The following is a 143,265-nucleotide window of genomic DNA, read 5'->3' as shown; positions in this document are numbered from 1 at the left end:
AATGAATGTCTGCAAGTCTAAATGCACTGAAGCAACTTCCATTCACAATGTGAAACTGAAGACATAGAGTAAAGGGCTAACTCAAGTTAATGCTGCTAAAGGTGAGGCATTATTTTGATTCATAAGGTTTTTAAGCATAGATTCATTTTATTACCTATTTTATCCTGATTTCTAAAATAACAGCCTAAAATTAAATGCCAATACTATAAAAGAACCTAATAAAGACCTTTTTTTATAACATACATGAAACTCTGGAAAAAAGGATGTTCTATTTTATCGCGGTGGAAAGGGACCATTATATTTTTCTTTAATGAACGTTTAAGAAATTCTATGTTACAATAAAAAAAAAAATAGAAGCCTAATTTAAACAAAGATTATGTCCCATGGAATTTAATGTGCAAATTAAAACAAACTTGCTTTTAGAGCACAACACTGAATGGGGAAGAAGTGTCAAAAAATAAATGATCCAGATACAGAGTAGTGCAATTATACAGTTAGCTTCCATGAAACCAAACTTTCCTGTTTATCAGCTTTCTGGACTTTTTGAGTTTTTTTCCATCAAATTAATCTCCCTTCCTCTTCTTTTTCTGTTAGAGTCCTTACACCTCATCATGAAAGCATACTGGGCAGTGTTTGCGGCAGTGTTTGCTTCAGGAAAGTGGACAGAGGATGCGTTAAATCTAAAAAAGGCCACAGCACCTGAAAAATGCATTGTATTTCAGTTGATTAATTAATTAATAGCCCAGGGGATTCACCCCGTCGGTAGTAAAACACTAATTTCTGAATTATCAAATGTTTTTCTTAGATTTTAAATAAATAAAAACTTGTATTGTTTTAACCGGATGCCTTGTAGAAATCCATAGAAAATGATTAGATGTCGCACTAAAGTCTAACAATAATATCCTGGAAATGTTGATCAAGGCTACTTCAAATGTGCTGAATCCTTTAAAGTAAAAAGGAAACAAATTTAATTCAAGTAGAAAATTGTGATCAAAATTTATGTGGAAGTATGTTTCTAACTATGAAGAATCCAAGGGAGTTTTATTTGAAGTGATTCCAAAAAAAAGGAAGAATCACTATCAGAATAACTAGTTATGGGGGTCTGAGTTTTTATGAAACCTCTAGCTGTTTTTAAAGTACATGATCAACTATTACCTAATGACTAGCATGAGGAATTAGCAGTCAGGATACCTAAGCACAGATATGTAAGTGTAGTGAAATGACAGTGAATCACTGCAAGAAGAGACAAAAAGGAGACCTTTGACATGAGGTCAAAAACAACGCCTCCTCAAATGATCTCAGTTTTAATGCACTGAACCTACAAGAAGAAACGACATCGTCTTCTATTTAAAAAAGGGATTAGTGATGGAGATTACCAAACTTGGTTTTCAACATATTTGGTTAAATTGAACTTGGAAAAGACCTACGGACTAAATTAAGTCATACAAAAATAGACATTCGGTGTTTGAAGGGTTGGATATAAAAAAAAAACATGCCCCTCTACCTCATCCTCTGTAGAACTGGAACATTTCTGTGTGTTTAGGTTAGAAAATCTAAAATAATTTAAGATTATTTATAAAATTCAAAATTATCACTTTTCAAAACACTTGCTCTATTTAAAATATTATTTATGGTATACTTAAAAGTAAAAGTGAAACTAGAAACCATCCATTTAAAGCACAGAAACATTGTTCTTTGTAACGGTAACTAAACTTTACTTCTTACTGCTGCAGCCTTTAAACATACAAAGGGGGAGAAAAAATACATTTTTATGTTGCAGTAAATTTTGCATTTTAAATGCAGTCAACTTTATTAAAAACAAATATGTTTATATATTAGATTACTGTTATAAAATCAGAAACAAATCCCCTTTCTCATGTTGCTTTGATATCTGTCCACCATAGTCAAAACAAATAAATCATACATTTTATTTACACCAAGCAAATAAATGTTTAAATGTTCAGGGTTCAATACTTTCTCTACTCTGGCCTATTTCTGAAATACATTTCCAGGTAATCTAGAAGTTGTTTGATGCATCATTAAGTGAACTGGCTTTTCAGACAGATTTTCATTCATCTACATGAGACTATACATTTAGTTATTAGTAATGCTTTGCAAAATATTCATGGTGGTGGCAGCATTATGCTGTGGGGATGTTTTTCTTTTCCAGGGAAGAGGAAGTTTGATTTAGCTAAATGCAGGGCAATCCTGGAAAAAATGCTTTTGAAGGCTAAAAAAAATCCCTTTAGATTGGGACAAAGGTTCTCCTTCCCACATACAGCCACAGCTACTATGGAGCAATTTGAATCAAAGAATATTCATGCAATGGAATGACCTAATCTACCTGATAATCTGTGGCAAGAATGATAAACTGATGTTTACAGACCTACTCCTTTTAATCCTAGAAAGTCTCTGTAGGCAATATTAGGGGAATTTAAATTTATTATAGTTTGAGGTTGTACCATGACTTAATGTAAGGTTGAAAAGGTATAGTTTTAATAACTAGTTGAATTGTTTTACGCATATCTAAATAATATCCCTTTCCCACTGGCTGGAAAACCTGTTAAAAACTGGGAACAATTGGGTTTTAGTGGCAGTGGGAACAGCTCAGACCTGTCGACGCGGGTCAAGCGACTCATCAAGCGACTCATGTTAAAATTGCATCGGCTCTGATCCCCCACTAATTCACGTTATACCATTGCAACTTACAGACGTCAACAAACCATGCAAGTTGTACTGATCTAACAACTTCAACCCCAGTCAGCCAGAATCCTGGCTATGCTGGAGGCTATCCTGTTAAATGGGAGTTTTCCTCTCCTGTCGCTACAAGCATGCGAGGAATTACCTTTGAGTCAGTGAGTCGATTCAATCAACTGTTTTTCTTAAATAGAAAACTTTTAATCAATTTGACTGTATGATTAGGTTGACTTGTAAAGAGCCTTGAGGCGACATGTTTTGTGAATTGGCTCTATATAAATAAACTGAATTGAATTAACCAGCCAAGCAACTTTTAACATTTGGTAAACATGACCCAGCACTGGTGAGAGGGATTAGGATAAAAGAGCAAAACAATAAAGCACACTTACTATGACCCTGGGTTCCTTACATGTTGTTCTCCATTGTTTACTTTCTTGATTTCTGTAGCACTGGTGACATCATTGACGCTAACCCAGTGTGATGGTGTCACCAGTGACAGGGCACAGAGGCCATGTGGCCTGCCAGTGGCGGTAGACCCAGCTTTTTTTGCCAATGGGAAGGGAGCTAAATGCTGTTAGCAAGTCGACCCGTGATTGAAAAACAAAAGAGGAAGTGTTGGTTTTGACCTCTCAAACTGCCACCAGAGGGACTTGCCTTTTATGGTGTCTATATGGTGCTGCGGTGTTAATTTGCATCATCATATTCCCTAATTTAAAGTTTATATAAAATTAAAAAGGTTCCTCCCTCATGATGCTGTAAACCAGTAAAACCTGCTCCTCTGCTTCAGCGTTAGTATTTTCAGTGATCTCATCCCCTTCCTCTTGCCTCTGGTGCCCTTTTAAAGATCTCCTGTCGGTTATTAAACCTTCAAGATGAAATCTGATGAGTTTCGTTGGTCCATTATAACCTGCCAGATGCAGTTAGGTAACCGGTGCATGAATTTTCATTGGCCTCCACGGTGGCACAGCGACGGCCCGTTGCATTGTTGATGACCGACTAATTCGAGTTTCCAGATCGGGACGAGCAAGGGAGCTGCTGAAGAGCGTCCTGATTGGCAATACTCTGACAGAGATAAGGTCTGAGATTTAAAGTGGCTCACGGAGATGGAAGTTCATCTCGGAAAAGCTTGTTAGTCTGAAGGATTATCCCAAGCCTTTCAATTTGACTGTCATTAGATGAATTGTGATTGAATAATAGATGAGATCCTCCCAAGTTCCTGTGCAATGCGACAGTCTTGATCTTCGGTCATCATTTGTGCATCTGAACATCAAGCAGCCTCCCAAAACTCTACCTCTCTCAGGGTCCCCGGGGAATAGAGTCTGTCCTTCGTGTCTGCTCTTTGTTTTGTGTCCTTGTAAAAGCAGCTCTCCCACTCTTTTCTTTTCAACTCACTTTGAGTGATGCAGTATCTTCTCCACCTATGGGAGTAAGAGGCTGTCTCCCCTATCTGAGAAAAAAAAACCATACATATTTGTCTCTTTTATCTGTCTCTGCCTATCTATCTGTCTCTTCTTTCACTCTTGTCTTCACTCTACCCTAAAAAGCTCCTTATTACCTCTTGTTGCAGTGGCTCCCCTTTTTTTCTTTAACTTTAAGCAAAGGTCTTTAAATCAGTCATGAAAGCCAGTTCTCACCTTGTCACAAATCTGATAAAGCACCCAGCACAGTCTAATTCCCTTTTAACTCCACTCTGTATTCCCTTCATCTTCTGCATTCTCTTTTTTTGGTAACAAAACAGGATGTATTACAAGAAAACCATTAGATTCTTTCCGCTCCCCCAGTCCTTTGCAATCACAAATCACAGAACTTATCAGTTTTCTGAAATCATGTTTCCCTGGATCAGAGCCCAATCTATTCTTTATCCTGTAGCTAATTTTTCTTCAGAATGTTCATTCGTGTCTTTTGTTTCCTGTTTCCCCCCCCCCCTCAAACAAAGTCCTTAGAAATAGCTTCCACAAAGTTAGGAGCCGACATGAGAATGGAGATGGTGCAGATGATGTTGAAAACACTAAACGCCACCAGACAGAGGCGGTCAATAACAGCACCTGCGAATTTCCACTGATCAGCCATGCTCTCCGACTCATCCTGCTCTCTGAAGCGGTCTGCCATGTAGCGCACCTCCTCCAGGATAGCCTGCAGCTGAGGGTCTCCCATCACGGACGTCGAGCACCCTCCTGCTCCCCCTCCAAACCCCCCGCCACTAGAGACAGTGCTGGGACACCCTATTGTGTCCATGTTTGGAGTTGGAGGAGGGGGGGAGCTGCAGAACTGAGATGGAAGGTGAGGAGGAGGACTTCCAGCCACCCGGGGAGGTCCAACAGAGATGTTATTCCTCTGGACGGGCTCTGAGAGCACAGAAGAATCCTCAATGCTCTGGAAACCCATATAGAGAAGATTCCCGTTATTGTTGGCACTGGTTTGCAGATGAGGGTGTCCAGCATGGAGGGGCCCCGTCTGGAGAGGTGTCAGACTCTGTGGGTGCAGGGGGTGGAGGGTTGGATCAGGAGGGTTTGGAATGCTGCCGCTCTGTGATCCCGAGGAGCATCGCCGCAGGTGAGGGGCGCAGGGAGGTCGTTCTGGATCGTCGTTCTCCCCTGGACGCTTCATCCTGAGGAACCAGGCTACCCACTGCAACAAAACGATCCGCACCTTAAGGGAGAAAAGAAGACGTTGAGATACAAACCTTTCCACAGCTATTCACTCTCCTTAATGTTTTTCACATCTTGTCGTGTTGCAACCAAAAATCTGAATGTGGTTAATTAAGATTTCATTTGCCAAAGACCAACAGTAGGCACTGAAAAATCAAGGATGGAAAATCAGGTTTTCAAAACATTACAAGAAATAGGAGAAGAATGGTAACTCTGGTGGAGCTGCAGAGATCCACAGCTCAGGTGGAACCTGTTACCAGCACAGATATGAGTGCTGCACTTCATAAAAAGAAAAAAAATCATTAGTTCTTGTGTTGTCTGGTAAAACCTGTGTGTGGGACTCGGCGAAAATATGCAGATCAGATTAGATCAGAATGTTCCTTCATACAGCCAGAGCAGCAATGTGAAGAAAGACTCAATCAAGGTTGAGTTATTGTCAACAATCCTGAATCCAGTCAAACTGAACATGAGCTTTTTCTGCAAAGAACATTTTCTGTCTCTAGATGAGCAAAGACAGCCGAAACATGATGTACCTAAAGACTGGAAGCTTTAATTGCAGCGAAACATAGTCTGACAAACCATCAAATCAGGAGGACTGAAACTTTTTCTTATTTTATTAAAACACATCAAAAATCATGGATCATCATTTCAAAACTACATAAACTGCTTTAATTTGTGTTGCTGAACTTGAAAAAGACATATCTTAGAAACATTAAACTTTATGGTTGTAACATGATGAATTCTGAACATTTTCAAATGGGATGAATACTTTTTGAAGGCACCGTGAGCCTCTACAGGAATGACCTTTAATATTGACTACCACACTGTTATAAAAACACTACAATCATCCCCTCTTGCCCTCCGCAGAGCTTTAATTAAGTTGATCTAAAAGCTTCTGTGGTTTGGATGCTGACTCTGTTTTCAATGTTGTGGTTTGTTTTACTCTGCTGCAGCTTTGTCTTTGTATTAACATCGTTTCAAGTGTTGGTTGGTTAGAGTCCCTCAGGCAAAAAATAAAAATTCTTTTAGCCTTTGCCAGATTTCCTACAGAGACTCCCAGTTACTTAAAAGTGTAGCCTTATATTGAAACTGTGGACTCACTGAGATGGACTGTGTGATTAGCGTTTTATTACCCCCATGAGCCGGCAGAGCAGTGTTTCAGTGAGCTACAGAATTAGATAAAAAAAGCACAAATTGGTTTGGATTTAAAACTTCTGTTCCTCTCCTTCTGTCCAATCCATAATAGAAAGAAAAAAAGCCCATGTGTCTCATGTACAGGCAGACGGACCCAGCAGCATCCAGATGGGGGTCTGGCTGCTAAATGAGACCTAATGTCCAGATGACTGTTCAATTAGTGTCTGCAGAACATCTTCCCAAGTCAGGTTTCCGACACTGATGTTGTTTTTGTGCAGTGGTCTAATTATGAACTGCACACACTTCACGCACTAATCTAAATCTCATCAATTAGTTTGCTAATTGGCCATTGGATTGTCTACAAAGGCCATCCATCAACAGAACGTCCTTGCAATGTGTCAGAGCAGAAGGCACCAGCATGCACAAGCAGCCTGCAAAGTTCCACATATCATTAACTGAAGCCATGTTTTGCAGGGGGACGCAGAAACCAGTAAATGTATAGTTAAAATTATAAACAGTGCAGGAAAATAAAACCCAAAAACTTTCTATATAAAGACTTGATGCTTTTTTCCTGGAACAGAAGGTAAGAAAAACAGAAGCAGAGAACAAGTCAAACTGAATCCATCCACATATCCAGGGTGCTTTGAAAAGCATGCCTGCTGTAGTTTGCGATGAGGCATTTGATGAAAACACGAAGGAAGACTGCCACTGCTGGATGAGTCACTGCCAATGAAGTCGGTGAAGAAAAAGAGAAAGTGGCATAGCAGCATACTGTTCACTTCCGAGCGAATAAAAACGTCCCTGAGAACTGGGCAGAAAATCGGGGTTACAGAAGGAGCGTGTCAAGAAAGGCTGAGTTCAGCTGCAAAATGACTAAAAGCATGATAAATGTGTCTTTTAATGTGTCTGAGCTCAGCCTTACCCATTTTGGCATGTTTCCTCCGTTTGGATCATGGTGATGATACTGTAAAACAACCACTGTGGCAACGACTGACATCCCAACGATGATCATTATGCTGGCAAAGTACTGACCTGAAGAGGAGGAGGAGGAGGAGGAGGAGGAGGAGGAGGTGAAAGCCCTGTAATGATTCATTTAAAGTCAGACCGGCAGTTTCTGAGCTAATATTTTAGCCGGAAAAAAAAAAAAAAACACTGACAAGGTTAACATCTCATTCATACACCTTCTTGCTACTGGAGTTCGCAATAAAGTTTTATTTCTTTCTAAGCACTTTGAGGTCAAAGACTTAAGTCATATTTAGATTTTTAAGACGTAAATCAATCCATAACGTCATTTTAAACTTTTCTGATGCCGGATGTCATTATAAGAGCCTACTTGCTTATTCTGTTCATGTCAGCAAAATCAAACAGATGAAGATTAAGGTAGTTAGTCTTTATAAAGGATGAAAAAAGCTGAGAGCAGCAGCTGATGTTTTTTTTAAGCTTTTAAACTCAAGGTGTTGTGTCCTGAGAAAAGATTTGCATCTGTCTCTGGCTGAGGTTCCTTCCCTCTAAAGTTAATTCTCAGCAGTGTGGCCGCTATAAATTCAGTCCATTAAATTTCAGGGTGAGCAGGTGTGTTTTGTAAATTCAGCTTCTTTTTTCGGGGTACTTTTTTTTTCAGTTTCATGTTATGACACCGTATCATTTTCTTATAGTAGGATAGAGTGTTTGATAATGATACCCTGTGTGATAAACCCGACAAACTGCATGGCCCTGCAGATCAATGTAGTTCAGCTAGACAATAAATGAGCCAGCAATCACCAGATCATAGATATATGAAAATAAAAGGAGAGATGATTTGGGGAAGGAGACACCAAAGGGCCTTTTGTTTCAGCAGGAAAATAACTTGGCATTAATTTGGACCAACCAGACTGTACCTTTGGAAAAAGCAAAGCAGGAAGGATAAAGAATAGATTAAATTGATTTTTTTGGGGGTGAGGTAGTGTACTGAATTGATTTGCTGTTTTAGAATCAGATTTGAATTTAAGGGTAAGATTAATTAAATGTGACTTTATTCAGTTAGATTTGTCTCTAAGGCTTGTTGTATAGTGCAATAGGGTTGGAAATAGTTTAAGCACATTGGAACAGAAACGAGTAGAACCCTAAGAAGAGATGATAGTGGAATAAAAGAGACAGAAAAATGATTAAAAAAGAAGTAAAAATTGTGAAATGCATTTATGAAGAAGAGATGAAAAGAATATGTATGGTACAAAAATAAATAGAAAAGACGAGGAGGATGACTGAGATGAAAATGGATTATTAAGAACAACAGGATGTTGGGAAAAGTATCACAGGGATTTAAAGGACAATCAAGATTTAAAAATATACAGTATATTATAAATAAGCTAAAGAGGTGGAAAAAGAATGAGTCTTTAAAATGGGTGTTAAAATGGGTAGCATAATAAGGTATGAGTGAGATAAAAATGAATGAAAAGTAATGAGAGACGAGAGGATGAATGTTCTGAACAGGGTCTAAAGGGGGATCTAGGAGGAGAGATAGAAAATTGTATGGATAGTAATTAGGACTGGGAGAAAATGCTTTAAGAAGGATAAAAGACAATAAGTGGAATAGACAGAGGTGAGCAGAGGGTGTGTGAGGGATCAGTTAGATGATATGATGTTTTAAAGGGGATGAGGAGGGTTAGTGGGATGGTGAACTGTCATAAAGAGAAATGAATGGGATAAAAATAATCATAAAGATCTAAGAGGAAGATGAGAGGGATGAAAATAGATTATAAGGAGGGCTCATGATGATAGGTGGGATGAAAGGGAAATAAAAAAGGATGAGGAAGATAAGTGCGTTAAAAAAGAGGTATAAAGAGGGATGAGGAAGATAAGTGGGATAAAAAGGGGAAAGAGGAATAACAGTTCTATGATGATAAACTGTTTTAAAATTATGGACATAATCTTTTATTAAACTATGATTTTTGTCAAAAACTGGAGAACATTATAAGGTAATTGTTCCCAAAATCTAATTTAATTTTTTTTTAATTATCAGACAATCAGTATTGTTTATCAGTCATTGTTAGTCCTTTAAGAAGAGCCACCAACCTGTCCTCTAATTGGACAATAACAGCATAACTAAAGTACAGCAGTCCTGCAGAAACAGCTCAAAAATAGAGGTGCATTTTCCAGGCGCACATATAATTTCCTCATTGGATTGGTTGACCCATTACTTCTTGCACACAGCGTATTTTTGTCTAAATGGTTTTATTTATGATGGATGAACATTACTGTAGCGACTACCAACCACCTTTTTGTCGCTTGTGGGTGCGGGGAATCTGAAATTTAACACGCTTAAAAGAGGAGATGGAAACCAGGATATAAGGTATGGGCGTTCCCATTTATTGAAGTACGTTTGTATATGAACAAACTTTCCAAACAATCCGAGTAGCGGTCTTTACATCAAGTGAGATGGACAGGTAACTATGGAGAATGTGAAAGATAACAGAGTTTAACCGGAGGACGCAGGCTATTGTGTGCCAAAGAAAGCGGTAAAAACCGTATGACCTCCCGTCACCCAAAACCCTTTCTGCCCCCTCACGTCTTACCTATAAAGCCTTCCCCTCCACACCGCCACCAGTGGTAGAGCAGAATATAGGTCACCGCCACCCAAAACAAATAACCCAGAAACAAACCATACCTAAACACAACAACTATAAATGGCTCCTACAATTACATTTTTTTTTCTCTTAACAATTGTTAAGCAAGGTTCTTTCATTTTTGTGGGAGTTTGTTTTTATAGAATTTTTTTTTCAAATAAAAATTCAAAATCAATATTTTATTTTACTGAATTATTATTTAGTACATTTGTATTCATTATTACTTTTTCAGTTTTGTGTTATTTGAATTGCTTACGGTAAGTTAATTTATTAAGTGAATAATAATAATTGAACTTTATTGATCTCACTCTGGAGAAATTGACCTCTGAATTTAACCCATCCCCTTGGGGAGCAGTGGGCTGCCACTGTGCGGCGCCCGGGGAGCAGTGTGAGGTTAAGGGTCTTGCTCAGAGAGCCAGAGGGGCAGCTGTGGGGATTGAACCAGGTACTTGCAACCTTCTCAGAGAACAACTGCTCTAACCACTAGACCAGCACTCCCCCATAATGGAGGTGTATAACAACTTTTAAGCACAACTTTATGTATCTACGGCTCTACCTTAGTTGGATTGTACGCAAATTAATCTGAACTAAACACAAACCTTTGTAGATGTTGTAATCAAATTATATTAAATGTGAAAGAAAACTTCTAAAATGGGAGGATGAGTATGATGAGGGTCATTAATGAAGTGGATTAGAGGGAAAACTTGACTCAAAGAGGGAGGAAGAGGATGAGTGGGATTTACAGAGTCATAAATAGCACTATATGGATAGGAATGGTGTGGGGGTTAAAAGAAATTAAAAAGAGATGATAAGGGGTCATAAATTAGGAAAATGAATATTAAAAAAACTTTTTTTAATGGTAAATGGTGATGCAAAGTGGACATAAAAAAGGATGTGGAGGATTTGGATAAAGGCTTTGTTCAGAATGACGAGCCAGATGAGTGGCTTATAAACAAGAAGATGTTATTTTTAGTGATGAGAGGAAGTAGGGTGAAAATTGATCTAAAAAAAAAGTAAAAATTCTGCTGTTCACATACCTATGAGAGGGACAGAGTCAGATGTGGCGGGCATTATCTCAGCAACCAGCAGCATAAAAACAGTGAGAGACAGCAGCACGGTGATACCTGCAGGTAAACACAGAGACACAGGTGGTTTTCTGATACTTCAGCTGCACTTCGTTAGCCAGTCGATATTGGACTTAGGTTTCCTTGTGTGTTCAGTGTTTTGATAAACGGTTAAGGCTCATGATGAGATCTGGTTCGATTTATGTAAATTAATCAGTAACGTTTATGTAAAACCAAAACAGCAGAAGAAAATCCTCTCAGACTGAGTCAGAGAGCTGGAAAGCACAGCTTATTCTCTCTGTGTATCCACCTCCACATCATTTAGTACCATCCCTGATCCAAGTATTCAATTAAACCCCTGAATTTAGAGGAACGCCATCCGATCTTTAAGTGGTACCATCAGAAGTGACATTCCTGTACTTTCTTAGAAGACAGTGTGTACCTCTTCCTGCCCGCCTCTAATCAATTCAGTAGCCTTAATTATATTGATAGGTTAATTAGCCTCTTGTGTAAGACTTGGCATTTTTCCCTCCTTTAGAGAAACGCTGTATAAACCATTGTCTACTGAGGTTGAGGATATGTTTTGACAAAGCTGCCTTGGCTTCCCTCCCACTTTCATTCCCACTCAGTATGTTAAAAACATATTATTAATTTAAAATAAAGTGAGAGGATGGAGCACCACAATATCTCAAGGTGATGTTAAGTGAAAACAGGGCTGATGTTAGTAGTTATTTCATCTGAGTTACTCAGCTTTTCAAGCAAAAGACTTAATTTATTTCTCATTGAATTCAAGGTGAAATTCAAACACTAAATGCTGTGGAAAACAATCAACTGTGAGTGAACAAGAAAAAAGATGTTTGATGTTTTCTTTCCTAAAAAGCTGAAGCAGTCTTCGCTTCGGGTCTGTAAAATCAAGATAGCAAAGTCTTTAAGGCTGAGATGACAAGATCGTCAGATCTTTAAACAGGCTGATGGTGATATTAAAGTTTAATATTGCTGCATACTGCCTTCATTTTTATCCTATTATAGTGTCACTCCTTCGTTTCTTACTTGGTCTGTCCTCTATCACCCTTTTTCTAATTCCTCTCTAGACTTTGTTTCCATCTTCCCACACCCGCCGCTCCCTGTTTGTAGATATCCAGTAATCCCTCTCCTCTCTCATCTTCTCTCGCTCCCAGTTCGCCTCTTTTGTACCCCCTGATTATCTCCTGAGCCTCCCCTGTGCCTTCACTCTGCAATGTTTCACTTTTAAAGTCGGCCTATATTCACAACCTCGGTCTGAGGGCACTGAAGTCGGAGATTTGATCTGCTTATGGACCCTTCCTCCTGGATGAATCAGATTGCTTTCAAGTTATGCTGCAAACATTTCTTTTTTTTTTTTTTTTCCATCGTGTTGTTGATATTTTGTGTTTCTGGACCAGCACAGATTAAAACATTTACATAAAGAAATACCACCTCAGGCAGACAATTACTATGTAAGATGCTGAGGTTATATCGCAGATGCAGTCCTTAACTATAACCAAGAAATATTTTATTTGCACAATACAAACACACACTTAATGGCCCTTCTAAGCATATAGACATGGTGAAGAGATGTTTACACTCTGAAGAAACACACATCAAGCCTGAAAGCATATTGGCTACAGCAGCAGGGACTACTCCTGTCAGCTAAGAAATGGAGGCTGCAGTTCACCATCATTAATAATAACAGATTAGAAAAAGGGTTGCTTGGTCTTCTTTGTCTCAGTGTCAGCTGTGATATTCAAAAGGTACGACCAGAAAGACATGGAAGCATGGATCCACCCCACCTTGTAATAACAGTTCAGGCATGTTTACTATGCACAGCGTGGGCTCCTTAGTGCTGATTGATCATGGCTTAGATCCCACAGCCTGCATTAGTATTGTCCAAACACTCTGACTTTAACAAAATATAACTTTTTGCAGCAAAATAAGCTGTTTCTTTTGATAAAAAGCATTCTAACCTTATTTAAGCTGTTGCTCAAACCTAATGATCTTTCGGCTCTCTTAATCATTATCTTAACAGCTTAATTTCTCCCCGTGGAACTGTCCGGACCTCATAACTGCCCGACAACTTAAATGGCTACTTAACACAAGAGATTAGGAATAAAGGATTATTATTAGATGATTCACTCAAGAACATATAGGGTAAGTGAATCAAATGATCACAAATATGATAGTGATTAATTTTAACAGTGATACTGAGATGCATTTAAACCATGCCCAGTATTATAACTTTACCAATGTAATTAAAAAGAGTATTCATCTTGTTTCCATTAGAAAGGGCTCAGAAGATCTGCTGGTAGGTATTCTTAAAAAAGCAAACTTTTTTGCAAACTAAGTGTCCATCAGTTTACAAATGCAAGGAACAAAGCAAGAACTTTCTGTCTTCTAAGAAAAAGGTATTCAATTCAGTCCTGCAGGCAATACTTGACCTTCTGAGTAGCTATATTTGCCCAAAAGACATTTCCAAATGCCCCCCAGAGATGGCCCACTGGAATATAACACATGCATCACTATAATGATCATTTGTAATCACAAACCACTGGACCCATGCCTCTCTGTTGGTGTTCCATGGTCATGTGGTGCTACAAGAAACCTCATCGGTATCTGAGATTTAATTATGGTTATTAGAACCAGTTGATGGGTCTTATATTAGATATTTGCTGTCACATGTTGAAAATAACACATGTTTAGTCTAATTTTATTCTTTCATTCATTGCTTTTTTCTGCTTATATAAGGTCAACCTCACAGGGACAACAGATTTATGAGAGAAACCCAGACATCCCTCTCCCAGTAAACACGCTCCAGTAGGGGAGGCCATTTATTGTACCGTTTATCTCTATCATGACATGTTTATCGTCATGATAAGATTTCTAACTTATTTTCTGAACGATAAATTAGAATCAGTGATCCTTAAAAACTCCAGACAGTGGTTGAATTGTCAAAAGGTTTAAGTTTTTACAATTTTCTATTCTTTTTCATTCATTTTTTCCACTGGGGCATTGACACATTTACAGATACGATTCAATGCAGGATGATCAGGGATATAAGTAATGCTTCTTTATGGAACTGATGTCCTGAAGAAGCTGAATTTAAATACTGTATGTATATTCTTTAGGAGATAGGGTGAGGAGCTCGGTCATTCGGGAGAGGCTTAGTGTAGAGCCGGTTCTCCTCCACATTGAGAGGAGTCAGTTGAGGTGGCTCGGACATCTTCTTCGGATGCCCCCTGGACGCCTCCCTCGGGAGGTGTTCCAGGCACGTCCCACTGGGAGGAGGCCCAGGGGACGACCCAGGACACGCTGGAGAGACTATGTCTATCGGCTGGCCTGGGAGCGCCTAGGGCTTTCCCCAACAGAGCTGGAGGAGGTGTCTGTGGAGAGGGAAGTCTGGGAGTCTCTGCTTAGTCTGCTGCCCCCGCGACCCGGTTCCGGATAAAGCGGGAGACGACGAGTACGAGTACAAGTACGAGTATTCTTTAGGAGTATTATTTATGATTTTAATGCTTTGGTGGCTATAAGCAGTCACAGCCATAGAGTTACCTAAGAAAAACTGCAAAGACGTAATGTTTTTTAATTTTATCGTCGCTTTTATCGTTATCACAATAACATTAACCAGTATCATGATAAGACTGCATATTGCTCAGCCCTACTTTCCAGCAAAAAGAGTTCCCATGTCAGGTTAGATGTCAGGCAGGTTAGACAGTTCCTCTAACGAGTTCTGTGTAAGCCAGAAACATACCTGAGAAATGGCCTGGAAGCATCCTGATTAGATGATCTAAACCAGGCATGCACAAAGTACTGTTCTTAAGGTTCGCTGTCCAGCAGGTTTTAGAGGTTTCCCTTTAGCTTCAGCACAGCTGATTCTGATGATTGCAGTTTAGCCAAAGCCTGTTAATCAGGAATCAATGAAAGTCAGCTGTGCTGGAGCAGAGAAACCTCTGATCAAAACTGACTGGTTTTGGTGAAAAACAGCAGCAGCAATCAATCTATTCATCTTCTGATTTATCCTGCTGCCACTCATGAGCAAATAACCAAGATATTAGAGCTCTTCCACTTGACTCCAAACCTGGAAGTTACAGTTCACCAGTTCACGTTTCTGCAGAAACACATCTTTAGACTATAATACCAGCTGCAAACCACTTCAACTCACCAAAGATAATGGTCAAAACCCCCCAAAAAAGCACCTCATATAAAGGATGTTAAAATGGTATGGTAGGATTTCCAAGTCAGACACAATAATACAACTCCATGTCAAGGTATACACCACAGCTGAGGGACACAGTCATAATTCCTTGAAGTGGAGTATTCAAGAAAACTTCTATGGCCATGAGTATCTCATGAATGTCATTTCTTTCTGCATATTCCTGAGGAATGAATTTGGCATGTAGAGTAAAACTGATCCACTCACCCAGAGAGATCTTTTCTCCAGAGTCAGCTGGTAACACGAAGATCAGGAGGGTCATAGAAGAAAGCAGCACACACGGGATGAGCAGGTTCAGGGCGTAGTAGAGCGTCCGTCTTCGAATTGTAATCACAAACGTCACGTCTGGGTAAGGCTCCTGGCAGCAATCATAAAAAAGCTCATTTCTGGTTCCAGGAACACCTAAAGGAATGCAAACAGAGGAACTGTCCCTGATTATTCATGAATATTTTTTTTTTCTTTTTAAAAAAAAAAATCAAGATGTTTCCTCCCTCTTACCGACTAGATCCCACTCTCCATTTGGCATGTATCCTGAGATGTCTGCATCAATCATCTGGAGGTCCAGCAGCCAGCCGTCATAAGTCCAGGAGCCAAACTTTAACTCACATTTTTGGATGTCGAATGGGAACCAGCGAACATCTACGTTGCAAGTACTCATAAAGATTCCTGAGAAAACGAAAGTGAGATTAGAGGGCAGGGAGTTACAGCCAAACAATCAATGGACAAGATGACTGTGTTGCCCCTCGCAGATTCCTGCAGAGACAGACCAATATGGGGGCACTGAGGGATCAGATCACCCTTGCACATATCAGAAAAGTTCTCAGAGTTTTTATTCTTTTTTATTTTTATACCTAGTATATATTTTTTTAAACTCTGTTGCACAGCCAAGCAGCAACAGTCCAAATAGTTAACTGTTTTGGAACTCAGTATGCAGCCTGAAGAAAAGAAAGCTGACACCAGATAACAAACTGCTTCCCATCAAAGACATGTCTATAAAAATCCTGGTGCTTTTCTCCGCTCCTCAGATTGGCTCTGCCTCGTTTGCCATCACACAGCTGTTCGCAAAGCATCAGCATCAACAGAATAAAACATCCACAGCGGAGCTGAAAAAACAAGATTACAGTTACTGCCCTAATGAGATTGCAGCCTTTTATCATGCAAAATAAATGCCCTCACATGTATGCATCACCACGGCACCCTTCCCAGGGTGTTATTCCTGGAAATCGCAATGATCCGCACAGCGGTTCATTGGCAAACTGCGGCTCTTAATGTACTTAAAGGACAAAATTAATCAGGCCTGTTAAGACATTCACACACACACAAACACCAAGGCAAAATGTCAAAGAAGCCTTGCAGCTCACAGAGACATTCATTGTGAGCCTGTCGACACGCAAATGAGTCTTCAGAGTTTGGAGGCCAGAGAGAAGAAGTCAGCAGAATGAATTCTAGTTTCAGAGCATGCATTCTACGATTTATGCTATGAAATTATTTTCAAGGGCTTTTTGGTCTTGGAAAATTAGTTCTTGCCCTTGGTTTATGGGGACAAATTGTTTTAGTAATAAAATTATTTAGAACCAGAAGGAACAAAGATAAAACAAAGAAAGTTTTTCCATTTCCTTGCTTATTATTAGGAATAAGTAACAGTAGTGGGAGGTATTACTGAAATTCCACCAACATAGTAAATCTGGACCTAATGTCTAATTCCTTAAATATGCACAAACTGATGGCCAATTAAACTAATTCTGATTCTATTGAATTAAACTCTTCTATCAACCAAAATTTTTGTTTAGAGATTATTCTCTTCCCTATAACAGGAGTGTACGACCTATTTGCCCTACTATCAAGTGCCATTAAGTTGATTGGATTTTTAGGTAAGAAAAAAGAAATATATTTGCATAAAACTGAAGTGACAGTACTCTAAATAAACGTACAAATAAATTTTTGACTTTTTATTAAATTCAGGAAAATCCTGAAAATAATTCTGAAAGTAAAAACTGATGTTATTTGAGACAAAATGTCATAAAAGACAAAAAGGTTTTGAGAGAAAATATTTTTTCATAGAATAATTAATAGAAAAATTGACATTTGGAAATGATTTCCAAGGGAAAAAAAGCTCTCTCAAAAATATTTACATATTTTCTCTCAGAAGCATTTATTTTACTTTTAGATTTTTTTTCTCCTTTCAGTTCACTTTTTTTCTTGATTTTAATTATAATAAAAAAACAGCATACAGAGTAATAAAAATGGGCTAAAACAAAACAAAGGTTTTGTCTCTTTTTATTTTTCAGTTTAACTTGAGTTTGTTTTTTTCAATTCTAGAAAATGCAGTCTTTGCTTGGCAATGAGAAATGTTTAGCTGTTTTTGCAGATATACATATATGTGTGTGTGTATATATAACATTTTTGCAGTGTTTGAAATGCTTAGTCCTGACAAGGAAATAATAATTTTATTTAAAACAATTCATTTTTTTCTTTTCTTTTTATTGTTATTGTTATTTTTTCTATTTTGATGGCAGATCAGCAATAACAATTTACATTACTTTATTAGAAAGAAATGACATAACAGTCCTTCCTTTACGGACCTGAAATAACCCAGATAAGACAAAAACATCCACCTATCCTTCCTTTTGCTTCTCCTTGTATTTCTGTGTCCCCTTTCACAGCAATACCAAATGACCTTGAAGGGGGGAAAAAAAAATCCTATTGAGTTTTCTTTCATTGCTGTCACAAAGCAGCGGCAAAAATATACAGCAAAAATCACTTCCTCATGTGGCATTACATGGCCTTGAGAGCAGACTGCCCATTATAAATGGCACACAGTCGAGATAAGAGCCAACACCTGCTGCAACTTTTGTTTGAAATGTCATCAATCAGAGCAAAGCAGCCACAACTGGGCATGCAATGGAAACCTAAGATATGTAGTATAGTCACATATTGGCACCCTGGTAACTATAATGATAAAGAGTCTTAAAAGACTAACTTGGAGTTAGAGCAAATTTAGTAATTATGGAAAAAAACTTGGTAGAGTAATTAGAAATCGTGCTATAAATAACCCAGACTAAGAGTACTCAATAGTATCCTATAATGTCAGAAATTGTTCAGTTTAGATTTCTCAAGAGAATGCATTTGAAAGAAAATCAGTCCCACGGCATAAGCGGTTATTTACTGTACTTTGTCATGTATTTATTCTGGTTTTCACCCAAAACAGCCATTTGTTGGCAAAATCATTTCATCTTACTCTCATCGCACCAAAGTGCACACATAGTTAAAGTTTTGCAAATTCCCCATGTTAAATGTTTATAAGATGGAAGGGAAGAAAAGCATTTATTTTTCAATTGGCGTGTAGATAGCGTGACAGAGTGTGGGGAAGAGCAGACTGCTCTACAATAGCCACACTTTGTAGCAATTCTCATCAGTGTTTTTTAAAGGTTTTTTTCCACCTCTATTATCCTTCCTACGGTGCGTTGGAACAAGATAAATATATGACCTGATGGAGCCCAATGGCGAGTGGCTAAATGGCCTTTGATTCGTATTATTTCATAACGCTGAAAAACAGAAACTGATCGATTACCAATTAAAAGTTCCTAGAAACTGAAACGTACTGAGAAAAGTGAATAAGAAAAGGAAAAAGTTCTACAGAGACACCATAGCATTACAATAAGGATTTATAAGGATTGTTTTGGGTAACATCAATCAATGATTTTGGAAAGACAATAATTTCTTAACATGGGATGTTTTTCCCTAATAAATAAATGTACCACAATGTAGTATGAGATCATACTACTACAATAAAAGATGAACTCATTTTAAGACCATGTATCAATTTTTACAAGTTGTCCCAATGAATTTAGCTGGCATTTGACCCAGGATGCCTGTAGTCTCCTAATTACTGTCAGTAGGATGCTCCAACAGTGGTCAGCAGCTCTAACTGCAGTGGTGTCATTGATCAGGCAATCAAAAATCTCTCCTCTTTCTTTTCCACACCTGAGCTTTTCCTTTAAACCTTCCCTCTGCTGACTCTGATCTAAATCACAGCATAGGGGAGACATAAATACACTCAGCAGCAATGATTCAGTAAATCTGTTCCATGAGCTGGACGATGTCCATGCTTTTTACTGTAGTGGGTAATTGAAGCTTTAACCTCTTGACTCTGCAATGGGACTCACTTTGAGGCTCCTTTAATCTGGAACAGCCGGGGAAAACACAGAGTAAAGACTTGTGAAATCTCAACGGGGTTGTTACCTTTGCAACAGGAGGTTTAGATAAAGGGAGGAAGAAGTTAGCGCTGTAAACAGTTTATATGAATACCAATGCTGTTTTTATATTGATGAAATATTTATGTCAAATGTAGAAACAAGAAGGCATGCAGAGCCTGCAGGATGAGACGCTGCACCTCAGGGAAATGAGGTAAGAGACAAAGAATGAAGAAAGAGGGAATTTAAACAATTTGAACTATGCATAGTACCGAGCAATGCCAAAGTATTCACACCACTTCACCTTTTCTACATTTTAGCCATGCTGTAACCACAATCATTGATACAGGCAGTAGCGTATCATTGTGACGTAGAAAATATAGTCCAACCTTCTGAATTTCTTTTAGAGGTCAGTTCATTAAGTCACCAAAGATAATCTCAATTGTTTAGTCTTAACATAAATTCCTGTTCTTTAAAGGCTGTAAAACTTTTTTGGAGAATATTAGAGAACAAATAGCATTGTGAAGACAGAAGAAGGGAGCATACAGGTCAGGCATGATGTTGGGCAAAAATTTAAAGCGGCATTATGATATTAAACAAGATTTCATAACTTTTAATGTTTCAAAAAGCCCTGTTTAGTTTATCATATGAAAACTGAAAGAGTATAATTATTCTGGAGACACACTGATTACAGAAGTAACCAAGAAGGCTGTGGTAACTATAGAGTAGCTCCAGACAACTACAGCTCAGGTGGGAAAATATGATGGCGGTAGACCCATTATTTCAAGCATTGCAAAAACAAAGCCACTGCTGACAGTGAGCTATAATAATTACTGCTGTAGTTTACTCAAGATATGTAGAGAAAGCTGGAAAAACAGGAAGATAGAACTCAGGTCAGTTTAGATGCATAACACCACTATATAAGAGAGCTAACAGGGAAAATCCATTTGTTATGTAATCAGAGCTGCAAGGTAAAGGTTTAGATCTAATGCCGAGCTCTGAATTCAGCTGAAAATGTGTTGAAAACTTTAAAAAGTGATGATCAAGCAAGCTTTTTGTCTAATCTGACGGAGATTTAGTTTATAAAAGCTGCAAATATAGTAACAATGAATGCATTTGCAATCTTGATTCTTATTTGTAGAAAAGGGAAATGCATCACAACAAATATGAATGAAGTACTTTGAATTTAGTGGCTGTAATGAGGTTTAAAAAAGGTTTATGGTTTATGAAGAAAGTAGGTACAGGAAGAGAAAATCCAACCTGGAGGCAGATACTTGGCATAGCCACTGGAGTTCACCAGGACGTTGGTCTTAAACGTGGAGTCGAAGTCATCATCTGCACTGAGGGAGGACAGGGAGGGAAATGTCACAACCTTTTGATGTGCAGGTGTGTGTGTGTATGAGGTTTGTGTTCAGGTGTTTTACCTGTTGTAGAGCAAAATGTCTGGAGTCCAGATCTGATCGGTGGTGAAGCGAAGATTTTTCACCCCAGGGTGTTCGCTCTGGTTCCACTGCAGGTAGTGATCGTACCAACTCTGTAAACCCACAGATAAGATTATACGGACCAGCAGATTTACAGGAGAGATACTTTATTATCAGTTCAGCCTTATCAGAAATAGAAATATACAAAAAGATCTAAGAGAGGAATCTAATATGCAGTTGAAACATGTGTGAACATTGCATGCCTTCTCAGAAAGTTCACACCATACAACAGCAGCATACAAAATTAAACATTTGCAAAGACTGCAGCAAAAATTATTCTTCAGCAATTTCTAAAGAGAACCTTGTGCACCATCAACAGTTACAGCCAGCAAGCATTTGTCTTCATTTGAAGTATATTAATTTCTACTATTGTTACTTTTTACTGAGAAGACCAATACAGTCTTAAATAAAAAGTATATAATCAGTTAATTGATATAAGTGATTGATATGAAATGATAAGAATGATAAGGTCCTAAAAAAGGTTTTAAATTCACACAAAAAAAGAATCATTAATCAGATTCACTCCCTGTATCATCAGCAGGTGTGTTGAGCTCGATTAAAACTGTTTTGAAGCACACAGCTTTGCATGTTAAGAATGTCATGGGGGGAAAACATCAGCAATAACATTAAATACTGTCTAATTAAGGATCATTAAGGATCATTACCAGTCTTCCCAGAAGATAATCTCCTAGGAAATTCAACATAAAATCAAGATGGTGTAAAGCTCACTGGTACCGTAAAAGACCAAAGATTTATATTCCCAGCTCTTTAGTCCATGGTAATCATATTAAGGTTAAAGTTATTGGTGTTATTATCACTAAACCTCAATAAGTGTGTTTCCTCTTGGACATATTGCAAAAAGAAAATCAAATATCTAAAAAAATAAAAAATAACGGAAACCATCCAGGAAGCTGAATTATAACCGAATAACAAAGTTTTATTTAAACTGCATGGTAGGGTAAGGGTTAGGTTTGGATTTGAGAAAACCACATTGATTCTGCTTTATAATATATATTTTTTTTACAATTGTAATGCTATTTATCAAGCTTAAGCTTGCTTTAAATACACATTCCCATAAAGTCGAGCCTTTAAAGCTGCACATCTGCAAAACAATAGCTGCAAAAGAAAGATGCTAAAATGTTAATTTGCTGATCTGGGACATTGCGAGAGCTGTGCAGAAACCAGTGTTTACAAACCCTAAATAACCCCAAGCAATGCTGTAAAACATAGTGGATAATAATCCCTGCAAAATGATGTAAGATGGAAAAATAGTTATTATAGGGAATGCTGGTAAAGGTCTTTCTACAACACACAGAAATATGGTGTGAACAAGACTATAGATACAGCTTTTCTAACATTATGGCATCAGATCTGCTGTGTGACTTTAGATTACACTTTAGTGGTGCAAGAGCCAACAATTGTCCAATTTAACAAGGCTGAACAGTCTGTTTTTTTTTTACAATTAATGCATTTGCACAGTTAAATTAAGGTAAAGACTTGCTTTGTTTGTAGGTTTTTCTCCCCTTATTTCCAATTAGCATTCATTTAATTGGTACTTTTCAAAGAGAGACCTGTTATTTTTCCAGCTCTAAATTTAGAAATACTGGGTTACGGCGCGTCTTGTGACCTTAATTGGGGTGTTACAGATTATATAATGTGGTTCATAAAAACTGCACAGCTAGAACACCAGAAATGTGAAACAAACAGTCCTTACCATCTGAAGCCACATGTTGGAGGTTAACACCTGGTTCTTCTCATCCTGAAAAACATTTCAATGTATTTTCTTTGAATAATGTCATCTGTGAATCAAAAGACAAGTTTTTTGGAAAGTAGCAGCAGATTTTAAAATATAACAAATGAAGAATAACAAGGCATGCTTCAAGTTTCCATGGTCTGCATAATTAGTTTGATTCATGCATACGATGGCTGTAACTAAATTAGGAAGAATTAATTAAGCATGTTAGTGAACATTTATAGCTGTAAAGCTCTTTTCTTTCTTGTGATCAGTTGGGACTCCCTAAAAAAAATCTAGTCGAAGGCTGCCTTTTATGCAAGCTTTACGATCCAGAGACATTTTACTGTGGAAGCTAAAAGTAGAATCCCAGTTCTCTGCGAGAGAAGAAAAACTAAACATCCCTTTAATATTTCAACAGTGAATATATAAATGCTCTATTTAAAAACATTCCTTTAAAATTAATAACGAAGAAAGCACTTTTAATATATTCAGTTGATAAATTACCATCAAACATCCCTTGTATAAGTGAGTCTAACAATGGGTCTGACGAACTGAGATTTGGGGCACAGATTTATTACATATTGTAAAATCCAAGTCTTCCCAAACAGTTCTGTGGGACTCTCCAACACACAGGAGTTTAAAAGAAAAAAAATATATAATATAAAATTATTAAATCTCTTCAGCACAGGAATAAACAGTGATGTCACTGTACAACCTTAACAAAAGGAAGGAAAAACATCAAAAAATAAATAGGGGGCCAAGAGAAGAACCCTGTGGAACTCCATGATAAGAACCTATTTAAAGGTCCATCAAGCTAAACAGGTAACTAAATAAAGTGAACTATTTAATGCCAAAACTAAAACTGGATAGCCCACAGATCCAAAGCCATGGATCTGATTTCAGTCTTTGACAGCCGATTGCTCTGCATCCCTAACAAGTTCTTAGATCCTCTAAGAAGAGCTGATTCATCAAAGTCCAATTTTAAAGGGCAACTTTTAGTCAGCAAGCTGTAGATTTCTTAAGTAATATCCAGTCCAAAGACATTAAAGACTGTTTTAAAAAAAACTGAGACATTAAATTTAAAAGACATAATGTTGGATTAATACAGTCTGACAAAGAGAGATGTAATTAGAGCAAATGCTTGCATGAACCTACCACATCCATGATCTGTATCAAATTGAGAGTAAAGTAGACCTTCAGAGGATGGGAATCGTTTCCTACTGGCCGCTCCATTCGGTTGTAGTCCTTCAGGAGGTTTTTTAGCAGGTTCCTCTGGTGAGGCCCCTGCACCGACACTACAGAGACAGCAAAGCAGGACTGTGTGATCTCCCATAAAATCTCAAACAAAGATTATTACAACATTAAAGGAAAACCTCAATCAGTAAACTAGAAATGGGATTTAATAACACCCAAAGACAAAAGTCGTTTGTAATAGATATTAATCAGAACATTTTATTCAGAGAAAATGAACCTTTACATATAAGGTCAATTTTAGGGAAATGCGACTACGCTGAAAATGTTAAATGGGGTGAAATAGGAAATTTAATTGAGAAATTAATCCGGTGCTTTATCATGGGAGGAGGCATGATGTAAAAATCCTGCTCTTCACTTAGAATAAATTACTTAACAATTATAACAGAATAATAGGATCCAGAGGGAATTTAAAAAAGAGCTTTAAAGGGAAACTCAAAGAACCCTTGATAAATATTAACAAACAATATCAGGGCACAAGTCGCTTGGAGGTCAAAGTGAAAAACTGTTTTGCATAACTTAATGCATCTTTCTGTCTCACTTCGGGTTTTTGAGATCCTTAAGTTTCTATCATCACACTATGTGGGCCCAAAAATGTAAAATCCTAAATATCCTTAACAAATAAAAAATCAACAAAATCTTCATTTAATTTGTTCTAGCAACAAAATATTTTTTGTAATCCCACCTTTCTAAAAAGAAACAGAAAATATGTGCATATATAACAGAAAAAGATCATATTATATGAAAATAAATCATATTAATATTAATATTAGCCATGCAAATATAAAAAGCTAGAAAACAAGTTGAGCCCTGTGGCAGAGATAAAGATATATGCTGTGGAGATAACAGCCAGACCATCAAGACAACTGGGAATGTTGCATGAAAGCATTAAGTTTATCAGAAAAGGTCTTCTTCTACTGAAGGTGTTTGAATTTGTATTTGTTCTCCATCTATACAAAGTCTCTCCTGATGTCAGCAGTTTGTATTAAATCTAAACTCTCTTCCTGCAAATGACCCAGTTGCATATTTATTTCTGAAAAGAGGCTACTTATACTGTAGTTGTAGCTGCTTAACAGACAGCTATAGGAAAATAAAGTTTTGTCACCTACATTACATAAACCCTGACAGGTAAAACCCATGCTAATAACTTTGAGTAAAGTGCAACTGTCACAGACAATCGAAGCTGTTCTGGTGATAGTAGTTGCTGGCAGGAACACAGAAGAACAGTAAGATGACGTTTATCTGACTCCTTTCAGAATGCGTTTAAATTTCACCAACAAGAGGTCAAGTCTCCAGCTGCACCCAGGTGTTTGGGCTTTCTCTCCACAATTCGGAGGTCTTCAACAGGGGTCCATGACCCACAGGGGGTCCACGGAGTTACTGGATGGGGGTCGCGAAAGTTTTGGTTGATCAGACCTTTTTTTTTATATTCCCATTCTTTCCCATTATTTTTTCCACTAATTGAAATGTTTTTAAATACACATTTACAATAAATTCAACACACTGCCGTAAACAGATAAATGGAGGCAGAAGATGTCTTTCAGTCATCAATTCAGCGACACACAGGAGCTCTTTGAAGCTGGGCACCGTTTCATTCACAACACCTGTCCCATCAACCAGGAGTCAAAATCACAAATACTTTAATAATCCCAGGGAGAAATTACTTTTGTTATATTACTCCATATGTAATAGAGAGACTATAGGACCAGTTTGATATAACACAGTTTCATACAATATATATAATTAGGGGGTCCCCGGTCTATCTCGCCATCAGTTTGTGGGTCCTTAGCCTAGAAAACGTTGAAGACCCCTGGTCTACATAAACTACTACTGAAATGTTCAGTTCATGAACGTCAACCCAAGCTGTAGGCTTTGCTACCATGACTTTGTGTAGGATGGCCATTGTGTTATACTTAAGTACCTGACTTTTATTTTCAAATTTGACTTTAGAATCATTGATGTTTAACTGGCTTACACTCGCTTTTCCTTTTCACTACATTTTTTTATATTTTTTTTATTTCAGAACCACAAATTAATGTGACCTTTTGATTGAAAACCACAGTAAAAGCAAATCTCTGGAAATGATCACTTTCTACCCTTAAAAAATAGCCTTTAAACACAAACAGCCATAAGCATTGTTTTACAGCTATACCAGGTTGACCAATCACTGTCACAAAAAAAATATATTTTAGATTAAACCATTACTCTTGCCAGTTTGAACACATTTATATTGCTGTACAATTTCTTCCTGTTTTAGAATGATTTTTTTTTTGTATTTTTAACAGAAAAACATTGAAGTCCAATCAGAGTACAGTTATAAAGCTTGTTTTAAGACACCCATGGGCGCTTAAAGGTGCAGCAGAAGCTAGAAAAATGCTTAAACATAATCAAGGATGACTAAAGTAAAAAATATTAATTTGCTTCACAGTGAATCAAAGAGAGAGAGCCAAAAACAGGAATTTTAAATTATTGAATTTCTGTCTTTGTTGATGTGTAGGACGTTGAATGATCCAAAAGTCTGACCCCAGCAAGAACTAAATAATAATCATCAAATGTTTTTTGTTTTTTTCCTTTTGCAGTTGTAGATCTTCAGGTCTGTGGCTAAAATGTGAGGCTGTGGGTGTAATTATTGTTTTCAAAGTTTTCAAAGATCTGTTCTAATTGTTTCTGTCAATGGATCCAGAATTTCTGAAAATATATTCAGTTTGCGCATGAATAGTAGATTCCAAGGTTTTCTGAAGGTATTTTTGTTTTTCTTTTAACTCTGGCAGCTATTTTCACTTACTTTCAGTCAAATCATGAACTTCTTTTATTTCTTCTGTGTTAAGCCAACTAAACATCAAGGTTTCTGGCCAGTTAATACCATAAACCAGCCATTACCCACCATTTTTACAACCTTGCTACACTGCATATAAATAATTTTCATATAAGCATCTTAAAGAATTTTATGTATAATATAGTCAAATGTCCTTATATGTTCTTGAGATTTTTCTTTCTAAACCTTTTTTTAACATGGTAGATGCAGATTGCTCAAAGGGGAATAGAAGTACCAAATAGAAAAGAGACAAAACGATCAGCAGCTGAACATAGCAGTATAAAACATCCCAAAGTCAAGGACTCAACCCACAGACATTTTAAAACCCATTCTCCAATATCACACGAACCAAAAAAGCTCACAAAATAAATTTTGAATAACACTTAATGGTGACGTTGAGATGCATTTTGAAAGATGACAAGATAGGCTGACCCTGCAGAAGGTAATTTGTAAGAAAAGACTGGAAATATATAAATATTGTTCATGGTTTTCTGTGAAGCAGATAGATAGATAGATAGATAGATAGATAGATAGATAGATAGATAGATAGATAGATAGATAGATAGATAGATAGATAGATAGATAGATAGATAGATAGATAGATAGATAGATAGATAGATAGATAGATAGATAGATAGATAGATAGATAGATAGATAGATAGATAGATAGATAGATAGATAGATAGATAGATAGATAGATAGATAGATAGATAGATAGATAGATAGATAGATAGATAGATAGATAGATAGATAGATAGATAGATAGATAGATAGATAGATAGATAGATAGATAGATAGATAGATAGATAGATAGATAGATAGATAGATAGATAGATAGATAGATAGATAGATAGATAGATAGATAGATAGATAGATAGATAGATAGATAGATAGATAGATAGATAGATAGATAGATAGATAGATAGATAGATAGATAGATAGATAGATAGATAGATAGATAGATAGATAGATAGATAGATAGATAGATAGATAGATAGATAGATAGATAGATAGATAGATAGATAGATAGATAGATAGATTTTTTTCATCTGCAAGCACAAACTTCACAACATTCTGTCAACTTTTGAGGGGGAAGGTTTATTGCTAGCAAAACTTAGAATTTGGGAGTGATTTTAAAAACTTCTGCATTAAAAAAGGAGAAGGATGACAAAGTAAGTGAGAGGAACATCAGGGACACTCCAGGCAGTTTGCTTCAAAGCCGCTCACAGTGATGGTAAAGCTCTGGATGCCTCAGAGTTTTCTCAGGCTGCAGCAACACAGTCTGAAACTTTTACATGTCCTCCTGTCTTTTATGTCGGTTCACTGTTTGATCTACAGTCTCGTCGCAAACTTAAACCGAACATCATCTCAATGCTGCCACTCTTTTGCCTGTAGGGAAAGTTCACCGACCGCCTCTCAGCTCTGTCATCCCTCGTCAGCCCGAAACACACACAGTTTCTCAGCTGCAGCAACAGGAAGGCGAGATGCAAGATGCTGATCTGTATGTGTCATTAAACTGATGTGATTTCCCGCAAGGAGGAGGAGGACTTGATGTGTGTGCAAATGTGGTCATAAAGAAAATGTTGGAATGATGAAATATTCTGACAGCTGGGATCTTTCTGCAGACTGCATCTGTTGTCGTGGTGTCAGTCTGCCTGATATAATATATCATCTAGGCAGAGAACATACACTATATTGCCAAAAGTATTTGCTCACCTGCCTTGACTCACATATGAGCTTAAGTGACATCCCGTTCCTAATCCATAGGGTTCAATATGACGTCGGTCCACCCTTTGCAGCTAGAACAGCTTCAACTCTTCTGGGAAGGCTGTCCACAAGGTTTAGGAGTGTGTTTATGGGAATTTTTGACCATTCTTCCAGAAGCGCATTTGTGAGGTCGCACACTGATGTTGGACGAGAAGGCCTGGCTCTCAGTCTCCGCTCTAATTCATCCCAAAGGTGTTCTATCGGGTTGAGGTCAGGACTCTGTGCAGGCCAGTCAAGTTCATCCACACCAGACTCTGTCATCCATGTCTTTATGGACCTTGCTTTGTGCACTGGTGCACAGTCATGTTGGAAGAGGAAGGGGCCAGCTCCAAACTGTTCCCACAAAGTTGGGAGCATGGAATTGTCCAAAATGTCTTGGTATGCTGAAGCATTCAGAGTTCCTTTCACTGGAACTAAGGGGCCAAGCCCAGCTCCTGAAAAACAACCCCACACCATAATCCCCCCTCCACCAAACTTTACACTTGGCACAATGCAGTCAGACAAGTACCGTTCTCCTGGCAACCGCCAAACCCAGACCCGTCCATCAGATTGCCAGATGGAGAAGCGCGATTCGTCACTCCAGAGAATGCGTCTCCACTGCTCTAGAGTCCAGTGGCGGCGTGCTTTACACCACCGCATCCGACGCTTTGCATTGCACTTGGTGATGTATGGCTTGGATGCAGCTGCTCGCCCATGGAAACCCATTCCATGAAGCTCTCTGCGCACTGTTCTTGAGCTACATGAAGTTTGGAGGTCTGTAGTGATTGACTCTGCAGAAAGTTGGCGACCTCTTCGCACTATGCGCGTCAGCATCCGCTGACCCCGCTCCGTCAGTTTACGTGGCCTACCACTTCGTGGCTGAGTTGCTGTCGTTCCCAAACACTTCCATTTTCTTATAATACAGCTGACAGTTGACTGTGGAATATTTAGGAGCGAGGAAATTTCACGACTGGATTTGTTGCACAGGTGGCATCCTATCACAGTTCCACGCTGGAATTCACTGAGCTCCTGAGAGCGACCCATTCTTTCACAAATGTTTGTAAAAACAGTCTGCATGCCTAGGTGCTTGAATTTATACACCTGTGGCCATGGAAGTGATTGGAACACCTGATTCCAATAATTTGGATGGGTGAGCAAATACTTTTGGCAATATAGTGTATGTCTCCAGACAAACAAGAATACATCAATCTAATTGAACTCTCTACATGTCAATAGACAAGCAAACAGGTGAGCAGTACTCTTGCCTTTCTCCTCCTAAAATCTTTGTTTCTCTTTAAATACATAGAAAATTAACTAAAAATGAAAAAAAAAACACATACCCCACACTACTATATTCCAATGAAATACCAGAAACCTGAATGAATAAGGAGGAGAGATGAAGTCAGGCTCACCATTGATCAAAGCGAAGAGTCCAGAGAGGAGAAGAGCCATAGAGTGCCACATCCTGTTCGGGAACAAACGGAAGTAAAAGAAACAGGATAAGCTTTAGATGTTACAGGAGAAGGGGATGAAGAGAGGATGGAGATGGGAGCAGAGACTCGGGAAGCTGCTGGAAAATCTTTGCTCTGCATCCAGTCGGTATCAGATGGAAGCAGCATGAGCATGTGCTCGCTGGAGGAGGAGGAGGAGGAGGAGGAGGAGGAGGAGGAGGAGGAGGAGGAGGAGGAGGAGGAGGAGGAGGAGGAGGAGGAGGAGGAGGAGGAGGAGGAGGAGGAGGAGGAGGAGGAGGAGGAGGAGGAGGGAGCTCTGTCTACCTCAGGGAGGTGGGTCCAAAATGGAAAAGAAAATGTCAGTGTTGTGGGTGAAAGGGTTATAAAAAAGGAAGACGGTGAGGATAGAGAGGTTTTAATTGGTGGAACAGATGATGATGAACATTAAAAAACAAAAATACTTTTTGGAAAAGATACAGAATGGAAACATTCAGGTGGGAAACACCAAAAGTGTAAAGAACACAAAGTATATTATATAATTCAGGCACGTTTTTAGCTATTTCTAAAATATATATATATCTTTTGTACCATTTTAATTATTTTGTTTATCTCTGTTTTATACAAAGGGATGAAAAAAATATTATGTTAATCTATTCTTATTTCTTTTTTATGCATTAATCTGCAACATAATTTTGTAATGTTTTTTTTTTTTTTTTAGACCAGTGTTCTCCAAGGCACCTATTTTTAGACAATAGTGTATAGTCTTATCAGTGTATTTATGGTTAATATAATGAGAGAAATAAAGGTTTTTACCAAATATATGATTACTGAAAAAGGAAAACAGGGAGCAATCAATTTTATTACAAAATAATGCAATTTTGACCAAGCAAAAAATGTAGACAAAAATTTAAGAGGATAAAAAATACTTATGTAGAGTTTATTATTTCAAATCATTAAACAAAACAAAAAAAGGCCAGTTTTCCTTTCCATTCCTTAGATAGTAATCTGTGGATTATTCCTGTCAGTTCCACATAATTTCCTCCTCCTTCACACATCCCTGCTTTGTTGTCTCTGCTGTTAACATGTGTAAGAAAGCATGTTTCAGGAATTTTACATGACCGATTCTTTCCCTTATGATAAAACAGTACTGTGGTGCAGGCATGCACCTATGGACTGAAAACCCTGTGTGTTTTTGTGAGCATGTGAGATGCATCCTTGAATCAGCGGTGCAGGCGGACTCCTGTTTAATTGAGAAAGTGCTGGGCTCTGCAGGAGGACACTGGGAATGTGCATAGTTAAACTCTACTTCTCATTTGTCCTCGTGAAATGCTGATGCAAGGGCAGAGGCAGCGAGAAGCTGAAAGACTGAGGCACGGAAAGGAGGAGGGGGGCAAGAGAACGAGGAAGAAAGACTTAGACTGTATAATAGATTACCCTATTACTTCTGCTACCCTTCAGAATTACCCCCCACTCTCCCAGGAAGCCTGTCGCACATCCGGAGCTCCACATTCATGCTCTGCTGCACACATAGGATGGAGAGTGACCCTTTGAGGCGAAAAGAATGATGGCCAAGTAAAAAAAAAAGCAGGAATAACAGCACATTTAAAACAGGAGAGGAAGCAAAATTATAAAGCTTCTTGTGGCCCTCTTTTTAATTTGTGCAAAACTGATTTCATGCATTGCATGTTGTTGTGCACTGAGCAACCAGTGTGACACAGAGCCAAGACACTAAATTCATTAAGCCTCATAAAGACACAGCTTGGAGGCACTGAGGCGTGGGTGACATCTGGTGGTTTGCCTTCCAAGTGCACACTGGCTCTAACTCAGCACTGGCAGGAGTGTTGTCAGGGAGCAGTAAGGTGGTGGTCTTACTTTACACGGAGGAGGGTGGGATAAGCAAACCAGGATGGAAATGAGATGTCTATTAAGAAACTATGCTGTCAGGAAAATGAAGCCGAATTAGAAAATATGTTGCATATATTTTTATTCAGCACCTTTAAATAAAACTATTTAGAAGAATAGAAAAGAAAATCCCTTTATTGAGGAAATTACAACTGCAAAATATTATAACAAAAGAGGTCACACAAATGTAGACCTTAAAAAGTTTATAAATATAACAGAATAATTACAGAAGAAAACAAACAAATAGCACTGTACTGTACAGTGTTTTTACAGTATAAATACCGTACTTTGCATCTGGAGAATAAATAATCAATATACAGCTGTGGACATTTTTTCAGTATGTGTGAAAAAAATAGCAGCAAACACCAGAGATGTGCAAATATATCAGCTGCATGCAGAGATGGCAAAAGTACTCACTTTCCGTACTTGAGTAAAAGTACAGATACTTGTGTAACAAAATACTCTGGTAAAAATGGAAGTACTGATTAAACTTCTTTACTCAAGTAGAAGTAACAAAGTACAGGCTTGTAAATTTACTTAAAGTATAAAAGTAAAAGTAGAAACCACTTTTTTCATGCCGTTGCCTACATTTTAAATGGATGTCTGCCAATAGGACTAGATCTCCGTTGTGTTCATTTTCAATCATCTCGTCGTCCATACTACTATGCTAACGCCACCGCCACCAAGCTGCAATGATTTACCGCGAATGAATACCGCCGAATCTGTCGATTCATCTTGTAGTGGTGCGTCAAATGCAACGTAGATTCCCATCCAATTAGTTTGAATTTGGTATTGATGACGTGAAAAATAATAACGGTAACTCCATTGAAATGATTCAAAACTAAAGTAACGAACCAATATTTTAAAATGTAAGGAGTAGAAAGTACAGATATTTGTGTAAAAATGTAAGGAGTAGAAGTAAAAAGTCGCCATAAAAATAAGTAGTAAAGTAAAGTAAAAATATCAGAAAAATCTACTTGAGTACAGTAACGAAGTATTTGTACTTCGTTACTTCCCATCTCTGGCTGCATGTTATTTAACTTATTTATCTAAGTGACTAAGACAGAAACTGTGGGAAAATCTGCATGAATGTAACAACTTATGTTGGGAACAGTGATGGAGTCTTACAGCTGATGGGAGGAAGGTTCTGTGGTAACGCTCCCTGGTGCATTTAGGGTACAGCAGTCTGCACCTATTTAAAAAATTTGTACTTGAAATCTTTTTTTATATGTTGCAGCTTTTCTCATTGTGAATTTTTGACCATTTGTCTTTGCAAAACTGCTAGAGCTTGGTCAGATTGGATGGATAGAGTTAGCGAACAACGTTTTTTGAGTCTTGACACTGATTCTTAATTGGATAAAGGAATGGACTTTGACTGGGCCATACGGACATATGAACATGCTCTGATCTAAACCGTAATTATAGAGGCTCTGACTACAAGTTTGGTATTTTAAAAGATAAACCTTTGCCATCATTTTAAGTCTTCTTTCCTTCTGTAAAGTCAAAACAGTTGGATTTGAGATGAGATTACATTCTGCTCAGATGAACCATGTAATTAGATGAATCCAACAACTAAAGGGCCAGAAAAATACACCAAATCACAACTGACATCTAAATAAAGCAGTGCATCTGATAAAAGTGATGTCATGATTTATTAATTAAAATAGTGTTTTATTTAGCACTATTTTAGTAAAGGGGGTTGATTTCAAACTCTCATTAATTTTTATATTTTTATTCCAAGACCATGTATGTTTTCCATCCTGCTTTACATTTATGCACCACATTATAATGCCCTATCACATGAAGCCCTAATAAAATACACCGAAGCTTGTGATGTGCCAAAACTTGAAAGGATATTTTGGGTGTGAATGTATTTGCAAGCTGCTGTATATGATGAGGATAGTTGGATTAGAGAGATGAGCCTCTGTATGAAAACTTGCTGTTGATTTCCCTTTATTCTGGTCTGACCACAGTTAATGCCCCACTGTGCTCAATGATGAAAGCCACTCCTGACAATGCAGCCATCAGCCATCTACCATTGCTCCTGCTGTGCTGTGTGTTTTTAATTACCCTGCTGATTGGATTAGGCCCTTTCCTACGCTGACATGTCCCTCTGCCTAATAGGATGTTATCGACGAAAACCAGCACTTCCCTGCGAAGTCTGATTTTTGTCAGAGTCGCTTTTTCCGTTGTCTGGAATTAAGTAGATGAAGTTCTCCTGTGATGGATTTTAGTTACAGCCTGTCGCAGCAGGTCCAGGAGAAGGAAAACTAGACCCTAATCCAATAAAATGTGTGAAAGCGTAAATTCAACAAAGAAGGATTTTTGTTGCCGAAAACTAGCAACAAATTCTAGCGAGGATAAATAAAGGAAATGCCAACTACCTTTTTCTAAAGCTCCCCTAAAAGACATAGAGCTTCTTTGTAGATTGTGACTGACTCCATGTGATGGACTTTAGGCAATGCCGTTCGGCCTGCACATCCATGTAGTCTGAGGCTCAGGTAATGCTTATATGCCTCACAGTGTTGACTGATAAAATCAGATCTCATGACGTGAGCATATTCTATAATCCACCTAAAGCGGAGGTCATTCCATCCTTTCATTGAAGCAACTGTCCACATGTTTTCCATAGTACATAGGTCCTCAGCAATTGATTTTTCATTTTTTTTATATGAACATGCTTATAGTGTGTCTGTCAACCAGGTTAAAATTCAGATTTTAAAATATTTTTTGTAATCAAACAATAAAACTGGATACTTGGCAGAAAATCTGTAATTTAATAATCACATAATGTTTGCATCAGCTAGGTGGGATTTGGGAAGAATTTAGTAGTTTAAGCTTTTACTGCACATTCATTCAGAGAGCCATCCTGTGTTATCGATAAAGGTAAAGTTATCTTGGAAAAACCTAAAGAAGCCCAAACTTGCTTACCATTTTCTTTAACAATTTTACATCTAAAATAATGTTAAATAGATCTAGATTCTCTATACTGTTTATAATGTTGGTCATAATGTGGCTAAAACACCACTTTATCCCTCTTTAATTAAATTCAGATTATTTTAAGCACATCACCAAACTCAATCTTTAATCATGTAATTGAATAATAATAACAATTTAGCTTTACTGATCTCACACTGGAGAAATTAACTTCTGCATTTGACCCATCCTCTTGGGGAGCAGCAGGCTGCCACTTTGTGGCTCCGGGGAGCAGCCTGGGGTTAAGGGTCCTACTCAGGGACCAAGAATGGCAGTTGGTGGGAGTTGAACTTAGAACCTCCCGGACCCAAGCACAATGCTCTAACCACTAGGCCTCCACTCCCCTTTAAAAAAAAAACACACAGAAAGACCCCAGGCCGGGAATCAAACCCAGATCCTTCTTGCTGCAAAGCAGCAGTGTTACCAACTGCACCAATGTGCAGACATGTTGCTGCAATGTTGTGGCTGCTTACCTGTAAAACAAATCCAGAGAAAATTACATTTGTATCTAGAGATTTTCCTCATCTTTGTTATGTCTCACACCTACATGAGGTATTCCACATGGTACCTAATGTTATTGTAATTACACTGTCACAAATACAGAGCAACGAAATTGACTCTCTGCATTGAACCGATCCCCTTGGGAGCAGTGTGGGGTTTAATGGTCTTGCTCAGGGACCCAGACTCCCACTGACTGACACTGGGTCAGTCAGTGGGAGTGGGGCTTGAGCTCAGAACATCTGGATTGCAAGCACAATGCACTAATCACTAGGTCACCCTTCCCCTTTGATACCTTAGGATTGAGCCAATGGACCTCCAAAAGAGCAGCGGTTCAGAGCCCATCGTGTCCCCTGATGCAGCAACCACAGTGAGCAGGCAGCGATTTGATCCTGGTCAGGGAAACAGATTAGAAAGGAACAGTTCCAGAAACCACTAAGGAACCACTAAACCACTAAGGAAAAGCTGAAATGCTCTCACCACTCATGAATAATCTCCTCACCTGAATGGGGACATGACCCTTGAACTAAATCAAAACTAATGAAACAGAACCTGAAGACATCGAACAGAAAACAATCAATAATCTTGCCCCGATTGCTGGGCTGAACCATATATATAGCAGAGGGAGCAGGTGAATAAGATGAATGATAATAAGAGAGCGGGAGGGAACATCAGGTGAATGAAGTGAGAAATTAAGTTATGCTATGGGGCAGATCATAACAGCTCTACTGAGTATTCAGCAGCTCTTGATTTAGGAATGTCAGATCCCTGATCCCTGCCTACAAACCTCTTATCTGTAGAACCACAATCATCATCTGAACCGGTCAGGTTTGGACTGAAGATGCCTGCTAAGCCCTTGGCAAAAAAGCAAAAAAGAACACAAAGAAAAACAACTGCTAAAAAAGAACTAAAACAGGGCATCAAGAAGGAAAAGCCAAGGAACCAGCAGCTTACTGAGGAGAACTTCGACAACAATAACCCACAAAGCATGTGAAGAGGAATCCGGACCATCACAGAATATAAGCACAGCAACCAGCATGACCCAGTTCTGTCTATAACCTCAAACAGCTTCTTCTCACACTTTGATTCTCCTAGCAGCAGAGGGACTGAACATCCTTTTAGGCCAGAGGTACAGCATCTGCCTCTCATCCTGCAGCTCCAACAACTGACCTCCATTATGACAGTGATCAATACTAATAGTACTGCAGGTCAAGACATGGTTCTGAATTGGACCCTAGACATGTGCATTGTTTTTTGCATGAAGGTCATCAACACAGGCCCACCAAACGGTCGAGTTGGCCTTTTTCAGTTTCTTCACATACGACTGCTTCTCCAGAGAAGAGTCAAACAATGTAATGCAGAGGTTCTCCAGCAATAATCTCACCCTGAAATCCAGTAAGACCAATGAGTTCACAGTGGACAACAGGAAGTCCAGGAATACCAGAAAATGCTCATTTCTACATACAGGGGGAGGTGGTGGACCATGTCGACGGCATAAGATTCGTGGTCATTCACATGAACATTACCAAAGAATCTCTGACCCCTCCCACACTGAGAGCATGGGAGCTGCTTGTCACAGAAGATGAAGGACTTAGTCTTGGTGGTAAAGACAGCATGGGGGATTGTGGGATGTCATCTACCAGACCTGGATTCAGTTTATTTCAAATTCAGAAGAGGGGCAGACATATTGCCAAAGATCCCACCCGCACTGTTTGTTCCACTTTCATCATGAAACCCATTCAGGAACATTAGATCCAAAACAAGTAGTATCAGAAACAGTTTTTTTCCCGAGAGCGATAGTTGGAGGGTTGACGCTGTTCCCTAAAATACCCTACTTCTCCTCCTTGTTCTTTGCTCCCTCCATTGGCCCCACTGTTGGCCCCAGCTCCACACAGACTCATGGTCTTGACTAGATGGTACTGCAACCATCTGTGAAGACAATTGTCCCCCTGAAATCAGACATACCACACCTTCACATAGACAGAAACACACCCCTCTTTGGACAGACACAACATCACAAACACACATAACCACTCCTGCTCACAGTCTTATAAACCAACAACCCATTTTCAACTCAATCCTACTTTAAATACTACATGTTCATGTGCATATGTTTTCTTCCAAGGATGAAAGAAAAGGGTGTTTATTGATTGGTACTCAGGTTTGCATATCTTAGAACAGGTTCAAAAGAAACTGTTCGTGCAGAGCATATTTTTAACGAACATGCAAAGCAATTTGAGTTTGTAACTCACCAGACAAATTGTGCAAATACTTTTTTGCGTCTGTGCCTTCAATCAATATGTAGATCATGTTCTAATCACCAAACTGCGGAAAATTCATTGGTGGAGGATAGGCAAATAGAAATCATTTACCAGGTACAAAGCAATTTTCCGAATGGAAAACTTAACTGCAGAAGCTGTTTTTGTATCTTTTTTAGTACTTCTGAAAATCAGTTGCAAACTGATAAACAAAAATATTTGCTGTTGTTGTTGCCACAAGAAAAGGAATCGGTAAAAAAAAAAAAAAAAACAGAAAGAGAGATGTTCTAAGCCAATGTAAACATATTTGGACCATCAAAAATAATAATAGACGACACTGATTAATGAACAAATTTATTAACTTTTTTGTGCATGTTTACTTGGTTTTTTAGTTAGTTGCTCCATTGGCCCATTGATTGATGGTCGGTTAGTTAGTTGGTAGGTCAGGTGACTAGTTAGAGGCTAATTAGTTGGTTTTTCAGCTGTTTGGTCTGGTCTAGACCACATGGTTGGTATTTTTCTCTGGTCAGTCGGTCAAAATCAGTTTAAGATTTAGTGGGTCAGTTATCTTTTTTTGGGGTTTGCTGTTTCTGTTGGTCTGTTTCATGTTTTATTAACATTTGATATAATTAACAACTGCACCATGTAAATTAATATACCTCTGTTTTTTTAATACACAAACTGCAAGGAGTTGAACAGTTAAGCTGTAGAACAAGATAAGTACACGCAAAGAACGCTTGTGCCAGATTTTTTTTTTTTTTTATCAGTAGCCAGAAGGCAGCAGGGTCAAAAATAACTGTGGCTGTTTTTTTCCCTTTCAGACTCCTTTGTAGTCTGTGTAGAAAACTTGAATCACTGTTGTTTCAAAGATAGATCCTGATCACATTTTACAGGTATGAAATCAAGACTTGCAAGGGGAGCATGTTTTTGGACATGCATATTCAGACTGAAAAAGATCATGCTGATTAGATTAGCCGGTTGTTTAGAGGTCTTACTTATATTAAGAGATTCTCAACTGAATATTGGAAAGATCTGTCACAAATGTAGGACAAATCTTTAAGCTCTAATCACAACCTTTATCATTTTAAGTCTAATTTGTTCCCCCTATCAGCGTTCAAGGGAGACATGTTTTTTTTTTTTCTCCCAACAGATTGGACTGAAGCAATTAACCTGACCAGCAGATAAACTGGCACAGGCTGAAGATTTAGGGCATGGAGCAGATTTGCCACTTACCAGCCCTAGCAATTAGAGAGGCTGAAAATATCCCCCGATTCGTTTCACTTTCTTAACAGTCAGAGGAGGATTTGCTCCAGAGGAGACTAACTGAAAATTTGCTGGTTTCTGTCCAACGAGCCAAGAAAAATTGACACTCAGCTACCAGCTATAGCGGTGTGGATTTACAGGCTTTTGGCAGGAGGTTTGAATTAATTGGAAGCCTTGCAGATGTGTATAATTTAGGACATCATCATTTAGGAACATTTATGGCCTCTGTAACTGGAACACACATAGAATGCAATAGTTCACTCCGATCGAAGCAAACTGAATGGTCCAGATTTAAAAAGCTCAAAGTATAATCAAAGTATAACACTAAGTTACAACGATAACAGTGAAATTATTTCAAAATTGCCAGTAATGTAGCAAATAAAGCATGCCGGAGAACAGAACTGCAAAATACAACTAGATTTTGAGATATTTATTTTTCTAACCAACAAATATCTGAAAAGTGTGACATATGTAAGGGTCCATAAAACCAAAGACTAAGAACCAATAGGGGCAGTGTTTTCACAGGGAAGACTAGTAGAAATGATTTGAATAAATAATCAATTTTGAGAGATACTTTCAAAAGAGATGTAATGAAAGCAATGTTGGGAAAAATGTTTAGATCGTAAAGAGTCTTTAAAGGTGATAATACAACCTTTTCTAGTACTTAGGAGAGAAAAAGCAGCATAGAAATTGGCTTTAAGTTCAAGATCCAAGTTTCTTCTTTCAAGAATAGGTTGTACCACATCATGTTTAAAAGAAACTGGGACACAACCTTAAGAAAGGGAGGAGTTCACCAACTTAAAGGTCCTTAAAGGCAGACCCTTAGCAAAAATATAAACAGGATGCCCAACCAGAGGAGATTTTGAGGGGGAAAAAAAGGTAAGTTCTCCTTTGAAACTTTTTAAAACACTTAATCTCTGAATATCCCCTTTACGCACTTATGGTCCCATATCAGTCGGTTATTTTATCCCCTTGGTGGTGTGGAGCGTTTCTGTTATCCCAGTACATGCCAGGGTTAATAATAAACTATGTTTTTAAATCAATTGATGGACTTAAACCCTCTTATTTATGTGAATTGTTCATTGCACATCAGCCCAGTAGAGCGTTGCGGTCTGCAGGACAACCACTGCTGGAGATCCCATGACCAAAAGTAAGCAGCAAGGTTATTGTTCTTTTTCAGTTGCTGGTCCTCGGATCTGGAACATTCTCCCTTCTGAGTTACGAGCCATCACTGACCCAACACTGATTAAAGTTGGGTTGAAAACATACCTGTTTAGATCTGTTTTTCAACTGCTGAGTGCATATGTAAAATGTATAAATTTTTTATTTATTGTGTTGAAACTGTTTTTATTGCACTTGTGGAAAACACTTTGATTCAGCAGGAGCTGTAAAGCACTACATAAGTAAAGCTTGATTGATTGATTGATTGATTGATTGATTGATTGATTGATTGATTGATTGATTGATTGATTGATTGATTGATTGATTGATTGATTGATTGATTGATTGATTGATTGATTGATTGATTGATTGATTGTCCATAGCTAGTTTGCAGGTGTTCTGAAAATACAGTTGTTTTCGCTTTTTTTTTAGCATTTAACCTCTACATATGTTTTGATAATTTTTTTCTGTTAGTTACCCTCAACTGTTTGCAGAACATATTACATTGTCAGTGCATCTGAACCTTACTGTTCTCTACTTTCTCTGATTGCAACATTTCTTTTTTGCAGTGTTTTCCTTTGCATGTATTTTGTTTTAGTCAATTTTTTTGTGTTTTATAGTCCCATTGTTTTGTTTCTAGTACTTTTTGTATTTGCTGACTGTTTATGTATTTCCAGTGCATTTGCACCTCCGGGCTACTATACTGTATACCTGTACTATACAGACACAAAATCCGAACAACACTGGGATTAACCATGATGAGCATTAAGCCTAATACAATCAATATTAAACTTCACAATGTTTTTTTTAGGTAAATAGATTTAATGGAACTATTAGATAAAATTGTGCATTAAAAAAAATGTAAAAAGAAATAAATGGGTCATGTTAGGTGTATTAATTCAGAATATAACAGGGAATGAATATTGGTTGTGAACATTATCTTTTTTTTTTTACTTAAACATTATTTTACCTTTTCAAAAGGAGAAGGTAATAAAATATATGAATAAAAGGAAACCAAGAAGGCTAATAAAACAGCAGAAATCTGACAGTATTTAGAAAGCAACACTGCCCCCGTTCAGTATGAATTCATTTATTCATGAATTGAACTTCACAGACATATTCTCACAAACCACTGTTCATGGAAATGCAGATAAGTTCAAATATAGACATACAATCAGGATAAGATACATTTAACCTTATATAGTCCTAATGTTGGCCTCAAGATGAATCTCACAATGCATTAAAGCAGAGAGTTTTCTGAACACTCCTTCCAACCATTATTTTTGCAGAATATTTTGATTGATAGTACTGGTATTACGTATATTTCAAAGTATCTAAATGTTCCAGGAAGCAGCGCTGGCACCATGATGTAATTTTACTGTAAACTAGCCTTGAAGTGAATTGAGTGATTTCTTTTTAATCTTACAATATTTCTGAAAGGGAAACCAATAAATAATCAGAGCAGCTGTCCAAAAGCCAAGAAGTGTTCAAAGAGAGCTTTAGAAATAACAGGATTAAGCAGAAGCAGCTGTTTCGATGGTGAGTAATGCACTCAATGCATCGATAGATTTATCATGGCATGCTTGTTCACAGAGCAAACCTCCACTGACGAAGAAGAATCATATTGAAACTTGCTTAAAGTTTGCTGCAGAACATTTTGACAAGCCAGGAAAGAACTGGGAGAATATAGTTCCTTTAAATGAAACCAAAATGTTGGTTTTACTAGATGTCATTGCAGTCTGCATTGTACCAAAAAGGTCTGAGTTCAGATCCCAGCCTGGGGTCTTTTGCATGGAGTTTGCTTGTTCTCTCTTCACATGCCTGGATTCTGTCCATAGTTGTTTGTCATGTGTGTCTCCATGTTTCCCTGCAACAGATTTAACCCTGGCCAGGCTTTATCCTGCAATTCACTGCTGAAGATGAAATCAAACTGAAACTGCACATTTTCTATTCATCCATCCATCCATACTCCAGGAGTATTAAGATTTGGAATTGGAAAGCTGTACAAAAAGTACACTGCCATTTCTAAATATATAAATGTCTTCATTTTTATTGAACAAAGTATTCAGGAAAGGATGCTGACGCACAAACCCAGAAAATATGCAAAGGTAACTGGTGCAAGTTCAGCATCGGAACTGGAATCAATCTTTTGAGTGCAATTTTTTTTTAAAAGGGACAGAGAAGGAGAGCATGTGTCTACATGTGACATGGATCCCTGTGGTAGGTCGCAACAGACCTGATGCTGCAGCAGGACGATGACCCTATACATAAAGCCAGTTCAGCAATGACAGCATATTCATGTTATAGAATGGTCCAATCAAAGTCAACACCTAGATAGAACATTTAATATTTTCATTTCTACTTAACAAGTGGGCAGTATTTGTGATGCTACATTAAATAAAACCTTCCCAAAAAGGTTGAATACTTTAAAACACTTAAGGATTCATCTGGAGGAGTCTGAAGAAGTTCAAATCAGAGTGGATGATACCTGCTGTTACTCCACCGCTTTTCTCACTCAATCCGCCCTTAAATACATGCTGTCTTCTGATTAAATACAGTTTTTTTGTTGTTGTCCTGTACTATCCGGTTGCACTCCACCCACTCTTGCTCCTTGGATATTTCCACTCGGAGGCAGTTCTATTATCTTTGCACCCATCTGTCACAGGGATTTAGATAAATTCATGACGCTGAATGTCATTGTTAGGACTCCGGCCCTTAATACTCCACCCTATTGCTCGAATCGGCTGACATATTTAATATTTCATAATCTCATCACCTCACAATCTCTATTTCACCTGAATAATCTTCTATACTAATCTGCTGAACTGATATAGGATTATTTCTTTATTTTTATTTTTTTTTCCAGAGTGTATCATAAATGCTCTTCCCATTTTGAAATAATGAGTCCAATTAAAGAGATTATAGATGAAATGTAGCAAAATAGCATATTTGTGCGGACTTTGAGAATTTTTCCAGGTTGATCTTTTGCCCTGGGGGCCTTTTCCAAACGCACACACACACCCAAACACATAAACACACCCACAGGCCAGGGGATGAAGTCTGCCAATCCCCTCTGACAGATGACCTAGTCATTGCCTTTGCAACATCTGTAACTTAGTCTTTGCTGTCATTAAGCTCCCTCTGAGCTTTAAGGAGGATGCCCTGATGGCGGACAATCATAAAGCAGCTGAATAAATGTCTATAGATACGATGGATATCAATAGCTCCAACTCTCTGCCTTCAGGGGAAGTTCCTGAGCAACATCTACATCTATTGGAGGATCTCTCTGATACTGCATGCTGGAAAGCTTAAACATGAAAGGTGCAAACATTTGGATTCACATTTGGCTGTGAATGGAACCAGGTTTATTGGTGCTGAATCTTTGTTTAATGGTTTTCGGATCAAAATGATCCCGCTGGGTCCTTTTAAGGAGTTTACATGAAGATCTTTTTGATTCAGGCTGATGTGACCTCCAGGACTGAGCAAGCAGACAAAGCTGCTTTTTAATCCTTGCTGTGAATTACTTTCAGACCTGAGCCTGGACAGTAAGGTAGGAACAAAAAAATAGAAGAAAAAAATATTTTCCCTTTTAGATTTAGAGCTATGCAGAAGTGATACGGGCATTGCATTGAAGACTTGTAAAAGGTGAGCATATATGAATCTGACAGATAAGGAAAATGAGGGAAATCTCTTCTTACTAAGCTTCAGATCCAAGTTCCATCAAACTGCTGCCACCATCTGTTCAAACAGTTTTAACCCTTTCTCTTGTTTTGTATAATAAAATCATTCATCTACAGCTTAAAACTCCTTAAAAGATTCCCTTCACCATGGAGCACTCCCCGTCAATGAACTCAACAGTGGTGGATGGAGACGAGCCGGAGGACCACCGACCCCTCCTTCCACCACGGATGGTCCCACCTCAGGCCTACTCGCCCCAGTGTGGACCACACCACACGGTCCAGACGTCCATTGATCACACAGTGTGGTTGGACAGAACCCAGGCAATGGCTACAACACCTCTATACAACGGCCACCTCTATGTGACGGCAACACCTCGATCCAGCAGGAGGAGAGAGAAAACTAAGGGCAAGGAGAAAAAATATGAGAAAAGGCCACAAAATCCAGGAACAAAGGAGCGCAACCAACAAAGCAAAGCTAAATATCTTGGCTCAAATAGACTCCAGGAGACAGTCACGTCCTTCACTGATGTACCAATCTCCCCTTGTGGATCCCCGTTTAAGGGCCACAGCAGGTCCAACCTGGATATCAGGGATGTTGAAGGTCGAGGGTGCCGCAAGTCGGGCAATGTTTCTCTGGAAATGCATGATCGCAAGAGTCTCCCAGAGATCATCATCACCAGTAAGGATGACAACGTTCAACAGCAACCGCATAAGACGCCACAATTTCACCAGCGCCCAGGAGAAACCAGGGGTCCACTGCCAGGGGCCAAGCTCTTCCGCAGGAGCCCCAGCCCCAGTCCTCAGCACAGCCCCAGACGCAAAGAGGACGCCAAGAAGGACTCATATTGGAGGACACACAACATCGGCTGGCGGTTGGTCCGCAGGAGGGCCCTGTTTTTGAGGAGGCAGCGGCTGAACGACTGCGCCCTGGCCGTGGGCTTGTTTGGAGTGTTCATGATGGTGATGGAGACGGAGCTGTCCTGGAGCATCTACAGCAAGGTCAGAGTGCTTCTGGAGTACTAACACTCTGCAAGAGTTATTTCCCTATCCCGAATGCCTAGTTCTAGTGACTAATATGTTCACAACTTATAATGAAGAGCAGGAAAATACAACATTAGATTAAGTTGTTTTCAATTAGCAGCAAGTTTGAGCACCACAATTAGTTTTTTTCTTTTTTACTTTTACATCTCTGCATTCATTTGCCTTTTTGGGGTAGAAAATGCAAAATATTTTAGATAAGTCAATACTGAGAATGAATATACATTTTGTGAAATCTTTCATATCTCTCATTCAGTTCTTCTACGTTATTCTGCTTGCATTTTTTCAGCTTTGTGTTTGCAGTGGTCAGCTAAAATAAAAGATGTTAATTGTGAATATTTTTTCATGTGCTTTTCCTCCAGAGCTCCATCTACTCCCTTTCTTTCAAGTCTGTCATCAGTTTGTCAACGCTCATCCTACTGGGCCTCATTGTTGCCTATCACTGCTGTGAGGTGCAGGTAAAACAGCTGGTCATTCTTAAATCATTTGAAATGATCCTCCATGCATCTGTTGAAATCTCTGAAATCAAAGGCATTATTATTATTATGGTATCTTTGAAAAGCTTACAATGGACTGCTTTCTTTCTTAGAATCTTCTTTCCTGAATTGTGTTTTAAAAAATATGGTATGAATGCAAACTTTTTGAAAACAGAGGAGAGATTTATATATTTGCTGATTCCAAATTTGGCTAATTGTAGCTCCTGGGGACATTCTTAGCTCCTACTCCCTCATTTTTAAGGAAGGATTACAAGAAGAAAACAAAAAATGTTCCAAACTGGGACAATAAATGAAGAACTGTACTGTATCTCAGACAGTCTAGTAAGATTACAAATTGAATGCATAAAAACATAAAATATAATTAATTAAATATAAGATTACATTATATGTTTAATTTAGTGCTTATGTCTGAAAATGGTTAAGAAGAAGGCTGAATCCCAAACCGTCCCCTAAACATTAACCCTCTCTTTACACATTCCCCGTGGAGGGTCAGCCATATTAAGGGTCGTCCCAAACCACGTAGTGGGTAGGGCTAGTGGACAGTTTAGCCCTTAAATAGTGCATCAGCTCTGGCTTGCTGGAATCTGGGAGCACGTGTAAAAGTGAATTAATGGCAGAGGAAACACGTGCATTCAAATATAAGTACCTCTGGTTTCCTGCATCTTCATCAAACATACAGAAATTACAAGTTAGGAAAAAGAAAAAGATGTCATTAATCCCTAAATGGAAGGTCCTCTTTAAATAGTTTTATTTGAATGGATAGATTTTTTTTTAAAGAAAATGGTGGGTATCACTGCTGCCTTGCAGCAAGAGGGTTCGATTCCCGACCCAGGATCTTTCTGCATGGAGTTTGCATGTTCTCCCTGTGCATGCGTGGGTTCTCTCTGGGTACTCCAGCCTCCTCCAACACTCCAAAACAGACTGTTATGTTAATTGGCTTCTCTAAATTCTCCTTAGGTGTGTGCGTGAATGGTTAGTTGTCCTGTTTGTCTCTTTGTTGCCCTGCAATGGTCTGGTGACCTGTCCAGGGTATACCCCGCTTCTAGGCTGTAGAAAGCTGGAGATAGGCATCAGGAACCCCCAGTGACACCAGGAGGGATAAATGTGTCAGAAAATGGATGGATGGATGGATGGATGGATGGATGGATGGATGGATGGATGGATGGATGGATGGATGGATGGATGGATGGATGGATGGATGGATGGATGGATGGATGGATGGATGGATGGATGGATGGAAAATGGCAAATGTTAACCTGCGCACCTGCACACCTTCCACAGCTGCAAGTGTAACATTATTGCGAGTGACACTTAATAGTGAAGGGTTAGTGGTTAGTGAGCGGTTTGGGGTTCAGCTCCTTTCTCTAGTCTGTAACACCAACAATCTTCCTGATTCCCACTATACTTATGAACCCATGCTACTCAGAAGTAACCTGGCAGTAGCCAGATTGATATGTGTAGAATTGAGTTTAGTTCTACGTTATCAATCTGCGATGGCTGCCGTTCAGTCTGTCCATAAAATCGATGTACATCGATAGTACAATACTTCGAGCCAATTGGGTGACGTGCCAGATAGCTCAACTCAGTTCTACACATAACAATCTGGCTACTGCCAGGTTACTTCTGAGTAGCATGGGCTCATAAGTAAAGTAGGAATCAGGAAGATTGCCTTCTATAATACGCTTTCAGCCAATCGTAGCGGCGAATCGTGACATATCGTGAGCTGATAAATCACCCTTTTTCCAAATCCTGTCAGAAGAAAAGCACAGAAATATTTTCCATCTACAAATGAGCAAAGTGCTTCTTCGCTATTTTAGCTAAAATCGAGTCAATTGTGGTATCGACAGGTTAGTCCTCCAGCGTTGCAGTGTTTGTAAGGTCCCAGCAAGATCTTTCTGACTATCTTCATTCCTACATGTCCCGCCCCAAAAACACTGCGGGCATGCGATTGGTCTGACCCGCCGGTGGCTTGATGGATTTGTTCTGAAAACTCAGATCTTGCGACAATCCAGCTTGCAATGCAAGTGTACAATTAATTTAATGTTTTTAGTAATAAACATAACAAACATACACATACATATTTACATCTGCCTATATACATCTTGATTCATACAATTATTAACCATAGCCCACACAACAACCATTGTAAGCAAAGTAAAACCACTTCAAGCCTTTTCCTAAACAATCTCATTGAACTAATTTAACACTGAGTTTGTTCCATACTTTCACATACGGTAATTTGCTGAAATTAATATTTTCTTTTCATGTTTTTTCGAGGACATAAGATTTTGAATATTAGATTATACAGCCTCCAAAAAAAGACTACAGAAAAGAAAATTGTAACACAAAATTTAGCGAATGGCTGAAGCTCTCTATTATAGCACCAAGATCATATGAAGATGAGCACATCTTTATGTTTAAAGTGTAAATGTGAAGAAATATTATGTTTTTATTGAAAAGTTGGACATCCTTAAGATGAATAATATATAATATAATATTTATTGCCACAATAAGTTTGATTTAGAAAAATTCGAATCGATTTCAGCCAACTTAGAATAAAATGCGGAAAACAAATGGATCTTGGAGTTGTGATTATGTTGTTTATCTCTGGTCTATTTCTCCAATTCCCATTTTTCCAATGCTGTCCACCGAGAAATAGTCTCTGCAGTCCTGGGCCGTTCCCTGGGCTTTCTTCCAATGGAAGGACTGGAGGGAAAGGTTTTAGACTAGAACTTTTTCCTAACAGTTTTTCACCAAAACAAATGCCCTCTACATAAAGTCCTGAATATGACCACATCATTTAGATGTTGTTCCTCCCAATCCTATATATAACTTAAAAAACAGGGGACTAAGGGAGCTACCATGTGGTATCCCATTTTAAATAAAAAAAACAAGTTAAAATTGAGAGAGTTGGTAAAAGTAGCTTATTTATTATGATACACTTTATCCTAAACAAAATAAAAAACTAGAATAGAATCCTGCTTCAGCTTCATATTTTTTTCTCACCCCTGTGACAGCTTTACGTTCATGATATTGGTGCAGAGGACTGGAGGATAGCCATGACCACGGACCGATTTGCTCTGATTGTCTTGGAGCTGGTAATAGTGGCCATCCATCCCTATCCGGTGGGGCTGTTGGCATACTTCCAGAAGACCCAGGTCCGTACCACGCTCTCAGAGACGGAGCTGGAGATCATGCTGGCTTTGCCCATGTTTCTCAGGCTGTACCTGCTGGGTCGAGCAATGATGCTGCACAGCCGCCTCTTCACAGACACGGCCTCCCGGAGCATCGGAGCACTAAACAAGGTCGGGGGAAGGTTTTCCTTGACCTGGTTTCTTTAATCTGGCCCAACGGCAGTTATTGTACATTAATGTGTAAATACAAACTTAAGACTTTTAATTACAAAGTGTTCAGGGGGAAGCAACCTGTCTTAAAGGGAAAATATTGGGCAATGACTTGTGCTAGCTTTCAGTTTTGTGCATTTCATCCTCATCTGTTTATATCCTCATCTGTTTGTGTCTAGGTGGGCCGAGAGGTCTGTAGAAGTGTGACGCTTGAGGTGTGACTAACAGTTTCACTTTCATTTACCCTGCTGGTCTTAAACATGCTAATACTGTCCCTCAGTGACTCCTTTACGTTTCCTTTTCCATATCAGCACATGTCCACCCGGCTAATCCCTCACATTTTAGTGCTATTTAAAACTGATGAAAATGATGCCTGCATCCCTCCCTCCTTCCCAAAAGTGAACCTATTGTCCATGTATCCAGACAGATTGCAAACTCTCTTCTTATCCCTCATCTCCTCTGTGTTATGTAAGGATAATCTGACAGGTGCTATTTTAAATAGTCTGGCAAAGTACCATCTCTTTTTTTTTCTTTCAAAACTATGACATAATACATGTTTTTTTTATCGTTAGATCCACTTCAACACCAGGTTTGTTGGGAAAACGCTAATGACTACCTACCCTGGCACCGTCCTGATGATTTTCAGTGTTTCTCTGTGGATTGTGGCAGCATGGGGCCTACATGTGTGTGAAAGGTAGGCCTGTTGATTGTTTCTCTGTTGTTTGAGGATACTCATAGTAGGTCATATAAATTAAAAATGTTTATATATCTCTATAAAAGACCATGAGAAAGGGCTGCAAACAGGAGCAGTCCTTAATGATCTGCAGAGCTTTATCAACGTAGAGCTGAGATGTGGGAGCTTCAGTAATATATTCCTTTTAATGAGAACTTGACTACGCAATTGAATTGAAAAACAAAATGTGTGCAAATATATTCATCCCAACTGTTGCAGCTTTTCATCCCTGTAAGTCAAAATCTGGTTGCATGCTGTAGAGTAGTCCAATTCACAAATTCCCTAATTACATCACTGACCAGTTTTCCTGTGTATATAATGTGTGTTCACATTTTCTATTCTGTTTTGCTCTCAAAGAGATCAAGCAAAATCTCCAGTCAGTTCTGATGAATCCCCTGCATACATTTCTAAAACTTTATCAAATCTAATTATTTTCAAAAACTTGAAATATTATTTGCTCCCTGCTAATTAATAACACAAAACCGTGTATTTATTTCTCAATCAAAGCTTTGGACAAACTAATATTTTACTGCTGATTTTGTTTAAATCATAGCAGTTTTTTTGTTTTGTTTGGCTTATTTTTTGTTGTCGCTTTTTTTAAGTATAATTTCAGAGTGTTACAATATTTTTCCTACTATACAAACTGCATAGTTGATACAGAGGACTGTTTACGTGGGGCCATCCAGTCTCTATACATGTGGAGCGGGTGGTCCAACATTAAGTCGGACCCATTCTCTAGGACTTTAGCAGGGCTGGCCTTTTTCACTGATCCTCTTCATAACCTTTATGGACAGGATTTTTAGGCGTAGCCAAAGGCCGCAGCGGGTCTGGTTTGCAGACCAGTGGATCTCATCCCTGCTCTTTGCAGATGTAGTGTTTCTTTTCGCTCCCTCCTGCCAAGATCCACAGCATACAGTGGATACAGGGCGGTTGGCAGCTGAATGTGAAGTGGCCAGGATGAGAATCAGCTCCTCCAAGTCTGAGGCCATGTTTCTCAAGTAGAAAAAAGGTGGCTTTTCCCCTTCAATTAGAAGGAGAGTTCCTGCCTGTAGTGGAGGGCTTCAAGTATCTTGGGTGTTCACGAGTGAGGGGATAAGGGAGCGGGAGATCCATAGATGGCAGAAGTGGGTAGGGAGCCAAAAGTTTAACGCAAGTAAGAGAAGCACTACTTTAATGTTTTTTTATGTTAAAGATAAAAAGTTGGTAAAAAGCCTACTTGAGTACTGAGTAATTGTTGGATAGTAGCATCTAATTTAATGCTTAGAAATGATGCAGACAGACACACTTAATGTGCAAAATCTGGTGTTAAAAACAAAAAAATTGTATGAAAAAATAATGCAGAGGAAATACTTTTTCCATATTTTGTTTCCGCATAAAATGTAGAAAACCAATCCTTACAGTAACAACTGTGTACATTTCAGAACAGGATAAGGACCTTCCACTGATAATATCTACTGTGTATTGTTAAGTATGTGATCTTGGAATTAGAAATAGAAACAGTAAATCTCTTTATGTCCCACAATAGGAAAAATATGGTGTTTACAGCAGCAAAAAGATTATAGAAAAAAATGGTCAGACAAATGTGGATCTTAGAAAAATTTATAAGAATAACTTACTAGTGAAGAGTTAGAAGATAAACAATAACATACTGTACTGTAAAGTGTTTTAACAATATAAAACTGTGCACCTGGAGAATAAATAACCAATATACAGCTAAGGACATTTTTACAGTAATGGATATTTGAAAATAGCAGCAACATCAGAGATGTGCAAAATGACAGCAGCATGTTATTTAACGGACTAAGGTAGAAACTGTGCAACTGAATAGTTCTAATTACTCACAGAGGATACAGTAACCAGAGATATATTACAATAATATTACTCGAGTAAAAGTTACTAGTTAGTACCCACCTCTTATAGACAGCTTGGTGCAGCTGTCTCTATATTGCAGACGCTGCACCTGTCTGTCTTGGTGAAGAGAGAGGTGAGTGAAAAGGAACCTTCCTACCCTCAACTATGGTCATGAAATCTGGATCATGACTAGAAGAATGAGATCCTGGATGCAGTTGGCTGAAATTAGCTTTCTCCTCAGGGAGGCTGGGTTCTCCCTTAGAGATAGGGTGAGAACCTTGGTCATTGGGGAGAGGCTCGGAGTAGAATCGCTTCCTCCAGCAGAGCTGGACGAGGTGTTTGGGGTGGAGGGAAGTCTGGGAGTCTCTACTGAGACTGCTGCCCCTATGAACCAGTTCACAATAAGGAAAAGTATTATTACGAATGATTTAGAGAAGATCCTAAATGAATTCAAACCGGTATACAGATATAGTGAAACAGGAGTAAAGTTCAACAATGTGAGGAAATTGGTCTTATTTTTCCCTGTAGGCACCACAATTACAGAGACCTTAGCAGCAACTACATGGAGGCCCTGTGGATGGTCTCTGTCACCTTCCTGTCCATCGGTTATGGAGACGTGGTCCCTCACACTTACTGCGGCCGCAGCATCTGCCTGCTCACTGGGATCATGGTGAGACAGAAGAAGATTGTTTAATTCACCACAAAGTCCACTTTCACCAAATCCTAAGCAACAATCTCGGTCTGCAAACAGGGAGCCGGCTGTACGGTCCTGGTGGTGGCAGTGGTGGCCAGGAAGCTGGAGCTAACCCGAGCCGAGAAACACGTCCACAACTTCATGATGGACTCCCACATCTCCAAAAGGGTGATAAACATATAACTCTTAATAATGAAAACAACAACCTACTTTGTTAGCATATATTTGTGTATTTAATGTAGATCAACATGAAAACATATTAGAAATTTGCACCTCATTTATCTACAAAAATCCAAATTAAGGTGATTTAAAAAGAGCAAAACACTGGAAATAACACAAACATTGTTTCCCCTAACAAGTGGATTTATTCACTGTTTAACACTGTTAACAGGAGAAGACTCCTGTTTTAGTTATAAAAGTTGTTGTAAAAGTTTTTAATGAGTCAAAACGACGAATGCAGCTCTCAGTTCTATATACGGTTTGTCTGTGTTAGTCAGCACATCCTGTTTTTAGCTGCACTTAGAGGTTATGTGCATAAACACACAATAACTCTTGATTTTCTGCATCCTTTCACCAGATAAAAATTGCTGCTGCAAATGTGCTGAGAGAGACTTGGCTTATCTACAAGCACACTAAGCTGTCAAGAGAGCGAGACCACACCAGAGTCCGCATGCACCAGAGGAAGCTGCTGCTGGCCATCCACCAGTAAGACATGTTTGTTGTTTGTTTGTCGTTTTGTTTTGCACATATCATCTTTTCTGTTTTAAACGTTGTGTTGTTGCTTAATGCAGGGAAACGGTCAAATATCAGATTTAATCTTATTTTAAATCTGGATACAGTTTACTACACTTAAACAGCTAAAAAAAAAAAGCATTTCTGCATCAAATATTTTATTTTATGTAAATAAATAATTACATAACATTTTATCCACTCAGTCAAGAGGTATATGTTTTCAGGTTTATTAAGCTTCCTGTCTATATTTAGCAGCACCTGCCACCATGATACACAGGTCATCTCTTTACAGTTAAATTCTATAACTCTTCTTTTTAGATGGAATTTGCTGCATCTGCACTCTAGAGACTGATACTTAAATTAATCAGTTAAAAATGAGCATCCACCCCTAGAATGGGGTCCAGACGGCATCAATGGAAACATTCTGTTATCTATAAAATGATCCATGTGTTTCCCTACATCCTTTTATACATTTTGTCCCATAGCAACTACACACCTCAGCAAAGTAGGCTTGATTATCGAGGAATAAAAAGGTTTTGTTTTATGTTTTTACAATGCAATCTGAAAAGTGTGGAATGCATTTATATCAAGCCACTCTTTAGAATCAGTTTTTGTTGCAAACACAGTCATAAACATTTTAGAGACTGGAATTTGTTCCCATTGCACTTTGTAAAGCACTTCAACCTGAATCAGTCTCTAGTCCTGGTCCAGTAAGAGTGGCTTGTTCCAAATATTTGCTCTGTCCTCTACATCACATGTATTTAACCCTGTTCCTCAACATGTTGTAGGTGTTCCCCAACTTCCACACACCTGACTTAATTATTGTCTGATCAACAGGACTCTCCAGCACTTTAAGGCTGCTGGGCAGGAAATGCAATCATTTGAGGCACAAAATTTTTTGTAAAGAACAAATTTTTGGCCTGTTGACAGATCCTCCCACCTGAGCTTTAAATCTGTGTAACTCATCCAGAGTTAGCATTGGCCTTATCATTAAGGCTCTACTTGCCCAGCCACTAATTTTAATTAAGGGGGTTTGCGCTTTTTACTTTTACTATACTCACCTTAAATAGAGCTCTATGAAATATTAAAGGCTGAAACTTAAACTCCACCGTTTTATGATTGCTCTGTTCCTTAGTCTTTGTGAGATGGTTTGGTCTTTAATGTTGTCTGAATCAATCTCTGAGGCCTTCAGAGAACAGCTGGATTTATGCTGAGATCAAATTAGACGCAATTAGAAACTTTTCACTAATCAAATGACTTTGGAAGGCAACTGGCTTCTTTGGATGTTATGTAGAAGTAATAGAGAGGGGACTTAACCAAAATGCATGCAAGCTTTTCAGATTTCCATTTCTCCTGATGAGTGGTGATTGTCTTTCCCTCTTTAGGCTACGGAGAGTGAAGATGGAAAAGAGGATTCTTGCAGATCAGGGAAACTCACTGGTTGACCTCTGCAAGGTGAGAGAGGCAAGTGAAGGCATCATGTACAGTTGCACCTGAAATTATTTAGCCGCCTAAGAGAAATTGGTTTGTGAGCTAAATATAAAAGCATGCAACCCATAGTCAAGAAATCAAACAATAACAATTAGGACTTCCAAACCCATCACCAAATAGAACTCTTAAACCCCTATGTCCTTAGGAATCTGGAAATCATTCTGACTGTATCTTTATGGCTGAATCCCAAACCGCTCCCTAAGCACTAACACTTCACTATCAAGTCTCACTCGCAATAAAGTCACACTCGCAGCTGTGGAAGGCACCTTGATTAAAGGTGGGGGAGTATAAACGAGAACGGGAAGGCTTCTTCCCTCATATGGAAAAAGAAATGAGTTGTTGCTAAGGCAACACAGTGACACCATGTGTGTGGCTGTAGCTCTGTTGCACAGGGTGACATAGAATATAACATCTGTCCCTTTCTCCTACTTAAAAGAGGACCTTCCATTTTGGAATTAAATGCATTTCTTTCTCACTTGAGATGTTTCTGTGTGATGAAGATGCAGTAAATCGGGACATTTTAATGCACGTGTTTTCTCTGCCATCGAGCCGCTTTTACACTTGCTGCAAAATTCCAAAGAGCCTGCCCTTAATGCAGTATCGCTATTTAAGCATTGAACTGTCCACTCACCCTAACAACTAAAGGGTTTGGGATGGCACTTAATGTGGCGGACCATCCGCCTGAAAGGGCAAACGAAGGGTTAGCAATCAGGATTATGCTTAGGGGCCGGTTATGGATTGGGCCTAAGAAAAGAAACTTGAGTTTATTGAAATTATGTTTGATTAAACCACATAAAAGGTCATTATCCTTAACTGGAAAAACTAACAACATCTGAACAGATATTTTGATTTATAGACTATACCTCTCAAGTAAAACATTGCTCTCTTTGTTAATACCTTGAGAACACTTTTTTTTCCCAGTTAGCAGGCATTCAGAGGCCTTAGCACAGTTAATGTTGCGTTAAAAATCTTGAGGGGTTTGTACTAAAATGTCAGGAGTCAAACCAAACTCCCTTACACTAAGCTGGATGATCTAACAGGATGTGCACGGGAACACAACCAGATGCTGACCCCAATTTGATACCAATAACCTTACAGAAGACATATGCAATGGATGCGATGTCTGGGTTGTTTTAAACAGGACTAGGCTACAATTATGACAACAGACTTTCTCAGTCAGCCTTCATGCATTTTGCAAACAAACCCAATTTTTCAACATGGATTAAATCCTTTTATCTGCAACTGTACCTCCCTGAAAAGAAAAGTGCTCAATTGAACGTTGGTATAAGTCCTTTTTGTCTTCCCTCTATCTCCACCAAATTTGCACACAGATGCAAAGTCTGATGTACGACGTTCTGGCAGAGGTGCAGGGCTGCAGGGGGGAGCTGGACTCGCACATCAACAGCCTGGTTAAGAACGTAGAGGAGCTGAGGGAGGGCTTCAGGAGCCTGATGCCGCTCCTATCCAGCACCCTGTCCACACAGAACTCCTCCATCCGCCACCTGCTGAGGGAGAGGGAGGAGAAGAGCGAGTGTGCCAGCGGGGCAGAGGGGTGAGGAGCAGAGGGCTGTCTCCAGTGCTTTTTTTTTTTTTCCTGAGCTATGGTGACCATTCTTGGACAGTTTTCCTGGCTCAGGTGGGATCAGTTCCGTGATTATGAAGTGAACTTTGTGCTGATGTTCATAAAACTATATTTAAAAAGAAAAACATGTAGCAGAAACACAATCATGAGTAGAAATTTGTCCTAAATGGCTTTTTTTCAAGACCTTTCTCCTGGATTAACAAAGAAAATCAAACCTTAATCAGAATATTTAAGTCTTACGGATCCTACTTTAGTCAAATTTTACAGTTGACCTGGTAAGAAATTACTGTCACCCTTTGGATGGTTTCTCCAGTTTTAATGTAATTTTAATGTTTTAAAGCAACCTGCTTGTTTTATAGAACTGTTCTTCCTCGTCTTTAAGGAGCTTCATCTGTAAACACATTTTTCTGTCACTGCGCAATAAACATTATAAATATTTAAACTGTGTGGTATTGCTATAAAAGCACAAAACATTCAAAATTATTTTGAAAAGACACGGTAAAATTAATACACATTTTACACTTTGTCAGAGTAATTTCTTTAATTTATTTATACGTAAGTCAGCTTTTATGATGTTGAAGAAAATAGATTAACCTTGTTGGGTTTTTTTTTTTATCAGCATGTTCTTAAAGTCAGAAACATTATCTAGATGTTTGCTTCCAATTTAGATTGTTTTGAAAATTCCTCTTCCTCAGTTTTTAAAACAGCTCTGAACAAATAATTAATCTACCTTGAAGTTTTTGTCGCAAATTCAATTCACCAAGTTGACATGTTAGATCAATGAAGAGGCAAAATACAACACTTCAGGAATTCATATACAGGTGCTGGTCATAAAATTAGAATATCATGAAAAAGTAGATTGATTTCAGTAATTCCATTTAAAAAGTGAAACTTGTATATTATATTCATACATTACATACAAACTCATATATTTCAGATGTTTATTTTGTTTAATTTTGATGATTACAAATGACAACAAATGAAAATCTCAAATTCATCATATCAGAAAATTAGAATATTACTGAAGACCAATAAAAACAAAGGATTTATAGAAATGTTGGCCAACTGAAAAGTATGAACATGAAAAGTATGAGCATGTACAGCACTCAGTATTTAGTTGGGCCTCCTTTGGCCTGTATTACTGCAGCAATGCGGCGTGGCATGGAGTCGATCAGTCTGTGGCACTGCTCAGGTGTTATGATAGCCCAGGTTGCTCTAATAGTGGCTTTTAGCTCTTCTGAATTGTTGGGTCTGGTGTATTGCATCTTCTTCTTCACAATACCCCATAGATTTTCTATGGGGTTAAGGTCAGGAGAGTTTGCTGGCCAATTAAGAACAGGGATACCATGGTCCTTCAACCAGGTACTGGTAGCTTTGGCACTGTGTGCAGGTGCCAAGTCCTGTTGGAAAATGAAATCTGCATCTCCAAAAAGTTGGTCAGCTGCAGGAAGCATGAAGTGCTCTAAAACTTCCTGGTATGTGGCTGCGTTGACCCTGGACCTCAGAAAACACAATGGACCAACACCAGCAGATGACATGGCACCCCAAACCATCACTGACTGTGGAAACTTTACACTGGACTTCAAGCAACGTGGATGAAGTGCCTCTCTTCTTTTCCTCCAGACTCTGGGACCTTGATTTCCAAAGGAAATGCAAAATTTACTTTCATCAGAGAACATGACTTTGGACCACTCACCAGCAGTCCAGTCCTGTTTCTCTTTAGCCCAGGCAAGACGCTTCTGACGCTGTCTGTGGTTCAAGAGCATGGCTTGACACAAGGAATGCGACAGCAGAAACCCATGTCTTTCATACGTCTGTGTGTGGTGGTTCTTGAAGCACTCACTCCAGCTGCAGTCCACTCTTTGTGAATCTCCCCCACATTTTTGAATGGGTTTTGTTTCACAATCCTCTCCAGGGTGCGGTTATCTCTCTTGCTTGTACACTTTTTTCGACCACATCTTTTCCTTCCCTTCGCCTCTCTATTAATGTGCTTGGACACTGAGCTCTGTGAACAGCCAGCCTCTTTAGCGATGACCTTTTGTGTCTTGCCCTCCTTGTGCAAGGTGTCGATGGTCGTCTTTTGGACAACTGTCAAGTCAGCAGTCTTCCCCATGATTGTGTAGCCTATAGAACTAGACTGAAAGACCATTTAAAGGCTTTTGCAGGTGGTTTGAGTTAATTAGCTGATTAGAGTGTGGCACCAGGGGCCATCAATTTTGAACCTTTTCACAATATTCTAATTTTCTGATATGATGAATTTGAGATTTTCATTTGTTGTCATTTGTAATCATCAAAATTAAACAAAATAAACATCTGAAATATATGAGTTTGTATGTAATGTATGAATATAATATACAAGTTTCACTTTTTAAATGGAATTACTGAAATCAATCTACTTTTTCATGATATTCTAATTTTATGACCAGCACCTGTAAATAAGAAACGAGCGAGACTGTGGGCTTAACTGTCACAGACACCTCTAGAAGGATAAGTCGCTGAAGGTCACTGATGAAGAGGCTTACTGTTACTTATATGTAAATATATGAATGGAAAGCTTAGTGGAAGAAGGAAGTGTGTCCCCCCCTTGGACTGGGGTTTGATTTTGCCCTTTTATCAATCAAGGTAAGTGCATGTAGAGATGTAAATCATCAATCTCTCTTGAGGCAGTTTGAACTTTCCATTCGGTGATGACAGGTCGTGTTGTCCACTGTGTTTTCATCCAACACAGCCCTCTAGTCCAGAATTTTTAACAGTTCATTCTTTCCTGACAGCAAGCTTTGCATGGATGCTTTCATTTTCCAAGCTGAACTTGGCACCTGCTCAAACTATCCAACGCATCAATAACCTGCAAAAATAGGTATGGTATTAGTGCATGTAATGTAGGCCTGACATTAACCAAAATAGTGAACTGGGGAGGAAAAAATCAAAGAAATGCATGCCCAGAGACCACAAAGCTGCCTGAACAACCTAGAACTCCAGGTTGATCTCCTCAAAGCCAAATTGCAAGCAATAGAGTAACTCAGACAAGTTATTCTTACATATACGGCACAGTACTTGTAATTTTAATTTTGCATTTGTGCAATTCTGAAGCTTTCAAGGAAACTAAATTTGTAAATAGTGTCCGTTATCTCCTTACAAATTACTGTAATAAATTTAGACACCTGCGAAATTAATGCAAAAATTTGAAGTTGTATATTACACACAGAACCACAGGAGCTTCAATTACAAATGTAATAAGAGAAGATTTTAGTTTTTCCTGCATGTTCAATATCTCAAACAGATGGAAACTGTAGTTCATGACTTAGAATTTAATCTTTAACTATAGTTTATTCATACTTATGGAAGGGGCTCACTTTTCCTTCACCCCCATTTGAGGATCATTTGACTAAAATCTGGAAATATACAAGTGCATATTTTAAAATGTATCACTCTGGACAAATTTGCACTTAGCACTGAAACGATGACTCCTATTCCAATCCAAGAAAATAAATGAAAACTTTATTCATATCAACATGAAGTACAAACTGCAATAAGAACCAGATATGAATCCATTTCTTTAGCCAAAACATTTTATTTAGAGAGACGGGGTTGGAGGGTGCAGCCAAAGCAAACATTTGGTCAACATGAGCAGAGAAAGCATCTGCTGTCCTGTCAAATCGCCCGGTCTTGTTTCAAATCGGGACCACAGGCTCCGCCGTCGCAGTCTTCTCGGAGGCAGGAGACTCTTGCATCAACCAGTCCATCCCCTCCTCTCCCCTCCAGCTACAGGGAGACGGTTAGTGCTGCTTCCTTCTGAATGAGCACCCTGCAGGAGGAAACAGCCTGTTATTCTACAGCTGACAGAAGCCTCACTAAGCAGAAACACTGCAGTCAGAACACAGCTATAGTTTGGCACATAGCTGCTGAGCACATGCTTTAACTAGAATATTTCTGCATTTTTCCAAATTTCACAAACACAAGATATCTAAAGCGATCAGAGATATTGTTTGTTCTCTGCCTTCGAAAGGAGGAAGCCATGGAGGAAGCTCACCCCTTCTGCTAGGAGAGGTTAATCTAGCACTGGAATGAGATTGGAAAACCATGGAGTAGGAAGTCCAGTCACTTAGCAGTGCGGTAGAAGTACATCTAAAAGAGTCAAATAATCCATCCACTTTAAAAAAAAAAGAAAGTTTTTGATCAAACTAAAATTTTACATACCCTCAGGCCTTTTGAGCCCCATGAGTATGACAAAGGTTTACTAGGAATATATGGCAAATATTTTCAGTAGCTATTATAAAAATATAGGGGTAAGCAGATTAACGAGAATGAATATAGGAAATCATATGGAAATATTTTTTAGATCCCCATGTTTTTCCAAATAACTGAAGTATATTCAAATAGAGTATCAACCCATTCCAGAATGTATAGAAAGCTGAAGTTTATAAGTCAGCCCCCAGCCTATTTCCATTATTAAACCTTAATTGAGCATCCCTTAACATGCGCTTAATATTTACTAAAACTGATTTACAGTTTAAATTAAGGTAGGATATAGGTCAATGATCTTCCTCCTTAGACAATTACTCCATAGGAGTGGGTACTTCTCAATGTCTAAGTTCTATACTTTTTAATACTTTTATAACCCATGTTTATCAGATACTGACCCTCTGTGAGACGTGCTTTGCCTCCAGTGGGCTGACACAGGACCGTGGAACAGCCCACGCACAGCACGACTGTCTGTGCATGGCTGAACACCGTCGTGATCTTGTAGCATCCTGCAGAGAAAGGACCGCCATCAGTTTCATAGTGCTAGTCTGGGAGTTTTAACGAAACTGAAAAACTAAGACAGAAACCTACCTGGACATTTGACATCCATAAAGTAAGAGTTTGGACTCTGAACGAGCCGCTTCTTCTTGTGCCTTCTTTTCTCCTCCTCAGGGGATGGGTGCAACAAGTCTTTTGCGAGCTGTATTACAAAACGGGAAACATTCAGGCGTTAAGTAACGGCTTAAAAATGATTTTTAAAAAATGTAAAGAAAACTGAGTGTGATAGCCCGCCATCTACTGTAAAAGATTAGATGTAAGTGAATAACTACGAAACAGATGCCTTATTCAGCTAAAATAGAAAAGGCCGATTCACATGTATGGCTGTTTTAGCATCGCCCCGCTCAGGCCCACGTCAAGGCCTACTTTACTACGTTTGACAACAGCCTGCGTGTTTTCATTAATATCTGCGATGTTGCTATAACTAAACGGAAGGTAAAGTTACTGTTAACCCAACAAAGATTTAGACCGAATCGTGAAAATGTTCCTCGTGCCTCCGTTTTCAACCGCTTGCTACACTGTCTCCATGTTTGCTGTGAGCGCAGCCATCTTGTGATAAAACGCGCTCGAGGTCTCCACTATAACTACAAAAACAGCATCTTTTACCACACCAAACTGGCTCGAACTGATATCAATGAAAGCGATAAATTCTTATAAAGCTCTTCAACCCGGTATCATCTCTCTAACGTCGGTCTAAAGTACGTATTACATGATTTAACCGCCTCCTGATACTCACTGGCATGTTGGCGAGTAAATAGCCGCTGCCGAAAAGGAGGTATTACCGGAAGCAAGGGGTTCATATCGGCGTCTCTTCTGAGCGCAAGCCGGACGTGACGATATCTTAGAAACATGGCGGCCATATTGGTGAGGTCAAAAATGTAAGTTTAACTTTATTTTACTGAAAAATGGGAGAAAATGGTTGTTATGTGCCTTAAAGTGTTTCTCTCTACATGGCGGTCATATTGGTGAGGTCAAAAATGTAAGTTTAACTTTATTTTACTGAAAAATGAGAGAAAATGGTTGTTATGTGCCTTAAAGTGTTTCTCTCTACTTTGGACCAGTTTCTAAACTTAATTTCAACTTAATTATTTTGGTCATTGGATATTTGGTCATTGGATGCATTCTCTATAACTTTAAATTTACTTAGCTCCCTATTCTTTGATCCCTTTTAAATCTGTATAATTCCTTTAAATAAAAATATAATTAACAAATAGAATGCAAAAAAAAAAAAAAAAGGTAAAAGGCTAGGAAATCTAAAAAAAAAAACATCCTATTTCGCAATATTTGTTTGGTTGTTGTATTATTTTACTGTAAGCATTATTTACATTTTTTAAAAGCTACTTATATTGACTAATATACAGAATATAAATATATATATATCATTAACTCCACATAAAGAATCAACAGAACCACAATATGTAATTTTGTGTTGCATTAATCAGTCAGGGACTGGATGTGGTTGTTATGTGGGGTGATGGAGTGCAGTGGAGTGAAAACCTAGGCCTGGTGGTCACATTTGCAAGTGTACACTCCCTTTAAGACACAAGTTAGGGAAAAATGGTCAAAACAATTTCTTATTTGATGTTTTTATTTTAAAGCCACGTATTGAGAGTTAAGCATCAAACTAAACAGGTTCAATGAAATTAAATATTTGGCAGAATATCAAAGGTTTCTCTACTTTTAGTAAGTTTAACTGTGGTTAAAAAAAAAAAAAACAAACAATTCCTATTGCCTCTTATTTTATAAGACAACAAAGTCAATTTTCTTTTTTTTTTTTCTATATCAGATTTTCCCTCCTCTTCAAACAGTTGATCCACTTTTGGCCAGAGGATCTTTGAGGGCCACCATTTCTTTTATCTGGGTGTAACACTGTGAGTCTGTAGGGAAGAGGTTTCCCTAAAGGAGAAATTGAGAGATATCAAAAATTACAAAAAGTACATATTCATTAGGTAGTACAAGAATATTTCAACCAAATGTTAAAATTTATGCAATTCTTTTACATAAAAAATTACCATTTACTTTTATTAGAATATTATAGCACACACCTATTAAATAAACCCTAAATGATTCATAGTCATTTCATTGTTTAATATAGCTTATTCATTTAAGATACGTAATTGTCTTTATTGTATCTAGAATTAATAAAGTATGCTGCGGGTAAAATAAGTATTGAACACCAGCCCCCCCCTTTTTTTTTAGGAAAAATATTTATAGAGTTGCTATTGACATGACATTTTCACCAGATGTGGGAAACAATCCATGCAATCCATAAATCAAACCATAGATGTCCAGAAATTAAGTTATGTTTAATCAAGTGAAATGGCAAAGGGAAAACATCCAGTATTGAACACACTTACTGAAATCTATTTAATAGTTTGTACAAAAGCCTTTGTTGGCAATGAAAGCTTCAAGATGCCTCCGGTTTTGTGGTTCTCTTCTATGAACCCTGATCTTTAGTTATTTATATAGATTTTCTATTGGATTCAAGTCAGATGATTGGCTGGGCCATTCTAGCAGCTTTATTTTCTGTCTCTGATACCAGTTGAGAGTTTCCTTGGCTGTGTATTTGGGGGTCATTGTTTTGCTGAAATGTCCATCTAGGTTTCCTCTTCATCATCCTGGTAGATGCAAGCACATTTTTATCAAGAATTTCTCTGTACATTTTTTCCATTCTTCAATTATTTTAAGTTTGCCAGTACCTTATGCAGAAAAACAGCCCACACCACAATGTTCCCACCTCTAAACTTCCCTCTTGGTATGTTTTTTGGGGGTGATGTGCAGTGCTTTGACCACCAAACATGAGTATTTAGGCATCCAAAGAGTTCAATTTTGGTCTCATCTGACCCGACTCTATTCCCCAAATATTTCACAGATTGTGTAAATGTTATGGAGCAACAAGCTTTTACATTTATTTATGTGTTCAATACTTGTTCCCTATGCAATTTCGCTTTATTACACATAACTTAATTTCTGGACATCCATGGTTTTATTTCTTTCTCTGTGTGGATTCAGAATCAGAATCAGAAATACCTTAATAATCCCAGAGGGAAATTACTTTTGTTACACGCTTCAGTTACAGTTTTATATACACAACCAACCACACAAGATAATAAAGATAAAACATATACACATAAAGCTCTTCTGTATATATCTATATATATATCTATATATATATATATATATATATATATACATATATATATATGTATATATATATATGCATATGTAAAACTAAATCCAAGTAAAGTGATAGTGACGTGCAAAAATAGTGCATAAATGTAAATTACAGAAGGGGGGTGTCTGAATCACTTTAGGGAGGCGTTATACTGTAGAGATTGATGACCACAGGCAGGAAAGATTTCCTGTGGTGCATCTAAGAGCAGTCTTTTGCTGAGGGATTGCAGGGATTGTTTCTGACATCTGGAGAAAATGTCTTGTCAATAGCCCCTCTAGAAATATATTTACTGAGAAAAATGCTGGCAAATGAATTAAATACTTATTTTACCTGCTGTATTTACTCAAACTGAAAACTAATGAGTTTATTTCTTTCTAATACATCAAGTTCATTGTTTAATTTGCATAAAGGTTATCCTGATTATTATGCAATTTAAACTATACAATAAATAAAGAGAAGTCATCAGAAATAAGAAACTGCAGCTAAAAAGATTTACATTGGGTGACAAAACATCAATACAGTTTATTTCTTTAAAATATTAGGACAAGAAACAAAACCTAAAAGTTGCATTTTAGTGATACCTGTGTAAACTCTATTAACTTTTTTACAGTAGGTATTATTCTGACATGGTTAAATATCCGGATTATTGTAAATAAGATCTGAAATTTGGGGAAACATATCATATAGAGATTTACTGAAGAATCCAACACTAAAGCAGAAAATATAAGGATAATTTAAAAAATAAAATACAACTAGACCCTTGCCTGTGACTCTTGCTGAGCTATCATCTGTTCAAACCACTTTGTCCCGACAATCTTTACTATCTACTATTTAAGCCTCTAAGTACGTCGATCTTTCAGAATGTGGATATATCTTCTCCTGAATATGTTCAAATCCAAACTATAGTTTAATATATTTTTTTCTTGAGAATTAATGTTGTTCTATAGGTTTACTGACAGCAGTTCTGATCCCTGTTCGGCCCAGTACAATCTTGAACAATGTCAAATTATTAGCTCTAGTCAAACACAATCTTTTTCTTTTGAAATCAAATACACAACCCTGTTTCTAAACATTAGTCTAACTAAACACACACCTTTAAGTAAACCCATCACCTCCCCACCCCCCAAGTTTTATTTAGCTTTGTTTTAAAAACATGGAGAGAAAATCAATTATAATAAAAAATAGCAGTACAAGTAGATTACAAGAATAGGTCATTTTTTTACACAGGGAATCCTCTTTGTTACACAGGCATATATTCTTAGCTACCCAGTTATTGTTGGTGTAAAACCTGACAAAAAGAAACAATCTTCTCTTCCCAAGGATATGTCAGTTCACACCTCATTCATCTGACTGCAGAGCCAAAGAAGACAAAGAATGCAAATATCAAATTTAACCCTGGAGCTTAACAACTTGGCTGCTACCCACCAATAATTCTTATAGAAGAGGTTGACATGTTTTCTCATGCTTCTCATGCTTCCATGAGTTATTACAGTAAAATAATTAAATCAAAATTTATCAGGCTACATTTTTTTCTTTATGTTTCCTAATTTTTCCTAATTTTCTGGAAGTCTAAACCTAATTTTTACCAAAATGTTCCAGTTTAATAAGAAATGGTGTTCAGTGAATAAGGTTGTAAATGAATCAGCCAGATTGCAAATAAAAGTTGGCTGAATGGAGTCTAGACTTCCTAATTAAGCTCTGAATTAATAACTGTCTTCTTAGTATGTCAAAGTTTTTAATGATGTCTTTTTCTCCCATCAATTGTAAGAGAGAAAAAATAACAATAACAACAAATTTAGTCTAAAACTGATGCCGCAGCAAAAAGTCTTGCTCACATTCAAATAACCTATCCAAAAAGAAAAGCCTTTATTTTCTGTTGCTCCGTATAGAATATGCATGTTCTCCAAGTGCATGCAAGTGTTTTCTCCAGGCACTCTGGCTTCCTTCCACAGAACAAAAAGGCAGCAACAATGTTAGATTCAGTGTCATTGGTGTATGGTTCTGTATCCTGCTGCTGGTGCATCATCTCAACCAAAAAACGCAGCAAACAGGCAACAATGTGAAGTTTTGGAAATGTTTTTTTCCCACCAAGGTGCATTTCATTTGTTTTTGTTCCCTGTTCCCTGTTCTGTGCAGCTGCATGTTCATCTTTCGAGGTCTGTGCACAGACGCCTACAGACCAAGAGCAGTTTTTGCCCCTAATATAGCTGTAAAAACATACCTGTAGACAAAGACGCCACAGGTTCCCTCCAACTTCCTGCTGCTTTTCCAGAGATGCCAGGAACAGGGGTAGAGACTTCTCTGTAATTTTGTTTCCTAAATAAAGAATTATCCATTTTGTATTGCATCATTGACTTTTATGATCGATTTTTCATAAATCTATCAAAAACACATTGCAAATCAAGAAGCACCTTAAATATTCTGTAATGTATAAATTAAACAGGAGGTAGGGGTTTAAAAAAATTAGGGTATAGCAACTGTCTACAGATATAAACATTGTTAATATGAGAAATTTTTGAACATGTACACAGACCTGAAAGATTGAGGGATTCGAGCGTCGTGTTTCCAGGCAGGAAGAGCTTTCCATCCTTGTGATACACTGAAGGGTCCAGCAGGGGGGTTCCTGTCTCCATGGTTTCTGCCTGTTTGTACAGACAGAGACGGTTAGTTCCACTCAGATGCATCAATTAAACTGATGTATCCATAAGATATTGAAAAGCCAAACCTCACTCAGGTTGGAAACAGATTTATCCTGTAAGAGAAAAAAAAAAGAACCCATATTGTGTGACCAAATTTTTATATATACTTATGTATACTTTATATACTTTATGTGCAGAGGTGTCAAAAGTATTAATGTTTATTACTCAAGTAGAAATCCTACTGTTTAAAAACATGTTTTGTAGAACTTAGGAGTATGCAGTATCCATAAAAGTGTAAAAGTATAATTTTTAAAACTACTTAAAGTATAAAAGTAATGCTGGGAAGAAAATTAAGGCCAGATCCTTTAAGCTTTATACTGGTTACTGCACTACCCTATTCAAGGAATATTTCTCTACCATACTGGATGATAACTTCCCTATACTCCTTATACTATAACTAATGTTAACAGTGTCAAATTTAACTCAGCATCATCTTGAAAATTATTTATTTTAGTTTGTGGTCAACAAAAAAATGATGCAGTACCGAGTCCAACCACAAAGACATAAATTGTCTGGATGAACCAAATGATTTTAAAATATCAACAGGCCATAATGAACATTAGCTTAAATGAAAAAAAACACTGAGTCATTCTTTAAAATGTAAGTAGTAGAAAGTAGAGATAATTGCAAAAGAAATTGTAAGGAGTAGAAGTAAAAGTTGTCTAAAAAAATATTCCAGTAAAGTATAGAAAGCCAAAATTTCTACTTAAGGTAACAAAGTATTTCTACTTTGTTACTTGACACCTCTGTGTATGAGTATGGAGGATGTTAATATGTGGTAAAAAATGTTTAAGCACCTTAAGAGCAGGTAACAGTTTCTCTCTGCCTCCGTTAGTTACACTCCGGCTGCGAGCTTCCTTTTTATCAGAGGCTGGAAGCGGTTTGAAACGACATCAATTAGAAACCAAATACTGCTCTAGGACACCTTGTGAAATACATCACTGACGATCACCTTTCTTGTGAGGCTTTTCCTTGACTGCTGCAGTTTTTCCATCTTTCATGGCAGATTTCTGCTGATCAGAATATTGGCAAAGGATTAGATCATTTCAGACAACAGTGATCCTTATTTAGTATTTTACCTCTTTTTGAGACGTGCTCTTCCTCGACTTTTTGTGTGAGGCAGGGTGTTCTGGGGAAAGCTGGCTTGAAGACAGTTGCTCAAGATCAGCCCTAGGAGCAGACTGTGAATATAGCAAAAACAAGAGGTTTAACACATCCGATACAAACTTAATAAATGTATAATTGTTTTTATTCCCTAAAATCCCCTTCAAAAGTATGTGATGTTGCAATCAGAAACCTCTTTTTTTATGTGGCTATCCACCAAAAATGGAAGGAAAATAATGTAATGTTTTAAATAATCACCTGAACATATTTTTTTTGTCTGATGAAATATTCTCTCTAAATGTGTTTTTATTAGCTATATATGGAAAATCATCATCCTTTAACAGAGGAAGAGGCTGAAGATCAGTCCATGTGTCACTAATCTATATACAGCAGCTGGTCATGTTATTAGAAGATCATGAAAAAGTGGATTATTTGAAGTATTCAAATCAAAAAGGGAAACTTGTATATTGTATTCATTCATTACACAGACTGATATATTTCCAGTGTTTATTTCTTCTTATTTAGATGATTATAAAAAACATGGAAAAAAAGAAAACAAATAAAAAAAAAACACAAATTCAGTTTCTCAGAAAATTAGAATATTGTAAAAAGGTTTAGTATTGAAGTTATAAATTAAAAGAAACTATTAAAAATAATCAGTCCATGTGGAATAAATTAATATAAAATGCAGGTTAAACTTTTTTAAAGCGATTATGGAATTAAATAAATTTGTTTATAATATTAACTCATTATAGGAACTCTGATATATATATATATATATATATATATATATATATATATATATATATATATATATATATATATATATATATATATATATATATATATATATATATATATATATATATATATATATATATATATATATATATATATATATATATATATATAATCGAAATATGACAAAATACCCCCAAGATACCTGGAGGTGTAATTACAGCAAAAGGTAGTTCAAATAAATATTAATTAAAGAAGCTGAGTGCGACTCGATTAGGGATAAAGCGTGTCAGATAAACGATGGATGGATGGATGGATGGATGGATGGATGGATGGATGGAAGCTGAGTTATCCCGTAAAAATTCAAAAAATATCCACTGGACTTGGTTTTCAAGATTTGAAGACGTTTCGCCACCTCTCCAGGAAGCTTTCTCAATTCAAATGTCCGGATCCGCAGTGAGTTTGAGTCTTATATAGACAATGCCTTGTATCGCTTGGAAACATGCAATGGTAACCGATGAATGGGTCGTTAACGACCCATTCATCGGTTACCATTGCATGTCTATATAAGACTCAAACTCACTGCAGATCCAGACATTTGAATTGAGAAAGCTTCCTGAAGAGGTGGCGAAACGTCTTCAAATCTTGAAAACCAAGTCCAGTGGATATTTTTTGAATTTTTACGGGATGACTATGACCTGGATGACTGAGAACCTTCATCAGCATGGAAGCTGAGTGTCAAAGTAGGTATTAAAGAAAAAGTCCAGGCATATTCAGAATTCAAACTATTGAAAGTACTTTAAATATTAAATTAATACATAATGTTCAATAAATGATAAGTGTTTTAATTAAGAGTCATTTTCATTTGAATGTGATTTAATGGAGACATCCATGTTTGTCAAAGAAAACTACTGCCACCTACCGGTTTGTGACATCACGGTGCGGTATCGGCTATTAAGCAAGTCTCAGTGCTGTATGTTTGTCACAACGCGTTATTATCCAAGTAATCTTGAAAACATTCTTCTTCGAAATGTTGGCTACATGTTTTTCCTCTGGCCAGCAGTTCGATGGCAAATCCTCCCTCTTCAACTTGGCAATCCAAAGACGAATCCGTCCGTGGACGATCATAATTAGGAAAAGTGAAATAACTGTTTTTTTTCACTTTAACCCCATGTATTACAACATCCAACTGCGATGCATATCGGCATTGTCAACTATAGCTGAATTTCAACGGTGAAGCCCACTCTAAATCTTAAATAATTGTTGTTGAAAGCAGGTGTGTATAATAGTTCTCATTGATTTTGCTTGTAAAGCAGGGAGAATGGCGCTGGGCTTACCACACCATGACGTCATTTCCAGAAGATCCCAGGAATGAGATGTTACTATATTTGGGCAGAAATGGCTGGTCCCAGACTGAGTGATCGCAAAGAAAACTATTGTTTTAATTTTTTTACTGATTAACACTAAATTCATAAAATCACCGCAAACGTATTCGTTTTAGGAATAGATAATGATCCATTGATCATTCCTTGCTGACCGGACTTTTTCTTTAATAAAACTAAAGTCAAATAATGAATTAAGCTATGCAGTAGTAATGTGGCAACATGTGTGAATACCTCAGTGAGGCATCATGTGTTCATTAATCCTAAATAAGCTACAAATATGTGAAAGTTTTACTTTTTTTTTTTTTTTTTAAGCAATGAATCTAATTAAATGAGATGTTTAAAAATCTTGTTAATTTGGAGAAATAAATTATTTGATTGAACTTCTTTAAGTTAGAAAACACAAAATGTTACTTACAGCCTGTATTCTCTGAAACAGGAGTTTTCTTCTTTCCACTTCCTCATGTGTGAGAGAAAACTCCCCGATTATCTAAAAATGGAAATGCTTAGCTCTGGGGGGTTATTAAATTGTATAATATCTAGTCCACCAAGTAGAATTTGATTAAGAAATTTTAACTGTAAATTTAAATGCATTATCTGCCACTTAAAGTCTTTAAGGTAAACGGATACCTCAGCCAGATGGGCAGCTCCAAGGTCTCCAATCTGATTTTTGCACAGAGATATAAAGAGTAAAGTACGATTCAGCCTCAGGCCCTGAGAGGGAAAACAAGCTGAAAATGTATCAGCAGCTCTGATGGGAGCATGCAGGGAGAACACGGTTTAGCTCTGAATTATACCTTTGCAATATGTGCAGCACCCTCATCCCCAATATTGTTGAATGCCAGGTTGAGCCAAAGAAGATTTTTATTAGCCGATTTAATGGTGGAGAGAGCCGAACCTATCAGACGGGCGCCTTCATCTCCGATCCGATTATTCCGCAAGGACACCTGGGTGAATCTTGACCAGAGAAACGTGACATGAATTTAGACATCCTTATGCACAAAAAAAAAAAAAACTGGGTTATTAGTGCTGGATTGCTGGACTCACTTGCTGTCTTCAGAGAGCAGATGGTGGAAGCTCAGGTTTGGGAGAGGATTGCCTTCCAGTGACACCTCTCTACCATGGCGAAGAGTTAACAAGCTGGATAAGCAATTCATATTCTACATATTCCACAGCACATTTACTTCCAAATCCAAAAATACTCCTGACTTGTCTCCTGCTAGGTGCAAATTAAAGCAATGTTTTCACAGTTTCAATGTCACAGAATCCACTCACCTCAGGTTGGAGCACAGAGATGTCGTGTTAGTGAGGGAAATCACCATTGGATCGGTGAGTCCAGCCTGCCAAAACCTGCAGCATAGAGGACAAGATAGAAAAGGCAAATAACAACCAGACAGCAGCAGCTGTTTGCTGTAACAGGAGAGCGCCTCTCTGTCTGCTCATTACTCACTGAAGGCTTTGAAGGTGGTTCATGGAGGGGAGCATCTTCTGCATGGCTCTGTAGGGCTGCTCACTTACCTTACATCCTGCATATCAAGCACAAATCTTACGGTTACCGCAGTCTATAGAACTTGCTTATATTTTGGGATTCATTTGATAACTTGTATTTAGATTACTTTTTTGAAAGAGTAAAATCTGTGAATAATGCGAGATTAAGTGAGTTGGATATAGGCCCATTACTGGGGTGGTCCTTTTATTTTCCACAACAACAACAAAACAGTAATAAAGGGTAAATTCTTCAATACTGCTTTAACAGAAAGATTGTTTTTTATTTTTCTTCCAGACAATCCCTTTAAGGTCTTCAATTTGCTGCCATCTCATCCCTATGATTGTCATAAAAAGAATCCTTTTCCTGTGTCCTCCTCTTTTCCCCTCCCTGACAGGCTCATATTCAAACCAAACGATGGACACAGTAGTGTAAAAAAATACACTCTGGTCAGACCTACAGGTGCTGGTCATAAAATTAGAATATCATGAAAAAGTAGATTGATTTCAGTAATTCCATTTAAAAAGTGAAACTTGTATATTATATTCATACATTACATACAAACTCATATATTTCAGATGTTTATTTTGTTTAATTTTGATGATTACAAATGACAACAAATGAAAATCTCAAATTCATCATATCAGAAAATTAGAATATTGTGAAAAGGTTCAAAATTGATGGCCCCTGGTGCCACACTCTAATCAGCTAATTAACTCAAACCACCTGCAAAAGCCTTTAAATGGTCTTTCAGTCTAGTTCTATAGGCTACACAATCATGGGGAAGACTGCTGACTTGACAGTTGTCCAAAAGACGACCATCGACACCTTGCACAAGGAGGGCAAGACACAAAAGGTCATCGCTAAAGAGGCTGGCTGTTCACAGAGCTCAGTGTCCAAGCACATTAATAGAGAGGCGAAGGGAAGGAAAAGATGTGGTCGAAAAAAGTGTACAAGCAAGAGAGATAACCGCACCCTGGAGAGGATTGTGAAACAAAACCCATTCAAAAATGTGGGGGAGATTCACAAAGAGTGGACTGCAGCTGGAGTGAGTGCTTCAAGAACCACCACACACAGACGTATGAAAGACATGGGTTTCTGCTGTCGCATTCCTTGTGTCAAGCCACTCTTGAACCACAGACAGCGTCAGAAGCGTCTTGCCTGGGCTAAAGAGAAACAGGACTGGACTGCTGGTGAGTGGTCCAAAGTCATGTTCTCTGATGAAAGTAAATTTTGCATTTCCTTTGGAAATCAAGGTCCCAGAGTCTGGAGGAAAAGAAGAGAGGCACTTCATCCACGTTGCTTGAAGTCCAGTGTAAAGTTTCCACAGTCAGTGATGGTTTGGGGTGCCATGTCATCTGCTGGTGTTGGTCCATTGTGTTTTCTGAGGTCCAGGGTCAACGCAGCCACATACCAGGAAGTTTTAGAGCACTTCATGCTTCCTGCAGCTGACCAACTTTTTGGAGATGCAGATTTCATTTTCCAACAGGACTTGGCACCTGCACACAGTGCCAAAGCTACCAGTACCTGGTTGAAGGACCATGGTATCCCTGTTCTTAATTGGCCAGCAAACTCTCCTGACCTTAACCCCATAGAAAATCTATGGGGTATTGTGAAGAAGAAGATGCAATACACCAGACCCAACAATTCAGAAGAGCTAAAAGCCACTATTAGAGCAACCTGGGCTATCATAACACCTGAGCAGTGCCACAGACTGATCGACTCCATGCCACGCCGCATTGCTGCAGTAATACAGGCCAAAGGAGGCCCAACTAAATACTGAGTGCTGTACATGCTCATACTTTTCATGTTCATACTTTTCAGTTGGCCAACATTTCTATAAATCCTTTGTTTTTATTGGTCTTCAGTAATATTCTAATTTTCTGATATGATGAATTTGAGATTTTCATTTGTTGTCATTTGTAATCATCAAAATTAAACAAAATAAACATCTGAAATATATGAGTTTGTATGTAATGTATGAATATAATATACAAGTTTCACTTTTTAAATGGAATTACTGAAATCAATCTACTTTTTCATGATATTCTAATTTTATGACCAGCACCTGTAATGTGAACTTCTTGGCCTTAAAGCAAAACTCCTTCAGTAGCAAAAAAAAAAAAAAAAAAGCCTCTATGCATCATCTCCACTAGGAAACATGGTGGCTGCAAACTTTATAAATAAATTAAGAAAGTCTTCCACTTGAAATTCATAGTTGCTTTGTGTAATTTGTCTCAGATAGAAATGACTAGAGGTTATTATGTATTATTCTGTATTACATTGATGTTTATGTTTGTAAAGTGACAAAATAAGAAATAGTTTACGTTTTTAACAGAGTATCTGTGGCTCTGTTTAATTTGCATATTTTTATAAGAAAAAGGTGCACTGTCGCTTCAGTGATACCTTCAAGATCAGGAGGACATCAATATATAATTCTACATGTTATAGAAAAGAAATCTCTATGTTTTTTATTTTATTTCAAGCCAAATGCTTTATGTTTAGCCTAGAAATGAGGTTTGTGAGTTGGAGACTACTCAGATAAATAGACGTTTTTGGTATAATAGGAAGTAATGATCTATTATATGCCATAAGAGGTAATCAGTCAGAAACAAAGTCCTTCGGCATAGGATGCAGTGTCTAATCATCACCAAATCACATAAATTTAAATAACTTATTTAGTTCTTGAATCAGGTTTAGTTCTGTTTGCTTCTTACCAGAAATCCACATCCTCTTGGCACTAAGGGGGTCTTCGTTTTCCAGCTCAATGTTTAAACACGGCTTAGACCAGGTATTTAAGGTCTTCATCTCTGGAAGGTCGTCCTCTGTAGGTAAAATTATTTTGATCCTCAGAAAATAGCAGCACGAAAATTACGTTTCACAGAGAAATATCCAGCACAAGTATCATACCAGGACTTTTTCATTATTTTGGATTATTTAATCATATCATTTAAACATTTAGATGTGTATTTTATGAGGAATTAATTTGATAGATTAATGTAATGTAGTGTTTTAAAAGTAAGACCTGGTTTGGCTCAAAGCGACCTGCTTGGTTTCCTTTGATAGAAATATTTGAGTCAAACTGTCAAACACTTTGAGAAGTGCTGTTTTTAAGTGGTGCTTTATAAATGAACTAACTTGGTATGGTTTTCAAAATATTTTACACACACAGACTCATTTTCAGCCATTTCAGTATCGCTAAAGAATATGTACAAGATTTATGGCCTATAAATATTCTATGTTCAAAACCTCTCAAATGTAGCTATAGCTGTTTTAATGGTTGCCGTCCTACTGTGAGGTTTTCCATTTTCCAGTTATATGGAGCCTTTAGAAACTTTACTGTTATGTTTTCTTTTTTGTTTTCAAGGACTGCCCTGCATTTAGCTCCATCCAACTCTGTCTCTTTCTTGTCTCTTCTGTCCATATCATGATGCTGTCACCTTGGGGGTGGTTTGTTCAGATTTGATTTTGTGATTAGATTATCCACAGGTTGATTCAATTTTCAGATTAGCTGTAAATCTGTTTAAGGCATTAGGGGGTAAAATACAAATCCATGATAAACCTGCAAGCAGAATTTTTTTAAATCAAACATCATTTTCCCTCTCCTTCACAATTTTTCACTAGTTTGTCATCATATGAAATCCAAGTCAAGCACAACGAAGGTTGTGGTTTGAGGAATTAAAAACACATTTGGTAGGGTTTATATCTGTTTTCCTAAGAACACAAGAAGCCTAATACTTACGAACACCGCCTTCATTTTTATCAGTGGTGGAGTGTGGATGTTTGGTCCTGACAGCTAAGATTTCCTTTATGTTCAGGAGAGCACAAAGCGCAGGAAAGTCGATCTCCACGTTTCCATTGCACTGATAGGTATCTGGTACATTTTTGGATTACCATTAATCTGGGAATAAATTTTATACAAATTTTATACCAATGTGTGAATTAACTGAGGGCTTCATTGCTTACCAAAAGTCAGAAATGCTGACAACTCATTGGAACCTGTGGAATAACACAACGACAAGTGATGATATATATATATATAGATATATAATTAGTTTATATAGATAGATTGACAGATCGAGATATATATATATATATATATATATATATATATATATATATATATATATATATATATATATTTAAATATATATCATAAATCAGATTCAGTACAGGGTACAGGGATTAAGCAGCCGGCTGATTTTAATTATTTAACATCATTATAATCTAATGATAACAGCATTTAAAAAGTATTTCCATAAAAAATAAGTTTTAACTGAAAATCCGTAACACAATACATATTACATTGTTAATTGAAACATGATTTAAACGTTTCTAAGAGACAGTTATGGTAGCTAAATTTGTGTTAGCTTGTCAGCGCTACTTAAAAACTAAATCACTACGTTATTTTCTAGCTAACCTGCGTTCTTTGACCCTTCAGCTTCTTGGTTGAATTTATCTCTCAGTCGTTTTTTTGTAGACATTATGTTGTTTAATCGAAACAAATTATTTCTGGGAAAATTGTTCAATTTAGCCAAAATTCGAGTTAAAACAACTGTTTAATGGCTTCACTTCAGTGTAAGTTGTTACCAAGGAAACCGAGTCATAGTTCCAAGGTCTATCGCGAGACTAACGTTTAGCGCAACTGAATCACTAGCGACTTAATGAGAAAAAGATTCGGGGTCAGATTTTCCTTCTCTGGTCCAGGATTGAATATGTGTACTTAAAACATATTTTAAAAAGATTTGAATAATAATGTAGGAATTAATTCAGTCTGAATCACTAATTAAAATACATTAGATGATTCAATATTCACACTTTGCACTTCTATTTGAGTTTTTTTTTTTTTTACAATTCCAGAACAAGTCTAAATACATTATGTGATTAATAAACATACATTTTATTTAACTACAAAAAATTTTAAAAACACTTAATATAGGTAAATAGAACATAGAAAAGTGAAAAAGAGCTTCAACGTTTGAGATAATGTTTTCTTCACCAGGGCAGACAGGAGCAATGTCATAGTGAGGGCAAGGCAGTAATTGATATCTGCTCAAGGGTTCCTGTAACAATCCTTTACCTTTACTTTCCAAGCTCTTTATTAGCTGTTCAGTCATTGAATCAAAAGTCCCCTTTAAGTTGTGATACATATTACAGTGGGCAGGCTTTCAGTACAGAAAAAGGAATAAAAATAAAGATTATAAACAGAGTGTGGAAGGATGGATGTCACTCACACATTTTAATTTTAAAATCCCACAACTTTCTAGACTTTAGATCTAAAATGCTCAACTTTACAATAAATTCATGGCAAACATTTTTTTAGTGCTCAGGATTTAATGTGGAACCTGGAAAAAGGAAAAACCTACAGAAGTCATGGACTTAAAGGATAAGAAAGACAAGATGGATTAGGAGGTTCCACAAAAGAAGGGAAGGAATTAGGAGCACAAAGACAGAAGAACACAACGAAGCGACAAAAGGCAAGGAAGGTCAAAATAGGGTGGGGAAAAAAAGGATAAAGTTTGTAGGACAAAAGTACACAGAAGCGATAGAGGTGGAAGACAAGTGAAAAAAAAGACAAATTAAGTAAAATAAAGGGAAAAAATAATAAAGACAGGACTTAAGTGTAGAAAAAATAAGAAATAATACTTTGAGTACAGAAATGTGCAAGGAAGAGGGGAAGCAAGGAAAGCAAAGTGTTGAAAAAAGGGGAGATTTTTCCAGACTGCTGCTCAATTCTCATCCATGATCCTGAAAGATAACCAGATGCAGAATTCACAATAGTGTAGTGCTTTTTATTAAAAAACAAACGAAAAAAAAACAAATATAAAACAAAAAGTAAAAACCAACATTTTTTTTTTCATGACTTAAGAATCGTAATTACAAACTTTGAACGAGTGGAAGTTTTTTCGTTGTTGTTTTGACAAACTGTACACATCACAAAATGTCCGTCAGTTTTGCCATTTACAATGCTTGCATCTTATTTTGTGATTGTCTAAAAATAACTAAACGGATCACACAAAACACACAAATACAAGTACAAGCATCATACAATGACTGCTATCACAAAACGGAACCGTTTTCCTATTTTAAAGAAAAACAAAAAATATATTTATATCTATTTATATATTTATATATATAATAGCATGATATCATTTCTGACAGCTTTACTTTTGTTTTCTGTCAGCATTTAAAAATATCTTAACATTTTTATGTTGGTTTGTTTTTTTAGTGTTCAACACTTTGCAGCAAAAAAACAAGGAGCAGATTCCTCCTTAAAAAAGTTATATTATTAACAAAATTCAGTGACGAAAAGGTGTCGTTGCAGAGCCACTGTCACATCCCAATGCCTTCTGACATTCTTCTTGCTCATGCACTTTACAGGTGGACTTAATTTATAGGCAAACAACTCAAATTTCATGTCATCAGCACTGCTATTGGTGAGAATCTCTGGAAATTACGAAAAACATTTCTCCTCAGAGCTTAAGTGTCTTCATTATAGTAATACAAAGCGAAGAAATAATAATAATACATTTAGGGCTGAGATCTGTACAGTACAATAATAAACAAAATCCATTTTCAAGATATTGCTTTTGGAGACACTTGTTAATGTAAAGTGTGCATATTTACAGAACTTGGCACTGTACAGCTTCACGTTCCACGTTCTCTCTGGTTCTCATCACTTCTGTCAGTTTATCACACCGGGACATCACAGGGAAAAGAAAGGAAATCTCATCAAATATCGCTTTTTTTTTTTTTTTTTTTTTTTACATTCTCCATGGCAATCAGTCCGAAGACAAAGAAAAACTTAAGGAAAGAGACGCAAGTCCAAATATACAGTATACACTGCTCCGCAATTCTCAAATATAAGAAAATATGACTGTCAAGATACATTTCATGTTAAGTATTGTTTCCCCCCTACAACGGTTAATTGCCATCGAGCCCTTATTTTTTGTTTTTTACAGTTTTTTTTAGAAAAAAAAAACAAAACAAGACAAAAAGGTGTATATATATATATATATTCAGAAAATCTGGCAGACACACATTTGCACGCAAGGCAGTGAGAGACGGCAGCGGCTGCATAAGGCGTTACAGGTAAAGCCGGTGCCATCCCTCCTCCTCCTCCTGCCTGATTTATTTAAGCTGGTGAATCGCTTTGCTTCTTAAAAACATGGGGCAAAGCTGACTGCCTCACAGCTAAGTAAGAAATAATAACAGAACACTTTGACATAAGCGCAAACATAATCCGAAACCACGCTACAGGCCTCCTGTTTCTAGATGAGATACTTAGGAAAGAAAAAAAAAAGAAGCATGAAAAAGATCTAGATTTGTAACTTGCTTTTGTCAGACTGCAGCCAATACTGTGAGTGTGTTAGTGTACTTTCATTGTGAATAAATTACACAGAGCTTCACAATATCCAAGGTACCAAAAGTGCAGTTCTCCACCAATGTTCTCTCTGTCTAAAGCGCAGCATCAGAGCACACTGCTCAGCTTTACATGTTCTCCTATATGCCAGTTTCCTCTCTTCCTTTTAATGTCAGCACTGCAGCAAAATCCCGATATGAAGAACAATAATTCATGATGTGTGAGAAAATTAAAGAAAATAAACCCTCCCTACCCCGTCCGTCTCTGTTTAGTACCAACCATTTTATTCTAATGCCTGCAAGCAATATTTATCGACCCACGATTTTCTAATGTTCGATGCATTTAAGTGCATGGGTTATTTCTCCTATGTTCAATAAAAAATAATAATAATTTGCATGTTGCACTTAAATAAGAAGACCGGGAGAACTTGTTTTTGTTTCAAGGTGGAACTTCCTTTGAGTAAGAACTTCTGGAGCTCCTTCCACCTTCTCAGAGCAGAGATGACTGTCTTGGAAGAGGTAAACTTTGAAGACGCAATCCCCTTGGATGCATTGTGATCCGTAAAAAATAGGTTAGGCAACAATGCTTGATTCCCTTCTTTACTGTCTCTCCATTTTCTGTCCATCTCTTCACAGCAGCAAAAGGCAGAGTGCTTATAACTGGCATGTCAGAAATGTTATTTCCTGGAAACAAAATCTCCAAATCCAAGCGTCCTTCTCCGTAACCGACGTCTTGCCCCTTCCTCAAGAAGATAGGTGACATCAATAGCTAGTGGGAAGGAGAAAGAAGACAATTTAGGGGGCTTCACCCAAAGACTATTTGTTAGATTAAAGAAGAGCCGAAATTCTGACAGCTGGGGTGGTTCATGCGTATGAGTTTAGCTATATAGCCACAGAGCCAAGGCCTCATTTAAGCTGGTTCCTATTTGCAGATGCCTGTGTTTGTATCATATTTGTTATGTATACAAAATACCATAAACAGAAGATTTAGGGTATTGCAGAGCTGCAAATCTAAACTGGGAGGCCTTGACATCAAAACATATGAAAATTAGTTAGGGATGATCAGCCAAAGTACAGAGCTAATCCAATGGAGAATTTTTGCAAAGATTAGAAAACTAAAGCAATACGAACTTTTAACCACTAGGGGGGCTGGACTGAAAACTTCTAAGCTTAGCCCCTATGAAGGCCAATGGCAAAACTATACTGTCACCAAATTAAAAAGACTGCGTCCATGTTTTGAGATCGGAGTGAGCTGCTGGTAAAGACGAGGCCACATTCATCTATCTGGATTAAATTCAATATAAAAGAACCAAAAATCTGTCCGTTTAGGTATCCGTTTTTTGCCTCTTCACTGATCTCCACTGATCTCCACTGTTTTTCATCCACTGTGCAGTTATTCATTACACTGTGTCATCACATTATATCACATCATAGCATTTATAGCAAACTGTGGTAGCAACAGGAGAAATTGTTAGCAACTATAAATATATTTACTAAAAAACCAAACAGGATAAACCTGAAGCAGGATTATTAAAACATATCTAAATGGAATGTATGAATGACATGAGACGGTAGTCAGTATGCATCTGTTGACCTACCCCCCCTGCTTTGTTCCCGGTCCCTCACCGTTCTTGCTGGGCGCTCTGTGCAGCAGATCCAGCAGGATCTTGTCCAGCCGTTCCCTCTGGACCTCCCTCCTGCTTAGCACCGGGTGGTGGAGCGGCGAAGAGGCAGAGGATAGAGGCAGTTCAAGCATCTCTCCTAACCTGTTTTCTGGACTTTCCCCCAGCTCCTTCCGCACCCCAGCCTCCAGCCCTTCCTCCTCCTCCTCCTCCTCATTTTCCTCCTCATCTCCTGCTCTTGCCTGTTCCTTTTGTCTCGGTTTAGCTGAAAGAGGTTCAGGATCTTCTGGGGCCGTTTCTACGGCATCCTCCACCAAGCTTCTATCCTCCACCCCATGTGAGAAGTCCTCTCCCCGATCGCAAGAGGAGGCGTCATCCTCACAGCCAGTGGCGCCTTTGGATCGTTCACTTTTCCAGGCAGACCGGCCTCCGTTCCTCTTATAGTTATCAGGAACATAGTGAGGCTGAAACAGAACAATAAGATTCTTTGAATTTCAGCCGCTATATAGACTTTATATATAGACTTTATATATAGACTTTTTGTACACACAGAGTGTGTACAAAAAGGAATTTTGTTAAGTAAAGCTCTCAAGACATTTTCTTTTTTTTTTTTTTTTTTTTAAGTGCAGCAGTGATAAAAGTTCAGCAGCTGCTATATAGTAGAAACAATTACATTTTTAAAACAAAAAGGTTCTCAACAAAGACGCTAATTCCAAGTAATTAAATTAAAAATCAAACCTACAATAAAAACCTAGCATCTATTATCTAATGACCTCAAGCTTTGCATTATCCTGCGTTAACATGCAAACAGCAATGAAACATCTCTCTGTGGTTTCCCCTTAGGTCGCAATAAATACGTGTGGTTTTTTCTCATTTGTTTCTACTTAGCTCAACCGCTAACGCAGGAGTTTGCTGCAGGCTACAGAAATAATGGTAGAACTTTGGCACTGTTTTTTTTAACGGAAGCAGAGCCCAGTGAAACACCAACACACGACTAAGGCTCACCGAGAAGTCTCTCTTGGGCGTGAGCCGCTTGGGGAAGTGGTTGAAGGCATACGGCTTGGTGCAGACTGGGTAACGGTTCCGATGGATCTTGTAGAACAGGTGTGCCGATTTGTCCAAGCGATAATCACAGATGTACACATCTTGCTCCTTCACACCTTTTGGCCTTCCTGTAGAAACAAAGTGTTTGGCTTTAGTGGAAGAATACTGGCATTAAGTAAAAATGCTGCAGTTTAACAGTCAGCTGCATTTTTGCACATCAACCACAACATATATGTCTTAGCTATTTAACTGGTGTTTTTTCTTTACCTTTGCAGTAAGTGTAGAGATCAAGGACGCAGCATGTTGCTACCACTGCATCTAGGGGGATGATCTCATACAGCGGCATGCGAAACAACTCGTTCTGGTAGAAACGTCGTGATGGCGAGTGATGCGTTTCATGAGGACGGAAGTAGTGATGACCAAAGGCAAAGCGCTCACCCCTGTACAGTTTGAGTGGATAAATAGGAGATTAATTCAACAATACAGTGAGATGTGGACATCTCTACATTTAAATCTGCTGGATTATTTATATTTCTGTCAACTTACTTTTCGTTCTTCCACAGTTTCTCAATACGGAAGATGTCCAGTTTCTCTCGGTTGATGTGGGAAAGGAGACGGTAGGACTGCCGAACAGGCTGACCTTCAGGCGTGCGCCGGCTGTCTCTCATCAGGTACACACAGTCCCCTGCATACAGCAAACCGATCACATTACAACCAGAAGACCTGGCCGTTTTAGACTAATTGAGGACACCGGTGAAAGTCTGAGTGTCCTTTATGTTTCCTAAAGTCACTGTTGGAGCTGACAACAGATATGCAGTGTGATAAATTTCACATACTGTAAGTCAACTGAAAAGATGCAGTGCCTGTGCAAATATTCATCCAGTAAACTGGTTCACTTTTTGACAAAACCCCTGATGTCAGCGTATCTTATTTGGATGTTATGTGCCAGACCAAAGTAAAATGGTTTATGGTTTTAACTTGTACTACAAAAAAATAAAAAATATATATATATTGTATTCAGCACCAAAGTTAATAAATTCTAGAGCACTCTAAAGGTGCAATTACAGCCGGAAGTGTTTTGCCTTTGTCTTTTTTCCATTTTAGGCCTCAACCTCCCCAGCATTGGATGGCAAGTGTCTCTGAACATTAATTTTCAACTCTTGCTTCAGATTTTTAGCTAGATCCGGGTCTGGACTTTTATTAGGCCATTTAAACATGTGAATCTGGTTTGAGCTAAGCCACTCCAGTCGCTTTAGGGTCACTGTCCTGCTCTAGAATGATCCTAAACGTCCTGAACTCGAATAGCCCTTTTACGCTAGTCATTCACACACTGATGGTGGCAGCAAGTTACAATGCAGCCACAGCTGCTTTGCGGCACAGACAGAAATGAAGCTACTCTACACAGGTCCCATTACTTCTATCAATCATTCCTATAAGAATGATCAACAGAAATAATCATTCTGAAAAAAAGCTTTGGGTTGCTAGTTCCTCCATTTCCATACCTTGGTGTAACAGCAGGTCATCTCTAAGGAGACATATGTAGTAGATGGAGCCAGCCTGTGCGTAGCTGGGCTGGGGTATCATGGGAACCTCCTGTTATGATAACAACACATTACCCATGAGAAGGAGGCAATAAAACTGGTAAACAATACATAAAGCCGTTAAAGAGAGTGATGTACCCTGTCCACAGGCCGAGGGTCACACTGCTCACACAGGTAGTGCTCCACTTCGGTCTCCAGACGCATACAGTCACAATGTTGCCACACCTTTGATCAAAAGAAAAAAAAAGACGCATGAAGAAAAACCAAAAATCAAATAAAATCACAAAAATATCAGAATTAAAGTGTAATAATCATCCAAAAGCTTCATTTTAATTTCCTAAAATTAACAAGTGTTATTCAAGGCAGCCTTAAAGGGAACTAGATTTAAACGCTCCATCATCCTCTATGAATACCACTCCTCCATATTTTGAATCAGTTTACTAACCATGCACTTTTCACATTGGATCATCATTCCTTCATCTTTGTACATTCCACAGATGCATCGGATGACGTCGTCGTCCTTGTCGTGTGACCCTGACCCTCCGTGCTGATGGTGGTCGTGCTCCAGCGACTCAGAGCTGTCTGCCTCGCTGCCGGTCTCCCCTACGATCTCGTCAATCTGGACGGCGGCTTCGTTCCGGGCGCTGTAGTAGGCTTTCCTCAGCCGGCAAACATCCCTGCCCACCGATGACTTCCTGCCGTAATATTTCTGATGAGAGAGAAAAACGGCTGTAAATGCTTTCGCCATTTCAAATTTACACATGGAAATTATATTACAATAACATAAGGAGAAAGTACATCTATTTATTAGTTATAAAATAAAGTCTAGCAGTCATAATTTAATAAAGAATTGAACTGGATTGTTTGGAAGGTTCGTTGTGAATTAAATGCAGGACTAAAATAGAAGATATGAGAAATATCACCTAGCAAGCCAACAACTCCCCTTAGCTTAGAAAAAAGGTAGAAAATCACTCTACATAGTAAAAAACAAACCTTGATTTAAAAAAAGGTGACCCATATACAAATGTGTATAAACCTACTCCAAAATCCTCTGACTGAAAGACTAATCAACTTCAAGAGGTTTTAGGTGGCCCTTGTTCAAACAATTAAGCAAATCAGAGTGCCCTGCAGATTGTGCTTGTACAAATGTGTGCGCTGTGTTTACTAAAAAAAGTTTGTTTTTTTGTTAAACAGAGCAAGCTCTCAGAACTGAAAATTATGCTGAATAGTTTCTCTCTGATTCAGGCCCCGTCCACACGAACCGTGGCCTAAACGCACAAATTTTTCACCAAACCAGCCTCTCATCCACACAAAGCCAGCGTTTCGGGGGTCTGTAAACGATCTTTTTTTTATTCAGCCTTCAGAGTGGGAAGATTTCGAAACGCCATTTTCGCGTTTCCATCTTTACGCTCTAACCGCATTTTTTTTTTTTACACGCATGCGTCATAGCGTCGCCTCTAAACACGCATGCGCGACACAGTATCACAACAACAATGGCGCCGTTGCTGCTAATGCTACTCACCCTGCTGTCGGGCTTACAACAGAATCTTCTTCTTCTGGAATATCTCCAGGAAGAACAGAGCAATATCGACGACATAGTTCAGCACCTGAATTTGACTTAACCACGAAAATGGACCCGAAGGGCAACCATGTATAAATATTAGTGCGCATGCCCAACATTTCGACGCTTATTTTTGCATTGGCACCACAGCGCCACTTACAGGCCTGGCATACATTTTGCAGCGTTTTCATGCATTCGTGTGGACGCTCACATTTATTTTACGTCTCCGTCTTTACGGCAAACATTTTGGAAAATATCAGCGTTTCGTGTTCGTTTTGACTTCGTGTGGACGGGGCCTCAGTGATGAAGACTATGCTCTACAACAGCAGCCTCATCCCTCTTTTCAGTCACATATCAGCGCCTGTCAACTAGAGAATAGGACAAACTGCACTTTTTCTCTGTGCTCTGTTATGCCAATTCTCAATATAGAATAGAATAGAGAAGAATAGAGGATATTTCATCAAAAAATTCAGTCACAACTGAATTTTTGGTTCCTTATTTTGTTGATAAAAATACTTTCTCCTCTTCCAGTAATGGCAGCAAAGTGATCACACACCTGGTGTTTGCCTTGTGACCATTTGCAACTTTAACACCTCTATACTCAGACTTTTTTTACTTATTTTCTTGTCAGCCTAAAACTTATGAAACTAAAATGAGAGATATGTAAAATGTATCCTCATTTAAAGACATGAACTGCATCCTTATAACCCAATAAATATATATAGGGTAAAATAGTTTCACCATATTTACATTTGATCCTATTGGAAAGACGGTGTTGTCTCATTCTTAATATCACTGTTGTTGCCACAACAGCTTTTAATGCTAAAGTGAGCAGCTTACCTCAGCATTGCGAAACACTTTGAGCATGTCCGTATCAAAAGCTTCCACCGTCTTATAATGGCCGGTGAGGATCTGCTTGTCGATGGTGCTCAGGTCCAGAGGGTCGGACACCTTCTCATAGTATTGGCTGTTCCTTTATAAACACAAACACCAAAGCGTTAGTCTCCAGCTAGAAGTCATTGCCTCTGACGACGACAAAACAAATGTTGCTCTTTTAAATCCCTGCTGGCTCTCACTCAGCCACTATAACAGCTTCGGTACAAGTGCTGTTTCTGTTTCCGACACCGACTGATTACCATCAATACTGGACACACATGCTTTGACGGCTCAAATGCGTGACAGAAGATAAAACTGTTACAGTACTGTGGATGTTGTACACAAAAAGACAAGATTAAGCAACCCTGCAGAAAGAAAAAAAAAAAAAAAAAAAAAAAAAGAGCTTCCACTCTTACCTCTTCCTAGATGGGAGGTTCACCAACGGAGCAGCAAGAATTTGTCCGGATGAGTCTAAAGTAAGAAAAAAAATAGCTTTGTTGCCGTTTTCACCTTTAAAGGACTAAAATCTAAGTATTTAACAGAGTAGAGACCAAGAGGCTGAGTAGAAGGATTTTCATTCAGTGAGCTTTTTTTCGCCAGCACTTTGCAAAGAAGTTAAACTCTTTCAGGAAAACATGATTCTTTTTTTCAATGTATGTTTCAGGCTCAATATGCTATTGTTCATTAGATTACAGTTGTTAAATGGTTAAAATTAGAGTAGAATAAAGTAGAATAAAGGCTGGCTTCCTCTAACCTTTGTAGCTGGTGATCATGTCACAGATCTCCTTGAAGATGTGCGCCAGGCGGGCAGTCCGAGTAACTTCTGTGTTTTCTTCAGCAGCAGCGAGTCTCCTAGTCCGTACCGACCGTGACGTTTGCAGGGCTGAGAACTGGGTCAGGAAGACATCTGAACAGAGCAGAAGGATTTCAGAAACACTTCAGCTTAGGCAGAACTGGATTCATAAACATCAACTCAGGGGTTCATTTTCTTTCGTTTATTCTATATTTCTATTCCCTGACCTTCTGCCTGTTAACCAACCTGACTTGATGTTGCCATCGTCTCGGATAACTCCTCCCCATCGAGCATACATGGATAGATTGCTGGAATCCCTCTCTCTTTCCCCCTCTCTCTTCTGCAGCTCCTGTTTCTCCCTCATCTTCTCCCAGTTTCGCAGGAGAAAAACTCTGTGCTTCACCACAAAGTTTCTGATCATGGCAGGAGAGAAGAAGAGCATCTTAATAAATGATTTCAAAACAAAAACAAGGCTTTCTTGGGCTACTGTATAAAACTTTGAAATCAAGGCTATTCCTGACATTTTGAATTGAAAAACATCTTCAAACTTGGAAACCAAGTCCAGTGGATTGTTTTTATTTATTATTTTTTTTATTATAAATAATTAGCCTCTTTTTTAATTCCGCTCTGCAGGGTTTTCAACATATATGGAGGTCATTGCTGCTGCGGTGCCATGCAAAGATTTTTTTTTTCTCCCAACAAATCAACTGTAAAGACATTTTCTACGAGCACCTATGTTTAATAATGTAAAGTTTTTCTCAAAACAAATAAATGTTATTTAATTGCTAAGTGCAGATTTAAAAATATACTTTATTTTCACTGATGAAAAGGTGAACTGAATGCAAATGTCAAACAAGGTCTAGTAACAGAAGTTCTAACCAGACTGAGGAAACCCATTTTTTTTTTTTTTTTTTTTTTATCCTTTATTTAACCAGGTAATACCCACTGAGATTAAAAATCTCTTTTGCAAGGGAGACCTGGCCAAGATAGGCATCAAAATTACATCACATCATTACATACGTACAAAGACACACACATAAAAGCCAAATATGCACTTACAATTAGGGCTGGGTATTGTTCAAAAAGTTTCGGTTCCGGTAACAATACCGATACCTTCACTTCGATACCGGTTCCTGAACGATACTTTTTTCGATACCAGTTTTATAATATCAATTCGAGAAAAAAAAAGAAAATTACACAACATAAAAAAGTACAAATCTTGAGTTTTATTTTAAGCTCTGTTTTTCCATTTACATTTTTCCTCTTACATAAAAAAAAAAATTCAGTGTCTAATATTCACTGTTACATTGTGAGGACCTTTTTACTTAGCAGTTTTCCTTTAGAAAATGTCTGACAAACAAGCCCGTTGAATGGGATCCTATTGACAGTGCACCGCTGGTATGTGGGGGTCTGAGTGGCTCCGACAGAAATATTGGAAGGCAGGATGAACTGACTGCACCGATTAAGTTTTCAGGTGGATTTTCCCACTTAAAAACATAATAAAACTACTTTATTCCCACTGATCACAGCAAATATAGCTGCAAGGCAAATAAAGGATAGAGTAGCTCCGCCCAACGCGCGACAGACCCACTTTTCACCCGCGCAGCCAGAGCAGCAAAGCTGCTTCAGCTGCGCGTCAGAAGCTGGTACAAGCAGCAAAAAAGAAGCAGCAGACGTGATTTTGCTGGCCCTGCTGCGTCCAGTTTGAAAGCAGCATGATTCACTCCGCTCTGGCTTTGCTCTGCCCACTGGCTGCTGAGAGGAGGATGGTCACGCCGGCTGCGGTCCGCTCTACTTGCAGTCAAACACCGAGCGACTTTCTGCTCTTAAATTATTTCCGTGCACGATGTATTGCATTGCGCACTATTGGCATCAGTCTTAATAAAGTGAAGCCGTACTTTTGACCTGGGGGGCATTTTATAGGGGTTCCGCGACGCTCACAACCAGTTCACATGAACCCTGGCTGTAGGCGTGACCACCTGTGTATTTTTCCTGGATGACGCAATCACGTTAAGTGTTACAGCCAATCACCGAAACTTGGTACCGAAAGACGAGGCATGTTTCGATACTTGGTAGAACCGAAGCATTTCGGTCGGTACCATAAAAGTACCGAAGTTCGGTACCCAGCCCTACTTACAATAACATTTCAATTAAAACATTGACATGTGAGGGAGTCTAACTCAAAACATCTAATTCTCAGCTTAAAAGTATTCAAAGGAACCAAGTTTCATGTTATTTTGCAGCAAATTCCATGTAAAGGGAGCAGAGTAAGCAAAGGCCTTTTTACCCAGCTCAGTACTGACACGTGGGACAGAAAACAAGACAACAGCCTGAGAACGGAGAGAGTAATGACCAGTACTTTTTTTCATAAGAAGTGAACATAAATAAGATGGAAGCGCACCAAAAATAGCCTTACATATAAATATATACCAATGACAAAGCCTCCGTGTAGCCAAGGCAGACCACCCTACTCGAGAATACAGCTCACAGTGATAGGTGCGAGCTTTACAATTAGTAATAAATCTCAATGAAGCGTGATAGGCTGCGTCAATCATCTGAAGGCATTGAGCAGATGAATGCATATAATATATCACCATAGTCCAGCACAGTTAAAAGAGTGGATGCCACCAACCGTTTTTTTACATTAAAAGAAAAGCACAGCTTATTTCGAAAGTAAAAACCCAACTTTAGACTCAACTTTCTCACTAGACAGTGAACATGAGGCTTAAATGATAGGTTGTCATCAATGACAATACCAAGATACTTATAAGTTGAAACTATCTGTATTTCACGACCATCAAGAGTAACCACTGAAGGAACATTCAGTGACCTGTTCCGAAGGTCTGTGAAAAGCATACATTTAGTATTTTCTGCATTGAGCACAAGTTTCAACTGTAGCAAAGTATTTTGGACCACATTAAAAGCATTCTGTAAGTGTGCAATGGCTTGTTTAAGAGAAGGTGCACAGCAGTAAATAACTGTATCATCTGCATAAAAATGAAAATTTGCATCAGACACATGCCGATTAAGATCATTTATATAAATAGTAAATAAAAGAGGGCCTAATACAGAGCCTTGTGGAACCCCTTTAAAGATTGGTAAAATACCAGATTGAACACCATCATGCTTAATGCACTGAGTTCTGTCACTAAGATAGTTTGAAAACCAAGAGACAGTTTTCTTTCAAAACCCTGATTTAAGAAGCCTAATCTTTAGAACATCATGATCAACCGTGTCAAACGCTTTTGACAAATCAATAAAAAGTGATGCACAGTGAAGCTTCTTGTCACGAGCAACAGAGATATCATTTATCACCTTCATTGCAGCTGTGAAGGTACTATGTTTTTTTCTAAAACCTGACTGAACTGGGGATAAAATGTCCTGGGCGTGCAAGAAGTCTTTCATCTGATCACTCACCAGGGATTCAAGCATTTTGGCCAAAACAGACAAATTAGAAATTGGTCTATAATTATTTAAATTTGACGGGTCACCCCCTTTCAGTAATGGACAAACAAATGCAGATTTCCAGATTTTAGGAATAGTACCTAAATAGAACCATCCCTTACCTTTCTCTGTTAGACATGGGCTTCATAAGATGTGGATAAAACTTGTTGCTGTCGCTTGATTCCTCCTCCTGAAGTTAAAGAAATTGAAGGCAATATTTAAAAAAAGTGAATTTCAGGCCATCGATGTAAGAAAGCCCTTTCAGACATAGCGAGCTACAAAGACCAGACTAAATAGCGCCAACAATAAGGCTAGACACACTGAGGCCTTTCTAAACCCAGAGTTTATGATCAAAGTTTTCACTCTAATCCTAACTTCTTTATTTCAAAGATGTTGACATGAGGCCCTGAAAAGGAACCCGAAAATCCAATCCATTTCTTTATTAACTGAACTCTAGAGTGGTAACTTACTCTCTTCTTGAGCTGGTGCTTGGACTTCCTTTTCTCCTTGAGTCGACCCAATCTCAGAGTCCCTCCTGCTTTTCCAGGGAGGCCGTTGATGCGCTGACTCTTGCCGCCAATGATGCCCCTGCAGCTCTCAGAGCCACACTTGCACACTTGCTGAAGAGTAAAAGTAAATATGAGACAGAATTCAAATCATCATTCAATGTGGGGGAAAACTTGCTTTGCCAAAAATAAAGGAGCAACACTTACTAGAGAATTTCTGGAAGAATAACAAAAACTGCAAACAAGCAATTGCAGCCACTAAGTAACTGGTTGCTATGGAGACTCCAATCGATCTAACCCCTGTGTGGTATTCATATTTTGGACTCAAGCCAGTGCACTTAAAATGAAAAGAAATCGTATATTCATCTTTTTGGGGTTTTTTTTATTAAGTATATCATAAAACTTTATAGGTGACATATTTCTAACAGTGCAGGTGTAGTGATGGGATGGAAACATTCTGATGGACACACCGACACTACAAGCAATGCTTTTCTTCTGTGCTTCTATATTGACAGGATAAACACAAAATAGCAATAACCGATTTAATCTCTTTTTCACTGAAGTAAATTAACAGCAGTAAGCCGACATCGCTGTATATAAATAGACCAAAACTTAGATCTCTTTTATGCACCACTTTCTTGGAATTATGAATATCTCACAAATATTTAGCTCCTGGAAGACAGAGGAAACAGGAAATGCTGAAGAATCAGGTGTCTATGAAGAGCTAAAATGTAGGTTTTTCACCTGCTCCTCTGTGTTGAAGGAATGGAAGTTGTAGTCGTAGGTGAGCTCGGTGCCGCTGCTGATGTCCTTGAGAGCAAAGAGGCCGATTCTGTACACCCCGTTAACTGACCTGCAAGCCAGAAAAAATGAACTATTCAAATAAAAGCACAGAATGCTGCAAACAGTCCAGGAATGGAAATGTCTTGAGAGCTTTACTGAAAAAAAAAATATTTTTGTATACACCCTGTGTATACAAAATGACAGAAAAGTCTAAGTCTAAATGTTCTGTACAGTTTTACTTAACAAAAATATTTAATTATACATAATTTATATAACAATCTGATAATTTGCTTTGATAGATTATTACTTACATATACCTTCTATCAAAGAACCTTAGTATTTCTTTACTTGTGCATATTATAGTATATAGTAATGGAAATGGGAAAAAAAAAAAAAGAAAATACTACAATTCTGAATCAGTAGATCACAATAGTACGGAAAAAGGAAAATAAATATGTTTACAAGAGAATAGTTAATTAAAATTCATAATTCAAATCTATCTTTAGCCAACAATGTGAAAGAAACTGCTGCCAATGAAGAATACGTATTAAAAAATACATAGTAATCATCTAATAAATCTAAGTGATAGATTTGTAATAGTTCTATACCATGAGCAGAAGATCAGATTTTGTTTTGATTATGTTGTGGAGGATTAAAATCAAAGTCTACAGCAGAAAAAAAGTAATAGTATCCCTTAACATTATGACTGAAGTCTAAGGTTTTACAAATAATTATATCCAAACAGAAGTTGTTTATATTTAAATTCCCAAATGAAACTGGGTCCCAGCTTTTCACTTTTCCTTACAGAACAAAGGCCATTATTCTCTTTTTTTTCAGGCGCATAACAATTAATTCCTGTAACAGGCAAAAAAAAAAAAAAAGATGCTTCAGCACATCGTTTTCAAGCACCAAAGCTGTATCTTAGGCCTGCCTACTTACAATCTCTCTTCTGTGACAAGATGAATGACTCGTCTAGCGTTGTACTGAAAATCCTCCAGCCTTGAGGAGGATTTTTATTTTAGCTCAGCCGATACACATTTTGTCCTCACAGGATGGCGTCCTGGATTAGGAGAGTGCCTAACTGGTTGAGGACAACTAGCAGATCATCTGAGAGCTAAATGTGTTGACAAATGTTTTGAAATGGCTTCACTTGGGAAGAATGGGGCTCAAGCAGGCCTGTACAGACAAGTCTTTGACATGCAGTGGGAACAATCTCTAGGTAGAGCAGTGATCAGTTTCGACAGGGAGAAAGTGACATTAAAGCGTTGATGTAGTGTCAGGGAGTGAGGTCAACTCATCAGATTACCAACACAAACTAATCTACAGTGCTGTGGTTTCCAGGTTGAATAGTAACTTTACTCTGTAACTGCATCTTTGAGCATTTCAATGAAAGTTCTCCGCTTTGATCCATTTTTAGGCACAAAACCCCTACGCCACCACTCCTCCAAAAAGGATGCTTTCAAACAAATTCAAACAAACCGGATTTTTGTTGGTTTTTCTGCCCTTTTCAAACAGCATTTTTTCTCACATGTTTGGTTCCGGAAAACAGTTCAATCAAATTCTATCCAAGATTTCTACATTCAACCAGTGCCATTAATTGCTGATTTTGTCTCCTTTGTCAGTCAACAGGATTAAGAATCTGCACAGCTGCAATAAAGCAAATTTTTAAGCCTAATTACTGATTGATGTCAGCACTTTGAAGACAAAATACTAAACTGTAGAGCTGCATCATTTCCCAGCTTCTCTGATGTAATTTAATCTAATTGGCCATTTATACCACAAACAAAATAATCTAAACCAACTGGGATATTTTAAGATGCACATAGATAATGGAAGCGGTTAACACCACTTGCAGCCTTTGCTCATACATTGTCCAGCAGATTCTTGGATGCATTTTTAAAAGGTTAGGGATCATATTGATGAAAAAAGTTTCTGGTTGTCATGACACCCACCACTTCTGCATCTCACAGTTGGGCTCGCAGCTGTGGTTTATGAAGCGTGCCTCGTTGCCCATATGGAAACTGTCAATCACCATCCCGCTGTCTAGATTCAAACAGTAGTGGCCGTTGTGGTACTGCTCCATCATTCGGTTCCTACAACACACATAGTATGAAGCAATACAGGTAAACCACAGGACTACTACAAAACAACATCTAAACTGACCCAGGCAGAGAACCATCCCAACATCTCACCTGAACTCTTGCTCGCTAACCACTTCCCCCAGGTATTCAATGATGAATTGACCAGCGCGGAGAGACTCTTTTGTGCGGATCCCCCAACCCTTTCCCTCAGCACGGAATCGCTCCAGACACTGGACCCACTCGTGTCTCTGGATGTGCTGGTTGTCGCACTTATCACCACAAGGACAGGCACTGGGGGAGCACTCGGCATAACTCATCCTGTGGAAATCAGAATCATACATTTGAGCAAGCAACAAAAATTTTTTCATACCATTATAATTTAAAAAACAAGTAGTAATAAGGAGTAAGCCTCGTCTGTATGTGTCTGTACCTGTTCAAGCAATCATCCAGGCACCCTCTTTCCGTGGAAGTGTCAGGAGGTCTGCAGTTGCAGGTAGTCGTTTCATACCCATAGAGAGGCTTCACATCTACATAAACATCTGTGACATGTGGACAGTGTTGAGATTTTTTAAATGGTCAAAACACATTTTCCATTTTAAAAATTCTTCTAATGTTAATTCTCTTTCGCTTTTGGGCAAATTTCTAAAATAAAACAACAAAAGTTCAGCAGGATTTTAAGTGAGATATTCCAGCGGTGATAAGACTTTAAAATCGGATACCAAACAGAGAAGATGTTTGTGGGTGGATGGATGGATTTAGGTAAATAAATATTTTCCATACTTGCACTAAGCTAGAAAACACTTCCATTTAAGTTACTTTCACAGTTTTGCACAGTGATTCTGTTTCACACATTTGGTTTTAACTGCTTATATATTCAATTGCACATAATGAAAAATGATCTAATAAACCAACACTAACTCATTGTTGATTAATATTTAAACAGTGGTCTACACAAAGATAAGACAGTTTTGATTAGTTGAACAAACGTGTACTCACTTGATCTGATCTTTTTGTAAAGAGGGACATCGGGTCTCTTGTGAAGCTAAAAAAGAACCAAACAGAAATTTTTTAAAATGTGCTTAAGGCTTTAATTGGTTTAGCTTTGGTTGCTTTGCCTGGGGAGGAAAAAAGTAAAAACCTTTTGCTTATAAAAAGATTGTTACCTGATCATGTTTCCACAACCATAAGATGTCATAAGGCAACTGGAAATCAATCCTCTTCTGCCTCAGGTACTTCCCTGTAGGACACAAAACAGGGAAATGTACAGCCATAAAAAAAAAAAAAAGGGAAGGTAAAAATATAATCATCTCCAGCCCATATTGTACTATAACAGGATCAAAAGCCTTTTTGGGTTCTAATCTTTCTTTTTTTAGAGTTGGTATTATAATAAGCTGCATGCTAAACATGACTAAATAGTTTTACTGAAATAAGCAGAGGGTTTTGACTTGCCGACATGTATCGGAGCAGGAAACAATCCATATTCATGCTCCCCAGGTATGTATTCCAGCCTCTCTTTTTTTAGCTGCAGAAGCTGACTGCGAGGGCTAAAAAAAGAAAAAGAAAGAAAAATGTACAGGCCACTGGACACCTGCTTCAGCATCATGAAGAGAAAACTGTGAGCAGGTTATTTTGGGACTTACTCCTCTGTCTTGTACACATCAGAATACAGTCCTGCCTTCTGGAACTTCTTCTTTGGAAGCCTGGCTGCTTTCTTCTCTCTCTGGCTGCTGATGGGTGCAGGCTGCTCCTTGGAGACGGTGCCTGGGGGTTCTAGGGAGCACTGACCATCAGGTTTGCTTTCCAGGGAACTAAAAATAGACCCAAGGGTAAGTTGAAAATGTTAAAACATAAATATATAAGTAGCTAAAACTTTGCGCTATAACGCACCCCTGAGTGTGCTGGTGTTCCTCCTCAGTGGGCCAGATTCGTCCTGTCTCGGTTCTAGATTTAGATGGTACATTAGTTTGGTTCTCCTCTCCATCAGGAAGTAGCTCCTCTGTCTCTCCAGCATCCAGGTCTTCATTGACCTGCTCCTCCTCTTCTTCATCCCCCTCATCCTCCACATGTGGCCTCTTCTGACCTTTTCTTCGTTGACCCTGGACCACAGACTCAATAGCGTCTGTAACAGTATCCCCCTCCCAGCCTCTTCTCCCAGCTAGCCGCTCTTCCCCACTGTCCCTGTGCACCGTTGGGTCCAACTCCACTTCATGTGGTGGGGAAGGAGGCGGGGAGGGCAGCGGGTATTTCCTAGGACGCCCCGGTCCCCTCTTCTTCACCACGTTGTTACCCGTCCGAGCCTGTCTCTGCAGTTTTTTGGCGCGCAGGATTTTGTTGACATGATGCAGGCTGTGCTTGGATGTCTGCACCCGATGAGGGTGGCGGGAAAGAGAGACATTCAAAGAGAAGTCCTGGGAGGGAGAAAGGCAGGAAGAACCAGGTGCAATGTGGGAGTGAAACAGAGAGGATGGGTGATGGTGCTGCTGACGGTGGTGCAGTGATCCTTCAGAGCCATCAGAGGTTGAGAGAGCAACACCTCTTGATTGGAAAACTGGTGATCCTGGGAAAAAAAAAATATAGTCAATATTGTCTACATTTGCTTACTCTTCTCATCTTAGGCAGTATTAGAGTATTAAACATGTTCATATAGGGCTGGTGCAAGTTCATCTACCTCTGGCATGCATCCTGTGACTCTTGTTTTGTAAGCTTATTTTCTTTAAGAAATACTGTAATTTTAAAAGTATAATAGATAGGGGCAGGCCAGAACATTTCACTAAAGAAAACAAGCTGACAAAGAACAATAACCTACATGCATTTAAAAAAAATAGTGCTTTTAGGGCCTGAATCACCCTGAAAGAAAAATGCTGGAATGGTGGTGGACAATACATGTCACTTGGAAAATATAAATACATTTGTTTTCTTTATATCTAGTGCCAATTTCAACTTTTTAAGATATCACTATTTTTGCCTCATTAGTAAGTTGTTGCTCAATCAAAATTTGGGTGTTTTATTTTTCAAGTTTTGCTTACTGTGTGATGACACCAAACTTTGCTGCTGCAGTTTCTCCAGGTCTTACTTGGCACAAGCCAGTTGTTGATAGAAATGGTAAACCAAGGATTTGAACAGTAGTATAATTCTCCTTCATTGTTCCTACACCTTAACATCATTTTAATTAGATTACAAAAATTGCCTAAGGGACATTTTAGGAATCAAGTTACAGCGTGATCATGTTCCCACCACCCCCCTATATGCTAAGTCAGCCATTTGTGTTACAGTGCAGCTAGAATCTAGTTTAAAATTCCTTCGTTACAGCAACCTGCATGCCCGTGTCATGTAAAGGCAGTCCTCTGCTCTGCTTCCTAACATTTCAGAGCTGGAATCCACATTCAAATAGATACAAACTACTGCAAATAGCAATCACATCTACAGATAAACATGGTACACTCTATTAAGAGCAACTCTATAAAGGCATCCGCATTTTTTTTAAAGTAAAATATAAGAATATCCTATAAAGGAGAGGGTGAAAAGTAAAAGCTAACTAAGCTGATGCAGATTTTCAGTCATCCAGGTCATAGTCATTCCGTAAAAGTCCAAAAAATAAAAATATCCACTGGACTTGGTTTCCAAGATTTGAAGACGTTTCGCCACCTCTCCAGGAAGCTTTCTCACATTTGAATTGAAAAAGCTTCCTGGAGAGGTGGGGAAACGTCTTCAAATCTTGGAAACCAAGTACAGTGGGTATTTTTTTTTTACTTTTACGGGGTACAAGCTAACTACCTTCATTTATTGGCAAATCACCAAACAATGCAACATTTTCAAGAGATGCTCAGAACTGTTGAATGAAAGACCAACTTTAAGCTGGGAGTTGCTGGTTCCACAACTGATGGCAAAAGTTACTGAAAAGTTTAATTGAACATGAGCTAAACCACGTTTAGGTTGATTAAAATGCTACAGATTAGATTTTGACTTGATAAAAACAAAAAGACTTGATTTTAACATGCATTTCTGCATTACAAGCATCTTAGATTAAATTAACCCCAATAACGGACCTTTCACACCTGGTTTGACCCTGAAAACATATTTAGTTTACAGAGGTTTTAATTTGGTACGTTAATTTAATTAATTGAAAAACAAAATATATAAAATAAACCTCCGATGTGCAAATAGAAAAATAATACATTTAGCTACTGGTTGTACCAAAATAAAGAAGCAAAGTCCTTTATCTGCAAAAATATTAACAGTCATAAAGAACTGGAAGCAGATTTACCTAACAATGAGCAGTGGGACGAAACGGGTAATGAGAGCCACTAACTGGAAGGCTTAACATCCCATTTGAGGTTTAACTATGACCAATAAACCGTAAAATGATTTAGATAGAACAGATTCTAGCCTGCAGAAACATAATGAACCACTAAATACAGCAGACAGGCTTCTATCCACCGTCTTCAATGCTTCCTTTGCTCCATTTAATGTATAATATCCTTTATTTGTACAACCTGCATAATCCTTCTCTAGTATGATTTCATAACAAACTTGACATGTTAATCATTGTTGGCAGATGTTCTTGTTCTGACTCACTGGTTCAACTTAACAGTAAAGATAAACAAAATATACGAGAAACATTAATTATTTAAATGCTGTATGTGGCTTAAGAGCCACTTTAGATGGCAGCAGTAGCTAAAACTGCATCATATATGAAACTCAAATCTGAATTGACTTGGTTTGGTGAGCATCATCAGCCGAAAGAGATTTTAACAGATTTATAGTCATCGTACTTAAGGTCTAAGTGGATAAATTGGCATCGAAATAATCTCCGATCATAGATGAATCCAAATTATGACACATTGCCAGAGGAAGGCGATTGCTCTTCTGTGAAAATAAACAATATAAACATAACATTCTATTTACTGTCCATTGATGCCCTTGGGCACTTTTTATTTTTTTATTTTTAATCACACCAGCTGCGACACTTTCGCTTTTTGTCAAAATGTATGTATCTGCTTCTGTCATTCTCAACTTGTCTTGTATGCCGGCAAATTCCCCAGATTCTCTACTCTAGGCCTCGTCTGCTGTCACTATGACCGCAGGTTGACCCTAAGTCCTACGCTCTAATCCCAGATTACTCAGCTTGTTTTGAACTGCCTCCACTGGGACCTCTAAACATCCCATTTTACTCAGCATATACACATAAACACGGGGTCACTCTCATTAACACCGGTTTTACCATTGCTCTCACACAGAGCATCCCCTCATTCAGAGTAAAACGGACCAAGCATTCACGAGAAGCAATATCCAACTTTAGTGACATTAACTGAACCCAGCTGCAAGGTTTATTGCTGAACAGCACTTACTCTGGGCTCACGCTAAATACGGTGGGAATGCTGCAAAAAACCCTCATACTCAACGCTGCAGAACACAGAGTTTGAAAAAAAAAAAATAAGTTCTTATAAGTTCTTTTTAGAAGTTGTCAGGAAGAACTTGTATAAATATCCCTTTTTATCCTCCAACAGCCCCTCCACTTCCTCATGGTTCTATTTTGTCTTTTTTTTTTTTCATATGCAGGTCTGGAGCTTCCATTGTAGCCCAGGCTGTACATTTCAGGTTGTTGTCCTACTGGAAGGTGAACTCATGCCTGAAGTCTTTTGCTTCCACTGATTTTCTACTGAGGGATCAACACACTATGACACTGCTACACATATAGACCAAAAACTTCAGTTATTCATAGTACTAATCCCATGAAAATACATTGCAGACTCTGACAAAATTGAGACACTTTAAGTAATCACACATCCATTTTTCTTTGTCAAGTAATACTTAAAAGAACTACAAAATCAAACGTTAAATTTACAGAGAAACCGACATCTTTATCAGCTAAAAATAGGCTGCCTTTTTGATCTTATTTGAATTTACAGATGGCAGACAGCTGGGAGGGCTACAGAAGCAGAACTTCTATTTGATCAGTTTTTGTTTGTTGTAGCCACAACTGAGGTACGGAGCATTCGTGCAGCAACCACAGAACAACCTCCAATACACAATGGAGGTTTCATCAAGCACACATGAGCCGATGTGTGAAGATCAAACAAAATATTAGATCCCACTTGGTATGCCAGATGGCAATGTTTGGAAAGCAAAAAAATCTGCTTAGTATAACAATCCTCAACTTTACAAATCTGTTAGTTTATGTATATATTTTTAATGTTATAAAAAAACTTTAAAGGTTGATCATTTCAGCCCCTTTTTCTAAAGGTTTTTATACTGTTCTGAGAAATAAAGCAGAAACATGTTGGAGTTTATTACCTGTATTTACCTGTTATTTTCTTTGTGTAAGTTATAATATTTGAAAAATTTTTTTTTCCTAAATCCAATATTCAAAGTCTTATTTCCTGCATTTGCAGAGTTTGGATTTTGGTTATATTAATTGAATAATGTAGAGTTTTTATATATATACACCAGTTTTATAATATAAATTAATTACGGTAAGACTGAGACAAATACCTAGCTGTGGCAACCCCTGAAAGGAAAAAGCCAGATAAAGATTTTTATCGGCTTACTTGAAAAGTAAATACAGTGACATGATAGATTCATGCCATATCAAAGACTTATTTATTAAATAAAACTGGACTCACCTAATTCTCTCCTTTCAGCTGACATCAAGCGCTCCTTCCTCATTGGCCGATCTATGTGAGAGAAGCTGGAGTTTCCCGTTACCGTCTCACTCTTTCTGCTCCTTCCTCCCTTCAGCGAAGTCCTTGTCAGAGCCGAGGCGAACAGATTTGTCAGATTAGGAGAATCGTGAGCTTCCACATCCTCTGTGGGAGTGAGAGGCTCATCGTCCTCACTATCTGAGCAGTCTACAGGCTCCCCTGCCCGTCCATCTGAGAACGAGCCCTGGCCAGAGGCCATCTGGCTCCGTGAAAGCTTAGAATAGTCTGCTTCGGTGCCTCCCATTCTGAACCAGGACGACACTGGATGATGGCCTTTGGAGCTGCTGTCCAGTGTAAGCCTGGAAGGTCCTAGACAGGACATGGAGCCCTCTTTGCGTTTGTACCTTTCTGCTGATGACGATGAAGACGAGGAGGGAGAGTTGGCAGAAGCTTGCTTACTTGTAGTGGTGCCTGAAGGCTCTCTTCCAAACCTGCATCTTTGTAAAGACTCCGTCATTCCCAGACCTCCAACTCGCTCTCCTTTACTAGCAGCTCCTTTTTCAGGAATCCCTGCACCAACACGGCTCGCTGAGCCACTCCTTGTAACCTCCTCCCGCTCCTCCTCTGAGCATCGCTCTCTGTGTTTGTGCCTGTGCTTGTGTTTATGGTGCCAGTTGAAGGACAGCTCGGAGGACATAGGTGGGAAGAGAACGGGGGGCCTCCCTCCACCCAAGAACTCCTGTCTGAGCAGCTTATGTTTCTTCTTGTGAAACTTGGAGGGGTTCAGGAGGAGATGTGAAGGGTGGTGATGGTGCATGTAAGACGTGGGAGGAGGGGGAGGAAAAGATGGTGAGTGGTGAGAGTGATGTGATGGGGCCGTGTGAGGTGACTGGTGATGCGGGTGTGGGTATAGTGCGCTCGCTGGAGGAAAGCCCCTGTAATAGCCCAACCCCAGGGGTCCTGAGGAGTAAGGGACACCATAGGAAGGGTGGTAGAAACCTCCACTGGCGAGAGAGAATCCAAGCCCCGGAACAAACGGGACCTCAGACATGGACTCCCTCAGCTTTGGAGGCCGTCCACGTTTCTTTTTCATGTCTGGTTTACGAACATAGTGCAAAGGGTCGCAGGAGTATGCGGGATGAGAGTAAAACCTGCCGAAGTTAACCCTGAAGATGGTGGGAAGGAGGTCCCTGTGAACATAATGATGAGGAGGGGGGCCGCTTGGGCCGCCGATTCCACTGCCAACTCTACTCCCCAGCCCAGGCATCCGACTGGTTCCAGTTGCCATGCTGATCCCACTGCCGAGGCGGTGCCCCGTGGAGCGGTGCGATATCCGTATCTCACTCAGCATCACGATGATCTCATCCAACTCTGCTAGAAAGTCAGGGTCGAGCCTTCGAGACCGCAGCTGCAAGTACTTCTTCTTTCGTTTCCTCTTCTGTCTCTTCATCTTGTCGTAGCCGGGACATCCGTGGCTGCGCCGTTTGCACTTGTGCTTGTGTTTTTCCTTGTGTCCCAGTAATGATGAGGTGGGAGCTGCCGGGTGGGGTCTCTTAGGATCGGGTGAGGACCTTGTTCCATGTGGTGATGGAGAGGGTGAAGGATGCTCCATAAGCACAGCAGAGTGTCTTCGTCTGCCTCTGGAGTTGAGGCCCATTCCTGAAGCCATCGCTGAGCTCATTACACCCGGCATTAATAAACCACCACCCATTGCAGCTGGCAAAGAGATTCCGCCCAAGCCCGCTGTCCCTCCAGCTTTCTCTCCGCGGTCAGATGTGCTGTTGTTGTCTGTTCCTATGCCGCTGTCACTGGGCACAGTCTCCTCACTGTGTGACTCACTGACTGGTGACGGAGTGGCTTCTTTTAGCTCGCTAAGAGGAGCAGGGGAGGTCGGGTGGAGTGGCCTAGGAGGAGACAGCTTATTATAGTGAAACTGTTGCCTGTAATGATGATGATGAGGGTACCCCCGGCAAGACTTTTTCTGGGAAGCTGCTGCAGCCAATGAGGAGGATGATGAGCCCAGGACTTTGTTGGGGACCGAAAAAGTTGGGGGAGGGAAGGAGAATGTGCTGTGGTTATGAAGGGAGCTGGAATAGTGGGAAAAGTGCACTGAGCTGGGTTCCACAAAGCTGGCATCACTGATGGGGCTGTGGCCTCCGCTAGACTGTGAGAGGGAGGGAGAGGGGAACACCTCTGAGGAGGACAGCTGGTGGTGCTGGGACTGAGAGTGATGATGCAGAGGGGAAGTGGTGCTCGGAGACAGGAAAGGTTCCGGTGTGTTGGCTGCGTGGCTGGATACAGATTTTGGTTTTCGCCCTCTTCTCTTTCCCATGTAAATTGTTCCCTTTTTACTAACATTAATTTGAGGGCCTAATTTCCCTCCAAAAGAAGCAGCCAGGGAGGACAAAGACTGTGTTGTAGCTTCTGTAGAGTTAGCCACAGGGACAGTGCTGTGTTTAGGTGTTTCTTCAGTTCTTGGCCCTAACAGAATTTGATTCAAAATCCGTTTCCTCTTCACGCTTTTCATCTTATTGATTTTTCCGATAATAGTTTTCATAATGAGCTGCCCGTTTCCTTTGCTGCAAAACCGCCTGTCTCCCATGTCTCCTGACTCAGGAGCTAATGTGGGAGGCTGACCCTCCTGGGGTAAAGTAGGAGGAAGGCGCTTGGGACGTCCACGTTTTCTAGGCATAGGCTTAGGAGGGTTTAGGTCTACCTCCGGGTGAAGAACAGGTGGATCCTGCTCTTCTTTGGACTTAAGCAAAGATGAAAAGACTTTGGAAGAGGCCAGCTTATAAGAGGAATTCCCTGTGGCTGGGGCATCAAGTCTTGGCATTTTGGACTTTGGCCGTCCCCTTTTCTTAGGTTGGGGCAGAAACAGCTGTGATGTTGATCTTTGTGGCACAGGGTTCAGTTTGACCTTATTCGGGTTTGGCGGCCTGCCTACAGGTCTCTTAACTGGTGGAGATGGAGTTTCTAAACCTGAAGATAGAGACATGCTGGTTTTGTTCTCACCAAAGAGACCATCATGAACTGACAGCTGGGTATGTGGCTGGTTCATTACCCAGCGGGGTTTTCTTCCCCTGCGTTTCTTTAGGGGTTTACTGTCCTGCTCATCAGGTGAGTCTAGGGATGAATCAGGTGAATCGTCTCTAAGAGGGGTTGGTGGGCTTTCTTCATCATCTGGCTCAGATGCAGAAGGCGTCCTTTGCCTAATAGGCTCAGGAGGACTGGTGTTTCGCCTCGTCTGGCTACTGTCCCTGTTAGGACTGCGTTTTTTTGGACTTGAGCTTCTCCCCCTCTCAAAGTGTAACGATTGATTACTTACAGCCTTATCTTTGCCATCTGGTTTTCCTGTTGCTGCTATAAGAGTGCTCTTGTTCAAGTCCCTGGGGCTGTCACCCGCCAGCTCCCTCTCACCTGCTCTACTTTCCTCTGCCAGGGGCGGGGACTCCTGTGCATGGTGTCCTTGAAAAGGAGCAGGGGGGTCTAGATGACCCACTGCAGTCACCGTCTTCTGTTCAGCTGCGATGGAAGAGGAGGTTGAAGAAACAGGACAAGATGGCGAGGATGGCAAGCTGTGAGGGCCACGTGACTGTGACTTGGACAGACCACTGGGACTGTTGCCGCGGTCGTAGTTGCCATCCTTGGACGCTACTATTGGGCGGTTATGAGTGAACGCAGGGCTGCTGCTGCGACTTCTGCTGTTACTTCTGCTAATGCTGTTACTGATGCTGCTTACTAACGCTTTTCCTGCCCCGTCTGAGTCCTCCTTCCCCAGCTGTGACCGGGTGGGGGAATTCTCTGAGACGCCATCTCTGTTCCTAGAGCCATAAGGGCGACCAGGAGGTCTTGATACAGGGGGTGGTGGGGAAAGGTGCATCAGTCTTGAATATGTGTTCCTGTTGGCCATTGCCCTGTCTCGTTGCTTGGCTGTGGGAGCCATGAAGCCTGAGCTTGGAAGAGGAGGATTTGAATCAGTTTTCATGGGTTTTGTTGGCTTAGGAGTCTTTGATGGTGGGCAGGTTGCTATAAGCTGGGCTAGTTTCTCAGTGACAGTGGGCGGTCCACAACTCTGAACACCCTTGTCCTTGTCTTTCTGACCTTCAGTGCTGTAAGTGTAATAAGGAGGTTTGACACCTTCAAAGTTCGGCTCTTTTGATGCGGTAGGTGGTGAAGAAGGCGAAGATGTCCGTGAGGGGGTTTGCGGAGTTGGCGTTTTCTTCCCAGATGAATGCGTCTTGTTGTCCGGTGGCGGTCGGTGGAGGTTAAGGGGTCTTTCAGACGTGTTAGTGACTGATTTTGTGTCCGACTTTGAATCTGACTTGCAGTCTGTCTTTGGTGGACCCTGCATGAAAAACAAACAAATATGTAAGGGATAAAGACCACCACAAAGTAGCAGATAAATCCGAAGTTGAAAGCGGAGAAAAAACAAAAAAATGACCATGTTCCTCTGAAGGTTTTTACAAAAAAAAAAAAGTGGTCCATATTTGTGTTGCGTTGATTGAGTCAGTATGCCAAGAAATAATATTTAACTTCAATTACAGCTACAGATTTTTTGTCCTCTTGCTTTTTGTTTCTTAGGACTAAAATGGCCATTATTCAATTATTCTTTTGCAAGGTAACAAAGGCTATTTTAAATTGTATACCAAGAGTATGTTTTTAAACCTCAATTTTCAGTTTAGCTAGTTTCAGGCTGCACAATAGTATATTAATAAAAATTGCATTATAATTTAATTCAATAACAGTGATATCACATTTCTAATATTTCAACATCCATTAAAGTCTTTAACTACAGCATTTACAACAAGCTGGTGTTTCAATTTTTTTTAATAGTTTTTCTTTTTAAATCAAATGTTTCTGAAATGTTATATGGAAGGAGTTTTATTTCTAAAAAATGGCAAAATAACGGTCTTAAGTTTTTGCAAAAACTTGGCAATTTTTTCTGAGGGTTTTATTTTAGTTTGTATCAATATAAATGATATTGTATGGAACAAAATAAAGAAATATATTGTAATAAAGTTTTCCCCATATCGTCCAGCCACATCAGTTTCTCAATTGAAATGAGGTCTACCCTTGAATTGTTCCATTCTAACTAATGAATGGCTTATTGAAGCTCTGATCACAAGGACTGCTGTTGTCTGCTTTTGTATAATTTTTTTTTACCATTGCTCTATTTTTTACATAGAAAAATGTCTAATTTCAGTCTCGAGTCACTAAATGTATTTGCTGTGTCCCAAACAAGCCTAATAACATAACAATGTCTCAAATGATATCAAAATACAAAATAGTTCCAAAAATTCTACAAAAAAGGTATAATTAAAACTGTGTATTCATTTATGAATTCCGATTTTATTGAACAAATTTTTGAGCTACTTTATGTTGGACCAGGAAAAAGTAGGAGGAGCTACTCAGTGGGGTCAAATTGGGGACAGTGAGGGAGAGCCACTGAGAGGGGTCGTAGAGTGGGGGGTGGAAAAGCCGGGGTCACAAACAGACAGAGGAGAGTCGGAGCAGACGGAGAGTTTACCATGATGAAAAGAGACAGGCTGACTGTGAACACAATGAAATCTAAAGAGCAATTGAAGCCATTCTCTTTGTTTAAGCTATAAAACAGTCATTATCAAGGCAGCTTTGGTGTGCATCACCGTGCATCACCCCTCCCAAAAAAAAAAACATTTAAAGGGGCAGAAATGAGTGAAGGATGTTAGGAATGGTTAGGTGATAACCCTAAGTATCAGAATGTTGTACTGATCACGACATTTCAAAAGTATTGGTATCGACATCTATGACTAACATGAACCCCTGATACTGGTAGAGTCATTGCTCTACTGCCTGTCATTTTGTCCGAGGCATTTCCAGTGAGTCTGGCAAAAGATAAGCTTATTTTCTTGTGCACAGCTAAAAAAAAAAAGTATGCTCAGTCATGCACGCTACAAATTAACAACGATGAGGCTAACATTAAAATGAAGATGTTATCTGCTCTTACCTTCTTAGCTGGAGCACTCCCATTTATTTGGGAGGGTGATAGGGTTTTGGTGATGCAAGGAGGAGCAGCAGGAGAGGAAGAAGGTGTAATAGCTTTAGCAGAGGGGACTAATGATGATGATGTAGCAGGTGTTTTTTTCACACTTGGACTCTTTTCTCTCTCCTTCCCCTGGCTCTTTGAAGGGCTCTGGCTCTGACCACTCGTTCCATCTCCCGCGGTCACAGCCCGGTTTCCCCGTGCACCATTTCCCCCACGACTTGTGTGCCTCACGGTACCCCTGAAGGCTGGTCGGCATACATAATTCTCCAAGCTCTTCGGGGGTTTCTTCATACGTTTTGCCTGCAGGCCGATCTTTAGCTTGACATTACCCTCGGAAAGGCTGCTTTCTGTGATGGAGAAATGGGACTGGTCGCCGCCTGGGTCTCCTTGCCCACCTGGACCAGGAGCACCAGCAGCAGATCCCTCTTTCTCTCTCTCCTGCTTCTTTCCTTCCTCCTCTTCTTTCTTTTCATCCCCTCCTTCCTTCTCTCGCTCCACTGTGACACCAGCGGAGAGAGGGAGAGGAGGAGGTGTTGCAGTTTGCCCCTGAACCTTCTGATCCATCAGAACTTTCAGGGGTGTGGATGCTTATTGGGTATACCAGGTAGAGTTCTGGGAATGGGGTAGGAGTAAAGAAGGGGAGAGGGTAGCTCTCCTTTTTTAAACTGGCTTGTCTCCCGTCTTGGCTGTCCAGCCCACTTTCTCTGTCCTTTAACTGTAAGTAGAGACAAGTAAAACATGAAAGAGAGGTCAACAAACAAATCCAGTTAATCACTGCAGCAATACTTCTAAGGAGACCTTAAAGGTAAAAAGCAAACTACAGGTGTGTTTTCATTACAGGAACCAGTATCGCTTTCCAGAGCCATTCTTTTATCCTTGACTGCAGGAGCTACGGTCAATCACACAACAATAACAGAGATCTGCCCATGAAAATACCACCTTTATGTAGCGCTTTTTACTACACAACAGGAGTTGGCAGTCAGGTTGAGTACAATTGTATTAGGTGTGTACTTTAAGTATATTGTTTAAGGAATTAAACGAATGGCAGATTGAAGCTCTGAGTATGTGGAAGCAGAACCTGAAAAGGCCTTCAGTGATTATAGAGGAGAAGTACTGGAATATTTCATAGCAACAGCCAAACCCTCCCAGAAGTCTGTTTCATTAACCCAATTTAAATGAAGCAGGTATTCTTGAGCAAGTACCTGCTTCCTCACACGTTGCAAAAGCTTTAATTATTAGAAAACTTTAACATGCTTAGTCTGGCTTTAAAGAGACTCTCATGGCATTTCCACTCCAGAACAGAGCAGGGCACTCAGCTCGATTGGAAAGATAATGCCAACAACGCACTTTTGAAAGTGGGTCAAACCACCTTGAGAACATCAATGCTGCCCAATATGAGCAACAGTGAGGTGCTCATATAAAATCTAATCTGTAAGAGACATCACAGAGCCCACCTGCAAGCAATCCTACTAGCCTGGATGGACCAGAGCTTGTTTGTTTAGCCTCTGGCAGTTTAGTAGAGCATTCAAACCTGCCTAAACTCACAACAGTTTGAAGTGGGCCGAATGGATCTGTTATTTAAGATCATAAATTCCATTTCAGAGTGTTACCGCTGTCAAATAATAAAGTTAGGAAAGGAAAAAAAAAACACTGGGTTGTGATCTTAACCAGAACTTTCTCACAATTGTTTTAATACGAATAAACAACCACCACGTGTTTGGGTAATATATACATTTTTGGCAGTTATACCTTCCCATGGTAATTTGGGGTATTGCTGTATACCTTTCCTTAGCTTTTTTTAAGAGCTCTAAAACTATACATCCTGTATTGATCTAATTTTACTGTTCTTCAACCCAATCTGGACTCTATGGTTGCTATTAAAAGTGTTTATCCGGGAACATAAAATACCAGAGCACAAAGGCCTTTCATTTAATAACACCTTCAAAGCAGATACGCTCCTGCTCCCGCTCACAACAAAAAGAATAATCTAAATAAAAAGCACCTTGTGAGTAATCTAAAACAGATGCACAAGGACCATTTCTAATTATCTTTGTAGTTTTAGAGTGGCCCTTATTCTGTCTAGTTGGCTTTTTATAGTGTGCTCTTTTCACAGCCTATAATATGATGTGACCCACTTACACATCCGTCGCTCCTCTACCTAAGAAATCCAACATCTGGCGCAGCTACTCTGATTTGTCCACCTGCGATAAAGAATTTCCAAGAGGTCCATAGCCAATATATCCTTAGACCCATTGGAAAGGTAGTCACAGAGTATCCAAGCTTTAAGACTTAGTGAAAGGCATTAGCCCAGCAACAACAGAACGCTTGTTAATTGCACTCCATAGAGAACTGCTCAATTCAATGAAGTTGTCTACTGCTCCCTGCAGCCACTGAGTGATTTAAGGCAGATTCGCCCCCAAGCAGGTGCTTTCTCTTTGTGAAGTCATTTGGAGGCAATTCAGAACTGTGACCTCAGCACATTGGGTCCTCTGGGACCAGACAGTCGATCCGGCAGCCTTTCCCAGCCTCTCACAGCAGCAACTGAGAGTGAGCGATTAGGCACTGATGTGCCAGCGGTTTTCCTGCCCCCCTACATTAGAGATGAGCACTAAAAGAGCTACTTTAATGGAGCCTCAGGAAAGTCAAATAAGTCGACTCATCAGTCAAGAGTAATGGCAAGAAGAAAAACGGAATAGGTCGTACGTCAGGCCTTTAACAATGTTTGCTTAAGATTATGACTCAAACAAAAAAACAGAAGTAATATGTTTTCAGTTGAACTGCGAAGCAAGTGAAGCATAGGTTTTGGATTATTTTAGCCTGAAGTTTTTCTGCCATTTTCTCCTTTTTCCTAAAAACTTCCCACCCCCCCTTATTACACAAACCCCAGTCTACCCAAACCTCCCCATTTATTTAACACTCAATCAATCTCTTCACCCTTGCTGCTTTTCTTTAAAGCCTCTTTGTGCGATTTCACAAACCTGGACAGCACACAAACTATATGTGTTTTTTTAACCAATCAAAAACAGATTTCCTCCCCATCCGTCACCCGACCGACTGTTGCGTGCCACCTCTGTAAAGCACTGACAATATATTTGTCATTCTTGGATATCTACGTTGATATAAGAACACCTTGCTGAAATATTGATATAACTTGAACGTCTTCACATTTTTCATGTTAGAAACACACAATCCATTGTACTTCTTGACAAACCCGAAGTAACCTTATAATCATGAACTGGAAGGAAAATTATGAATAGATTTGATTTGCATCTTCTCCTAGTTTTGCTGTGTCCCCCACGTGGCTAGTTGTAAACTTCAAAAAGTGCTACAATTTAAAACTCACTCGAGCAATAACATTCGATTAGAGGGGGCAACAGTCGCCTTGTTTGCACAACAACTACAATAAGAACTGAGGAAAATAAAACAGATCTCACCTCACACTGTTTCTTAAAAAATAAGAAACAAACATTCTTCTTTTCATTCTGTTTTTGACCCATCCTTCTGCTGTCTTTATGCTTTGTGTCACTGTTCCAATGGGAATACTATTGTGGCTCTCTGCATGCGCCAAAACGACTACAAAACCTCAACTTCAGTTAGGAACTCATAACAGAGTGGATCTGAAATGTGAATTAGGCCTAATTGATTTCTTTAAGAAAATTATTATATCAAATACTTTATGTTGACAAACCAATCCAGAGATACCACAAGCCCCTTGGCTGCTTCACCTTTTCAAGACACAGCCTGTCAGTTTAGTTGGTTTGCCGTTTCTTGCTAGTTTAGTAGTTACGCAATACTGCTTCCACCTCAGAAGATGGACTGACTTTGAGTTTCATAACCTAATCTTGTTTTAAACATTTCCACAATTTAATCCCAAACATTTCTGGTGTTTACCTATCTCTCTATACTCCATGATTTCTAATGTTCCCCGAGAAACCACTGAGGCTTTCACAGAAAAGCTTAATTTATACTGATTTAAAATAAAACATTCTGTTAAATAATATGAGACTTGTAGACGCAAGTGGTTCCCCTGGAACTTATTTAGGGCTATCAAAGTAAAGGGAACCAAGTAGAAATTCACACCAGACTTTTCAGATTTTTACTGATCGGGAAAAAAACAACTACTTTGAAAGGTTATGGCTATAACTAAAAGTCCATAGCCATTTGCAATAATAAGATGAGTAAGAATACTGTCATAGGGCACTGTATCAAGAAACAAAATGTAGCTCAAGCACAAGTCTTTGCTCAAACCAAAAGTCCAATCATTTCTCTCACCTTTATACAGCTAAGACAAGTCAGCCACTGACCGATCCTTTGTCTAATTTCAGATCAACAATCCCCAACCCTAAAGGGTGTCATTTTCAGGTTTAGCATCAAGGTACTTTTGCAAAACCCTACAAACACTAATTTCAATATGGGTCACAGTTCATATCTCTGCAACAACACCACCTCTTGTTTTAGCATATTAGTCAGCTTTCTTTGTGTTTCAGAGAATTCGGAAAAATGTAAAATGCAAAAAATTATCTATGAACGAGAACAAATAATCTGACTTTCAAAAGGATCTATAATACATGTCAGGCCCACGACCAAATAAAAAAACGACAGAGCATAGAGGAACGTAGTAAACAACTTCCCGCGCCCCCTCCCATTTCTTTCCTCCCCTCTACTGGCTCTCTTCCCCTCCTTTCACTCTCTCCTCGTTTTTGCACACGTTGTTCATAACTGCTGATTTCCCCTTGGCCAAAGCATTAGAATCCAACCCACCCACTCACAGACCTCCACCCTCCACCACATCATTCACATGAGGGGCTGGCGTCTGCCCTGTCATTTCCACCAGGGCTTTATACTCCATCGGTATTTGCACAGGCTGAGCCCCACTCAGGGGGAAGAACCAGCCAAATTCCTTTACTACTACCTTAACTGTGCATTGCCTAACAATGGAGTGGGGCAATATAACCATAACGGAGCGTGACCCTTGGAGAAAAGAAGCAGCTGTGGTGTTTTAAACCCTGAACCTGGATTGTGGTAGGGTATGAATAAAATGCAAAAGCAATGACAGGTGTGTGTCAGATCTGGAGCATGCAGGCATGCTCTGCAGCTGAGCATTGCTGTTAAAACAAGGCTCATGTTTTTTTGTGTAATGTGATATAATTAGGGATGTTATACAAAATAAAATACAGCAAATAATATAATCTGCATTCAGTTTCCTGTACAGTCAACACAAGCCCTCATGGGAATGGCTGTTAAATAGCTACGTGTAGTTTAGTCATACTGATAATTTCTGACTGAGGAAATCCATGTCAAACCAAACGAGCAGTTCATTGCATTAAACACAGAAATGGCTCTAAGCATTATTAATCATGTGTGTGGTGCGAATTCATCATCAGTTACACGGAGAAAACAAAAAAGAGGCGTTACTTTTAGATCTGATCACAGTTAATAAACAGTTTTTTGTTGTTGTTGCACACTTACCTTTGAAAATGTGTCCAGAAACGTTCACGTCATTTGGCCCCGCGTCCTGTCTTCTTGCATGCATCAACGTGGTGGCCACATTTTATTATGATCATTTAGCTTCCAACTGCTGAAAAAAAAATGGTAAAGACCAAAACACAATCAGATCTAGGGTTTTCCAGAGTTGCTAACAACAAATCCGAACAAATTCCCCGGAGCTACAAGAACTAGAAATCAAAGAAAATCCTAAATTTGTTATTTATCAAATTTTTTTTCTGCACTAAGAGAATCCACACAAAAAAAAATCCCAGCTCCAAAGTTACTAAGGGAGTAGATGCTGGGTACCAGCATGCTAAGCATCCCCACAAAAACGTATTTAGAAAAAGATAAAGGGGATAACTGAATTAATCTGTTATTACTACAACCCCTATAATTCCAAATGTATCCCTTTATAAAGTAATGAAGAGCCAGCTAACGCTCGTCCAATAATAGACAGCCCTTATGTATTATTGGTACTGGCAATTGCTAACTAGCTATCAATCAGAAGCCAGTTTAATAGCGATTTAAGCTAATTTCACCCAGCAACAACATGAACCTACCCTCCAAATAGGCTTGTAATTGTTAGCAAACGCCTACAGCTTTAAGACGATTTGCGGTAACTGAAAGTAAATGTCACAACTCGGGGATAAGTGATGTCCATAATCTTGCATCTCCGTCACATTCTCGTAGGCACTCGTGTTACTACATCTCAGCTACGACGGCTAACGATGCAATAGCTACACTGAAGCTATTGCAAAAAAATAAAAATAAAATGTCCGCATTCGGTTTCAAACGCAAAAGCACAATAATGTCGACTCTGAATAGCAATTTCTTTTAAAATTGCAGTTATATTCCCGTTGTATTAAACAGCAGATGCAGAGCCGTGTAAGGTTATTAAAAAAAATGTCAACAAAATGGCGGCTGCGTTGAATCAACAGAAACCCGAAATGGGTCTCCCAGTATTTTCTCCTTCCAGAGGCGGTGAAATAGTTTCCCCTTACAGCGAGTGATGTTTGTAATATCCACAGAGGTGCTCTGAGATCCACAACGACTCTCCGTTAGCTGGGCCTGGATGTGTCAGCGCGGGCCTCTCTCGTTAATCGGGCCTCCATGTCTGCTCAGCCCCGTATCGCTGCTGTGTCTGTTCAACACGGGCATTCTGAGTCCCACTCAGGAGGGGAGGGAGGAGATAGGAGGAGGAGGAGGAGAGGAGTGGAAATGACTGTTCTGAGCGGTTCTTGCGGTCCTTGGTCAAAAAAACATGTATATCTGCACCGTTTTAGCTTCTATTTTAGGTGGCCATTAATAGTTTCTTGTGGTTAGTTCAGGGTGTGTTCGCTGGTATGTAACAGCCAACTGTCAGACTCCTGGTACCGCCTTGGTTAGCCACCAAAGAGAATCAGCCACATAACGTTTACAGTATAGAAACAACAGAGACACAGAACTTGAACGCAGCACAAAAGCCGTTGAATAAACGAACTGTACGCTCTAAAATTCAGGGGCGTAGCTAGAACATTTTTACAAGGGTGGCCAGGCAATAATAAATGTACACCGAGGGGTGGCCGAGAGTGGATCGATGTACACCGAGGGGTGGCCGAGAGTGGATCGGTGGCAGAACCTCACGGTCAATCTACCAGGGGCGGAATAAAAATCAAGTTTTCAATAAAATTGGAATTAGAGCTCAAGAAAAACTGATAAGTATTTTTTTTATTATCATTCGCTTAAAAAAAAGATTTAGCAGAGAAAAACTGGGATCCTATCTCAATACCACTGAAGCTATCACCTTTTTTTTAAATTTTATAATTAGTAAAACAGAATTTGTTAAAACTAAATTGAAATAGATCCAAAGGACCATGTCTGTTCCAGCACAGATCATCATTAGAATTACTATGAGTATTATGTCTTCAGTACAGGGGCCATAACTGAGGCCAGGACATGATCTACAGGGGCACTGGCCACAGTTGGCCCCTGTCTAGAACCAGTGTTGTGCCTGAACGCGTTCATTGAACGAAAGTTCATGAACTCGTTCATATTTTGGGCGAACGTGAACTGAACGTACTGCATTACTGCCTGATGAACGTTATTGTGAACTCGTTCATTCTGGTGTCTGTGAACGGCACGCTCTCTCAGTTCAACTCCGTTCAATAGGTTGCCAGATTTCTATAGAGTCCTCCAGGCGAAACCCCGTCTAAATCACACCGTAAACAGGCCTTAATATGTAGCGGGAAAAACACCCAATCTGGCAACACCAGCTACCAATGGCAAGCCATAGCTACCAGCGTCGTAGCCTACAGCCGCGTGCGTCATCAAAACAAAATGCCTTGTGAAAGCCACAGCAGCGTGGAGGCGACAAAGCAGCAGTATGATCACTTAAAACAGGTTTATGACCAGGTGGTCGGTGAGGATGATGGCAACAAGTTTGCCCGCCGGCTTTCAGTAAAAAAATCCGCACTTCAGTAACCTTAAATTCCTACCTCAGCCTGGTCCCTCAGTTTGTGTTAGTAAAATCTTCTTGAGCGGAGGTCTTCAACAGGGGATCCGCGACCCCTAGGGGGTCTACGGAGGTACTGCATGAGGGTCTGCATGGTTAGTTGATATTTTTATATTCCCCCCCTGCAATTTTTTCCCCCACTAATTGAAATGTCTTTAAATACTCATTAACATGAAATCAACACACTGTAGTAAACAGATAAATGGAGGCAGAAGATGTCTTTCAGTCATCAATGCTCACATTTAGCGACACACAGGAGCTCTTTCAAGCTGGGCACCGTTTCCTTCACAACAACCAGGAATCAGAATCAGAAAACTTTAATAATCCCAGGGAGAAATTAATTTCTTTGCATTACTCCATCTGTAATAGAGTGACTATAGGAAACAATTTCATACAATATATATAGTTAGGGGGTCCCCGCTCCATCTCGCCATCAGTTTGGGGGTCCTTGGTCTGGAAAACATAGAAGACCCCTGTTCTTGAGGGTTTTACTATCCATGTAACTTGTTTGTTAAACCTGCCTGGTATAATTTTCCAGGATTCCAGTATTCCTTTTTAGTATGTATTGAAATGGAATTTCAAATGGAAAAAATTATAAAAAAAAAAAAAAAAAAAAACATTTGCACCTTAAAGACTACTTTCCTATTTTTCTTTTAATAATTACTCATAAAAAAGACCATTCAAGCAGCACATTTTTCCTGATTTTTTTGAGAATATACTGTAGGGGTGAAAGCTGCAGCTGCTACTAGTGTGAAGTGAATGGACAGCAACAAAGCATTAAAGCAACAATGGGGAAATGCTGTCCCCTCAATGCTAATGTAAACCCTGGTTGGATAAGGATTCAAAACTGGATATGAAGATGAAATCTGACGGACAGTTTCAGTGTTACAACTGATAAAATAATTGCTGTCTGTGGTTCTACAGTAGGCTATGGTGTAATTGAGCAATATATGAAAAAAAAAAAAGAACTATGAACTAGTTCATTTTTTGGTTTTGAATTATGAACTATGAACTGAACTAGTTCATTTTAAAATGTGTGAACTGAACTTTGAACTAGTTCACGTAGAAAGAGAACTTTCCCAACACTGTCTAGAACCGCCCATGTGGCCATCCCTGTCGTCACCCCTACCATTTATTTCCCTGTAATATAGATGGTGGCAACAGTAATACTCTCAAATGGAATATTCAAAACATTTAGATTTTTCATATATTAATAATTACTTGACAAAACACTGTGGTTTTTTAATGTTAGTATATTGATATGCACATCAATATACTAACATTAAAAATGATAACTACAGAATTCAAGCAAAAATAGATTTTGTGTTTTATGGGGCAAAGAGAAAATGATGTGTCTGTGCAAGTCATCTAGGAGTCTTCAGTAAAATCATAGATGAATAACTATTTAAATAAAAACGTATTAATTTATGTACATATTAGTACTTGTAAATATTTATTTAACTGACAAAGGTAGAAACTGCGCAAAATCAGCATGAATCTAACAACTTATTGAGGTTGTGCAGTGGTGGTTATAAAGTCTTCCAGCTGCTGGGAGGAAGGATCTGTGATAACACTCCCTGGTGCATTTAAGGTGCAGCAGGCTGTCACTGAAGGGACAGACTTTAATGTTTGGACAGTTTAACAGTTTTTACTTTTCGCTTAATTTCTCACAAGCTATTTTTATTTGAATAACAACATTTTAACATAGTAAACTCACATTTGTCTCCTACTCTGGAGTAAAACAAGTATGTGAAGAGAAATTGTCAGATATACGCAGAAAATTGCAACAGTCACAAGGGATAGTTGCAACATTAATTTATGAACAAGTAAAACTCATTTTTCATCCATTTCTTTTTCAGTTATTGTCTTAAACAATTTTACCTGACTATTAGTCCTTTTCCTGTCTCGTATCATACTTAATAATAAATTTATAAAATAAACAGAGGAGAAAATGTAGGGAATCCTGCAACTTTAAGCCTTTACATATACCTAATAAATATAATCCACTGCATTCCTTAGGTTGACTTTAATTTATTTGTAGAGATGCACTGATCCAGTACCCGCAACGATCAGTATGGATCAGTATGTGGTATCAGATTAGATCAGCGTATCTCTAATTATTTGTCACATATTTACCATTGTGGTCATGAGAAACAGTTGCAACGTGCCAGATGTAGCCGAAATCTGGTTGATGTCCCTCAAACTCATCTTCTCTCACCTTTAATCATGGTTGCATGTACACTTTTTTAACCAGTTGTCCTTCCACACAATTTTCCATTAAAATGCTTGGAAATCCCTGTATGTAAACAACTAGCTTCTCTAACAAGGATTTTGTTTTTGTTCTGTTTTACCTTACCTAAAGGTGGGTGTCAATGTCTGCAGGACATATCAGATCAGGAATCTTCCTTCTAATTGTGTAAATATGTCATTATAAGTATTTATTAATGGAAATAAAAACATGTTACTCTATTGGCAAAAACATATGTATATATGAATTTTATTCTAAATACAATTTCTGTAATTTATGTTATGTCACTAAAAATTTTTTTTTTTTTTACATGCATCTGTATACAACAAAGTAGTATATGAGATTACTTTGTATCATTTGTTATAACACTGATGTCAAGTGTTAAGTTCAACTCAGTAAAATAATTTATCAGAATTACCAGTTTTTATAGAAAATCTGACATGAAAGACAAAGGAGTTGTGTTGAGCTCAGTGCATGAAATCCCCATGTTAACCTAACTGAACGGAGTGTAACACCTGCCTGTGTTTATCACATTATAAAACAGAAGTATGTACAAAGAGTGGAGGTCACAGGGTTAAGCTTTAATAGAGGCTTTCAGTTGGTTAAAGGTCAACAAAATGCTGAAACTGTCTCACCAACAAAACATTGTAAAAGTGTTTCCCCATAACCCTGTAAGATCTCGTCATTTTGGCAGCCACTAGCAGAGCAGTGGTTATTAGTTCATCACATCAAAGTCAGTCATTCAGAAAACTGCCTCGTCGAGCAGCACAGTGGGAAGAGCACACCCGCTCAGGATGTTGTCAAGCAAACTGCTGGATCCTTCAGTTGGAGCTGTGGCAATAAAAAAAAAAACTTTTATCCTGGAGTAAAAAACACGAAGGTCCTTCACAGAGATGCATGACTGACATGAGGGCTGGAGCTGCGTTTAGGGCCTCGGTGCAAGTATTGTTTTATTTAAAAGCAGCTCATCTGACACGAAGAGTCGCTGCCTCTTTGCTCAGATCGCCTCTCTCTCTTGTTGCTCTTGCCTGTCGGAGCGCTCACTTAGGGGCTGCGATGTGGGCGAGAGGCTGTTGTCGACGCCATCGAGACTTTTGCGGCACACTGGGCAGGTATCATGCTACGAGAGGAGAGAAAAAACGTTTTGGTCACTGTGCATGAATATGTGATGAAGCATAAGTGGAGATTTTCTCCATCCAGATTAGTGTTTCAACAAGAAATCCTCTTAATAGATTAAGCAGGCATTTAAACCCTATCCAGTTCTCATCCTTACCAGCTCTAACCAAGGTACTATACAGCCACTGTGGAAGAAATGGAGGCAGGGAAGCTTCCTGACAGATTCACCGAGGGAATATTCCTCCCTACAAACCGGACACTCTAGTCGGCAATCTAGAAAATTAAAAACATAAGTTCAGACATGTTTGTTACCCCAAAACCTTGATCCCTAGATCCCATTACCATGATTTCTCAATCTCCCCTAAGCTCGTGCTGCTCATCTTTAATCTTCCCAAGTTTTTTTTTCTTTTTCTGAGGAATAATGAAGAAAGTTTAAACTAAAATCCAACCCAACTCAAAGGACAAGTTCAAAATGAACAGAAACTTCCTAAATCTAAAATAAATAAAAAGTGGATTGCACACAACAGCAGCAGCAGGGTTGTATCTTTAAAACAAGAAATCTGTAAACAAAACACAGGCCTGTAGTTGTTCTTGCTGGAGTCTCAGAACAACTGCTGCTTTCCCTCAGTCCTCACTTTTTTATTTAACTAATCTTGATATGATGCAAGCAAAGGAAACCAAAGTCACTTTCTTGTTTGAGCACCAAACTTGATTATTTTAGTTGACCAGATTCTTAAAGCATAAAAATATTTCAATGCAAATAATTAAAAACCTTAAAATATCTCCTTTTGGAGCTACTCTCTATTTCTACAAAGTTAGAAAAATATTGCTTAGAGTAATTAGAGTAGTTACTATAAGTAAGTAGTATAAGAAGTTACTATATTAAGTAAGTTACTATATTAGAGCCTTTTTCTGGGGAAAATTTCTACCCCATTAAGTGCAGTAGAAACACAAGGGTGTATATAATAGGCCAGAAAAGTCTTCCAAAGCCTAAACATATCTTTGCTTTGAGAAAGATACCGTATAATGAAAAGAGAGCAGGATGAGGAAAAGAGGTTTAAAAATAAACATAAGTAGAATAGCACTGACAAGAAAAGTTTAAATGATACCTGAAAATGGTAGAGGTTTAGCAATATACCAGAGGAAAATTGCATCTGATATAAATGTTTTTTGGGTTTTTTTAAAGCCACAAGATCAAACATATGGCATTCCGTGCCATATATCCCACCTTTCTGTTCTTGAGAGATGCAGACTGTTGGCAGAGATGAAATCTTCTCCTTTTGAGCCGGGGGTGGACCTGTGTTCTCCAAACGCCCTAATAACTGGGTGAGGAGAAGCAGCTCATTTAAAAGCCTGTTATAATAAATAATATGTTAACAGCTTTGGGTGCTTCACACACAGAGTTGTGTGGGAGTTTAGATTTGTGCATGGCTGTTCTTGAGTAATCAGTAACTTAGCTGTTACTGACCTCTGTGACGACTGCGTCGAGGCCTCCATGACCCCATGCGTAATCTCCAGGGTTTGAATACAACTGCAGCATGCTCGATCTGAGAGGTAAAGCATGAGAGAGGAAGGTTTTCAAATGACACGAGAAAAATAATTTAAAATAAATGCAACTGATGTAGTAATAATGAAAGAAAAAGCATGCTCCCACTGCGGTTGGAGGGGAGGACGAGTTTGGATGGTTGGTAAAGAGGTCAGCCAAGACCTGCTGCATGATCCTTATATATATTTATATATTTAAGTTTAAGGAAAGCCAAGCAAAAAAACAAACAAAAACATTGGAGTCAGAAAACTTTCACTTGATTTCTCTAAATGATGAGCAGCTTCAAGCAAAGCAGATACATTTTTGTATCAAGTTTTACACAGATTCTGATTTTTTGTAACTGTTGCTGCCAAATAGAAGGACCTTCTTATAATATTTTATTGGCTCTACAAAACTAGTTCTATTTTTTTTTTTCTAGGCTCGTTTCCATAGATTTCTTTCTCCACTCCTTTAACATTGCTGTTCAATAATATTTCACAGAAGCAGAAACATGAAACAAATCCAAATGTTTAATTTTGCTTCCTATAAAAATAAAATAACCCTGATAAAAGCCAAAATAAAAACAGAGAACATGTTTCTTAGTGCTGATTGTCTAAGGTAAAATATAATTAGAAACATTTTAAAATGTCTATCCAGTTTAAACTTAACAGTGCCCCCTGCAGGCCATAAAACAAACCTCACCACTAATTTGCTTGTGGGAGCAAAAATAAATTATAAATGAAACTGCTTTGTTATTGTTACCTACAGTAACTTGAGGTAAAATAAAACAATGAATAACTCATCCTATGATAAAAACTATAAATAAATAAATAAATAAGGCACAATCAAACAGCTCAAAAGCTATTGGGCCATCATTCAACACCTGGTAAATTGTGACTGCTTGGCTCTCTGTACATCCATTCCTCCCCACCCCTTCGCTCCATCTGATCACTGTAAGCCCAAAACTATTACACAATTTTGAATTTGAGCAAGAGGATACTTTTTCATCAGCTATCCCTGCATTGCTTTGGTGTGGACTACGTTGGAAATGATCTACACCATTTCTAAGAAGCCGTTTAACACAAAGTATACAAATACAAAATTTTCCTATACACTTCCATTCTTAGGGTGAGATGTCACAAGGGGGAAAAAAACAAACAATGAAATCAGCTTTGTAGAAGTTCAACAAAAAACTCAACTGATTAATGTGTTTTTGCTGAAAAACATAGAAAATCAGCTAAGCATGGATTAGATTCTCACAAAGATGACCGAAACGCTTGTGAAGATTTTCAGTCATCCAGGTCATACTCATTCCAAAAAAAGTAAAAAAAAAAAAAAAAACAATCCACTGGACTTTGTTTCTAAGTTTGAAGACATTTCACTTCCCATCCCAGAAGCTTTTTCAATTCAGAATGCCATATATATATATATATATATATATATATATATATATATATATATATATATATAGGTTTTGTGCTAGGAATAGATGCAACACTGGTTTATCCCCGTTTCACTATAGAAGGATGGTGGTGTGGCTTGAGAAAAGTTTTTATACCCGAGAACTAAAATCCAGAATAAAGTAGAGGGATGACTTTCGCAAAGAGCTGTATTAACCCAAACATTCTGTAATTACAACAGATGTATATACTAAAATAACATAAATAACTCTGCAACCCTGTGTCAGTGATGTGTCTACAAACACACCCATACACAGCAGGAATTTGCTCAGGCCTGGAAGATTCCTCCCCTTCAGAGTTAAGAGGCGACTCCTGTTCCTGCAAGTCTGTAACGACCGGGGAGGCTGGAGACGGAGGTCTCTGACCTGCAGATACCTGCTGGTTGTCCTCTGGGCGGGACTCTGAGGAGGGCGGGTTGGACAGCAGGGCGGAGCGCTCCATAAACAGCAGCTGCCAGATCTTTCAAAGGGAGACCAGAGAAAATTGTCACACAAAGGCTGAGGCACAAAGGAGCCATTGTTGAAATGCAATTAGTTTCACCTACGTCTGGAAACAGCAAGTTTGACTCTTCATTTGGTACTGATGCTCTGCTGTCCTGCAGGAGGCTTTACAAAAAAAAAAAACAAGACAAAAAAAAATAAATAAATAAATATGGAGAACAAACATAAGAAAATAGTTAACAGAAAACCTCTGTTTCAGTTTGCATTAGAAATCATTTTCCACTGTTGAAGGAATTTGAGGAATTGTGACCAATTTAACATTTGATTGTTCTACTGTAGGTGAGGGCAGAAACTAAACTTGAATATCAGAAAAGGCATTTAAATTGCCCATAATGAATATGTGTATGCAAACATTTAAAAAAATGTACTGTAATTTCACTGAACTGCAACTATATTCATAAATGCAAAGTGTATTTAATGAGTTGAAATCAAATTCATTTTATTTAAAACACAGCTGTTGCACTGAACATTAAGTCTAAGGAATCTAACTTTCAGTTCTAAAATTTTTTTTTTTTTCTCAAGTCTGGAGCAATCGAACACAGATTCACACAGTGTATATGGCAAAGCTTCTTATACAGCTGCAGCTTGACCTAAAGAAGAGGATCATGGTGGATGTTTTCCATCATCTCAAATGACCTGCAGAAAAAGCCTTTAGATTAGTATTAAATTTATTAAATGCATTACCAGGTAAACAAATGACAGGCCATCTGTTACAGCTATGCCACTCGTTGCTGTTAGACTGAGATGCAACAGGTCTTGCATGATACATTTTCCCCTTGGCAAACCAAATTGAAGCCACTGAGATGAGATATATACAGATTTTTTTTTTCTGAGGCTTCTTATTCATATAATGAATTTAATACAAGCCTGAAAGTTTTGCTTCTTGTTATTCGACGTGAACCTGTGTTCAATTACTCCTGTCTTTTTATGAAAAAAAGGTCTTTAAAAAAATAGTGAAACTGGGTTTTCAGTGCAATAAATCAGTGCAAACTATTTTAGTTTTAAATCATTAAATGGTATTTATTCAGTTTCAGGCAATATCAGATTTTACCTGGAGTCTTCTGATACCTCCTCGATGAAGTCAGACTCACATGAGGGGCAGATGAAATCCTGAGGGAATAAAAGTTATTTCTCAGAAATCAACCTATCTCATTTTAGAAATACTCTTCTGGGCTTTCCTCATCTGCTATAAAGGCTGGGGGTTATTCCTGCAAGACAGGCGCCGAATCTGGCAGCAGGGTTCCATCTTACTGATCCACAGCATTATTTGTTGTAAACAGAGAAGATACTAATTATTCTCATTTAGTACAAGCTGCTCTTTCCTTTTGGTTCTCAGATGTATTTCTTTAAAAGTGGCGAGTTAAAAAAAAATAAAAAATCTAATTTCTCATAGGTGTCAAATAATTTCGCCATTTATAACTTTAAAAGTGCTGACAACTTCATACAATGAATATTTCCCTAAACATGACAGGCCTTTATAACAATTAAAGTACACTTTAATTACTTTTTCTGCTAGTAGTAATACGTGATTAATTAAAAGAGGATGTAAAAACACCCCAAATGGTAAAAAAAAAAAAATAAATTCAAGTATCTAAAAACCTGATCATGTATTAATAAAAACTTAATTAAAAAGTTCCCCAAAAAATGTAAAAGATCCTTCTAAGTGATCAGGGCCAAAAAGTATCTAAGAATTTTAATTTCTTAACTAAAGGAACACTTTATTCCTTTTTTATTCTTCTTTTTTTTTGTTATAAACCACAATCAATGCTTCAGATGTCTTAATTATTACTCTTCAGAATACAATTGAATTGTTCTTATTCCAGCTCATCTGATCTTTGTCCCTTAAATTCAAAAAGTAAATTCATCTTATCTTCAATGAAAACATTTGATATCTAAAAATTACATTTTTTTATTTTATTATAAACATATTTTGGTTTTTTGGAGGACATTTTCTTCATAATTTTAAGTGTTTCTAAATACAAATGTTACTTCTCTTATCTCACAAACATTTTAACCAAGTAAATAGGCAAGGCAAGTTTATTTATACAATTTTCCATCCCTGAGGTAACCCTAAAATGCTTTATAGAGAATTAGAGGGAAGGGAAAAGGAAAACAAACTCCTATAAGAATTAAAATGTGTTTTATCTTAATGACATACATACCTATATACAAAGTTTGATTTGGGCTAATTGATTTTTATTAACATACAAAATATATACTAGATATACCATGAAGATGAAGGAACCTGCTGACTGTAGTTGAAAGCTTGCTAAAACTGAAGCTTAAGGTATATGCCCCAGCTAAAATTTAACTAAATAGACAAGTAAAAAACATATTGGCCATTATAATTAAACACTTTTAATGTTTTTGTATTAAAACTATGAGCTGGCCTAAATGTAAACTGCGGATAATATAAATATCCTTTAGGATTACTTATACTTTCTTTCATAGTAAATAAATACAGACAATAATTGGCAGTTGCCCAGGGGGGCATCAAAAGGGTCTCTTGAATTGAACAACCAAGGTTAAAGTACTTTCAGGCAACCTCTAGATACACAAAAAAAAAAGGAAATTGCATCTCCAAACTAGGAATTACACTGTATGCATGCAGCCAAAAAGAGCAGAAAATGATGACTGAGAAATTCAACATTAGAAAGGACACAATTTAGAGGGAGGTTACAAATCAATGCAAACACCAAAGAAATGTAAGATAAATAATGTTTTATTGCTTAGAAATGGGGGGCCACTATTTGTAAAACAAAGTTTTCATTAATATAATGCAGAAAGAGGGTTTACTAAAAAGTCAGTGTGGTTAAAAAAAAAAAAAAAAAGAAAAAGAAAAAAAGCCTATATATTGATTTATATTTCCTTCTCCTACGAAAAAAAAATTGCATTTTATATAAAAAAGGAAAGAAAATCAAGGATAAATCAGGCTTTACCAAATAGCTCCAGTGCTGTGTGTGGATCCAGTGTTGTGCGTTTTTACGCACCCACCGCACTCTTGTGTTACTGACATGCAGCTGACAGCAGGCAGCTGGACGCAGCAGAAGCGCTTCTAAATATGGCCAAGGGAATAACCAGATTTTACTCCCACCATCTAATTTAAGACTTTCATGCATAATACGCGCTTACGACCCATTTCCAAGTACCTATAAAAGACTGTAGATGTCAGAGATTTCATTTATACTAATTCTGAGTTGAAATAACAGATTAAAAGTTAGAATCTTTCGTAAAGAAATAGAAAGCGCTCTGTAGAGCTTAAATTAGGGGATTAATGGCAGTAGATTAGAATCTCCAAAATGAAACCCACCGGCAGTTTGGGCTCCGTCTCCCTCTTACAGCAGTGACAGTAAAACCGGTGTTGTGGTGCGTCCGCAGCCTCCGCCATGTTTAGTAGGGAGTTGTCTGTGACGTCACCCCCCCCCCCCCCCCCCCCTAAAAAAAAAAGTCTAAATTTGAAGTTTGGAAAAACCAAGAGAGAGAGTTATAGGCTTAAAAAAAAAAAAAAAAACTTCCAATATCATATGCTGCTCTCAAGAAAGAGGATCTTTAGTTGGTAAACATGTTTTTAATCAAAACTAGTAAATTGGCTATTTTAAAATTTAACAAAAAAATGAAAAATAAGATGTGCAAACTTACTTAACACGCTTCAGTTAATACTTTGTAGTGCCACCTTTTGCAGAGATTGCAGCTGCAGGTTGCTGGGGGTATGTCTCAGTTTTGCACATCTAGAGACTGACCTTTTTGCCCATTCCTCCAGCTGGAGCTCCATGAGGTTGGATGGTGATCATCGTCTTGTTGGAATCTCAGGTCTTTTGCAGACTCCAACAGGGTTTCTTCCAGAATGTTCCTGTATTTGTCTCCATCCATCTTCCCTGTCCCTGTTGAAGTAAACCAGGACCAAACCATGATGCTGCCACCACCTTGTTTGACAGTGGGGATGGTGTGTAGGGGTGATGAGCTGTGTTGCTTTTACACCAAACATAATGTTTTGCATGCTTGCCCAAAAGTTTGATTTTGGTTTTATCCGACCAGAGCTCCTTCTTTCATATGTTTGCTGAGTCTCCCTGGCGACTTGTGGCAAACTTTAAACAAGACTTTGTATGGATATCTTTAAGAAATGGCTTTCTTTCATAATGGCTGGATTTGTGCAGTATATTGTTGTCCTATGGGCAGTCTCCCACCTCAGCTGTAGATCTCTGCAGTTCATCCAGAGTGATCATGGGCCTCTTGGCTGCTTCTCTGACCAATCTTCTCCTTGTTTGAGCAGAAAGTTAAGAGCGACAGCTGGGTCAGTGCTCGCTTACACGGTGCTCCTTTGGCTGTTTAAAGCTTTGGAAATCTTTCTGTGTCCTAATCTAGCTTTAAACTTCTTGGCAACGGTATCTCAGACCTACCTGGTGTGTTTTTTGTTCTTCATGATGCTCTATGTGCTTTAAACCGACCTCTGAGACTATCACAGAGCAGGTGCATTTATACAGAACCTTGATTACACAGAGGTGGATTCTATTTATCATCATCAGTCATTTAGGTAAACACTGGATCAGCGTTTGGTCCTATCCGATCACTGGAAATTGATGTCATTTAAAGCTTCACTCACCCACCTTTATCAAACTGCAACACATGTTAGGCTCACAGTCTTTAAAACAAAGGGGCTCCCTGTCCAGGGTTGATGGAAGTTTCGGTTGGAGTGAAGCATTTTAGACACTTTTTAAGAACTTTATTTAAATTTCAGATCTACATGAAATTTAAACTAACCACCATTTACTATTTTTTAAATAAATACATATAATATGGGTGACAGTGGACTAGGATGAAGGAGTTTGTCCTGACAACAGAATTGTCCCCGGTTCAAACCCCAGCCCCGCCTGTCTTTGTACGCTTGAGCTAGAAATTAAACCCAGATTTGCCTACTGCCACACTGGTGCTTCCTCCTGGCCCATAAGCACCCTGGTCAAAGAGCCATACCAGCAAAATTATAATGAAAACACTAACTTTTGATTTAAAAATAAAAACCCGGTATATAATCAAAATGATGCACTGAAGGCAGTATTTGAATCTGAAAGAATGGCAATGTGTTTTAATTAAAACCAAAACAGCTGTGTGCTATAATTATAATCACTTTAGGTTTCAACAGAACAGTCACAGACACTGGAAACAAAAACAACACTTATTTCATACAGCATGAGAAGATTTGGCAATCCAGTTAGTTAGTATTCTTATTTGTAACAATAACAGCATCATTTATTTAACACTTGAGCCAAACAAAAGCATTGTCTTAGGAGGAGCTGTTCAGTTGTGGATATAAATGGAAAAAATGGCAACATTTCTTTCTGCAAAAACATAAATACCATTATTGAAAAGAAGCAGGGTACACATTCTGGGCAGACAGCATAGTTTCCTTCACACTGACACTTTGACAGCATCAGTTTTATATTTTACACCACCTAAATTTTTACCTTTTGGTTCATTCAGTTTGGCATTGTCTACATCTTCTCCTGTACATTTTCAAAAAAAAATATATATATCAGAAAACTCATGCATGATTGCTGAATTTCAGCTTTCTAGAGGCGCTTTGTCATCAATCCCTGGCGCTCCGCTCATCCTGCTGTCCTATCGAGGTGCAGTGAAGGCCCCCTGGGCAGCAGAGGCAGCTGCTTGGCGTACGGTCTGATTGGACATGACTTCGGTGGCGAACTCAGCCTGAGCCTTTTGGAAGCTGGCATCGGTTTGCCTGTACATGCTGTGGATCTGAAGCGGAGGAAAGAAGAGTACACTGACACCTGAGACCTGCAGCAATTCATTGTCATGTTATCAACACAATGCGGATGAAAACGATACCTAGAAACTAATATGTGGATTTTCCCTCAGAGACCGCTTGCTATCTGCTAAATATATGGGGGGTGGCTCAACAGGACAAAGCATAGAGATCATTTCATTTCATTACACACACTTAGATATTCTGCTTTTAAAACATTTCAGCAAGAATATATATCATTGTTTTTATGAGCGTCTGATCAACTAATCAGCAATATTTCAAAAGGAGATTAACTCCAGGTATATCAGGAAGAGAATTGCACATCTTTACAAGTCTGATTAATCCTTGGGTTCGGTTCAAGATGCCTGAGTTTTTAAGGTTCATGTGTTCTAAGAGTGACAAACAAGTGTAAAATCCAACTGAATGTTCAGCCATAGTAAAAATTAAGTAAGGTAACAGGTTTGGAGTCTCATAGATTAAGGTGTTTAAAGTGAAATGCAGGACTTAAACAATTAACAGGATTCCCCAGATGATTAAATTTTTGAAATAACTGTAATTTTTATTAGAATTATAGAGATTCTAAATAATGCCATTGCTAAGCCAAAACAATGAAATTTGCTAAGTTTTGCCTTTCCTCCATTCGCACAGTTTAGCCTCACCTGATTCAAAAGATCTCTAATAAAGGAGGGGCCCCATCAAAAAAAAAAAAAGTTTAGGATCTGCTAAATTAGCATTAGATTTGCAGATTTAGTCAGGCTTTGTGTCATTTTTTTTTTTAAACAAGTTGGAGTACAATGAGATTCTGGGATATAACAGCATGGCTGATTATCGCCTAACGAGACAATGAAAATAAAGAAAAAGTCTGTTTTTTTTAAAGAGAACATCTGCTTCCATTATACAGTTAAAGGATAGATATAGAAAAAAATTGGAGGATAAAAACTTGTGATGATTTTGTTCTTAACGCTACAGTGTGTAATTTTCAGTGACATCTAACGTCCAGACTGCAGACCGCAGCAACGTGAACATCTCCCCCCCACTGCTTCTCCCCCCCAAGAGTACGGCGAGCATTACGGGACAAAATGTCTTCCACGACGTCCGCATCACCTACCTTCTCAAGTGATGAGGTTTGTTTACATATATAATTTTACAGACAGTATTTCATTAGTCTGTGTAGGGTATAGATTTCAGTACCGTCTCAGTTCATCCCTCTCAACTTGCCGTAGTTACTTTCGAGCGTAATGGGCGATCTCGCAATCGCTAGTTTGTTGGCTCTGCGCTGCCGTAGCGCAAAGATGTCTGCCTCCATGGCTGCGAGACCCGCTCCTATGTAATTATAAATAACGAATTCTAAGGCAACGCAAATATTAAGGTTAAGAGGCTGAGCTCGTAGATGATGATAAATAACATAGTTATGTATAATATATTACATTTCTGACTGTATATCCCTGTAATTATTACACACTGTAGCTTTAATTGAAGCTACTTACGGAATCAGAAAGAGTCGAGAAGTGCCTGCTATAGATGTAAATAAAAAGGTGGTGTGGTTGTAATCAGTTTATTCTGACTATAAACTGAGCAAATCAGTTTGTTAAAAGACCTTGTCCCTTTTGAGGTTTTAAAACTGACCTAATCTAATTTAAAACATGTCCTATTTCAAATAATGAATAAAAACCAAAGTATATTATGTGTGGGTAGGCAGTAAACCGCTTCAGAATAACCAAGTTTAAGCGTATTAAACCAAATAAAGATCAAAATTAGGACGCAAACATCTGTCAAACTGCAGCCTTAGTGTGTTCTATCCTGAGATTCGCCCTACAAATGGAAATCCACTGACCTTCTTCAACAGGAAAACCCCCATGGCGGTCTGGGCAGTGAACAGGATGGCGTTCATAATCATGATCACACCAACGGCGGTGCTTTTACTCAGAAGAGCCAGGCTCACAATCCAGCCGCTGAGGAGAAAAATAGTTTACAGTAAAGATCCAGCGAGAGAAAGTAGGAAAATGAAGATTATATCAAGAAAAGCATAATGATCAAAGATTATATTATTACCAGCTGCAGTAGCCTTCCAGGACAAATCTACCGTACTTGTCTTGATTTTCATAAAATAAAATTGTGCTGAATACATTAGATGAAGTAGTGAAACTCATCTGTATAAGCAAATTTAGTTTGAAACAAAAGGCATAAAAACGTACCTTAATCATCAGAAAATCTCTGGTCTAATTGATCTTATGCAGCTTTAAATGACTGCCTCTAATCCATCCTTTAAGTCGAAATGGTGTTTTTCTCAACTATATTCTGCAGCAGATGTCTTCTATTCTGTTCTATTATCGGCTGACCAAGGAACTTAACCCTAAGTTACCCACCAATTATCGTATTTAGTTAAGTGGTCAACTTGGCTCTAGTGCTACTGGCTCAACTTGCAGCCAGTGTTTTCATTTTATTATTTTTATTTTATTTTAATGTTTATTACATCCTTCAACAATTAAACATACAGTAAAATCAGTGATGACATTGTCAGTACTGTAAAGTGTACAACGTTGAGTGATTGTACAGAGAAGGACTTGGGTTTTTAACATTTAACCATGAATCCCTCCTGTACTCCCCCCACCTCCGCCAGCAGATGAGACTAAAGAGAAAGAAAAAAAAGAAATAATAATAATAATTCTCACACACTGCATCTTTATTGTGGATCAATAGTGTTTGAGTCTTTCCTCTCTGGTTTTAAAAACGGTTCCCATGTACTTTGATACGCCTCAATCTGGCCGTTTATTTTGTGTATGAGTCGTTCATAGTGTTTTCATTTTAAATTGTAATAAAATAAATGTCATCTTCTGCAAAAACTTTGGAACTTACACTATGCTGCTTTAATTTTGCATAAACGCCAGACTGCATATTAATACCTTAGAGAATTAGCTAACCTCACATCCTTCCTGACACAACCTGATTTAGAAAAAAACAGGCTCACATCTTTAGTTGTAGTTAAGAATCCTATAAGGCACACTTTGTTGGAAACAAAAAATATTCTGACGCACAATAAGGCAACCATTTTAGCCGAACTCTAAAGGTTTGAGCAAATTATGCCCATCTAAAAATCTCTTCACTGTCTTTGGTCAAAGGAAATATATTCCAGACAGCTGCTTTATATTTTTAAATCCAGATCAGCTGGTGTGTTTTAAGTCTTTTTGGTTGTGATCACCTCTGATCAGTAGCTACAGTGTCTCAAACACTAAACATATATTTTTTTTAAATCATCATTTTAGTAAGGTTCAGGTATTTTAGTTGAAAATTACAAATGTCATTCTCTTTTCTTAATTTTAAATATGAGTCACTCTTGTGCTATTTTACCTTTCCACACAATTGCTTTACAATTTGTTTTAAATAATTTGTCTTATTTTCTATTTAGGGACGTTTGTACTCATTAAATAAAATGGACAAGACTTGACTATTTAAACTTAGGGCTGAAACAATTAAATGGATTAATATCTTATTGATATAATCATCTGCTAATCTATTAATTGTTAAATGCAGAATAGAGAATGTCTTTAGCTAACAGAGCAAACCACTTAAAGCACTAATTATACCACACTGTGAAATAAAATAATATAAACATTTTACATTTAAGATAAAAACAAAAACTTTTTAATATGTCTATATATTCCTCAAGCGGAAAAACTTTAGTTGCACATGGTTTAAATTTGAGTTTAAATAAAAAAAAAAAAGAAACCTTTTGGAATCTGATTATTAATCCATTAATCATAGAAATTATCGACAGACGAATCAATTAGGAAAATGATCATTAGTTGCAGCCCTTCTTGGATTGCCTCACCGTGGCTTTCCACCTGAGTCACAGTGGTCTGTAGGAGGGTAAACAAGGAAAAGCAAAGGAACTTAAAAAAAACCTCACACATTGTTAAACCGTTTTAAGTTTATCAGCTCAAAAATGACAATTTCCCCTTAAGAGATTATGTTTTTATCACGAGAGGCAACTTTTAGTTTTTGAGTCAAATTAATCACACTACTACTTGGAGATAAAAACTGAAACTGCTTTCAAGCTTTGATGTATACTACAGTGAGGAAAATGAGTATTTGAACATCCTGCTATTTTGCAAGTTCTCCCACTTAGAAATCATGGAGGGGTCTGAAATTGTCATCTAGATCTTCTCTAGATCAGTCAGGTTTCTGGGCTGTTACTGACAAACACAGAGTTTGAGCTCGCTCTGATAATTCTCTTTTGGGGTTATCCAGGCTGTGCGCTTCGGATAATTGTCATGTTGGACTCATCTTCAATACTCTTAATTGAGGGAAGGAGGTTGTTCCCCATAATCTTGTAATACATGTCCCCGGTCATCCTCTCCTTAATACAGTGCAGTCACCCTGTCTTGGGATGGTACTCATCATTCTTCTTCCTCCAAACACAGTTAGTGGAGTTTTGACCATAAAGTTGTAATTTGGTCTCATCTGACCACATGACATTCTCCCATGACTCCTCTGGAACATCCAAATGGTCATTGGCAAACTTAAAATGGGCCTTGACATGTGCTGGTTTAAGCAGGGGAAACTTCTGTGACATGCATTATTTCATACCATGACGTCTTAGTGTATTACCAACAGTAACCATCCAAGCTCTTTTCAGGTCATTGACTTCAGGTCATTGTTTTAATGGAAAAGCAGCTGGTATAAACAACAACCTGTGGGAGTATTAATTGGTTCAGCGAATCAAATATACATAGTGCCAAGTTGTACCTGAATCCTGATCCAGGGATTCCAATAGTCATGATGACAAAGACGCAGACTTGAGCAAAGAAGATAAAGAAGAAGATAAAGAAGTTGAAGGAGCTGTCACTCCTGCAAAAGAAAAACATTATAATCATATTATATCACTTTATCTTTTTATATATGATTGTTTAGTTTTAATAAATTTTTCAGTTTTTTTATTCTCATGTACAGCACATTGTACTCTCTTGCTACTTAAAGTTGCTATATAAATCTGCTATATTCATGAAATGGACAAAGCAGCAACCACAGGAAGTGATTCTTAATAGTCGAAAAATAACATTCAGTATCTTTTGTCTAAACACAAAGGATGAGAAAAGGCTGGAATCACCTGAAGGCTTTATAAACAGGTCGATACCAGCAGACGAAGGAGCAGGGAGTGAAGAGGAGAGTCCAGAGGATGGAGAGTCCAAAACCGGAACCCTCGCTGGTGTCCACACAAAACATAGCCAGGGAAGAGATCAGGTTGAAGAGGAGGGTGAACGCACAGACTGTTTGTTACAAAGACAGGGAAATAAATCTCTTTATATGGCAAGGAAATAGAGTGCTGCTTTTCAGACGGTTCTAAATTCAAAATAACCATACTTCATTCATATTAAACAGACATAGTTTAACAGAGAAGTTCATAAAAAGAACTAAAGAAAAAAAAACGTTTCTTAGTAAGTCGGTTATGCCAGCACTAAACAACCTGCTGACATAAATACCAAAATGACAGTTTCTCTGCAACTTTCTGAAGGATTTGAATCCATATATAAGTGGGGGATGTATTTGAGTTTGTAACTGAAATTGGAGAATTAGGAAAAACTTGCCTCCAGATTTTGTGTTTTTGTAAAAATCCTCAAAGTTGTTTACTGCATCGTCACTTGACTGCAAATAAAAGAGCAGTTCACATAAATCAGTGAATATATGATGTAAAAGTCATGCCTACTGGAGGTTTAACCCTTTATAGGACAAGCTCCCGTTTGTGATCACTTGTATTCCCCTTACAAATGGAGTCCCCCCTGTCCCTCAGGGAGATCTAGAAGCACAAGATCTATATCCAGCCATTCAGCAAAGATACTGCTACATGGCTGTACATCTTATTTTGGCATTTGAAAAAAGTTTAAAAGTCAGGAACAAAGGTAATAAGCTATTTTAAAAAGTTAATACAGAAAAAAGGTAAAAAGCTAATTAAAAAAGTTAAAAAGTGAATAAGCCTAGTTAACGATTATATTATACTATTATACTAAAAAATGCCAAAAAAGGGCCAGTATCAGCATTAATGCCTCTACGTTTATGTTGTACCAAAAAGTGTTTTTTGATGAATTTCTTATAGAAACGCTTTTGTTATTTTTCTTAATATATTCAGGCAAGATGGCATTTCTTGTTATTTCATTGACATTAATTTTTGCCATCAAAATATTCATATTTTTTTAATGTTACAAAGGTAATAAGCTCTTGTCCTGTTCTCCAATAACACTATTGGCTTGACATTTTGATTTTCAAAGTATTTCACTGAGTGCCCTGTAAAGGGTTAAGAAAACATCTGACCAGAACCGTGCTAAATAACAACTGCTTCTCATGAGCTCGTGGATCTTATTGAATTGGAAGTGTGTGGTGTGTATATGTTACAGTTAATTAAACTCACACATCCAGAAGTAGTACATAATGGTGACAGTACGCTGGAAGCGCTGGCTGATCTCCACACTGATGTCCTGGTAGAAGCAGGGCCCGACAGGAAAGAAGGAAGGCAGTGGGGGCCAATTATTCTGACGCGCTGAAGAAGAGAACAGAAGCAGCTAAAGCCAAAGAATCCCCTATTTAATATTTATTTGACAAACTGACGCCAATAGAGTCCTTTCAGGAAGCATTAATATAAAGAAAAAAGGACTTTCCACTTTGAAAAGTAAATTATATGCTGAACAAAGCAGAGTCTAGCTTTGCTGTGTCTTACTGGCTCCTGGTCCGAGGCTGTGAGACTGCAACTCCCGTTCCCTCCTCTCCAACTCCTGGGCTTTCCTCTCAAGCTCCTCCTGCTTCCTCAGGAGCTCTGCTGTGGTGGCGTTCACTGCAGGCTAACACACAGACACAGCAGGAAAACTGGAGGTCAGCTTTCACAGAAAAAAAAAAAAACAGTCGCCTCTAATATTTAGAAGTGTTTTGCAAACATGTCATAGCTTAAAAGCAGTTCTAAGTGGTTTAAAGTGGTGGACTCATTTAGATGCTTACATTTATAATTAATAGAAAAAGTTTTTAGTCCTGTATGTCGCTTTACTTTTCTTTTCATCAGCTCTAGCCCGATTTTCTGTCCTGAAAAATGCATCCCTGCAGCGGGAGGCTGCCCCTACGGTTCTCAGTGAGGATGATGTGTTCAGACTGACACGCAGTGCTAGTTTCCTGTCACACAAGTAGACAGAAAAGCTAAAATGTCAAGTCTTTCCAAAATACCTTCCTTTATATTTGCCATCTGTCTTACATGACCAAAAAAGAACCTGCTATGGCTTTCTTACAACTCATCCACAGCGATAACAGATCCTGCTTTAAAAGTCTATGATTTCAGTATTCTTTGCAAAGCACTTCATATCCTCTTTATCACATTCATAATTACAGAGCCACATATATATGTGAACCTAACTTCTACTGAAATAAAGAGGGCAAAAGTGATGAGAGATCGACTTATTAAGGCCATCGCTGATTATTTGGAGATTAGCCTAACCGATTCCCGGTATGTGCTGTTGATATGTTTGGACCGATTCTTGAAGCTTATATTGCTTTTTCTTTTTCCATTCACATGACAAAAACGGAAAAAAAAAAAAAAAAGCAAACAAACAAAAACAGAAATGTTTATTAACAAATAAAACAATAACAATAAACAGTAAATAGAGGAAGTGGAAACAAACATGTTTCATTCTATTTTAAGGTATGGCTGCTGAATATACTAATGATTCGGCTGATAAAAGAAAGAAAAAAAACGCTTGGATCGGCCAAAAATATCGGCCGTAAGATGAAATGCTCCATCAACGTTAGTGGTAACTGTACATTGCGAAATGACTACCTGGGAGGTATAGGAGCCATAGTTGCGAGGCTCAGTGGGTGTTGTTCTGCTGGGTGGCGTCTGTGCAGGAGCAGGTGCAGACGGAGATGTGGCTTCATATGGTGGTGGAGGCTATAAAAATAAAACAACAAAACATATCCATTAGAGTGATGAAGAAAACATTAAAAACCAACGAGTTAATAAACAGGGCCTCTTGTACAGAACACTGTATATAACTTGGCTTCCTATACAGCTGTTAATATCAAAGTGTGAATTACATTTAGAAATGGGAACTTCTAGATAAGGGCCAACAGATCATGGGCCCTGTTAAGACCCCTGTAGTGAAAACACACACAGCAAAACACTCAGTATAAGAAAGTCATTTTCTCTTGAAATTGGTGTCTTTCCCCTTGATTTAAGGAGGTAAGATAATATGCTGATGGTGTAAAATGATTTAAAAGCATTTCATTTATCTTGCTTCAAGTGGATAATACCTAATCATTTCATTTCAAGAGCAGAAATACTCATCATTAGCCAGATCATCCCATTTATTCATTGCAATTAAGGGAAAATTCACCTGCAATTGTTTAGCTAAATACAAAATCAATTTCTTATGATATGCAATCACAGTTTTCATCCATTAGATCAGGAATCTGAAAACCATTTTTTTTGGCTCACTTAATATGCTGAACAATGCACTGTTGCCCTAGTTTTTATGTGTGCGTTATTCTTTTTTTCTGTCACCCAATGAGAAAACCCGGACCTTATCCTGCCCCCCTGGTTAATTTAGTCCAGGGGTCTTCAACGGTTTCCAGGCCAAAGACCCTCAAACTGATGGCGAGATGGAGCGGGGACCCCCCAATTATATATATTGTATGAAATTGTATTATATCAAACTGGTCCTATTGTCTCTCTATTACAGATGGAGTAATGTAACGAAAGTAATTTTGCTCTGGGATTATTAAAGTATTTCTGATTCTGATTCCTGGTTGATGGGAGAGGTGTTGTGAATGAAACGGTGCCCAGCTTAAAAGAGCTACTGTGTGTCGCTGAATGTGTGCATTAATAAAAGACATCTTCTGCCTCCATTTATCTGTTCACTACAGTGTGTTGAATTCATCCATCCATTTTCTGACACGCTTAATCCCAAGTGGTGTCGCGAGGGGTGCTGGTTTCTTTCTCCAGCTGTCTACGGGCGAGAGGCGGGGTACATCCTGGACAGGTCGCCAGTCTATCACAGGGTAACAAATAGACAAACAACCATTCACGCACACACTAACAGCTAAGGAGAATTTAGAGAAGCCACTTTACCTAACAGTCATGTTTTTGGACTGTAAGAGGAAGCCAGAGTACCTGGAGAGAACCCACGCATGCTCAGGGAGAACATGCAAACTCGATGACAGGAATCAAACCCAGAACCTTCTTGCTGCAGGGCAGCAGTGCTACCCACTGCTCCACTAACATGTTGAATTCATGTTAATGTGTATTTAAAGACAATTTAATTATTGGAAAGAATTGCAGAGTGGAATATAAAAAAAAAAGTATAATCAACCAAAACTTTTGCGACCCCCATGCAGCACCACTGAGGACCCCCTAGGGGCCACGGACCCCCTGTTGAGGACCTCAGATTTAGTCTAAAACCACTACTTAGACCAAAAGCTGACTGTAAATGTGTGTCAAATATTTCTACTCTGTTCTGGCTTAAAAAATAGTACCTGTAACTGTAAACAGAGGGTAATGAAGAGACAAAGAAACAAAAAAGATGGAGAATAATCTATAGTAGTAGTATAAAAACTAATGAGTTACAGGTCTAAATAATGGATAAATGAATGAGTAGAGGAGCAAATGGATAATAATGTAAAGACAACTGAAACCAAATATGTAATATTTTCCTGCTTGTTTTATTTTCTAGGCAAAAACAAAGACACTGCTCACCCCAGCTGGTTTGTCAAACGGGTTGTAAAGGTCCAGTGTTGCAAATTCTGTGTTGCTGCTATGCTGAGTCACAGCAGGGTCCTAGTATATAGTTAAAAAAAAACATCAACAAGTCATTGAATTTTCTATTGCATTTAAATTTAGGCTCAGATGATTTATACAGGAGGACAGATGGGCCTGGACAAAAACCAGGTCAGATGAGCGACATCAGTGAGCCGTCATCATCCTGTCACTCACCCACCTGGAAAGGGTTCTGGTCCTCCGTCGGTTCTGGAAAGCTAGTGTACTTCGACATGTCACACAGTCACTGCCCACCACTGAGGGAAACGTTGAAGAAGCTAAGCTAATGCTAGCTATGAGATGTAACGAGGCTTTAGTTTCTTTTTTGTCGGAGAAAAAGGCGGATGTTGCTGTTATCGGTTTATCCAGTCAGATGCTGCTATGGTCAACATACCGGTTAACTAGCGACTAGTGGCTGGAGACTAAAACCTGTATTCGCCCAAGCTGCTAATATCTACTTAATGGTCCAGTAGAGTCAAATATATCAGCGGAAATCAGATATTATAGGAGGCAGGAAAACAAGAACTAGCTAACGATCATGTGACTCCTGCTGCGGCACGGGGTCACGTGACAAAGGTCAAGGGCGGGGCAAAAAATAATAATATTCCGAAATAAAAATAAAATATTTTAATGGTTTCTCTGTTAAAATAGAGTAATACTTAATCGTCACTGAAGAAAAACAAATTTCCGAAATAAAAAATGAAATATTTTAAAGATTTCTCTTTTAAAATACAGTAATATTTAACCGCTACTGAAGAAAAACAACCCTTTCAAATTTAACATTTGAAAACCTATTTCAAAAGAGGTTTCTAAATGAACATTTTAAATGGAATTATTCATAATTTACATTTTAATTACTAATCCATTGTTAAATACTGCAATTTGAAGATATATTTCAAGTCCTCTTTCTAAATGGGTATATGAAAACTACAACACATCAGACTACAAATAGGCCTAAGGTTTCTAATCACTGTTTTAAAAAAAAGATCATACTTAATTGCAAATCCCTTTTCCTTTTTACCTTGCATTTTCCATTCCTTTTTGCAATTTAAATTTTGGTCCTTATACAACATGGAACAAATCAATGAAGAAAGTGTCATTTAAAACAGTTCTGGTAGGTTATACCTCAGTTAGTTGAAATTCTAACTAATCTCACTTCTGGGGAGATGAAATACATAATCTGTAACTAATGTAGTTATGAATTAATAAGGGGAATGAAGACCTGTTCATGGTGTAGCCCAACTTTAAACCAAAGACTGCTGGAGAGGGGGCCCCAGGCCCCCATGACCCTGACAAAAAGAAGTATATATGTATACTATATTTAACAACCTAAGTATTTATGAAAGATAAAGATAATTTTAAATAATAGATTCTAAAATCATTGCAAAATATATTATTCTATTTTATTTATGTCAAAGCCTATCTTATTTTATTTTTTTTATTCAGTGTTACATTTACTATTTTTTTTCAAGTTTGAAATATTTTAACTTTATGAGACTGCCATGCCACAAACATGAATTATGGTTTTATGATACTACCTCCTAACTATGAGATAATTTGTAATGATTAAAAATATTAATGGGGTGGTCAAGGTTGAGTCCAGATTTAATATAAACATCTTTGGAGGGAGCTACATATAACAGTGATGGCTGGGAGTTCTTCCATTCTCACATAATTCTCTCATTATTAAAGTTACTTGATCAATAGACCAAGGAAAACATTCCAAATGATCATGAGTAATCATAGGTAGGGTATGACTTCCTTAATATCAACTAAGTCGCATGTCTATAAATATTTTTTTACCAAACTACTTTTTATCTTAATTTTTTTTTTTAATGATACAAATGGAAACAGATAAATCATTTTATTTTAAATTCATATTGATTTACACATTTTCATTAATATCGAACAAATTTCTTCCTCATTCCTTATCAATGCCTCTAAGTTAATGGAAAATCCTTTCAAAACAAAATCTGAACTTTACCAAAATGTAACAACTACTTTTAACCAGTAGATGTCTCCCTCGTTCCTCGCCTATCAGGGCTCACATAAATGGGATTCATAAACTTGGCTTAATTAAAATCAGACCCAGATAATGCAAAACTATACAGCAAGTTCTTCTCACTTCTTAAATATACTGTTTAAATAGTCTTTGAAAAAGAACCAGATTAGTCAGTCACTTAAGCTGGATGTGATTAAATTGATCTCAGATAATAAAGTAAAAAATCTTGGTGTTATTTTTTATCAGGATCTGTCATTTAAATCCCATATCAAAAAGGTTTCTAGAATTTCCTTCTAACATCTGTGGAATATTGCAAAACTGATAAATATCCTATCCAGGGGTGGTGATGAGAAACTGTTAGTCAATGCATTTGTTACTCCAAGGCTGGACTATTGTAACTCTTTACTTTGAGGAAGTCCACAAACTGTAGTTAAAACCTCTCTATGTGCAGGTTTACTAGTGTTTCTACAAGTTCCTTATGTGCTCTGCTTCTTTCTGTAAGTCTGCTTCTGTCTCCTTGAACCCTAGTCAGCCTCAGCAGATGGCTGCTCACACTGAGACTGGTTCCGCTGGAGGTTTCTTCCTGTTATAAGGGAGTTTTTCCTCTCCACTGTCGCTACAAACATGCCTGGTGTGAGGAATTGCCTTTGAGGCAATTAGTCAATGCAATCAACTGGTTTTCCTTCGATAGAAAACTTTAAATCAATTTGACTGTATGATCTGATGAATTGTAAAATGTCTTGAAATGACATGTGTTGTGAATTGGCACCATATTAATAAACTGAACTGAATTGAAATCGAAATATTATAGAAAAATAATAGATTTGTTTTTTAAATCACCACATATTCTCATCCACTGTCTCCATCTTCATGTCCAGCAGTCCGTGTACATTTCATGCCCTGATGCCCTTGCTGAATCCGTCCGCCTCTCTTTTGATCTTCTTCTTCTATGGAGTCACATGGGGTCACATGGGTGAGGACAGTCATGGGGTTTTATTACAAACCTACAATTTGAAACTTCAGATCCTCTAAACTGCTTATATATGATGTCCCTCTCTTCCAACTGGAGATCTCTGTTATTTCTGACATCTATTTTAAATCAGTTTCCTCTTTAACGACTATCAAAAGTACACATTTTACTGGCATGTTGGATATATATTTAGAAAAGTGAACAGATATTTTCCTTCTTTATTGCTACATACAGTGTCCTGCTGAAGTTATCGCACCCCTGAACATTCACATTTTAGAACATTGCAACCACAAACATCAACATTATGGGGATTTCAATGTGAAGAGAAAGAAAAAACACTTAATCAAGACAGCTGAGCTGCTTTGATGAGCTCTGATAGCTAGGTGAGAAAAACAGCTGATCCCAGGCTGTTCTCTACATCCAGTCTGTTCCTCTGCTTGGTTTGGATGTGTGTCACAGCTGAAGGTGAACTCAAACATATAAGTATACTTTACTTTTTGGTTGAAAAAAGCTTGTTTAATTTTTCATGTGGGTCCTCAAAAAGTAGAACAGATCCCAGCCCTATTTTATTAAAATGGAATATTTTCCTGTACCCTTTGCGATGGACTCGCGGACCACTAGGGGTTCCCCGGTTGGGAAACACTGAAGTAGAGTACAATTAATAAACTACCAAGACAAATTTGTTCACCTCTACTGACAGGCAGTGGTGGAAAAAGTACTAAACAACAGTAGTGGAGTAGAAGTATTGATACCAGGGACGTAATTCTTGGTGGGGAAAGGGGGGGCATCTCCCCTGCATTTTTTTCAAAAGGCAGTTTTGGTCCCATGCATGTTTTACTGTCCAAAAACAATGTTACGCAACAGTGCAGAGACATTTGTTGAGCACTAGGACCAATCGGAAAAACCTCTGCTCAAGTTGAAGTCCGCTTCCCTGAGCTTAGAATACCTACAAGCTCCTGATTGGCCTACTGTCTTTTCTTTGTGTGATTTGCTGTCTTGGCTGCCACTCTTGAGAAGCTCACTTTACAAACATCTGTGCGCACTGAACCGGGTCTGTGATTGGATGGTCAAACACGCTGAATTTAGTTATACAGTATTAAAAAATACTTGCGTCCGTCCCACTTCTGAAATGAAGATTTCGTCCATGATTAATACTCACAGTCAAATCTTACTCAACTACAAGTAAAAGTTACTTTGTCAATCATCTACTCAAATTAAAGTATTCACTTTTGAAAATACTCAAGTATTCAAAAGTACATTCATTTTGAAATACTTAAATATGCAAAAATACAAATAGAATTTTCTAATATCAGTACATTTCTGGGGCGCTCAGTGGCGCAGCGGGTAGCATTGCTGCCTTGCAGCAAGAAGGTTCTGGGTTAGATTCTACTTATAATATCTTCTAGATGGAGTTTGCATGTTCTCCCTGAGCATGCGTGGGTTCTCTCTGGGTAAAAATATGACTGTTAAGAAAATTGTTTTCTCTAAATTCTCCTTAGGTGTGAGTGTGTGCATTTGTCTCTGTGTTGCCCTGCGATGGACTGTACCCCGCCTCTCTCCAGTAGACAGCTGGAGATAGGCACCAGCACCCCACACGACCCCACTTGGGATTAAGCATGTCAGAAAATGGATGGATGTACCGGTACATTTCTGTATAACCTTGTAAATCTCAGAAACCATTGAACCACTGCTACAAATTCTAAACTACAGCATAAAAATGCCACAAAAAATTAAGAGAGCTATCTTGATTATTATTTCTAATTAGAAACAAATCTAAAAGAAAACTTGACTGTCTTCATTCTCTTCACTATGGAATAGGGTCTTAAGGTTGTTTCTATTGCCACAAAAACTACCTTAATAACATTTATAAACTACTTATAATATCTGCCCAGAGTTTCTAATATTTGAGGACTGTCATGCAAATATCTAAAACAGTGGAGTCCAAATTCAGTCCTAAGTGATGCTATCTTGCAAGAAACAGCAACAGCAGTTTAAAAAGCTAAGCTGAGCCAAAAGGAACAAGTAACTAGCAGCTTCCTAGAAATGGAGTGAAGTACAAAGTATAAAATTTGACTTTGAAATGTAGTGAAGTGAAAGTTATAAGTTCTTCAGTTTCTCGTTGTTACTTAGCTCCTCTTGTGTGTTTTCCCCTGGCGTCTTTTGTTTTTTTTTTGTATTTTTATTTAGTGGATTTTGCCTCTGTTGCCTTTGGAATCGTTAATAAATCAGGAAAGCTCATCTCTGTCTCCTCGTCTCTGCATTTGGGTCCTCACTAACTTCCACCAAACCTGAGAACCACTGTATTCAGATGTTGGTTTTAATGTTTTGATTGAAAGCCTATGTATCATAAAATCTAAATAAATTGCATTAAAAATTTGGGTTGAAATGTAAATAAATGTGGACTCTATTAATATGCTGCTTGACTCTTCTCTTATTTTACATACATTAGTGATGCATTCATTATTTTAACACAACAATGCTAATGAAGGTTATATACACTAACATCACACCTTAGCAAAGCTTTTTTTTTTGTCTTCATGGCTCTCAGTCGGCAAACTCCTGTTACTAAAACCCCTGCTGTTAAGCACTTAGCGTCCAGCTGGCTGCCAATCAATTGCTGGACCAACTGTCCTGAAACCGCAGCATTCCTCCTCAGCCATTTGAGCAAAGCAGTGCTCCATTACATCCCTGCCTGAGGAATGAACTGGCATAACAGTTGTGTGTGGAAAATAACCCACCTAAGGAGCAGCAGCTCTAAACTGCTCCACCAAGGCACACAATCATTTTTCAAATAGGTCATTTCAGTCGAATCTTGTATTTGGAGTTTTTTATGAGTGATCACATGTGGTTGGTCCAGTTCTTGAGCAAACAGCAGGAAACATTCCAACCAAAATAAGAGTGCAGCACTGTGCCCCGAATCGTGTGGTTTTAATGAGAAGTTGCACAATGATATGGGGTTCAGTGACACCACTGAACACAAAGCTTCTGCCTTATGACATAGAAGCATGTTGGAGATGGTGGAGCCTGTACAAACTCTGAATACTTAGGAAAATGTTCTCACAATTTTTGATTATTTACCTAACTCTGCTTTCAATCAACTTCCATAAATCATTTTATGGAAAAATGATTGTGAGGAAAAAATGAAGTTAGCAACACAAATTAACTATTATATTTAGTATTTATCAGATGTTTTGATAGAACATTGAAGGATTCCATCAAGCCGTCCCTCCATCCATCCATCCATCCATCCATCCATCCATCCATCCATCCATCCATCCATCCATCCATCCATCCATCCATCCATCCATCCATCCATCCATCCATCGATTTTAGGAATTCATGGTATATCGACTTTGGCATCGGAGTCGGCTGTTATTCGTTATTTACTTATACATTGTTTTTGGGCCCTATATATAAAAGATAAAATATATTTGTCTAACTATAAGTATAAATAGCAGTGTGTTATGGTTCACTTGTGTTAACAATAGGAAAGCATTCAATAAATATATGTTTGAACTAATTTTTGAAAAATACAAAAACCTAATGAAAGCGTTCGGGTCAAGAAATTTTAGGTAAATCAGCTATCAGCCGAGTGTCCAAAAGATAAAACACCTCTAATGCTGCTTTTAAAACAATAATAACAATAATAACAAAGCTTGTTTGGTTATTCAGTTGAACAGAGCCACACAATATATGTATTATTGATGCTTAAAGATACATGTGGGATTTTAACAAATTGCTTGATAGCACAGTAGACGCTATATGCTTTAAGATTAGTAGACCTGCTAATCGTTGAAGTAGACCTAACATTATAAGGCCTGACATTAAAATGACTAATCCTTGCTTCCATCCTAGTCGTCCATCATTCCATTCAATCAATCAATCACTGTGATAATTTATTAACGCATTAAAAATACAATGGCTAAAATGTACATCCCTTTAAATGGTAAAGTGCTTCTTTAAACACATAGCAAATGTTGATCTTTGATCATTTTAAATCTAATTGAGCCTTATTAATAATAATAATAGCTGAACTTTATTGATCTTGCATTGGAGAAATTTACCTCTGCATTTCAGAGGTTAAGGGTCTTACTACAGAATCTTTGGCATGTATTGATATGTGTTTCTACCTAATTGAAACCTATAGTTGTTTCCATCCATTCATCTGTTACTCCTTCTGTTCCTCCATCTATCCATTAATGTTTTTCCGGCATATTCAAGATCAAGCAGATAATAAATCTACCAGGATAACCGTGACTTCCCTCTCCTGTTTAGTCTGACCTGAAAATCATGGCTTCATCTTAAATCATATAATCTTGACTTGCATCTTGTCATTTTATAGTAGTTTTAAAGTAATTTGCGATTCCTATGCTTTGCACCGACTGCAAAAAAAGTACATACAGAGTTTTATTTTTTTCAAAAACTTTTCCCTATTTTTCTCCCTCATTAATAACCTCAGACTCTTGGAATGGATCACCCAATAACAGATGTATTTTAACTGGATCAGGCAGTAAAA

General features: G+C 38.4%; 7 protein-coding genes and 1 non-coding gene across 14 annotated transcripts; 1 reads left to right on the top strand and 7 right to left on the bottom strand.

Moving 5' to 3' along the window:
- Positions 1–4,615: 4,615 nt before the first annotated feature.
- Positions 4,616–30,215, bottom strand: chrna11 (cholinergic receptor, nicotinic, alpha 11). The gene is made up of 10 exons (XM_038279420.1): positions 30,004–30,215; positions 23,935–24,074; positions 22,759–22,803; positions 20,988–21,097; positions 20,824–20,903; positions 15,869–16,036; positions 15,578–15,772; positions 11,119–11,205; positions 7,402–7,511; positions 4,616–5,346 (listed from the first exon to the last, which is right to left on the bottom strand). The coding sequence occupies exons 1-10, from the start codon at positions 30,053–30,055 to the stop codon at positions 4,624–4,626; spliced, it is 1,710 nt and encodes a 569-aa protein (XP_038135348.1). The 5' UTR covers positions 30,056–30,215; the 3' UTR covers positions 4,616–4,623.
- Positions 30,216–43,212: 12,997 nt separating this feature from the next.
- LOC119779681 (small conductance calcium-activated potassium channel protein 1-like) lies at positions 43,213–56,162 on the top strand. Of its 4 annotated transcripts, XM_038279438.1 has the most exons (11): positions 43,213–43,650; positions 43,898–44,779; positions 45,181–45,276; positions 48,333–48,620; positions 48,839–48,874; positions 49,232–49,353; positions 51,772–51,913; positions 51,995–52,105; positions 52,515–52,642; positions 54,055–54,133; positions 55,492–56,162. In XM_038279438.1, exons 2-11 carry the CDS (start codon positions 43,928–43,930, stop codon positions 55,714–55,716), a joined length of 2,079 nt encoding a protein of 692 aa, XP_038135366.1. In that variant the 5' UTR covers positions 43,213–43,650; positions 43,898–43,927; the 3' UTR covers positions 55,717–56,162. The 4 variants fall into 4 exon arrangements, with proteins under 4 accessions (XP_038135366.1, XP_038135368.1, XP_038135370.1 ...); XM_038279440.1 differs by having other exon boundaries at positions 43,213–44,779; positions 54,055–54,124; XM_038279442.1 differs by lacking the exon at positions 48,839–48,874 and having other exon boundaries at positions 43,213–44,779; positions 54,055–54,124.
- A 3,131-nt stretch (positions 56,163–59,293) lies between these two features.
- Positions 59,294–61,364, bottom strand: rps27.1 (ribosomal protein S27). The gene is made up of 4 exons (XM_038279288.1): positions 61,279–61,364; positions 60,576–60,684; positions 60,383–60,493; positions 59,294–59,547 (listed from the first exon to the last, which is right to left on the bottom strand). The coding sequence occupies exons 1-4, from the start codon at positions 61,282–61,284 to the stop codon at positions 59,519–59,521; spliced, it is 255 nt and encodes an 84-aa protein (XP_038135216.1). The 5' UTR covers positions 61,285–61,364; the 3' UTR covers positions 59,294–59,518.
- Positions 59,727–59,856, bottom strand: LOC119779688. Its single transcript, XR_005280267.1, has one exon. It is a non-coding gene; the product is annotated as a small nucleolar RNA SNORA35 (small nucleolar RNA).
- Positions 61,365–62,145: 781 nt separating the features above from the next.
- Positions 62,146–75,610, bottom strand: lrrc71 (leucine rich repeat containing 71). The gene is made up of 17 exons (XM_038279413.1): positions 75,547–75,610; positions 75,093–75,125; positions 74,869–75,000; positions 73,844–73,951; positions 71,091–71,166; positions 70,916–70,990; positions 70,688–70,756; positions 70,438–70,597; positions 70,271–70,354; positions 70,059–70,130; positions 67,496–67,597; positions 67,369–67,426; positions 67,214–67,287; positions 66,443–66,469; positions 66,251–66,359; positions 65,939–66,033; positions 62,146–62,438 (listed from the first exon to the last, which is right to left on the bottom strand). Exons 1-17 carry the CDS (start codon positions 75,608–75,610, stop codon positions 62,343–62,345), a joined length of 1,434 nt encoding a protein of 477 aa, XP_038135341.1. The 3' UTR covers positions 62,146–62,342.
- Positions 75,611–77,027: 1,417 nt separating this feature from the next.
- Positions 77,028–112,084, bottom strand: ash1l (ash1 (absent, small, or homeotic)-like (Drosophila)). Of its 3 annotated transcripts, none has more exons than XM_038279287.1 (27): positions 111,897–112,084; positions 110,878–110,986; positions 105,370–106,123; positions 99,363–103,728; positions 94,627–95,296; positions 94,380–94,547; positions 94,189–94,283; positions 93,903–93,976; positions 93,736–93,781; positions 93,170–93,278; positions 92,851–93,057; positions 92,611–92,751; positions 90,620–90,728; positions 89,840–89,989; positions 89,492–89,559; positions 86,172–86,338; positions 85,887–86,039; positions 85,549–85,603; positions 85,097–85,229; positions 83,141–83,404; positions 82,834–82,920; positions 82,657–82,747; positions 81,701–81,839; positions 81,422–81,594; positions 81,116–81,282; positions 80,087–80,574; positions 77,028–79,257 (listed from the first exon to the last, which is right to left on the bottom strand). In XM_038279287.1, the coding sequence occupies exons 3-27, from the start codon at positions 105,970–105,972 to the stop codon at positions 79,251–79,253; spliced, it is 8,730 nt and encodes a 2,909-aa protein (XP_038135215.1). In that variant the 5' UTR covers positions 105,973–106,123; positions 110,878–110,986; positions 111,897–112,084; the 3' UTR covers positions 77,028–79,250. The 3 variants fall into 3 exon arrangements, with proteins under 3 accessions (XP_038135215.1, XP_038135213.1, XP_038135214.1); XM_038279285.1 differs by having other exon boundaries at positions 80,115–80,574; XM_038279286.1 differs by lacking the exon at positions 111,897–112,084 and adding an exon at positions 111,456–111,890 and having other exon boundaries at positions 80,115–80,574.
- Positions 112,085–116,194: 4,110 nt separating this feature from the next.
- si:ch211-81a5.1 (E3 ubiquitin-protein ligase RNF115) lies at positions 116,195–123,641 on the bottom strand. Of its 2 annotated transcripts, XM_038279422.1 has the most exons (9): positions 123,546–123,641; positions 121,287–121,345; positions 120,280–120,340; positions 119,983–120,194; positions 118,403–118,471; positions 118,219–118,297; positions 117,979–118,072; positions 116,908–117,023; positions 116,195–116,754 (listed from the first exon to the last, which is right to left on the bottom strand). In XM_038279422.1, exons 1-9 carry the CDS (start codon positions 123,621–123,623, stop codon positions 116,632–116,634), a joined length of 891 nt encoding a protein of 296 aa, XP_038135350.1. In that variant the 5' UTR covers positions 123,624–123,641; the 3' UTR covers positions 116,195–116,631. The 2 variants fall into 2 exon arrangements, with proteins under 2 accessions (XP_038135350.1, XP_038135351.1); XM_038279423.1 differs by lacking the exon at positions 118,403–118,471.
- Positions 123,642–125,287: 1,646 nt separating this feature from the next.
- On the bottom strand, positions 125,288–136,347 carry scamp3 (secretory carrier membrane protein 3). The gene is made up of 9 exons (XM_038279284.1): positions 135,959–136,347; positions 135,718–135,798; positions 133,804–133,914; positions 132,703–132,823; positions 132,397–132,525; positions 131,101–131,260; positions 130,740–130,841; positions 127,828–127,945; positions 125,288–125,986 (listed from the first exon to the last, which is right to left on the bottom strand). Exons 1-9 carry the CDS (start codon positions 136,010–136,012, stop codon positions 125,849–125,851), a joined length of 1,014 nt encoding a protein of 337 aa, XP_038135212.1. The 5' UTR covers positions 136,013–136,347; the 3' UTR covers positions 125,288–125,848.
- Positions 136,348–143,265: the final 6,918 nt, after the last annotated feature.

This window comes from Cyprinodon tularosa, unplaced genomic scaffold (assembly GCF_016077235.1).
Source record: "Cyprinodon tularosa strain WSP-4 unplaced genomic scaffold, ASM1607723v1 ctg15, whole genome shotgun sequence".
Classification (NCBI taxonomy): Eukaryota; Metazoa; Chordata; class Actinopteri; order Cyprinodontiformes; family Cyprinodontidae; genus Cyprinodon; species Cyprinodon tularosa.
Note: the sequence above shows the minus strand (reverse complement) of the source record. Positions and strands in the feature narration are given on the sequence as shown.

Bases quoted from the DNA above. Each gene is read 5' to 3' on its own strand.
- si:ch211-81a5.1 (XM_038279422.1), bottom strand. From the start codon at position 123,623: ATGGCGGAGGCTGCGGACGCACCACAACACCGGTTTTACTGTCACTGC. The intron at 118,298-118,402 runs GGGAGCATGCTT...TTTACCTCTCAG, and splicing joins TCCTCCCCTCCAACCGCAGT to ATCGAGCATGCTGCAGTTGT. The intron at 118,073-118,218 runs GTCAGTAACAGC...CTCCTCACCCAG, and splicing joins TCGACGCAGTCGTCACAGAG to TTATTAGGGCGTTTGGAGAA.
- lrrc71 (XM_038279413.1), bottom strand. From the start codon at position 75,610: ATGTCTACAAAAAAACGACTGAGAGATAAATTCAACCAAGAAGCTGAA. The intron at 70,757-70,915 runs GTGAGTGGATTC...TCGCCATGGTAG, and splicing joins TCTCTGTGCTCCAACCTGAG to AGAGGTGTCACTGGAAGGCA. The intron at 66,034-66,250 runs GTCTGTGTACAT...TTCTTTATTTAG, and splicing joins CGAATCCCTCAATCTTTCAG to GAAACAAAATTACAGAGAAG.
- LOC119779681 (XM_038279438.1), top strand. From the start codon at position 43,928: ATGGAGCACTCCCCGTCAATGAACTCAACAGTGGTGGATGGAGACGAG. The intron at 49,354-51,771 runs GTAGGCCTGTTG...TTTTCCCTGTAG, and splicing joins GGCCTACATGTGTGTGAAAG to GCACCACAATTACAGAGACC. The intron at 52,106-52,514 runs GTGATAAACATA...TCCTTTCACCAG, and splicing joins ACTCCCACATCTCCAAAAGG to ATAAAAATTGCTGCTGCAAA.
- rps27.1 (XM_038279288.1), bottom strand. The intron at 60,494-60,575 runs GTAGGTTTCTGT...CTTTCTCTGCAG, and splicing joins TATGGATGTCAAATGTCCAG to GATGCTACAAGATCACGACG. The intron at 59,548-60,382 runs GTCAGTATCTGA...TTCCTCCTGCAG, and splicing joins CAAAGCACGTCTCACAGAGG to GGTGCTCATTCAGAAGGAAG.
- scamp3 (XM_038279284.1), bottom strand. From the start codon at position 136,012: ATGTCGAAGTACACTAGCTTTCCAGAACCGACGGAGGACCAGAACCCT. The intron at 133,915-135,717 runs GTGAGCAGTGTC...TTATTTTTATAG, and splicing joins CGTTTGACAAACCAGCTGGG to CCTCCACCACCATATGAAGC. The intron at 130,842-131,100 runs GTGATTCCAGCC...TTTCTTTTGCAG, and splicing joins CCTGTTTATAAAGCCTTCAG to GAGTGACAGCTCCTTCAACT.
- chrna11 (XM_038279420.1), bottom strand. From the start codon at position 30,055: ATGTGGCACTCTATGGCTCTTCTCCTCTCTGGACTCTTCGCTTTGATC. The intron at 15,773-15,868 runs GTAAGAGGGAGG...GCATTCCTTTAG, and splicing joins TGGAGAGTGGGATCTAGTCG to GTGTTCCTGGAACCAGAAAT. The intron at 5,347-7,401 runs GTAAGGCTGAGC...TTCTCCCTTAAG, and splicing joins GAGGAAACATGCCAAAATGG to GTGCGGATCGTTTTGTTGCA.
- ash1l (XM_038279285.1), bottom strand. From the start codon at position 105,972: ATGGATCAGAAGGTTCAGGGGCAAACTGCAACACCTCCTCCTCTCCCT. The intron at 86,339-89,491 runs GTAAGGGATGGT...TGCCATGATCAG, and splicing joins CCCATGTCTAACAGAGAAAG to AAACTTTGTGGTGAAGCACA. The intron at 85,230-85,548 runs GTAAGAGTGGAA...GTGTTTATAAAG, and splicing joins AACCTCCCATCTAGGAAGAG to GAACAGCCAATACTATGAGA.